General features: G+C 39.6%; 8 protein-coding genes across 15 annotated transcripts; 4 read left to right on the top strand and 4 right to left on the bottom strand.

Annotated features, from left to right (window-relative positions):
* Window positions 1-8248: 8248 nt before the first annotated feature.
* On the bottom strand, window positions 8249-15929 carry anxa4 (annexin A4). Its single transcript, XM_072371351.1, has 13 exons — window positions 15811-15929; window positions 14701-14750; window positions 13907-13994; window positions 13170-13264; window positions 12292-12405; window positions 11736-11826; window positions 11175-11254; window positions 10581-10637; window positions 10395-10488; window positions 10108-10203; window positions 9126-9184; window positions 8755-8877; window positions 8249-8473 (listed from the first exon to the last, which is right to left on the bottom strand). Exons 2-13 carry the CDS (start codon window positions 14707-14709, stop codon window positions 8417-8419), a joined length of 963 nt encoding a protein of 320 aa, XP_072227452.1. The 5' UTR covers window positions 14710-14750; window positions 15811-15929; the 3' UTR covers window positions 8249-8416.
* A 2303-nt stretch (window positions 15930-18232) lies between these two features.
* LOC140276588 (AP2-associated protein kinase 1-like) lies at window positions 18233-37121 on the top strand. 2 transcript variants are annotated; one of them, XM_072371342.1, is made up of 20 exons: window positions 18233-19254; window positions 20528-20646; window positions 21806-21914; window positions 22161-22303; window positions 22797-22918; window positions 23052-23133; window positions 23381-23513; window positions 23634-23737; window positions 24044-24126; window positions 24284-24444; window positions 24858-24979; window positions 25280-25639; window positions 25880-26022; window positions 26112-26308; window positions 26406-26495; window positions 27533-27622; window positions 28067-28174; window positions 28717-28878; window positions 30558-30665; window positions 36381-37121. In XM_072371342.1, exons 1-20 carry the CDS (start codon window positions 19092-19094, stop codon window positions 37097-37099), a joined length of 3318 nt encoding a protein of 1105 aa, XP_072227443.1. In that variant the 5' UTR covers window positions 18233-19091; the 3' UTR covers window positions 37100-37121. The 2 variants fall into 2 exon arrangements, with proteins under 2 accessions (XP_072227443.1, XP_072227444.1); XM_072371343.1 differs by lacking the exon at window positions 36381-37121 and adding an exon at window positions 31000-32234.
* A 3498-nt stretch (window positions 37122-40619) lies between these two features.
* Window positions 40620-57888, bottom strand: LOC140276590 (anthrax toxin receptor 1-like). Of its 3 annotated transcripts, none has more exons than XM_072371348.1 (18): window positions 57808-57888; window positions 51489-51560; window positions 51320-51391; window positions 51139-51220; window positions 51006-51039; window positions 50670-50749; window positions 50371-50439; window positions 50214-50294; window positions 50044-50104; window positions 49834-49932; window positions 47892-47961; window positions 47332-47410; window positions 47008-47103; window positions 46790-46831; window positions 46607-46699; window positions 43451-43615; window positions 42616-42696; window positions 40620-41960 (listed from the first exon to the last, which is right to left on the bottom strand). In XM_072371348.1, exons 3-18 carry the CDS (start codon window positions 51376-51378, stop codon window positions 41577-41579), a joined length of 1575 nt encoding a protein of 524 aa, XP_072227449.1. In that variant the 5' UTR covers window positions 51379-51391; window positions 51489-51560; window positions 57808-57888; the 3' UTR covers window positions 40620-41576. The 3 variants fall into 3 exon arrangements, with proteins under 3 accessions (XP_072227449.1, XP_072227448.1, XP_072227447.1); XM_072371347.1 differs by lacking the exon at window positions 57808-57888 and adding an exon at window positions 55996-56132; XM_072371346.1 differs by lacking the exon at window positions 57808-57888 and adding an exon at window positions 53847-54499.
* Window positions 57889-58108: 220 nt separating this feature from the next.
* LOC140276589 (bone morphogenetic protein 1-like) lies at window positions 58109-71892 on the top strand. 2 transcript variants are annotated; one of them, XM_072371345.1, is made up of 20 exons: window positions 58109-58232; window positions 62057-62158; window positions 62265-62408; window positions 62503-62620; window positions 63216-63394; window positions 63478-63583; window positions 64487-64611; window positions 64810-64925; window positions 65250-65352; window positions 65446-65562; window positions 66606-66751; window positions 67064-67259; window positions 67348-67473; window positions 68113-68273; window positions 68353-68533; window positions 69115-69240; window positions 69568-69695; window positions 69779-69992; window positions 70189-70439; window positions 70534-71892. In XM_072371345.1, the coding sequence occupies exons 1-20, from the start codon at window positions 58109-58111 to the stop codon at window positions 70666-70668; spliced, it is 2898 nt and encodes a 965-aa protein (XP_072227446.1). In that variant the 3' UTR covers window positions 70669-71892. The 2 variants fall into 2 exon arrangements, with proteins under 2 accessions (XP_072227446.1, XP_072227445.1); XM_072371344.1 differs by having other exon boundaries at window positions 68110-68273.
* A 665-nt stretch (window positions 71893-72557) lies between these two features.
* Window positions 72558-76575, bottom strand: trim69 (tripartite motif containing 69). The gene is made up of 6 exons (XM_072371349.1): window positions 75830-76575; window positions 75394-75489; window positions 74984-75217; window positions 74339-74361; window positions 74136-74251; window positions 72558-74028 (listed from the first exon to the last, which is right to left on the bottom strand). The coding sequence occupies exons 1-6, from the start codon at window positions 76463-76465 to the stop codon at window positions 73484-73486; spliced, it is 1650 nt and encodes a 549-aa protein (XP_072227450.1). The 5' UTR covers window positions 76466-76575; the 3' UTR covers window positions 72558-73483.
* A 6044-nt stretch (window positions 76576-82619) lies between these two features.
* LOC140276595 (calsenilin-like) lies at window positions 82620-96015 on the top strand. Of its 2 annotated transcripts, XM_072371352.1 has the most exons (10): window positions 82620-82935; window positions 86127-86301; window positions 90697-90706; window positions 91579-91696; window positions 93951-94020; window positions 94247-94317; window positions 94411-94518; window positions 94604-94708; window positions 95043-95105; window positions 95222-96015. In XM_072371352.1, exons 1-10 carry the CDS (start codon window positions 82930-82932, stop codon window positions 95267-95269), a joined length of 774 nt encoding a protein of 257 aa, XP_072227453.1. In that variant the 5' UTR covers window positions 82620-82929; the 3' UTR covers window positions 95270-96015. The 2 variants fall into 2 exon arrangements, with proteins under 2 accessions (XP_072227453.1, XP_072227454.1); XM_072371353.1 differs by lacking the exons at window positions 82620-82935; window positions 86127-86301; window positions 90697-90706 and adding an exon at window positions 89419-89548 and having other exon boundaries at window positions 91572-91696.
* Window positions 96016-100646: 4631 nt separating this feature from the next.
* LOC140276593 (uncharacterized) lies at window positions 100647-102939 on the bottom strand. Its single transcript, XM_072371350.1, has 2 exons — window positions 102736-102939; window positions 100647-102243 (listed from the first exon to the last, which is right to left on the bottom strand). The coding sequence occupies exons 1-2, from the start codon at window positions 102757-102759 to the stop codon at window positions 100744-100746; spliced, it is 1524 nt and encodes a 507-aa protein (XP_072227451.1). The 5' UTR covers window positions 102760-102939; the 3' UTR covers window positions 100647-100743.
* Window positions 102940-104850: 1911 nt separating this feature from the next.
* Window positions 104851-112518, top strand: LOC140276771 (protein phosphatase PTC7 homolog). Of its 3 annotated transcripts, XR_011909053.1 has the most exons (7): window positions 104851-105393; window positions 106980-107159; window positions 108002-108200; window positions 109325-109448; window positions 109542-109671; window positions 110004-111319; window positions 111573-112518. XR_011909053.1 is itself a non-coding variant. In XM_072371570.1 (6 exons), exons 1-6 carry the CDS (start codon window positions 105192-105194, stop codon window positions 110060-110062), a joined length of 894 nt encoding a protein of 297 aa, XP_072227671.1. In that variant the 5' UTR covers window positions 104851-105191; the 3' UTR covers window positions 110063-112518. The 3 variants fall into 3 exon arrangements, 2 of the variants coding, with proteins under 2 accessions (XP_072227671.1, XP_072227672.1); XM_072371570.1 differs by having other exon boundaries at window positions 110004-112518; XM_072371571.1 differs by lacking the exon at window positions 104851-105393 and adding an exon at window positions 106670-106730 and having other exon boundaries at window positions 110004-112518.
* The last annotated feature ends 286 nt before the right edge of the window (window positions 112519-112804 follow it).

Raw genomic sequence — 112804 nt, 5'->3', positions numbered from 1 at the left:
TATTCTGTAACTTATTATTTTACAGTACTGCCCTGCGGCTGAGTTTCCAATCAAGCTGAGCCTATATTAAACCATGGCATTAAACCCTTCAGACCATCAGCTGTTCAGAAGGACTACTCACCTGTTGGCACAAAAGCAATATCTCTGCAGCGGTGCTGGTGTCCTGCATACACTGATATGCTTCACAGTTCTCTGTGGTATTTTGAAAATGTATGCAGTTCCCTGTTAGAATTGCAAAACGTAAGACACATATGCCTCATCTGTGTGCACAGAACGCAAATTCCATATGGAGCCCTGAGCAAATCTCATGCCCCATAAAATCAAATCTAGTATTAATGCACAGTAATAAATGGTACAAGATAGTCTACTGCCAATACACTGCAAACTGAAATTATTTATAGCAAGTCATCTTAAAAAGAAAAATGTTGGAATATGTGCATGTATAGAAGAAAAAGTTTACAAATATATAAAACATTATACTACTAATGCAACTGAGTTTTTGAGAGTTTTGTTTCCAGAAATGTGCATGTCTTCAACCTAAAATCAAGTAATGTGCACGAAAGCTGCTGATCTTAGATGGGGTATCAAAAATTAAGTATATAAAACATGTATTTGGGTGGAATATTTCATTATGTATAGCATTTTAATTTACATTAAATTATTTACAGTCAAGTTTTGAAATAAAGAGGAGTTTATGTGACTCCTCATCAGTTGTGTTTTAAAAAATGTATCTCAAACGATAAGTAGAAGAAATGTGAAATGCACCCGACCGATAGTCTGTTTTCATATTAATGCATCCTTTTAAAGGCAGTACAAAATCATTACAGAAGGGCAGAATTCATGTTGATAAAATCGGTACACTGAATGAAATGAACTAGTAAATTAATATGATGATAATTAAAATCGTTATTGAGAAAATGAATAAACATAGCCTGTTTAATAATAAAGATTATTAGTTTCCTCTTGACTGTAACTGGCTTGTGTAGCATGTGGACAACAGCACAACGTTTCTAAACGCACCTCCTCAAAATAAAATAAAATTATTTTCCAGCAAAAGAAACTCTAAAATACTATTAAAAAAATACCTATAAAACTACTTTTGTTTAGGGGATGTACAGTGTGAGATAGATCACACACAAACATTTCAAAATCAAATGTGGTTTCCTGAGAACTTTAAAAGTTCCAGCTTGAACTGATGTTAACTCACTATAAGTTCAGCCAATAGGCAAATGCTAGTAATTTTCCTCTTTGTCACTAAAATAACTAAAGCTGGATTTTTCTTTAAATTACTTATTTAGTGCTTTGTCAATATATAAACTGGAAAAAAGAGATTTGAGCACTGTTTTCACTGCCAATAACAATATGCAGATAAAGACTGAAAATAAGTCACAGCCCCAAAATATTTAATCCACCCTGCTCTGAAACTTAGTTTCTCTGACTATGTCAAATGTAAATCCTGAACATAAAATTCTACTATAGATCACTTCAGTGCCAGATCCAAACCTCCTTTACCTGGATCAGGTACCACAGGGTTCATCAGTCTGGATGGGAGAATCAAAGCGTGGAGGGTCCCACTGTCAACATGCATGGGTCTCTGTTGCTGCTCAAAAATCCTCCATTGCCAAAATGAGGAGCCACACTGTGTCCTCACATAGTCAGTTTCATTTTTTACAGAGCCAGAGCTATGAATAAATGTAGGCTCTTTTCTTAACAGCAGACACACAGGATGAAACAGGTCATGAGGAGACACTGGCAGGATTTTTCAAAATGCATTTGGTTTTATAATGAGTGAGTCAACCCCTAACTCTTTCCTGACTCAAGGCTACTGGCATACGTGTTAAGATTTAGTTCTCTTTACTATAAGTGAGCATTGAAATTTGTGTTTGCAGACAAAATTCCACCCTTCACTTCCCATGCTGACGCCAAGAGAGGTCATGTCAAAACACTCTGAAAGATCAACAATATAATTCACAACATTCAGCAGGCTGTCCTGTGGTGTAACTTCACCACCCACAGCATCAGTCAGTCATAGATAAACAGATATTTTAGTGCTGTACTGCTGTCAGCCACTGTCAGCTAAAAGTCGGTACAACTTTGTCTCAGTTTGCTGTTACAATTATTTATATATATATATATATATATATATATATATATATAATCAGACCTGGTGGCCTTTAATTGTCTAACTTTTTGGAAAACAGTTTCAGGGATGAATGCACCGGTTTCTGGTTTCCCCATATTGTTATAAACAATACCAAACCATTTCAAGGCTGGAAAAACCCAGACAATCGTTAACTGATTCTACATCTTTGTTTGGCTGTCTGCGCACATCTTCTCTTTTATGTTGCCAATGATACACCGTCTGTGTCCAGCATCAAACAGCAGACAGAAACAGTTTGCATTTAGCTTCTAAAAAGGCTTTTTTTCTCTCAAGTGATAGATTGGACAAACAAAAGAAGATAGTTACCTGGAAGCCACAGAAAATTTAAAGAAAATGCCATTGTTTGCGTAAGCTTCAAGAGCACTTTAACTATATCAATAAGTAATCCGGCATACAAAAATGAACATTTATACTAATATGCTAACTTTCTGATGACAAATATTGTTGGAAATAAAGCTTAATGGATAAATTATATGTAATTATGATATTGCTAAACTACTTCTAAAGAAAAAAGGAAACTACATTCTTAATACTCAACTGTGAGTTAATGTTGGGGTTATTATCACCGATAGTGAGACATTCACAGACTGAAAGTATATAAAATGTCAAGGTAACATCACACATCGGTTTGTTTAGACCACCATATTGTATTCCTGGTTGATCTGACGCGGCCAGGCTGCCTTTTGTGTGTACCAATCCTGAAATCTAACTTCAGGCTAGTATTTCTACATTCAAATATAGGATCAACCTCTAAAATCACATCTCTTTTCATTTCTACTTCTCATAACCAAATGGTAAACTTATCTGTCCCTGTTTTTATAGAGCGTCGAGATCAAAACGCAGCTTTATTACCAAAGACTGCATAAGAGAGCATAAAATTACCACACCTCTGAATGTATTTCTAAGTATTATAAATTAGTTACTTTATTTCATTTGTCAGAAAAAGGCCTTCGGATTTAGCAGAGGATCAGCTTGACAGATCCATATATACAACTAAGGCATGAAGTGACAATTTCATGGAAAAAAAGTATGTGTACATTATGTACATATGAAACATAGAGTTCACGTTCAGCATCTTCAAATGACTGTAAAAGGTTAAAGAAAAAACCCCCAAAACATTATGGCATTGTCCACAACATAATTTCATAATTTGTCTACAATAACAAATTATCAATTTCTTTTTCCATCATTTAATATTCAGTGGTTTTCAGCTATTGTGAACCTTTGTTTTCAGTTTGTGTTTAGTTAGATTTAGGCACCAAAGCTAATTAGTCAGGCTTAGGAAAAGAGCATGTTTTGGAAGTCCCAACCTCCCAAGTAAAGATGTATTACTCTTTGGACACGTGCATGAGGTGCATCTAAAATCACTTCCCTTTTTCATTGCGGTGAAGGGGTTGTGAAGTCGTTACAATGGTAACTGAGAGAAAATGGGAAGCTTGGGCAGAGACGGATTCAATGTGCCTGCTGTCAGGTGTTTACATTGTGTCTCTCAGTAACTGTCAAGGGATTGTGAGCAAATATTTGTTATATTCCAGATTTACTCTTGCAATAACTTGTGTCAGTAGCAGCAGTTGGGGTTTGAATCACACCGTGTTTAACTGTGTAATATATATATAGTATATATAGTCACATTTAACCTGAATACTGAATATATGAAATTGAAACATTAGATTGAATTGAAAAGTGGAGAATCGAGGGAAATCATTATTCTGCAACAGTGCTGTTCTACATCGAAAAAGAAAAGCCTGTTTCAATTATAATCACTGTCTATGGGTCTGCATCTCCAATTTTAGTGCATTTAAAAATCCCCTCTGTTTTCTTTGAGCAGGGAACTCCCCTCCACCTGCTGCCTGCTACTGCATTATGCAAATTTCTGCGTAATCTCTCAGTTGTTAAACAGAATGAACATTCGGTCTGTTTCTACAAATTATGATCGGTTTCTGACACCTCAAATGTGCATAGCCAAACATATTGTCAAACAGACCAAACACAAATGCAAATAAATTATAGGAAATTACTTTCGCATTTAAGTAAATTCTCCCCTGAAGTAGAAGATTTTAATGTCCTTCAGTGTGCTACTAATCACATCACTGTGTTGGCAATTGACAATGTGTATGCACACCTGTTAGTTTTTTGTTCTTGTGTGGTCATTACGATGCTGTAGGTGTAAGTACTTCGGGGGAAAGGATTACATTTTTCCTCTTGGATAAAGCTGGCTTCAGGGAATCAAATTTCATTAAAATTTTAGATTAAGTATAATGTCTTAAGAGTGATTTTTTTCCCCATTTGAATCTTAATGGTAAACAGTATTTTTGGAAATATTCATGGTAAGAACTGATAAAAATAATAATCATGATACAGTGAAACCACTGAGAGACGCATTTTCAGGTAGGAGAAGAATAAAGACTTATACTGATATACCTTAGAGATAAGGTGGGGAGCTTGACCATCCAGAGGGAGCTCCGAATAGAGCAGCTGCTTCTCCGCATTGAAAGGAGACAACTGAGGTGGCCTGGGCATCTGATTAGGCTGCCTCCTGGTGGGTTTTCCTCCTGGACCTGTTGCCTACGGGACCTTAGACAATCGGAAGTTATTGGATGGATGGATGGATGGATGGATGGATGGATGGATGGATGGTATTACTTCACTTCAATATGACTATAGATTTTGAAAACCAATGAAAAACTATGCACCTCATGGGACTGAATATATTTCTGATAATGTAATACTATTTATATTTGCTTTGGAGCAACTCTATGAAAGTTATCTGAAGAAGTTTTACGGACCGTAAATAATCAGTAGTTGACAAATCAACATCATCGGGGATCTCTGAAGATTTCAATTACATCCCCCTCTCTCATTTGTCAACTGATTTTTATTCTATAATCTATCTGTAACTATAAAATACGTCAAACAAACATCTATACTGCAGTAAGATCATTTGGGATGAGATGGTTAAACCGAACCGAAAAGTACATTTACTTATGTGAAGATAAAGAAAAACAACTGTCTTTTTCAAATCAATGTTGTCCTTAACTTTGTTTATACCTGTAAATGTTGTGGAACAAGCACCTTACAACCGGCCAATAACAAATAAATCAAACGTGAATGTAAATCTCACACTGAATTCTGTAAGTTACGCGGCTTTGTGGAACTAATTTGTTTCAAGGAGTTCACAAAAAAATGGAAATCCAGCGGAATTATTTTCAGCTGCCGCCGGGTCATGCCTGAGTTATGCAGACTGGACTGCTTGGTGTGAATTTTCACTGACTTTTAATTTGCTCCATGCCTCCATGTTTCCACCTTAAGTTAACAGTGAAGCCACATCAGGGTTGAAGCCAACAATGCGCACTTTTCCACAGCAGTCTTCCTATACTGGTGATAATGATCTTCTGTCACAGCTTCCCACCCACATGTCAACAGTCAGAGGGATAAGTTATGCATTAGGACGTCTTGTTTGTTGTGGGACTTTGCTGTGCACAGTATTTCTGTTGCCATGGTGATATTTACAAAAGCGTGTTCGTTCATCTATTCAGGATCAGGATAAGAGTTCTCAAAGAAGCTGCGAAAAAGATTTTGAACAGTGTGGAACCTCATGTTCAACACATTCTTTGAGATGTAAAGTGTTATGGCTTTTGTTTGCTGGGTTTCTTTCATCCAGCCCTATTTATGACTTACACAGGGCTTTTCTTCGAACAGATTCCCATTATGTCACCATTTTTTTCTGTCCAAACTGATCAAACAGACACATGCTGATAAATATAACGTTTAACATTTGATACACCATCACTCTCTTTTATCAACTTTAAGAGTGAGTGATGCGGGGAAGTGGTTCCTCTCAACATGGTCACACGTTATTGATCCCTGTCTGATAATTTATACTATTATAGAATTCCTACAATTATTTTAAATGTTGATAGAAACATGCATCTGGCTGGAGATGACTTAACTCAGTTGTGCTTTTTTGATCCATCGTGTTTAATGAGATTTTGCAAAATATTTTCAATTTCAATTTCAATTTCAATTTGTTTGATGAAAAGTGTTTGATATTTGCCTGTAAAATGTTTGTGCTAAATGGATTTTTTGCTTAGAAATTTTAGTCTCGATTCGCATAGAAATTAAAATGATTTAGATAATCAGCATTGTTCATAAATACCCTGTTGAATAATTTTAATTCCCTGTTGGTGTTTAATTTAATTTGTTTATACTTTTATACTTTTCACTTTGTGCATAGTTTTATTCTCATATAGAAACAAAACGTTTCCCCCGTCAAAGTGTTTTAAAATATTTGAACACCAGCGACTATAAATGCAGCAGTAACGGGGACAAAAACCTCTCACAATGTGCACTGCTGAGATAATCACTCCGCCTTGCTGAAATACTCGTCAAATCAGAATTGACCAACTGCGGCTTTTACCAGATGGTCACAGAGGGTGGCAGCCTTGTAAAACAAAGACATGAATGGAATCAGCTTTTTCGGAAGAGTAATATCATGAACAGTTGATCTAATGAGATTTTATCGACGAAATTTCGTCTTCCTCCTGTTTTGCTGCAGAGGCCAACTTGGTTCCATATTAAGTGTCTCAATGCCATGTTCACAGTAGCAAAAACACTTTCAAATACACACGAGCACATCAGCTTACCTTTGGTGCAAAATGCACCAGAACCTAAACAATTCACTCAACATGGTCACACATTACCTGCAAAATGTATATATGTATAATGTATGGTGCACCTGTATTACCTACTTTGACACACATTTCCTGCATATTGCATTGCAGAAAGAAAAGGATCGATCCCTGCCTGGGGCCTTTCTGTGTGGAGTTTGCATGTTCTCCCCGTGTATGCGTGGGTTCTCTCCGGGTTCTCCGGCTTCCTCCCACCGTCCAAAAACATGCATGTCAGGTTAATTGGTGACTCCAAATTGTCCGTAGGAGTGAGTGTGAGAGCGCATGGTTGTTTGTCTTGTTTGTCTCTATGTGGCCCTGTGATGGACTGGCGACCTGTCCAGGGTGTACCCCGCCTTTCGCCCGATGACTGCTGGGATAGGCTCCAGCCCACCCGCTACCCGATTAACGGATTGACGGTATAGAAAATGGATGGCTGGAAAGAAAAGGATCACTCCATGCCAGTAACTACTGTTAAGAGGTTCCAATATGCTAAAATCCAATTCATGCAAAAGATGGGAAAAAAAAGGTAACATAGCTGCAAAAAAAATTCCAAAACTTCCTGAATCATCATTATATTATATTCTTCATGTTAGCATGAGTGTATAGTTTAATTGTCTGTCAAAAAATCACATATTTGATTCTGCAGTTCAATTGCATAATATACAGAATTTGAAACTGATATAGGTACTTATTTATTTAAGTAGTGGTAGTTAAATGCATTTTGTGTCAAAGCAATGAACAAGTATACAGTTAGTGGACATGGTATTGTGGCATGACTTGGTTCTAATAAATGTAAAGTGAGTCGATGGAAAAGGACAGCTAAAAAGCAACGAGGCACGTTGCCCAAAGGGTAGAGATGTTGTAAATTCTACATTACAAGAGCTTTACAGAGAGATAAAGTTGCAGATGAGTCATGTCCTGCAGCTCAATGACAAGCAGAACAACAGTACCATTCACAACAGGTCTGTACAGAAAGATACACCCAGATTCTCCTGCTCTGATGAACACACAGGTGCCACTGAAAAACTTTCTGAAGAATTGTTTTGGCTCCACCTAGTGGTCACCTTGAGTACAACCACTGCAGTTAAGGATTGAGACAGAAATGCAGCTTTCTATGAGCTGGGTCACAGTCTCGTTAACTTGATGAGAACTCACTTTACTGCCAACCAAATCAAGCTAGCAACCTGCTAATGTGATTGAGTCAAATGTTAACGGGCTGACTCAACACATGAGGAACTGCGACCAATTAGACAAATGGACTTGACCGACTGAGCAGTGACGAAGATGTAAAAAGGGAGAAAGCTGGAGGTCGTTAACATTCATCTCTTTACCTTTTAAAGATGTGTGAGGTGTCTGGGGATCTCCAATACCACTAATTAACCCTTAACATAAGATCAATGACAAAAAGGCAGGCGTGTAAAAGGTCACTGGTCTTTGGTTTAATTGGTATTACAAACTCTAAAACAAGGCACTGTGTAAATGAGGGAGAAGAGAAAGGCATAGAAGAAGAAATATGATCAAAAAAAGCCATCATGATGTGGTTCGTGGAACAAAGACAGGTCTGGGCGTTGCTCTGATATCCCCCCTACTCGCCACCACACAGCTCCAGCAGGATTTTGCGGTAGTCACCGGATGTGTCTCCCTGAGCAGCGAGAGAAAGATCTGTGAGACTTCAAAGGTCCATAAATGGGAAGGACATGGAAAATAGCTAATAAAAGCAAGCTGATAACTAATGTGGTGTCTTTATTCAGATCAAAGCCTTAAAAAAAAAAAAAAAGCTGTTATTACTCATACAGATGGGACGGCAATGAATAGTCTAGAGTCTCCAACATCACATAAAGCTAGAACTGCAATTATCATTATTAGATTACAGCTGATGTATTGCAGAGCTTTTGCTGACAACAGTTTCTCCCCGCCCCTCACCTTGATGAAGGAGTGTAGAGTCTTCCCATACATCTTCAGAAACTGTGCCTTAATGTCCAACATGTCGATCTCAGCCCTGGAGACCATTATTCTGATGAGGACACTATCAGTGGTGCCCAGCCCCTGATGGGAAAGAAATAAATCAGTTTTCATAAGTAATTAACCAATTAGAAAAGAGACAGCAGAAACAGTGTAGAACAGTAGATGATATATGTTTATATATGTTTATATATGTTTATATATAGAGAAAAACACAAGCAGCATCGAAAGTTTTTACTTTATACGATGGCAATTAAACATGCAAAACATACATAAATGTCATATTACAGATCTATTCATAAATCACAAGTCACACTTTGTGACCCGTTTACCTTCATCGATTTGTATAATCGCTCTGCAAAAAATGCTGATTTGTTCCTCATGCACTTCACTGCAGAGCAGAAAAACAAAGACATAACATGTTATTTCATTGTATTTCAAACACCAAAGGAAAAAAACAGTAAAAAGTCAAAAATTGTTGAGTCAAAAATAATTGTTTTGATTCAAAACGATTAATAAAAAAAACATTAGAGATCAATCTCAACAGAAGCGTTACTGAATTCGTATTCACTGCAGTAGAACTCTGTTTGGGGGCTTTTGGTGACATCTCTAGTCCTATGGCAGCAATTCAGTGAGTTTCCACACTAAACTCAGTACCAAATAACATTCAACTAACCAACCGCTTCCAACTATTCCAACAGTGAGCAGAATGTCAACAAAAACTGACTGAAGTGATTTGTTACCTACTCCCGACTCCATTTTTAATAGAAAACAGTACAAAAATATCTAACATAAAGTGTGCTGTATTATATTCTAATGCTTGTTTCGATGCCAGTAACATGTTTCAGAATGATCATCTCAGAAGTAGGTCAATAAGCATGTCAACGCTAAGAAAAAGAGAAAAATGGGTAACATAGCTGACCTACTCATTACTAAGTCAATGCCAAACCACATTTTATGGGTACTAAAATAGCCCAACTCTGTCGTTCGAAGTCCAGGTGTTAAAACTGACCCGACTGCAGTTCCGATCTGTAACCCACTGAAAACATTGATGACACAAATAACACAACAGAGGAGGCTCTCATCTATTCAGCACCTGAAGTCCTATCTCAGGCATCTAAAGTGCATTCTGTTTATAACTTTAACACTTTACATACTGAGTCAACATTTATGAAAAACAAGGTCAAATTTGCTTTCTTTAAAATCTGATTCTGAGTCTCTATTAACATAAGCTTGTCTATTAAGTGCATGGCTGAATTGATAATAATTGCCATTAGAAACCAAATTAAAGAACATGTCACTGAGGAAACAGACCTATAGCCAGAAAGACGTCTTCCAGGCAGCCAGACATCTCCCTTTTAATGCTATCTTCAATGCTTCTCCCTGAAATCTTCTGATACTCCTCAAACACTGGAAGGACAAAGAGTATGATTAATGGGGAAATGTAATGCAAGATGATAATTGTCAACTGTGTCACAAAAAAAAAAAAAAAAACAAATATATATATATATATATATATATGGGAAGTGTTTGCTCAGAAAATAGCCATAAGGGGTCAGTAAAATCCCAGAACATAAGTCTTCTCATTTCAACAACAGTACCTCTCAGCAGATGGTTTTGGTTCCTCACACACAGCACAGTGAGGAATTTGACCTCATCTGTGCCCCATCGAGCCTCTCCAGCCTCATAGATGTCCTACAATTACAGGCATTTAAAAACACACGTCATTCAGTCTATGATACCGGGAGGTTTGACACACCATTTCATCTGGAGACGAGAAGCTTTACCTTGGCATCTTTACTAGCCTGGGCCTCGTCCACACTGTTGCCTTGATCTCGTCCGGCCTGCAGCGCAAAAGAAACAAAACACATGACCACACTAAGGAGAAGCTGAAGAAAAAAGTAATAACTGGTGTTTCCATGATAGCTAAATGACTAATTCTTCCACTTCCCTAAAGAAACATCATCACAAGTTCTTAGTGCTCTTGGTTCAATACAGTGCTTTGGGTGGTGCTGCAGCTTCTCCGCTCACACACAGCTGAGAGATGACGACAAAGACAGCATTCCCAAACAAAGTGCCAGATAGAAACTACCCTCATCACTTTAAATGCAATGTAACCCTCAGGAGAAAGAAGTACACACATCACGAGTACTGTGGCCCTATCCATCACAGTTGGGAACATGTTTAAATGAAACCATGAAGATGGACAAATTCAAATGTGACCTACAGTATGATGACATCATTATTTTAATATACAGCTTCCTGTGTCTGAAAATAGCGTAGTTTTGAATCCTAACGCTCTTCTACTGTCCGCACTAACAGCCCGATAAATGACTACAGAGACCAAAGCGGGCAGAATCTGTGGGTTGATGTTTGCTCACCGTGAGTAAAGAGACCAAAACTCTCTGAAACATTCCAGATGTGTCCCCGCACACAGCCTCTTCCAGGCTCTTCTCATATTCTGTCAAAAGTGACCAAAAAGAGCGTTTACAGTTTAGATTATTGGACAGTACTGAGCAGATAATTGACAAACACAGCCAACTACTGTATGCTACGTTTGTCTCTGGTTATACACGCTCAAGGACACTAAACTTATAGCATATGCAGCATTTCTGGTTCCTCAAAATGCTGTTTAATCAGCACAAACACATATATGATGACACAAAACATTGAACCTTAGCAGTTTAACTGTTTGTGGTGTAAATGTTTAAAAGCCCATTTAAAAAAAAACACAGCTATTGTCTTTCAAATCACAAAGGAAGAAATCAGCACACAATAAACCGCCACACAGAGAGCCTTTTGTAAATAATTTACGAAATCCACTGTTTTCAAATAATGAGGCCGAGTCACTGCTGCACAATATCGTGTGTCATAGACAGCTACAGGTAGGGAGATATACAGGGACGTGTCAGCAAGGCTATTCAAAGAAGCCACGCAGTTACCTTTCTTGTAGACTGCATTGATGGCTTGTATTTCATCGTTGGTCCTTGAGGCCAAAATATCGATGAGGCAAGCCTCTTCTGTTCCGGCCCCCTGTGACACATCAGGACGCCATATGTTGAATGAAGGGTACACAGTAGCTCAAACTGGAAGCCCGGGGGCGGTCTACCTTTTTGTTATTGTCAATGAATCTCATCAAAGACAACAATGTGTGAGTTTTACTGTTGGTAAATTTCCCAAAGAGGATATGTCAAAAATAATTAAAGAACACAGCACCAAATCAATTCTTCAAATTTCACTCAAATAAATTCAACAGCACATCTGCTGGGGACTATTTTTAGATGTTTGTTTAAGGTGTATGCAGGACTGACCTGATATAAACCCAAATCCATTATTAACTCAATGGTTCTTTATAGAACCAAGGCATTAATTACACATGGATTTGGCTGTTCTACATTGGATTTGGTCTTTTAGGGATATTTGAGAGCAGTAAGAACAATGTACAACATAATCTGACAGATCTTGTAATGACAAACTAAGGGAAAAGGGATCTCTGACCTTCATTGCATTTCTCAGCTCATAGGCATCGTACACAGGCGGCAGCATCAGCAGACCCAAGACGACACTCTTTAAGTTGCCGCTCAGTTCCGAGGACAGATCGTCTGCCAGGTCCTGCAGATGTGAAAGACCAATTAGCAAGAGGACAATCGTTCCCAGTTCTCTAATAAATTCATCGAAGGAATCATCTGTTACTAAAGCCGATTTTCTTTGACATCAAATTCAATTACAGTGGTGTCAGGAGACCAGACTTCACACGTTCCAGCAGCACACGTTTCCCCACCAGAGGGTGTGGTTTCTGGAAAGAGTCTTGTGGAACAGAGGAGCTGTTCTGCACATCTCGCCTGTGTAACCACATGTGGGTGTCACCGTGTGCAACATGACTCACTCTTTCTGCCTGCACGGATTCCACTCCCAGCCTTTGCTTTTCCCTGCAGCTCCCCCAGTGCCCTCTCAGATCATTTTATTGATCTCTTAACGGTCGCTACGCAGTGAGATAATTGTTATCTCATTAGGTCAACATAGTAAAATCCCAGACTTCCCTTTCAGTTAATATATTGATCCCCTTAAATCATGAAACAAAGAAACACTTCTGTGGACTTCTGTGCTGCAGAAGAGAACCTTCCTCTTTCCAACAGATTAGAAGGCCCTATCTGTCTTAGTCTGTTTTTTTTTTTTACAAGTGGTCATTTCAAAGTTATTTCTGCTTTACAATCAATGGTTAACTTGGACTTTATCTGCACAGTGTAAGGACCACACCTACAGTGATATGATGAGAGCACACAGTGGAATAAGCAATCCAGAGAGGACACATAGTCAAGGCACGATGTTCTGAGTTTTCAGTTAATCTTCGAGCTCTGCTCAGTCAAACCTCTCACCTTCCCAACAGTTTGCTTGTAGGCCTCTTTGATGCGCTGCCTCTGCGCAATAGTACGGTGCGCTAGAACGTCGATGATGGCTGCCTCATCCGTGCCTGAAAGGAATGTTGTTCTACAATTAATATAAAAAAAGACATGACATTTGTACATTTGTGCTCTTGCAACTCTGCTTTAAGAGCAAGAGTTCAGCATTAAGGCGTAAGACACGAAAACAGGCATCGGCGCTGGTCATCCTAACACACAGCTTGTTTGTTGCTGTTGCCACAGAAACCATCTGTGGTGCAAACTAGAGTCAGGAGAAGATGATTAGCCCAGTAAACTCTAACAGCATCAACATTCCTCTCCATAAGTTTACTGATGGAGAGAAAAATCTCTCTCCTGTGTCTGAAAGCTTGTCAGGAAGTAGCTCTGTACCTGCCAGCATCGTGTCAGAGCAGCGTGACCCATCATGAGATACGTTTGCTGTGGTCACACCTGCGTGACCAGCAGCATCGAGACTAATTTGTGTCTTTATATCAGGAGCAGAGAGAAGGCAAAGTACAAGGTCCCAGAATGAGTAGACTGTGAAAATGGAAACTTAAAGCTGCCGTGGCAACATGAAATTACTTTTTCAAACTTTCCTGCAGATGATGGAAGCGACTGATTTCTTTTTTTTTTTCCACCAATGGAGGCCTGACCATAAGAGTTAACTTGAGATAATGATGGTTTGTGAATGACTGTGTGGCTGGGTCACTCACCGGCTCCCTTCATGGCTCCCCTCAGCTTCTGGGTATCTGCCTCGGCATCAAAACCAGCCGCCTCAGTCACTGTTCCACGGTTTCCAATCTGTTCATAAATTACATGATTACAACCGTTCATCTATCAAACAGATATAAAGTAAGCAGACAAAGCACAAAGTTTGATCAGTTACTGTATGTATGTACTCAAGTCATTAATGGAAAAAGTAGTTTAAAGCCAACTAAGGTCTATCATAAAAATGGCAAAAGCTCATCTTTATGAATATCTTCAGTAAAAAAAAATAAAAAGATGCAAAGTTGTTTATGGTTTACTGGACATTTTTAATAATAAAGGAAAGAAAAATCCGATAAATCCCCTCTTAAAACCTAAATAATATTGTTTATGCAGAATGTAGTAATGGGTTAATCTATTAATGGGTCACACGCAGACGTTTCTATTTTCAAAGTTTAAGATGTGTGCAATCACTTTTTGAGACATTCAATGCAATCCATCTTTAGGATGCACACAAACGAGCAAACCAATGCGTTTTTCCCCAGCTGGTTAAACAACTGACGGTTCAACTGAACTGCAGTTTAATATCATTAAAAGACAGACAAGTGTTTTGTTTTTTTAAAATGTTAAGCATAAACTAAATCTAAGACCCACTGATTCAAAAGAACATCACCACTTAAATCTAACTTATGCCCAGTTCCCAGTGGAGTGAACCTCTACCAATAATGCAAATACATGTAAAGGTAAGAATATCACTGTTTTCAATATTCACGGTGGAACAGGTGCTGCGGGATTAACTTACTGCTGCCATTGTAGGAGGAGAGTGGAGTACCAAAATGGAGGTCTGGAGATCTGAAAAGAACACGTAAATAATGCTTAGATGTCAGCGCCACGCGGATTAGTTTACAATATAATAAAAAGAAAAGGATGAACAGAGGCAGTAAACTGATTCAGGTTTTGAATGTAGCCCTCATAAACCTTTAATCAATATTTTATCTACTTCATTATCTCAAAGAGGGTTTCCATCACGCTCATTTGTTCTGTGGCTCTCTTGTGTTCCAGGGGGAAATCTTGTTAAGCTTGTGTTTGTTTGGACACACCTGTAATTACCCCTCTGTGGAGAAGCCTAATGAGGTTCAGCTCGTTCCCGTTTCCCTGTCTGCAGGGATCGGCTGACCCACTCATGTAGCCATTACAGATCTGTCAAAACCCATTCCGCTAAATGCATCATGTAAAGCTACAAGTGAGCCATTTAAAAGATAGGAAGACTAAAAAAAAAAAAGCTCACATTTTACAATGGAGCCATTTAGGTAATACACATTGCCTGAATGGTTTGTGATGTAAATACAGAGTATGTGATTCCTAGATACAATTCATTCATGTTTTGACCACAAGACACTGCTCGTTATTTGTGAGGCAAACGGCTTGCGACACTGCGAATGTGTACATAGTAAGTGACATTTCACAAACAAACTTTAGTGGTGACCCTGAAACTGACTCTCTGATCTCTTGTAATTTAAACATTAATGACTATGATTTGAATTCACGTTTGCAGCTTTCATTCTTCAATATCACATGATTGGATAACGTCAGCAAGTTCACAAAAAAAATGGGGCAATGTTACTTAAAGGGGTCAAAGATCCGAAAAAAAAGCCCCGAAGAGCTTATTGCAACTGAAACATATTTACCGAAAGTGCGAAAATATGAGGTCCAATCTCCAAAAGATCAAAGACACCTTGAGACTAAAGAAAACGTATCGAGAGTACTTCAGGAAGCGGGTCTCTTGACTGTTAAGTTTGCGTAAAGTTAGCGGACACACCCTGCAGACGAAAAACCTGCAGCGTGTCGGAGGTCCACTCTGACTAAGTCAAACACTAAAATACGACAACAGGCGGAATAAACGACATCTTACCTGAACAGAAGATTATTTACTCAGTCTAAAGCCCAACGACAAAGCAGTGTCACAGCACCCTGTGGTTTATAACTACAGTTGTACCTACGTCCCACCCACTTGGATGCAAATAATTTCAGGATCCTCCTTTTCACGAGCACGGTAGGGCGCGCGGTTGAGTTTAAGCTGCGTTTGCGGAACATCCTCCTGAGTTGGAAATTGTATAAACTTGCATACAGTTCACGAGCTTGAACACGCCCCATTACAAAGAAGGTGGGATGCTGAATAAAATCTCAACAAAGACAAATGGAATGATTTTTTTTAGTGTCAAAAATCAATATTTTGTTCACAGTAGAACATAGAAAGAATATAAAATAGTAAAAGTGAAACATTTTCTCATTTCTGATTAAAAACATTGGCTCATCTTGAATTTGATGGCAGCAGCAAGTCTCAAAAAAGGTTGGATGGGGTAGAGAAAAAGCTGGAAGAGTTAGTGGTACTAAATTGGAACAGCTAGAGGAACATGTTGGAATAAATTGGGTTAGCTGGCAACAAGTCAGTAGCATGGGTATGAAAACGACGCCTTGGAGTGTCTCAGAAGTAAAAATAAATAGAAGTTGAAAAAAAACTGGATCAACAAATTGAAAAGCTATTTCAAAGTCATGTCAGAAATCATTCTCTGTGAACACAGTTCATTGTGCCATCAATGGGTGCAGGTTAAAGGTTAAAGTGCAGATTCTATTGTTCAAAGAAGAATCCATATGTGAACATGATCAATAATCACCACCTCTCTTATCAGTGGGGACATAAAATTTATATAGTAACATTTGTTGCCAATAATATATGAAAATGTTTTGCTTCAGATATCTAATCATTTTAAATTGTTATGGCAAATTCTTACCTTCGGAGTCAAAAGTATTTATCAGGGTTATGTGATCTGCTCCACGGTGTTAATATGTTTATTCTCCAAATACAGTAAGTAACAATGCAATAACATAGCAGTTTACATAAGCAAACATAGTTCATTACTCATATTTGTATTCGATTAAGTTTAATGAGGGTTAATCAATCTAGAAGTTAAAAATAACCCACTTAAAAATGCTGAGTAATAATAACATGTGATGTACTACTGCTGCAGGAAAATCCACAAACATGAAAGAAGGTCAAGTGAAAGGTTATGATGTATTGTAACTGGGACACTTTTAACCTTGTATTAACACTGTTAATCTTGTATCAGAGCACAGTGCTGACTCGTTATGACACAGTGGCAGTTACTCTTAGGACTGCTGTTTTTTTAATTCTTAAATAGTCGGAAATTGCTATTTTTTGTCAGTATACATTCGCCTACGAACAAATAAAACAGATATACTACTAAATGTTTTGTTTAAATTTGACAATCATAAATTGTACTTCATATTAAATTGTAATTTGTAACAGTACGTGTAGATGGTTCCGCTGCCAGGTTTCTAAAATATTGACAGTACAGATATATTTTCAAAATGTGTGAGATGTTATAAGTTTGTGAAAATCTTAAGAATTGAAAGAATGAGCATATTACTGAATAGTTACACTGAATACCCCCCTGAGGTCAAAAGAGTCCATAGCTCCTCTCTTTTTCTGGAAATAAACATCCCTGAAAGAGACACATAACACCCAAAAGAGATATAGCTAAAGAAAGGCTAGCTAAAAAAAAAAAAAAGATTAAAAAAATAGCAGGAAGGAGATGTGAAAAGACCAAAATGTGACATGAAATAATAAGATATTTGACTACCTGTGTGGCAGGTCAGAACAGTAATCCAACAATTGGAAGATTGGCTTGATCTCTAGTTTCAACAGTCCACATACTGCAGAGTCCTAACCACATTACCCTGATGTGCACTTATCCTCACTTCTAAGATGCTTTGGATAAAAGCTTTAAAGCTCATCTTAATGAGTAAATGTAATAAACCAATATGCATTTAGCTCAAAAGGCAAAGAATTTCTACCAAGTGGATATCCAAATGGACAGTAACTAAAATGAGACAAAAAGATGACACAACCTAAATTAGAGTCTAAAAACTAAAAGGTGTCACAAAATATTCTTAAAGAGACATAGAATATCTAAAAAGACATACAATTTGATTGAAATACTCAAAAAGTTCCAAAGATTAAATCCCAGATTCAGCAGAGAGGCAAAGCAAGCAAAGTTGGGTCCCAAAACGATCATGAAAGCTGTAAAATGCTTTTTAAAATTCTGTCCAAAATGGCAAGGAAAACAACCACTGCGCCATGTAGTTCAGGTTCAGAGCGAGTCTTTTTGAGAACGCGTGTATGTTTGTAAGTGTGTAGCATGAACGAGCTAAGAGACGTGACCTGAACGCCACATATGACCTCATAAGCGAGGGAGGAGGGTGGGTTTCATCTCCGCCTATAACTACAATACCCATAATTCCGTCCGTGCGTCAACAGCACCAGCTAGGATGTTGCGATATCGCTGGCAGCCAAAGATTGCTGTGGTTGCAGAGATTACACAGCTGGGTTGAAGCCTCGGTCTAATGTTTTTGGTGGATGTCAGATTCCGTGGTGGCATATTTGCAGCTACAGTTGCAGCAGACAGAGACTTGAATATCCTGCCGACTCGAAGCCTGTTTGGGCTGCATCGCGCTAAAACGTTAGCTAACTAAAATCATAGTTTTATTGTAAATGTAAGCAATTAAATAGCCACACGGACTGCTAGCTATGGGGCAACAAACGGTCGGGCCACTTTACTGAGGATGGAAAGACAATTTCAGGTAACACTTACTCTCAAGTTATACATCGGGTGTATCGCACGAGAAGACATCATCTTCAGAGGATAACCTGGATAACCTTACACGAAATGTCATAGCGCGTAAGTAGCTAGCACTGAGCTAGCTTGATAATGGCTGGAAGAGATGGAGATGGACCTGTTTTTTTATTTTTTCATTTTTCATCAGCAGCCGCAACCGACCACGAACAGCTGGATGGCTAGTTAATGATATACTTTCTCCGGAGATGCTTTAACCTCCTGGCTGGTGTAATTCACTTACATAACCGCTCTAGCCATCACCAACTGGCTTGTGTTGGCAAGCAAATGGAGATATTTTCCACCAAAACCAGGGTTATCTCAACATCCCCATAAGTGACTGAGGCACCACCGCACCAAATAGACTCAAACCCGATAGGTGCACAATCGGAGCTGCATTGTATATCATCGCAATAAGCCACCACGCAGGAAACGGCAGCTCATCACTGTGTGAGAGACTGAAGGCGGATTTTTTTTTTCCTCCTGTCATTTCGACAGTATGAGGAAGTTCTTTGATTCTCGTCGGGAGTTGGTCAGCTCCGGGCCTGGTTCTGGAGGAGGGGGTGGCAGCTCTGGATCCAGTCATGCAGGAGGGAATTTCATTGGACGAGCATTCACCGTCGGGCGGCACCAAGTCACTGTTGAGGAGGTAGTTGCCGAAGGTGAGAAGGGGATGCACGCAGATGATGATGATGCTGTTTGTTTGTCTGTCCGTCCGTCTGTCTTCTCTTTTCATGCGTGCTGTTGAAGCGGTGGTGCGATGTGTGCCCCGCAGGCTCGAGCCAGTCACATTAACGGCCCAGAAATGCAACCCTGTGCCATCCCCCGGTGGTATTTTGGAGATCTAAACATGGATGCTAAACAGAGGCCTACCACTTTCTTTCAACTCAGCGCTAACAAACAAACCCGATTTTCTGTGCTGCCATTGTGGCTCAGAAATGTGATTCAAGGAGATTGGGACTTCCTGGCGCCAGGCAGCTGCTTTATCCCTTTTTTAAATGAATGTTTACAACAAGCAGTGGTTGGCAAATTGCAACACTCACACTTGAGGACAGAATTATGCAGGAGCAGGGGCCAGATTGAGACTCAGGAGGTGAAGGCCGTACTTGACCAAAACAACATGCTTTTGAAATGATTTTAATTTCAGAAATGCAACGCGGTTAATGCAATATGTTATATGAACAAGAGAATATAGTCTTGCTATGAGATTGTCGATCTCAGACTTCCCTCACCTCAGAGAGCAGGACTGAACTCTAGATCGAGATCTGTCCATGGGTTTCTGAACCAATGGCAGAAGTAATTGCAGCATTTCTGCTCCTAATAAGTTGTCAGGCTGCAAGCTCGACAAAATTCAAAAACATTGCAGCCAGAAAGCACGTGTTTACTTAAAACGATGCGCCAGAAGCTTGTTTTCATTCTCACCCTGCACCAGTGTTCATAGCTGTACCTTCCAGTGCCACACGCCAAGTTGAAGCATGTGTGAGCGTCTGAAATGGATGGCAGAGTCACAGTTAGACTCGGCACAGTGAATTTGTGGTCTGAGCTATACCAGATGGTTAGGCCTCGATGTAGGCCTCTACGTAAACCCTGCAGCAGTGACATGACTAATAGATAACGCTATAAGGCAGCACCACGTGGTCCTGATCCTGTAAGGCTGCAAGGACGGACACTCCAACAGTTTTAGAAGTAATGAGGTGGATAACAACAACAACAACAACAAAAAGCTCCTCTGCTAAATTGCCCAAATTACGATGGCGTGTACAAGCTTGCAGGAGCAGTGCTGTTGTACATTTTTCACCAGCATCTCATTGTGAAAATGTCTTTTTTTGCATCTCAGAGTGTGGATTCCTGCCTGAATGTTAATTGTGAAGATTTTGTACCGTTGCTTCTGGTCTGGTCTTATCTGACTGACTTATCTCTTTTTCATTCCTTCAGGTGGTTTTGCAATCGTGTTCCTTGTGAAAACGAACCAGGGGGTGCGTTGTGCGCTGAAGAGGATGTATGTCAACAACGAGCACGATCTGCAGGTGTGCAAACGGGAGATTCAGATAATGGTGAGCTTCTGAGATTCAACATTTCTCTGCTCGTTCTCCCTCTGTGCTCTCGTGGTTTAGTATGTCGGGTGAAAACCACACATGAAGGCGGCTGCAAAACAAAAGTATTTTGGAAGAAAATGATATATGCAAGCTATCTCGTTTTGTCCAGACTCCAGAGTTCTATCAAAATGGAGCCTGCAGTAGGCTTGTTGACATTGTTGCACTCTGTGTTAATCAGATTCTGTGTGTACCACTTTTGTTTTTCAAGTTTTGTCTTGCATATGATGGTTTGTATCAGCATGAACTTAAGGTAGCGCTTGATAAAATGTCAGTATTTTGGTTTTCATTCTCTGTGCTGGTGAAATGTTTTAGTTCTGACGTTCTTATTGTCCCTCTTTGGGCTTCTGAGACATTTGCATTCGATACTGTCTGTTCGCGTTTGTACAATAACGCACATTTCTGCCTCAAATTTGTTGTAAACACGTGTCATATGTGACCATGGTGTAGAAATGAATACCATCTGGGAAAGTTTAGAAATGTCAGTCTGTAGAGGACTTTTCCGTCTTTGTGCGAAGGAACACGCAGGAAGGAAGGAAGCAATGGATGTTCAGATTACAAACAAGGCAGATTGTATCACTTGACAAACATTTAACAGAGCCATTTGCATTGTGGGCCTAGTTTTGCCCTTCTAACCTCAGACTCCTTTCATTTTCATGCGCTCTGTCTTGCTTCCCCTCTTCAACACACAGACTGTGCTTCACCTCAGCTGCAGTACTTGACATTTTTTTTCATTACCTAATAGATTCCTGATTTTTAGCTCGCTCTCCTTTGCAGCTCCCCCTGCAGGCCATGGCCTCGCACTGCATCTCAGAGTACTGATCAGACCAAATCATTGTGTTATGGCAGCACAATTGTTGGGCCTTTTTGCTGCAGCAGCAGAATATGAAAAATATTACTTCTTGTTTCACCTTTTCTGCCTATTCAAAATGATATTGTCATTTGTTATCGTAAATGGAAAATCTAGTTAAAATGAAAGACTTGAATCTGCCAGTCAGTCTCCTCACAAGTCAGGATGTGGGTGGAATGCAACAGTTTATTTAAGCTGTCCTGTTTGGCACATGCTTTGGGAATAGCGGTGTGTTGATGATTGTGTATGTGTGTGTGTGTGTTCCTGCAGAAAGACCTTGTCGGTCACAAGAACATTGTTGGTTATCTGGACTCAAGTATCACAGCTATGGGATCAAGGGATGTATGGGAAGTTCTCATACTAATGGACTACTGCAAGGGTGAGTGCTGCAAATGAAGGAGGATGTGGCTTCAAACCACGTGCTTTTAAATAATGAAAAATAAAAACTGAGCTCGGGAAGCTTACACTTTTTGAATACATCTGTATTTCAGTGTGGCTGTGCTGTTTCTACATAATAAGTCTGCACAATTTAAAAAAAATCCCACAAAGAACACAAGTACCAATCCAACACATCTGAAGTTAATTACCTTGCTGTTAGTAATGATAATTGAATGTTATTTTCTAGGAGGTCAGGTTGTCAATTTGATGAACCAGAGGCTGCAGACTGGCTTCACGGAATCTGAGGTGCTGCAGATCTTCTGTGACACCTGTGATGCTGTATTCCGCTTGCACCAGCGCAAGACACCCATCATCCACAGAGACCTTAAGGTGACTTATTTGGGCCTCTTCTTAAACCGCATCGACCTGCTTTTCCTTCATTTTCTTGGTGGTTCCCTCACAAATTTGAGCCTTTCTCTTTCAGCGTGCAAGGCTGTGAAATCAAGTCTCATTTGCAGCGATTATCAGATGTTTTCTGCCTCAGCTTTTTAAACTTTTTTGTGTGAGTAGCCTTTAACGCAGCAGAGCCTACAGTAAATCATCTTTTGAAGAATCCTGATTAGTATGTGAGTGTGGGAGGAAGCTGTGTTTTAATAATGCATTGGTCTGATAGGAGAGGAGAGTAGAATGTAACTTGTTTCAGTGCTCGAAACACCTTCACTTTCTGCGGAGTGAACAGTGCAGCTGCATCGATTTGAAGTCACAGTTTCTCGGTAGTTTTAATCCACTTAAATCTACATGTCATAATGTCGAGGTAGCTGCATTGCACTCCGAATTGGTCCTCAAACAAAGCGTGTAAGAGTCCTCTCTTGTGTGTCTGCAGGTGGAAAACATCCTGTTGCACGACAAGGGTCATTATGTGCTGTGTGACTTTGGCAGCGCCACAAACAAGTTCCAGAGCCCCCAGACTGAAGGAGTGGCCGTCGTGGAGGAAGAGATCAAAAAGTTTGTCTCTCTTCCTCTGCAACTTTCATTCATTAGCACTTTTAGCACAGTAGCACTCTTTTTTTTCAGCACCGCAGTAAAAACATGCCGCTGTCTTTGTATTTTATGTCGTCCTTTTACCGTCTTCATTCAGGTACACCACTTTATCATATCGTGCCCCAGAAATGGTGAACTTGTACAACAACAAGATTATCACCACAAAGGCTGATATCTGGGTGAGTGAATGAAACAGACTGATAAGCGTGCTTTTAAAGTGCACATAGAACACGATCACAGTGTAAACATTGCAGCTCCTCTATAGGAGACAATCATATGCTAAATCAATCATTTGTTAAATAGCTGGGACGTTAATGCACAGTATTGTAGTCGTACTTCAGCTTCACGTGGGGAAAGGTGTTTCCTGTGACTCTTAATCTTCTCTTCTCCTCTGTGAATGGGTGTGCATGTGGTTGTCCTCTCCAGGCGCTGGGCTGTTTGCTGTACAAGTTGTGCTTCTTCACTCTCCCCTTTGGTGAAAGCCAGGTTGCCATCTGTGATGGCAGTTTCACCATTCCAGACAATTCCCGTTACTCTTACGATCTCCACTGCCTAATTCGTTAGTACCTGTTGAATATTAAATAATGTTCTCAGCAACGTCAAATTCACTTCTGCCGGTTAAGTTTCATCTCTATTTTCTTTTAGATTTTCACACCTTCTCTCGATGACTGTTTTTTAGGATATATGTTGGAGCCAGACCCAGACAAAAGACCAGATATCTACCAGGTGTCCTACTTTGCTTTTAAACTAGCTCAGCGGACCTGTCCTGTTCAGAATGTGAAGGTCAGTGTCTCTTAACTTCATGGGTATGTAAAATATTTAGCTTTGCTTGACTTTCTCTTATCAGGAATTGATTTTCCTCTTGCAATCTGCTAAAGCTTTTCTGCTCAGTTGTAACAGTGTGGGAGGAAAATCTGCTCTGGTTTATGGGTGCATACAGTAGAAAATCCTTATAACCATGGTGATATTCTATTAGAAGGCTGACGGTGATAATATTTCTTTCTTTAATCGATTGTTTCATCCTTTAGATATTCTTCTCAGTTTTGTTTTTTTTTTTGGTTAAAATTGCTTTTTTCCCTCCTAAACTAGAATTCTCCCATTCCATCTAAACTTCCTGAGCCAATCAAAGCGAGTGAGGCTGCTGCAGCAAAGAAGAGCCAGACTAAGTCCAGGCAAGCACGACCTGCTTACTTGTAATACTGTTAAAGCTGTAGCAACACAACATTTTTCGGAAGTAATTGGTTTCAGTCTGTATTCTGATACTCATTAAATCATGTTAACGCTGTGATTAACAACAAGGACAACCCACCCCCACCCCTTTGTTGTCAGACTGACAGATCCAATTCCCACCACCGAAACCTCCATCACCCCGCGCCAGAGGCCTAAAGCGGTGCACACCCAGCCTGCTGCTGGCATCTTACCCATCCAGCCGGCTGCTCTCACTCCTCGCAAGAGGGCTAATCTCCCTGTTGGTGCAGCTCAGACTGTGGGTATGTACAACACTCTGTCATTATTCTTCGTTTTCTGTCTCGGGAAACCAGCTTTTAGAGAAATGTAAGAATGCAAATGCTTTCAAGCCTTGGTGAGCACAATGAGTGCAGGAATAGATCAAGTATGCAGGCTGAGATACATGCAGATTGAAGCAATCTAACCGCCGACCAAAAAGGATTCTGAAATGATTTTCTCCAGTTCTCCCTGTCAATTTTTGTGCCGGCTGTAAATCACATAGAAGGATTAGTATTAAGCAGATTATATCATTATTTTATAACCATTTTAATGACAACCTGCTTACTGTAAATGCAAAGCAATCTATTTATGTGGCTTCGTGTAAAAACTGTTAAGTATCTTGCAAGTGTTAAGACTGCATCAATGTGTAGCCTCTGCTCTGTTTAACATCCTGCAGGAGTCAGCTTAGACCTCTTCCAACCAGCTGCAGCCCTCCAGTCACAGAAGGCACAGACGTCAGCTCAGCCGCTCATCCAGACACAAAACAATATAAGTCAGGCTGCCGCTCCAGTAAAGCAGGTGCAGTCTTTGTAATTCCAATGATTTAATTACAAGTTTCTGGAAAACCTATATCATAATTACATTTTTTTTTGAGTGGGGATAAAAGGTATTTGGATTCTGGGAATCCACTATCCCTTCACAAAAATCTAAACCATATTTTGTATTGATTAGTGATAGCATTTAAGAGATCCAACAGTGTTTGTCTAAGTCCTACTTAAAAAGATTTTTGTCCACTACTTTGTTCATATGTAAAAGTACCGTGAAACTGTGACTTTCTTTGAGAGACAACAGAGTCTGCAACATATATTTGTGTAATAGGCTGTGCAGCCAGCTGCAGCTGCTGGAGCAGAGATGGCACCATCAGCAGCACCACTAATGGCCAAAGCTGAAGCTCCACCACAAGCACAGCCAACAGCACAGCAACAGACTGCACATCCCTCCGTGGTCGGCTCTGCTTCCCAGCAGGCGGCGCAGACTCCATCCAGTCCTGCCCCACCTCAACGCCCAGCGCGTCGCAAGCAGACTAACCAGACTCAGCAGCCGGAGGCTCAGCCTTCGCCCAGCAAACAGACATCCAGTCAGCCGTCAGTTGCTCAGCAGCAGCAGCAGATAATTCAACCATCAGCTGCCCAGGCTCAGCCTTCCTCCACTGACATCAGTCAAAAGACAGCTGAGATAGTAAGGGGCCTCCTGCTTCAAACAGGGCCTGATTTTAATGAACACTATGTTTGGTCTAGAATGAATACCGTCTTTATCCATCCGTCTATCGCAGAATTTTTCTTCATTGACTAAAGATGTTAAAATGTTAAATGCTTTTTTATTTGCTCTTTTCTCAGTCTTTCTCTGACATATTATATGAAATGTATGCTAAAGTTTGCCCATTCCGCTTCCTGCTAATTCCATGCGTCTTTTGATCAGACTCCCCCTGCAACTCCAAAGACGACTGAGGAACGAGGTCACCAGCGCGCAGCGAGTGACGCAGCGAGTGCTGCTGCTGCAGTTCCGGTCAGTGACTCCCCACAGCAGCCGCCAGGAGCTAATGGAGACGCTACAGTCTGTCAGTAAGTGACACTTGACTGGAAGTAAGGAGTTGTTACAGCACTTTTCCTGATTGTTTAACTCTGACGTGTATATTTCTTTTTACTTGTAGATCGCTTACATCTCAGCCAGGCACCATCCAACCCATTCAGCTCAGTCTTAGTGATGAAGCACAAGACCAGAGCAAAGGTGCATCCTCGGGTGGCGCCACAGACACCCCCACTCAGCCAGCATGGAACCCATTTGACGATGACAACTTTTCCAACCTCACGGCTGCGGAGTTCAAACCTGACGACAAAAAGGCTAATGGTAACATTTGATTGAATTTTTAAACGAGTGTTTACCATTCATTGCAGTGTGTTTTCATGTGAGGTTAAAGAAAAAAAGGGTATTTTCTTTTCACCAGACCTACTGTCGGATACCGACGCAATATCCTCCGAAGAGCTCATACCAGGTCTACAGGCATCAACTGTGGAAAATACGCTCCAAGAAACTAGTATGTTACATTTTTACCTTACAAACCAGTCGTTCATCTTTTCACCACAATGCAGTGATTCTGCGGTAAGAACTGGGAGGCCAGAGCTTCAGCACAGTTTTAGATGGAGAGAACTACAGCAAATTACACTTTTATCTATCAACAGGACATTATGCTTATCATCATACATAGGCAGCCATCTTAAAACTGCCCTCTCAGATTACATGTAACCAGCAAAATTGTCCGCCAGTGTTGTATGTGAATTTTGTTTCTATAGGATGTTTTGAAATAATTTAAGCTGTCATTAAAGCACCTAAAATCTGGAAACAATTGAGTTAATCAGTCACTTTCAGCTTGAGACCTGTCGTGATGCCACATGATGCATTGTAGTATGTGAGACTGTATGAGTTGAATGGAATTTTCAAACCGGTGAAGTAAACCTCTTAATACGCCTGATCCATTAATCTGATGGCTTTAATTAGCTTTGGAAAGCCAGGGCTGCCATTGTGCATCACGTAATTATGTATGGGCTTTGTCCACATAGAACGCTGCACACGCAGACTGGCCACTGGTTTTATATTCGCTCGCTTCTCAAAGCAGGTCCATTTAAGTGTTTATTTGCTCATATAAATTAGAAAGTCTCAAGGTTCATTATATCCAATGAACCAAAGAACAAGCTATAGCTGATATGAATGGAAAACTGATTAAAGAAGCTGACTAACTGCAAAACCTTTGATGTAAAGCATGTAGTCTGCTCTACTGACAAATGAAGACAGAATAAAACAAACTGCATAGCTCTCAGGCTGGCTATCTGCTTGGCAATTCCAGCCGCACTATTCAGAAAGAGTGAATTAATCTAAAAACACTGTAATGAAATGATTTGTGGCCAGAACCCTAACAGCCCAGCTGTAGCCATTTTAGTTTGAACGATTTATTGGAAACGCAGTCTTCCACCTTGCATTTTCAGCCTGATTTAAAAAAATAAACAAATCAATTTTAAAGAACATTTTGTGTTGATTAGAAATAGTTCCTCAGTTTCTGCTGCTTCTGCTTTCTAGTTGAAAGACCATCTGCTATTCTGGAATCGGGAGCTTCACTGTTGGTTGTCCCAGATCCTTTCCATACCCTCGAACTGTCAGATGCTCCAGGTAAATACAGGTTAAAACAGCATATATATCTTTTTTGATGGATACGGTGCACACCTTTGTATGAGCTTTTTCTTTACTGTGGTAAGAAAAATTGAAAGCAACTTCATGAACATATGAAAAATGAGCTTCGTTATCTAAACATGACGGCATACCAGTCAGGAAAAGCTTCATTTTTTTTGTCTAATGAATACCGACACGAATGAATAATTATTCAAAAGCACATGATCTAAACATTAAGAACATGGTCAGCAGCCAGTCTCAATTGATGCTTACATTCACGTTAGACTGCTGGTGTGGGAGGTTCTTTATTTTAAACACCTGCTACATTTTCAGCTCTGCGTGAAAACGCGTGGCTATAAACACTTTTCCTACAGTTGAAACTGCTTTTATACTTAACTCACACACATCTCCTTTCCGTTTCTCTCATTCTTCCCTGGCCTTCAGAGAAGCTGATCGAAGGACTCAAATCTCCCGACATATCCTCACTTATGCTTCCCGACCTGCTGTCACTGTCTGATCCTTTTGGTGGGTCTGTGGAAGAGTCTGCAAAAGGTACGATGCGTACATATGTTTAGGTTTTTCTGTTTCGGTACAATAACCAACAAAGAGAGTTCAAATTAAATGAAAGATATAAGTAGATAATCTTTAATGCTTCTTCTCTGTGTATGCAAATAGAAACTCCTATGGTATACGGAGCAGACCTTCTTATCAGTGGGTGGAGTGAAAGCTGATAAATCAATAGTTTTATATTAACAGCGAGTCAAATGAGCCGTGTGAAATGAACGGCAGTGAACCCACAGATATTATCGTCAGCCCTCCAGTATTTACAAACGGAGTTGTTTTCTTACCATTTCAGTTAAAAGTATTGTTTGCAGTTGGCTTCTGCTGCCCCCTTGTGGTCAAATAGGATTTCACTACTTGTTAACGCATTCAAACAAAATAACAGGTTATTTGCCTGTCTTCACCAATGGAGCACTTGAAAGTGTATGTAATGTAATACTGAAAATAAAGATGTTTTGGTTTTCAGAACTAAAAAGATCTGGTTATGTTAATGAGCAGAAACTGACAGTTTGGCTTCTCCTGACCTGTCCCAGACCCTCTCACCGCAGACGACTCCCTCCTGGGCTGCTCTCTGATCTCTGGTCCTCCTGCCTCGGTGGCAGTGAGCAGTGCCACCTCCTCTGCTCCCACGTCTGCCGCCTCTGCTTTGGATGATTTCAGTATTTTGTCTGGAGACTCTGTGCTGCCTAAAGGAGGTAAGTTGAAAGAGGCTTACAAAAATAGCCTGAGGTGTGAAACACAGTGTCAGGGCTGAATTTAGCGCAACCTGATGGAGAACCTATTTCTTTGACCAACCTGGTCTTTGATAGAATATATTTTCCTCAAAAGGAAGAAAAACTCTACAGAAATACTAGAAAACCTCCTTTTCTGCCTCAGCTATGGCAGCAACTGATTTTCACTCTGTTCATGTTCAGACTACAAGGTTTTCAGCTCTGTCAGGTTGTCCCATTGTTCACACCACATGACTTGTCTCTTGTGTTCAGAACTTTTAAAGTCATGACCGATGTCTATAGACAGGCCTTATTTTCTGCTTCAGTCTGTTTTGCTCACCTGGGTGTTAAAGAGAAAGTGGGAGTTTTCTCCCACAGCTTCTCTCTTGATTCTGTTAGAATATCACACAGAATTCACCTCAGGGAAGCATGGTTGCTCTCACCAACATTGAACCAAATTCTACTGAATTTCCTGAGCTGGCCTTAGTTTCTTCACCGTGCATCTCTTTATATTGTCTCGGGCAACATTTTACCCGTGATCCAACGCTGACTTTCTGCTTTCTGCAAAGCTTTGAAGGGCTATCATGATAACACAGTGGCTGACAACATTCTTACAAAAGAATACAAGTGTAGCATCGCTAATGAAACCAAATAATTAATAACAATAATAATAATGAAAACAGGACAATACCGATAAGACCACAGCAATTTACTAACTTGTTCTGGTGCTGTTAACTGTGTCACAGTGGATGTTATGTGGCCTGGATTCATTCTCGTCCTCCATTATGACAGGAATTGACATCTTTATTCATTGTTGTTCCCTTGAAACAATGAGCAAGCAGTTTTCCTTGGGGGGCCATTGGTGAGGATACACAAGGTCATCCTACAGAGTTTGATCGTCAGATTAACTCACCCCCTTTTTTTTAAATCTGTCCATCAGGCAGCTCTGATTGTACTCCAGGGAAAACAGGATCACACTGCAGATTAAACCGAAGTGCAAAATCCCTGTCAAGTTTAGATTAACCCTGTTTAGACAATAAATAATTGTGTGTTGAGTTACATGTTTCAACCACTAGGTGGCATCAGAGGTATTTCCACCACAGTTATAACATTCAAATTCATCTTCATGGACTGCTGTTTGTCTAGTCCTTTTCAAGTCGGATTTACTGTCAGGTTTTGTCTGTTTATTTAAAAATTATTTATTTAGATATCCAAGTGCCCCTGTTAACTGGAATAATCTGTTAAACAGCTTTGTGAGGCTGTAGTTCAGTTTTTGGTCCTTCTTTAAGTAACAAAACAATATGACTGCTGTTGATGCACCAAATCACTGCTTGAATATGCGAACCAGCTGCATCCAAATAATTACCACTGGTCTCTCTTTATAATATCTTATGAAACAGACTTTGTACGACCAAAAAGCAGCAGATGTGCTTGTGTACGAATTGCTGGTTTATGAGCATTTTTATCATCTTGAGTAAGGAAAAAGCACAGCTTTTATTATCGCCTGCATTTTATGTGAAGAAGCATTAACCGAAGAATGCTTCGATGAAACTTATCATGCTTCTCATTGCCCACAGCTTTCCTGTATTTCTGATTGTGTGTTTTGAAGTGTTTTTGGTGATATTTTCCCATCAGCAGCCGACCTTTATTCCATTTTTCTGCAGACTCGTCTCTCCTGATTTCAGACTTTGAGCCCCAACAGGCCAGTGCTGAGGAAGCCACAGAGGATGAGTTTGATCCTATTCCCGTCACGGGCAGAAAGAATTCCCAAGGTAGGTCTTCAAAGTCTCTTTTAGGCAGCATGGGCAAAGACACATCCAAGAATTGATTGGGTTTTGGGGGGGGGCTTCTCTATCTCAATTTGTTGGAATTAAACCTAGTGAAATGATCGGCTACCTGTCCTGTTTTCATATTGTCAGAGTTTGAGTCGAGTATGTTTGAAAACCTGTAGCAGTAAATGGGTAAATTCTTTCTTTCTTTCTTGACCTCTTCCTCCCTCTTTGACTGCTTTGTTTGCTTGTTGTGACTCCCGCTCCTCTGCTTCTCCTCCCCTGTGTTTGCCTGTACTCGTCTGGTCCCCTGCCTTCCCCTTCTCTCTCCGGCCAGTTTCAGGAGGCCACTCGCGCAGTAACAGTGGTGGCTCTGAATCCAGCCTCCCCAACTTGGCTCGCTCCCTGCTGCTGGTGGACCAGCTCATCGACCTGTAGGCGGCCCACCCCCTCATAGAAGCTGTAACACTGGATTATAGTCTGGCATAGCATAGCAACAATCAACACTGTTGTCATAGCTAGCTCCCTGCACCCCCTGGCTGTCATCTTCATTATAGTTCCAACTGTAGAAACATCCTTCACCTGTCAGCGCTTCTTCATTCCTGCTTTCTACTTCATCGATTCCCATTATCTGCCTTCTCTTCACCTCTCTTCTCTCATCCTCACGCTTGGGTTTTTACTGTTTGTTGCCGTCTACATCCATCACATTTTGTCATTTGGAAACGAGTGGCCGAAACACCTTCAACATTCTATCTGAAAATGCATCTTTTCTGTCAATCAGGATAAAATCTATCTATCCAGTTTGTTTGAATAATACTGCAGTATGTCTAATAGAAAACATTAGAAGATCATTGTTGTAATGTATAATAGGCATAGTTCTAAGTGGTTGTAGTTATCGTGCACAAGTGAATTTGTTGTCGTTTGCCTTTTTAAATTCTCCTCCCTCAATTTATTTGCACATTTTAAAGACAAAAAAACCGTAAAGGTTAAATGACCATTTCTTCAGATGAGGTTCATTTCTATAAACAAAGCCAAACTTCGTTGAAACTTAACTCATGTAGCCTGCGCAGATGCATAAATGTTAGCTCTGTGTGAGCTGTTAAAGCTGCTATAGATTTGACTGAAAAAAACAAACAAAAAACATCGAGTTGAGTCACAATTCTGGAAACGGAATAGCCATAACCACTGAATGCTGAAGTGCCAGAAAGTAATCTGATAAGCAAACTGGTGGATTTCTGAAAGCGTGTATTTGCTAAACGGCAAACAAACTCACAGATGACATCCAGCTATCAAGTATGAACAAGGTGGGCTTCTAAAGCAACAACATCTGCTGTTACTTTGAGCTTAATTTCTTTTACTGATCACACTAAAGGCAAACGAAAGGTTGCGCTGGAGTTTAACAAGAATTCAGGGTGATTTAAATGTATTGACAACCGCGTGCCATTATCAACAGAAATGCATGATATCATGAACGTAATTTGATAAATCAACAGTAATAGGAAATAGAAGAAACAGTACAGAGTAGCAATTTTATATACACAAACATATATATATATATATATATATATATATATATATATATATATATATATATATATATATATATATATATATATATATATATATATATATATATATATATATATGTGATAGAACACTCATTCTAGCTAACAGAAAAGTCATTTTATGAATAACTGTCACTTTGCTTTCACATGAACACATTCCTTCCGCATTGTTTGATTCCTCCAACATTCCTGTCATCCATTAACTGCTAATTTATGTAAATAGATATCTGCAACTATCCCTGCAGCCTCCTATCCAGACCGTATATACGAAGTCATTGTCATAAAGCTTTACTTGTGGATGAGATGACATATTGCTTTACTTGTGAATCTAAATATATATACACACACATATATATATATATATATAAATATATATATGTATATCTATATGTGTGTATATATAAAACATTGTTTTCCTGTTAATACATGTTAATATGAATAGAGTGTTAGAGAATGAATGTAAGAAATAAATATTAGTCTATAATAAAATCTATGATTCTTAACATCATAATCATTCAATACTATTGAAAAATATATAAATATTTCATTCCTCTGTGTGGAATTGTGTGCTAAGAGTATTTTTTTTTGTTTGTTTCTTGATTATAACTATTGAATAACTGTCAGTACATTAAGATGTATAGATGATAAACCTAGTTTCTGTCCAACCTGGAAGATGAGGCTTTGGTACCATGTCTTACTCCAACTTTGTGAGGGGAAAGAGGAAAAACGGGAGCCCATGTTATATATGTTTACATCAACTGGTGAAGGATTATATTTTCAAAAACAGTCTTATGAAAAGTGGGAGTTTAATTGTTACAATTTTAGTCCCGTTTCATCTAAACGTGTGCTTTTTATGGCTTTCGTTAGCCAGTTTTAGTGGTCACAGGATTCATATCAAAAAGCATGGCAGTGTTGTTGAATGTTCTGTTCACCTGTGTTGGTATACAGTGTTACGATAAGTATGTGTGTGAAGTCCAGATTGTTGGATGTGTTTTCCAGTAGCCTTCTTTTGTTGTTGTTTGCTGCGAATATAGCTACAGTCAGGTTGTCATTAAAATCTCCTCTGAAAGCACAGCTTACCTGAATTCTCTCAGGTAGTCGGAGCTGCATCGCTCTCTCCAGAGAGCTGGATGCGTTCAGCACTGACTTACTGCTCCCCTGTCTCATTGTCCTATAGACGTCTGCGTTTGGTATTACACTTTACTGAATTGTCCGATATTTATTGTGTGAGGGGCTCTGTGAAGAGTGTGATGGAACGGCCCCGTTGTCGTAGCAGTGGTTTGGTTATCACGCAGCATTACAACAGAAAAACGATCAACTCCAGTCAGCAATACACTGTAGATGTTTCTGTAGGCTCAAACAAAGATATTTTGCCTCCTGTGCATGATTACAATGGGATGGCTTCCTTCACCTGCCATTTTATCGTGTTAGGAAAAGGACTTTGAAAAGTATTTTTGTGATACATACTGAAAATACAGCATAAGAAATTTTGGGAGATGTTGAAGTAATCTGGAGTTGCGCATTTATTTTGATGCTGATGGAATGCTGAGATCTAAATGGGTGTTGGTGAGCTACATTTCACCTACTCATGTGTCGAGTATAGAACCGTTCAGTTTGATTGGCTCGTGTCGAGGGTTGCAGAGCAAACTGAATCAATCAGATAAATCTGAAAGTCCAAGATGCACGAAAAAGAAAGTAGTGCACTTACTGATCTATTCAGATTCCGTCACGTATGTTAGTCACACACAAAATGACTTTCATGTCATTTCAGGATCACTTATCTGCCCCAGTATTGAGTGTATTTTTTAGTAAAACGGACACACCCTAAATTTTGAATTTGATGCACATTTTTGGTCCCAATAAAAACTGAGAGGAAGCCATTTTCAAAGCCTCTTTGCTATGTATTCCCTGCAGGTGCTGCATGTGCAATTAAAGGCTTATCCTGTTTATGATCCTTCCACTGAACAGCTCAGTCATTTGCAGTTACTGTTTGAACCTATGCAACTCCCAAGCTTTTTCCCTGTGACCGCCAGTGTGCTGTAATCAGTAAAGCTAAGCAAGATGATTACCTGACAGAAAAAAAACAGAAGCCCCTCATTCTCTCTGTTGTTTTTTGCCAAAAATTAAAGCTATAGATTATCTGATACTATCGAGTGTTTTGAGACGCCTCCTGTCATTATGGCCCAAACCTGCGTCAGAGCTGTGATATTGTGTGCTCCTTCTATTTTTGTGAGATAACTTAAGAATTATTAAGGGATGGCAAATAAAGTACAAATGTGAATGTCAACGTGTTGGGTATTAATTCTGAGTTTCTCCTCACGTAAAAAAAGTTTTAAACAGATTTTTCCTTTAAATAGTCTTTTGCCGTAAGAGGAAATGATGTGTTTCTTAGTCCAGTCCACATTTGAAACAACTTTTGTATGCACAGTCTGATCTATAATCTATCTAAGCTGTTTGTCATTGGCGATGAAAGGAAAGTTCTTCAATAGGTACTTGTGGTGAAAGAGTTATCTGCAAACCAAATGGAAAAATAAATTCTACACACACACGTACACACACTAATTTTGTCAATTCTTAACAGATCAATACATTTAACATCCCAGAGAGACTTTGTCTTGTAAATGTCATGTTTAGAAAGGGTTAACCACTGTTTTTGAAATGCTGTTAAGCAGTTTAGGAATGATATTTCTTAGTGTAAGATTGCAAAGAATTTCAGGATTCGAGCATCTAAAACAAGTGAAAGATGTGGGCAAAACCAGACAAATTTGTGTATGCAAGGAAAAGGCTGGGAAACTTTTCTGTGGTCGGGATCTTCAGGCCCTCCATCAACACTGCATTTTGCACACAGTTCGGCTGTGAAAGTGATTGTATGAGCTCAGAAACACTTGTGAAAACTGTTGTCAGACACAGTACGTAACTGCAGCCACAAATGCAAGTTAAAATGGTGCCATGAGAAGTGAAAATATATGGTGTATGAGCAGGGTCCAGAAACGCTGCCAACGTCTGTGGGCCAGAGCGCATTTTAAATGGACTGAGGTAAAATGGAAGGCTTTACCTAAATCCTGTGGTCTGAGGTATTTGAAATGTGAAATTCTTTGTGGAAACCATGTACGCAGAGTCCTCCGGGCTAAAGAAGAGAGGAACCATCTGGCTTGTTATCAGCGCACAGTTCAAAAGCCAGCATCTGATGGTATGGGGTGATTAGTGCACATGGCAGGTTTAACTTGCCCAGCTGTAAAAGCATCATTAATGCTGATAGATGAATAAGTAACATATGTAGAAATATTTGCTTATTTCAGTGAGACAAGGCCAAGCCTTATCCGCTGCGTGTTTATTCTTAAACTCTGAATGTCACACTGATGGTGGCATTCATCTTTTTACCATCTTATAGTGTCCCAACTTTTTGGAAACAAGCTTAGAAAAACCGTGGCGTAAATTTTGTTTATACTTCAGTTTAGTTTTTCACTATAGGTATTTACAGTAGACATCTTTACATGTGTGTCTGTGTCAGAAAAAATATTCTCAAAATAAGGCTCAGAGTCGCTGGATACGATTAACACAAAACATTTATTTCTTGCAAGAAAGAGACAAGTCTGCACAACCTGTCAGGAAGCTGGCTCAGAGTTGTCTGCCTAACAAAATGGTGCTATTGCCATTTATATTGTTTGTGCTTGCTGACCACATAATGTTATGGGAAAAGGCATTTCTCGCCATTCATTATTATGGGAAGAGACGTTCAATGTTATGGGAAAAGGCATTTCTCGCCATTTAATATTATGGGAAAGACTAGTACATGCAGTCAAAACACTTTTGCTTGATACATAGTATTATGAGAAGAGAAAAGTTGGGGAGGAAAACTCCCCCCATCACAGAACTCTTATTCTTGCAGCTTTTCTCATAGTATAACTATATAATTTTTCCAACAGTCTGAGAAATAATGTGGCAGAAAAGGTTAAAAGTGTTAAGATTTGCACCACTCTAATAAGAAACTGCTTGGATATTGGCGTAATTTGGCACAGGTAAGGCCAAACATCAGCTTGATCCACTTAATTTCGTCAATGAAAGATATCAGTTTCTCTTCAACGTCACTTGAGGTCGCAATATATTCTGTGTTTCTCTTTATCTGATCATCTCCCATCTCTTCCACACGCAGACCTGCAGAGGGAGCTCAGCAGTAATGAACATCGAGCCGTTCACACCGCAGCTCCGGTGCTCTTCACTGAAGACAAACAAATGCCAGGGATCCAGCAGAAGACCACAGCGTGTGTCTATGATAAACACATGTTGTCGTCAGATGACTGGGGCATCCACCACCACCCAGAACAAACTCCATGCACCAGCCTTCATTTCATACCAGTTAACAAAGAATCCCAGTGGCAGCCTCCAAACAGCCCAGCAACCTCTGATGTCTTCCAGCTGGCGCCCTTTAAAGCACCAGGAAAAGGAAGCGGGATGGCATTCAGGAGCGCCTCCTTCTCTCCGTCTCATAAACCCGCCGAGGCATCTGATGTTTTCCTCCAGGCACCATTTGGAAAGAGGCAGGAAACCAGCAGAGCTGCTCCTATTAACACTCATGTATTTAAGCCGTGTACACAGCAGATAGAAAACAGCAAACAGTGTCACCCGGTCAAAGTATCAACTCCTCCTACTTTGCAGTGTTTCAGTTTTCGAGCAGCTCCTCTTCACACAGAGACGCCTGTGCTCCAGCAGCCTGTGGCGGTGCACCGGGTCGTCTCCAGGATCGGTCAGCAGGCCGCTGTGGGCTCAGTGGCAGTAGGGCCTCTGCATTCCTGGACCATAGGAGGAAAATCTCTGGATGACCCGTTCACTGCTGCACCTTTTCAGCCAAGATGCTCTCAAGGGAAACCTTGATTATACAATCATCTTTTCTTTTCTTTTTTTTTTTTTTGAAAAGAGAAAAAAAAAAAAAGCCAAGTCAGAGCTTTTTATGCAACTTAGGACTGAGCCAAAGTATTGTTCAGCGGCAGTATTACGTAATGTCCAGATGTAGTTTTACTTTTAACTCTATTACTGCAGTATAAAGCAGTAGAATTATCATTTTATGAATTATTTTCTTGTTATGAGTTAAGGTTCTACCTCAGTCAAATGACCTGCTTTTAGCCTGTTCACAACGGTCATCATATCAGAGCAAACAGGGTGAACTTTAACTTCAGAGGATTACTCCTCGATTTCTGAATGAATAAATCTTATTTGAGGTTATCTTTAAGGTTTTTGGTCCAATCTGTCACTTTTTAACATGCAAGTTACTTGCTCTTATAAAGAGGAAAAAAACACATGAGCTCGCTCATCAGTGGCTTAGATGTGAAGTAGTTTCCCATGGTGTCATGTGATAATCCTGTTTTAAATCTCTCCAGCTGTTTACATTTGGATTATGGACTGTGCCTTTATTGCGAGTGCTGCCACTTTTTCGAAGTGGTTCTAGGCCTCTTGTCAACAGTCGGTGCTGTACAAGTTATATTTTGCTGTGAGCCAAAGAAATCTGTGTTTAACATCTTTACACGGCCGAGGAAGGAAAAATGTTTCCGGTTGTTGGTGAAAGCACTATTTATTTTTATGTTTTCCAGAAATATCGAACAGCTGGACATTAGATAGCTGTATTTCATAGGTATCATGTTATTTTAATCATCTCATGCTCATTTTTTGCATGAGAGATTAACAGTGAGTGATGCTGCTTCTCTTCGGGGAGACGCACGGTATCATGTCTGCAGTTCATCTCTCCTCCTCTCTTGTAAGATGACACAGTAGGTCAGCGAATGTTCTTAGGTGTCAGAAGCAGGAAAATCAACATTTTATACCAAGTTTAGTCAGTTTATTATATAGCAATGGCTTCAAACCATGTTTCTAGATGACTTTGTACTTTGGCACGCATGAGGACTTTTTGTAAACCGTACTGCCTTTGCTGATGGTATTCTGCTCATGCGTAGCATTTTTTTACTCTATGTTCTATGTTACTCTGTTAATACTGAATATTAAGAAATGTTATTAGTGAAAATTAAATACTATCAACATGAACCCTGGGTATTCCCTGCTGTTTGGCTCCTATCCAAAAGCTTTGTCACACTCAATCCTTCTCCATCCCTTCAACTTATTTCTGTTACTTTGAGTTATATAGTTCAATACATATCTCTTTCAACACTACCCGCATGTTGAGTATGGCAGTAGCTGTATAAACCAGCTTCATATCCCCGGCTGATCGTAACTCAGCACAATTGCCAGTTCAGTGCACATTAGGGGGTCCAGTCATCTGTAGCAACCGCCTGTTCAAATTTACAGTGCTTCTGTAATAACAATTACAGCACTGCTGGGCTTTTAACCCATTAAGATCAGATGGATCATAAGAGAGTACCTGGGATTTTGTCTGAATAGGTTCAACGATGACAGTCGGATGTTTGACGTTTGTGTTGAGCTGGTTTTGTTCAAACAGAAACATTTTAAGCTTTAATTTGTCAGCATGATTGTGAAAGCGTCACAGTCTTGTCTTCTGAAAAGCAGAGTTGGGGTATAAAAGCGTTTTCCATTTAGCATTTTTTCATTGGTCTTTCTTTAGATTACAAGAAGATAAAATGCTAAGCTAAAATGGAAAAAGATCCCTTTTAACTCACCAAATCAAGTTCAGTTTGAGCCCCTAATAAACCTGCTGAAAAGTATTCAAGGTTAAGATGTCTCTATGAAAGATGAGCCACTTGTTTTTATCAGCATTATGCAAAATGCCATGTGAGATTTCGTAAGATCGATCTTCTTGAAGAGTGTGGAAAATGAGAAAGGAGAGCCAGGTCATGAGTAAATTTCATCACAGTAAACATGTCAGGTTAAGTGGAAATGGATAAATCTTAGAGGTTTGGTTTAAATTAGATCTGGGCTGCTTGTGTGTCCCTACACTGTGCCTCATAGACCTGCAGATATGTGGAGCTGATTAACTGTGTGAAGTCAGTGATTGCCATTGTTTGTACAGCCAAGGTAGACAGTGTCTGGGGCCAAGTTGGGAAGATGAGGCCACGGCGAAGCATATTTCAACGATCTCCAGGGAAACGCATTCATGAGCTGTGATGTTATTTTGTGATGTTACACAATACATTGAGAATTTAATGTTATTACACAATTATCTTAAAGGGAGGTCAGGAAAGGGAGATGAATTGATCATAATCTATAAAGTTTATGGAGGAGAAAACTAGAAACTGGTTGTCAATCGCAGTTGGGATTATATGACATTATCCTTGAGGAAAACTGTTCCTTAAAGCTGCTAATAGTCGTAATCAATCCTTTCAGTTCTCTGGTGGGCACTGTAAAATTGTTAAGCAGTGTCAACACCTCTTCCAGATCTTCGTGGCATTCTAGCAGGGTTTTCTATTTGCTTCTTCTGTTGTCTGCCTTTATTCCGACTGCCTGCCTACGCTTCTTGAAGTTTTCTCAGACACGCCTCCATGAGATCATCAGTGCCCAAAGAACTGCAAGTCTGACTCCCTGCATCTGTAAAAGCATTTCCAAATGTGAAAAAAGTCCAACAAAGACACATGGAAAAGATGTATCAGGATTTATTTTAGGAGATCTGAGTGGAATAAGACTCAGCTGACAGGCTGCATTGTGGCTTGTTACATAATGCCAAAAGCTAATCACATTCTTTTCCTGTTTTTTTTGTGGACCTAAGATAAAGACCAATCCCCATGTGAGTGCACATTTGCTCCATTGCCAGCCATGACAGCAAAGTAAAGCAGAGCAGAGCAGCTAAACTCGGGTTTTCTGTGAACATCACCTGGTTCTGTCAGTATCAACTCATAGAGAGGCTAAATTCCTTTTCTCACAGCTGCTCACTTTGTTTGGAGCCACCTTTCCATTATTCTAATAATCAGCAAACATAATGCATAATCAGATGAGTGTTTTCTCCTCTCCAACTCTGAATAACTTTTGCAAGTATTGAAGGCAGCCTCTCACTACTAACTGACTTAACCAAATGTTGGATTGTGTCTGAAAATCTTCCTTTGACTTTTTTAAAATTAGCTACATGACTGATTAGTAAAAGCATTAACAATGATTCAGATTTATTCTGGTGTCCTTCTGAGCCATGAAATTCAGCCAGCAGGCCATGATCATTAGCTACATCATTTGCACTTGTGGTTTTCCTGCTTGGATAATGTCAGTCATGACATAGACATGAGTCTGTTAAGGTTGCCATGCATATTTTTTGGCAGCGGGATGAAGCCGGAGTACCCAGAGAGAACCCATGGAAGCACGGGGAGAACACAGAAAGACACAGAAACCTCTTGCTGTGAGGCGACGGTGCCAACCACCACACGTTCATGCAGGCCTTTGTAAATACACATTTTTAAAAAACACTATGACTGATGTGTCATGACACAAGCAAAAGAAGGAGAGAGATCATTTAAGGATTTATTGCACATCATGTTGGTATGAACAAACCCGATCACAAGAGATCTGCAAGTTTGCGATTCTTGTGCCAGATCATTCACGAGGTGACTTACCATAGGTGACATTTGTCAGCGTAACAGAACAACTGCCTCTAACAGAAAACTAAACTCCCTGTATGTAAGACTTACTTGCTGACAGCTTTATAATCAACATCTCTGGAGTCACACTCAAGGATTTATTGCTTTGTTAATACATTCTTTAAAATTGTCTGCTTAACAGCATGTAATCAACTACTGTTTCTGTAGCAACTCTTCTAAAGTGTGTATGTTGGTAATGTATAAATCTTTATTGTGATAAATACACTTATTTCCTTTCTTCCCAAAAGTTAGATGATAAGACACTTGTGTTTACACAGTGAAAGTGAAGCTGGAGCTGGAGAGTCTTTAGCGTAGCTAAATGTGAAGACTTGAACCAGAGGAAATGGCTCATTTGGTTCCGAACAAATAAAATCTATCCTATCTGTGGATCTTGCAAAAATGGATATTTTATCAGACTGTCATTGTCCATGAAATACAATGTGTAATATGAATTAACATCTATTTCCAAATTACACCTTTTTGAAGGTTGTAATTTCTGAAGCAGATTCTGTTCCACTGTTATGACCCCCCCCTCCCCCCACAGTTTGCAACTCAATGGAACAGAGAGTTTATGGTTAAAAAAAAGTTCAAATATAAAAAATGTTTGTACTGCCCCATTAAGATGTTTAACTCTGATAGCATGTAATAACCAAGCTGAGCATGTTTGCATTATATATCACCATCTAGACTTGAGAATAAAAAGTCATAGTTCGTGGCACAACATAGACACGAGTCATGAGCACAAGTCACTGTAATTCTGTGTAATGCAGTGAAAAAGTCTTGCTGGTTTTCATTTTGTAGTTGGATCATACTCCAGATTCTGGCTCTTAGTCTTCCTGGATCTCATGATTGGGGCGTGGAGGAGGGCGGGATGGAGGAGGCGCCCTACAAGGTGGTGGGCCCTGAGGTGGAGGTGGCAGAGAGCCAGTTGGTGAGGGGGGTGCAGAGACTGGGCTCGTATTGGCCGGGGGCAGGGCTCTGTTTGGAGGTGGCGTGTACATGGGAGAGCTGCTGGAGGACGGGGGAGGAGTGGACGGCAGAGGAGGCAGGGTTGAAGTTGGCGAGGGGGGTAAATGCTGGAGCTGGCTGCCCTCTGATGGACAACGCTGGAACGTGTGGGGCAAAGTGTAGACAGGTGTAGAAGGATGGTTGTAGATGGGGTAGCGAGGAGCAGGATAGGACTGGTTCCGGGTGAAGTTTATGCACCTGCCCTGTAATGAGGGCAAAGACAGTAAGCACAGGTCAGTCCAAATGTTCAGAATTGAACTGTATGTGTCTTTAAGGATAAGAAACTGGGCACCAAAAAGTCCACAAAAGCTGGCAGATTTGGGAGGGGTTGGGGGCACAGTTCCCAACAGATGGAAAAAGGAAATTCCTCTTTTAGTAAGTGTCATGGAAGAAAACATTATTCCTGCCAGCTCAGTCGTGCTGACGCTGGGAGCTGAAGAAGGCAGACAGCATCTACTCCTAATGACTTCTGCAGGCAAAAGCATTCCTTCAGACAATTCTGCAGTTTCTTTTTGCCTTTGTCTACTCACCATGCCACATGAGAGGTCTCGTTCCTTATTATTTGAGTTATAAATATTTAAATTACAATTGCAGGAACTGCAGGAAATACCTACAGTCAATGCCTGCAGAGAAGATTTCAGCTTTGTTTCTTTCTACTTTGTTATTTGATCTTTAGCCAAAGGACTTTGCCCCAAGCTTCCCTCGTCCACATTTTCATAGATTACACATTCAATCACTAAAACCTTCAAACTTCTCCCTGTCACGGAATTAAATAGTTGGCTCCCAATCTTTATTAAATGCTTGGATTTGAATATGCATGCTTTTCACACAGGTGTAATAAGCTGATGCTTGTCTCACCTTGTCTCCAGGATACGGTCTCATAACAGACACTCTGTCATAGCCTTTTCTCAGGAATACACACAGAGCGTCCAGTTTTCCCTGTGGAGAAATGTTCACCACTTATATATGATCTCAAAACAACCACAGTTCATTTCTGTGCATGTGCAAGCATTCTTCTACAGAACAAACAAGTACAGTAGAAATGAAAAAGAGATCTTCTGTTTAGATGTGATTATGTCTGTCTGTATCTGCAGTGCTTTTAGTCCAGATGCATAGGAAGGAGACAGATAAACAAAGAATGTATTTGGTTAGAAATAACACCCGCTCAATAGATCCCATACTCAGGGGTTAGTTCAGTCCATGTCTGGTTCTTATTACCATCCATCTAGCTGACTAATATGTGAGGAAGCAAATTTTATTAACTATTTCCTGGTAACACATCATTCCGACAAACCCAGAAACTGAAATATTTTCTCAGCTATGGTGGACAGAAACCGATGTAAAGAAGAGGACTACATATCAAAAGATTTTTCAGAGCATCTGGAAAATTCCTTATCTGTACTTAACATAAATTACATATGCGATCCGTGCCTAAGAATACATTTTATGGCTGTAATACATCTCTCTGACAGATGACAGACCCTGCTTTGTTTAAAAGCTCAGAAAAAGACCAGCAAGCCGAACCTAAGCTGTAATGGGGGTTTTTTTTTGTCAGAAGAGAGCTTGTATTTGGTGGGAGTTTCAAAAAGGTGCATCAGGAATATGTACAAAAGACAAAAATAAAAAACATAAATACCTCATTTAATTATTTTGTTATTTATTTAAATTGAAAAGGAGTGAATAACTGGAGCACCTTGATAGGAGAATACCACTTCTGGGGACGAGTGGACTTGTGCATGTTATAGTAAGGCCGTGGTGGAGGTGGATCGTACTCCTGAGCGGGCATCACAACTCGAGCGTTTTTTGCTTTTTCCAGTTTGGCTCCTTCTTCAGTTGAACCTTTATCTCCCCAACGAACCTGAACACAAACAGAAACGTCCAACCATGAGCTGTAACGAGTGGCAATTAGAGGAGGAATTCACATATATAATAATTATATGAAATGAGTATTGAGAGAGCAAACTGGCAGCGTTAACTTTACGGGCAATCATGCAGAACGGAACCTCAAAAGTATCAGGTGGATGGAAAAAAAATGTCAGTGAAAGCCATAGTGTCTGAATATGGATTTATTCACAAGTTCTGAGACCTGAAACCAACGCAGAGATGTCTAATAGTAGAAGAGAAAATGAGAGCTATAATGAGCTGACTCAAGAAATATTTTCTAAAACCTTCTATCTGAAGAAACACTAAGTGTAGGGATTCTTTTTTACATGGTGTCATTTGATAAGTTCACCTCTGATCGATGCCTGTAGTCATTTTGACAATAATTCAATGCTCAAATAGAGTTTTGGCCTTGAAGATGGGTATAAATGAGGGTTATTTTACTGAATTGACCAAACCTCCTGACCTGTCTCATTTGAAAAGACCCAATCCTAAGCTTGACAATCGCTTAATTTCTGGAAAGACTGTTCAAATGAAAAACTGAAACAGTCTGAATGTCTCATGATCACACTTGCAAGATCAATAAACAAAAATATCAGGAATATATCAAAGTAATTGTACACACAAGATATTCTAAATACCTCAGCCTCATTCTGTAGGAGACCAGGGTCAAGATGCATAATGCATGTGTGCGCCTTTTCCTTCACTCAAACTGGCATTTATAAAGTAAGAATGTGCAATGAAAATGAGTGGCCTTCACACATTTTTCAGACCACACCTACAGGGTTTTTTATAGCAATTTAACCCCGGTATGAGGCAGAAACGGAAAGAGGCCCCATAAATTTACCCCAAAACAAAATAGATATTATCACAGAGCTTTCTCGGTATGATTGTGATTTTTCTTTTCTCCGATTTCACATCACATTCAAGTGATGATATGATTTGTTTGAAAACAGTAATCCACACACCAGTGAGTAACATCATATGAGTTCTTTTTATTTTCTAACTCAATTACCTTGATGTGTGTAAAATGTATTGAGTGATCCAACACATCAAGAGTTAAACCAGCACAGTCAACACGACCTTGGAAGTTCATTACTCAACTCCACTCCTTTTCGGCTACCACTCACAAACCACAAAGGCTTTAACTTGGCAGAGAAAGCACATAAATGAAGTTGTGCATACTTTCCATGGCAGTGTTTGGAATTATGTCTGTGTGTTTGGCAACTTTAAAGCAAGTTCACAGACTCCCCAGACAGCACTACCACCCTGTCAAGCACTTCACACTGACAAGATGACTTCTGTCTCCTTGACCTTATCCTCCCAGATGAGGCGCACATCTGGTCCTACTTGATCCCCAGCTCTCTTTGAATGATTTCTGTTGTTTATTTCCTGCAAACTGCTGCTCTAAAGTATCATGTAGGGAGCCAATAGCAGACTGTCAACTTTTCTTGATACTACTTTTCCTGAAATATTTGTTTTTCTATCTCAAACTGCTTAATTTTAGGCACTGAGCTGCTGTGCGACAACAACAGATAAATAACACAAGGTCAGACCCGTAAAACCATCGCTCTGATTCTACCGTGCATTTCTGCCATGCTGGCAGTTTACTGTCCAGATGTCCTCGTCTCAACTTTCTCTGGCTGCCAGAGCTAGTCACAACAACAATGTGACTCAGTCTTGTACAGTGTGGACTTGAGCGCTCATGTCTTTTAAGAAATTATTTGCTGCTCTCCTCCTGTACTCCTGCTGCACTTTTGCTTGATCTTATTCCCACCATTCATCATTTACTTTTAACTAACTGAGTGCTGGAGTTAAGCTTGTATGCAGTATGCCTAATCTGTGAACCTGGAACTAGTTAATGGAAACTCATTAACAGTCAGAGTTCATTTGAATATTTTAGAGATTTTCATGATCAACAGAGATTCAGGGGGTAGGCACAGCTACATTACAGCAAGAGGTTTGGCTCTTACTGTGTCCACTGTACATTGTTTGTCTGTGGCTTTGTTGGATTTCTCCAGTTACTGCTTCCTCCTTCAACAGTTCAAAGACATGCATACTAGGTTGACTGGTGATTATAAATTAGCTATAACCCTAACTGTGTGCGGTTGTCTGTCGCTCTGTGTTTGTAATACATTGGTGACCTTTTCAGGTATACTCTGTATCTTGCTAAAGTGTGGTAAATTTGCTAGCATATAAAAATGGATGGATAGAAAAAGGGATATGAGTGCAACATATTTCTTGGTTTTATTGTGCCTTTAAACTGTATTACTTGAAAGTTTTAAAAGCTCTTTCTAGTTAATCTATCTTCTATACTCTTCTACTTGTAGACCGCTGTCTTGACATATTTTATTGTGTATGAATTATTGTAACAATCCAAATTAGCTGTCTTGGTTTTCAGGTTTCTCCTGTTAAAGGAGATTCTTGGTGATAATTTGTTCAAACTGGAAGTCACTCAGAGCACACCCTCTACAGTCTATATTTTGATGTTTGAAAGTGATCTGGACATACACCCAAATTTTGTGGCTTTCTCCTTTGCCCATGCTCTACCTTTGCCCACAAAGTCGTGATAAAATTTGCCTGGGTGGCACAAGGTTGCAGACAGATGACCTAGCTTTGAGTAGGCAGCAGTAGCAAACAGACAGCCTCACTGGCAGATGCATATATAGGAAACCAAAGCACTCACAGTTTGGAGTTCTTGTTCTCATCGATTAATATGCACTGCATGATTCTGAGTATGATGAATCATTTATAAGATGTGAAAAGAATTTTGTAACTATTTCTCAAGGGCATGCAGCCTTATTCCCTGTTAATTGGTCAGAGATGGCACAAACTCTAATGTTATTTCCAAGTAACCACTCCACTTATTGGTAAAGGGTAATTACACTGCTAAATTACACTTTTAAATATAAGCATTTTAGCATATAAGCACAAAATTAATTCATTTGCATTTTCTCCTCTTGTTTACCTCCATTCTTTTGATGCCCCCAACCCCACGACCTCCGTAGTATGATGCATCTACAGTGGGCCACCTCTTCTTTGGAAAACCGTCCTCATCATCCTAAACAAAGCAAACACACATTACAAGTGAAATGATTATGAAACACTTTATAGAAACTGAAATGAGAATTTCTGTAAAAGAGGGACATACAGAGATGTCCTCCATTACTGGAGGCGGTGGCTCATGAATAACCTGCAAAGTATAAAAGAAAAGAAAAAAATCTGTATTTGCATTAAAGAATAACTATACTGTGTCATATCATAGACCTATCATGCTAAGGATCTTATTTGATGTTACATTAGTTCATCTGCAAAAAGCAACAATGTGTATGTAGTTAATCTTTCAGAATTAATCACAGAATGTCATACCACAGTGCAGCAGAGTGGCCAGAACCACCACAGCAGAGCGATGGTCAGCAGAAGCAACAGGATGAGCAGTGCAATGGCCACAAATGTCCCATCAGACTTTAAAAAAAGAGGTAGATGTTGGATGTATGTATTTATATGCATAAAATCTTGTATTGATGACATACAAGTTTAAAAAACATCTGATACAAGAACATAAGAGCCGTTAATGAAGTTCCTTTGATTCAACAGGTCCGTATGAAGCCAGAAACACAGTAAAATATCATTTGCAGGTGCTATGAGGTAATATGAAACCATTTTTATTGTTTTTGTTCCCTCTATACTTACACAAGTGACTGCAGTAATTGTGACAGAGCTCGATATGAAGCTGAGGCCATTATTCATGCTGACGTGGAGAGTGGCTGACCTGTGGAGATGATGAGATGGTAAATGAATGTGCCTTCGATAATGGGGATTAGAAGAAGTAACTGGAGCCTGCCACAGTGTTATTGTGTCTTCTCTGCCAGAGACACTGACACTTTCTTTGTGCCTATGGCCTGCATTTGATAGTATTGATAGTATCCATAAAGTTTTCACTCTGCAAATATAACTGTAGAAACTGCTTACATGGGTTGATTGTGATTGTAAATGGAAGGAAAAAATATCTGCCATCATCATTCTAAGTTCATTCTAGTTCATTCTAAGTGCGTGATGGTGATTCAGTAATACTCAGCTGAGAAAAAATTAGCTATGCAATACAGTAATTCCTTACACGATCCCATGAAGAGAAGTTATGGATGATGTTAAAAGATATCATTTTAGTGTGTCTTTTACTAAAAAGTTGATGATTAAGGCTTTTGAAACTGATATAAACCCGATGCCCTTGTCTGTGAACAGTAATCACTTACGTTCCAGATTTTTCCAGAATAGGAGCTGGGCACAGAAGGTATGTATCTCTCACCACCAAAGGTCTTTTCACTGTGAAAAAAATAATTAACATCAGCTTGTGTTGAGTGAGGTAAATCGCTGGAGAAGTTGGTGATGCAAAGGAAAAGTTTACTTCTTTTCTCCTCCAGTCTTGAAACTTCAGAAGCTTAAAGCCTCAAAATAGTTTTTTTTTGTTATTAAATTCCTGGACTTCCTCTCCTTATGGAAAGTAAAGCAAATGAGGGAGGGCTGTGGTTTATTTGCCCTGGCTGAGTGTGTGTCTAGCTTATGCAAAGACAGCGCTCGTCCCTGATGAGATCCACATTCCGCTTAAGACATCTGAGAAGTGTTGAGCGTTATACCAGCTGATTTGAAGCAGGGGAAGATGGAGCTGATGGCTTTTGAGGAGGGTGAGGTTTAAGATCATTGTGACCCACAAAGAGCTGCTGTCCCCCACCCATCCATGTCCACGCAGCCAAAATAAACTCACCACAATGACGTAAGTGGCTGCAGAGTGCTCAGTATGCAATGTGAAGGATGGTTAATTATTTACTCTGATTATTCACATATGCCTGCATGTTATGCTTTGGACAGCCACTGACGTGCTTCATGTAAAATGCCCCTCCTTCTAAATGACAATCTCTTATAGATCATAAGATGACTGAGCTTTTGTTGTTATCTGACACTTAAACAGCTGTTTTATGTTATGCGTTTATGAATCAAAGTATTTTAGCTTTGAGCAATGCCACATTAGCGGTTTCCCTCCGTTTAGATTCTTTATTCAAGGTGACATCAACTCTCATCTTGAGGAAAAAGTGAGAGTTAGAGGCAGAAAAGTGAATCAGTGTTCTAAAAAAAATACACCAGTTTTGCTAACTGACTGATATATATTTTTTTAAACTAGGCCCATAATAAATTCTAAATTTGATATGTTTGGCTTTTATTCCAACTCTGGACACATCCACGAATAATTTATTTCAGTTAATAGTATCATCCAAAGCAAGTAAAGAACCAAGAGATGCCCTAAATCTGCATGAACAAGTTTTTGTTTTATTTGATGTTTTGCCTCTTGAGGGCAGAACTCCACAACAAGCTCTCACGTGTGACGTTCAGTGTTTCTGCCTTGGAAAGACTATATGGAAAACATGTTTGCCATCAGTGATATCCTGCACATGTATGTCTGCCAACCTGATGGAAGTCCAACATTCACTGTGTTTATGGTCTGCACAAGCTCCTGAGTGAAATATCTGACTCTATAACTAAAGAAAGCTGCAGTAAAGCCAAACTGCTGCTAATTAAAGAAAAACAACACACATTTAACTGTTCACCCTACAGATCCAATGTAGAATCTCTTATTAATATCCTATTAATATTTGTAAGAAATAATTGAATCTTAAGATCTAAAGAGTATGTATATATTGAATTGTAACTATTCCAGGTAGTCTGTGAAACTAAATTTTAAATGAATCATTGTGGGTTGATGGATTGTTGACCGTCTCTGCTGTAACACAGATGAGTACATGTTCTGTTCTGATGGAAGTTTGGGACTGAAAAGCAGAAATAGCTTGCTGAGCCATTTTTGAGAGAACTACTGTATCTACGATCATGTTGGCTTAGGCTTAAATGCGAGGAGTAATGTAATTTTATTAAGTGAAAAAATATTAGAGATAAGACTGAACTGGTAATCTGATCTTGAGATTCTTCATTACGACACAAGGTATTGGTATTTTAGCGACTCTTTGCATTATTAGATTTAACTGTCACATACTGCAATTCAAACTACAGTCACATGCTGAAAAATATAAAGTAAAATGTAAAATAACAGTAGGTTACTGCTCCTGTGAGTTATTTAACAGGAACAGTAAGTTATTTAATTTCATGGTGGAATCAGCCTGGAAAATACCACAGAAATAAAGTACTTACTTAAAGTAACAGTGTCATTGATGCGGAAGCTGCAGAGAACTTTCTGTACATCTCGGGCATGAAGGAAACCGTTTCCCCTGACAACCACCTGGAAGTTTTCTGAAGTGGCAATAAATTGTGTGTAACTTTGAACATTATAAACCTAAAAGATCAAATGTAAATAATCCAAGTGTTTATATACAGAAAAATGAGCTGCTCGTGTTTCTTTACCTCCTTCACAGATACTGGAAGGCTCTACAGCCAGGATCTCAATGCATGATCTCTTCAAGATCTGAAACAGAAAATAATCCTATTATAGAATGAACATAAGGAGGATAAGAATGAACTATTGAGGCTTTAATCAGGACATTGAGGCTCTCTGTGAATATTATGTCTCCTACCGAACCAATGACCCCTTGCAGCTCTTGAAATCCATCGTTCACAGGAAATACATGATCCTTACTGTCAGCTATAGTGGAGAGCTGTCAAAAAAAGAGCCTAAATGTTTTAATCATTAACTACTGATTAATTAATCAGGTAGTTAGCTAACATATTTACCTGTGTTTCATTGAAGTCTTTCACTCCAACACAGTACACAGTGGCACCCAGCTGGCGTGCTCTGCCAGCCTAAATTAAAACAAGACATTAAATAAATTGCAATTAAATGAGAAGCTCTCACTAAACCAAGCCTCCATCTGTGTTGTCACTTCTAATATAAGGTCACCCGCAGCTGCTGAGGAACATCTGCTAACATCACTGAGTGTGATGTGGCCACAAGCCCAACAAGCTTAGAGAAACATATACAGTATAATGAATGATTATTAAAGCACTCTTTAGTTTAATTCCACTTCTTTCACCTCTCTTTGGGCCAGGTCAAACTGATTCTCTCTCAGTTCCCCATCTGTCAGGGCGATGATGACACTGGCTGCCCTGTAACCTAAAGTACAGAAAAAACGTTAGACGTTAAAATGTTAAACATTTCCATTTAGTTATTCATTCATTCATTTTATATGAACTTTAAAAATAAGAATCAAGGCGATTCGTGAGGAAAAATAATTTGAACACTGTTGTGACGTAAAGAGCATCTGTCTCTCTGTTGTTTCTTGAACTGTACAATGATTCAACCTATGAAGACTATGAGTTTAAATGATTGATTGTGATTGAATTTTAAGGGAGGAAGATGTTTTGCTCACCATCTCCAGTCGCGTAATATATTTGCTCGCTGGCCTGGGGGGAAAAGATTTGAGGCGTCAAAGGGCTATAAATTTAAAGAGTAAAAGCCATACTGTTGGGGTCAGTTTTACATTAACTTAACAGATGACTTACTCTTTGAAATCCTCTGTGCATGAAGGTGTCTCCACCTGGCTGTACCATGCGCAGCTCCTCCAGCCCAGCTCGAATCTGATCTCTGATCATTCAGAGAACAAAAGAACACTGATCGTGTTGCATTGACAAAAATACAAACTGAAATTGTGAATAAAAATGGGTGTGTTAATGTGTGTGCCACCTGTCCTCTGTAAGTGCCATTAGAGTCCTTCCTTCTGTTGAAAATACAATAAAAGACATCCGCAGCTGAGGACTAAAAAAAAAGAAAAAAAAGAATGGGAGGTGATTTTCATCTTTTACAATCTGCTAATTACTTTTCCTTTCGTTGCACCTTTTGTCTGTGAATATACCTGATAAACTTGTGAGCCAGATGATCCACAAAGTAATATATCTCATTCCAGTAATGTTGTACACTGCCAGACCTGAGAAAAAGATACAACACTTTCAAAGTCACACAGTAAGTTCAACCAAATGATACTGAATGGGATAAAACAATAAATGTTTCACTTCAAATACTTAAAAGACTTCTCAGATTGTTTAGTATCGCAGTTCTACTCGAGAGACCTTTAACAATATAACTGCTGAAAAGCTGTGTCGTACAACTCTGTGTACGAACAAAAACTTGCTTCACCAGCTTTAATTTTCTTTTTTCTTTTCTTGTTTGTTAAGTAAGTTAATGTAATGGATGCACAGATATGTTGGTTTATTATAGGTATTGGCAGATATTTAGCCAACTGACAGCAATTGGCCTATCTGCAACAGGGATGACATAAGCCAATGGCAGATATTTATCTGGTGTGTTCTGATCACTTATTTGAAGATTTATTTTCAGAACTGAAAAGTTATTAAGTTGGTATTGGTATAATAGACTAAAAAGTCTTTTAAAACTTTATAATACATTTACATGAATAATTTGTGCTTTCTCAAAGTGATGATGGGCTTAAGTGCTTTAAAACTGTCCAGTTATTTCTTAAAGTACATTTTTCATTGTCTCCATAACGATAAGGGGACAATGAATGGCAATTACAATTGGCACCAGCTCTCAACCAATTTCTTCATGTGAACATCAGTATTGGAATTGACCCAGGATTTCACTATCAGTTTATCTTTAGTAAAGAAAAAACATACAACTGACTATTCATTAACATATCCTTAGAGAATCGCAGTGCTGGAAACCATCACAGCTGATACTGGACGACAGATGGAGTAAATCCGTCCAAGTCTGACATATTATAACTGCTGATTTGTTGTATTAAACATCAGAAAATGGAGGAAATGTCTAACACAACTTCTCAGAGCAGGAAGTGCATCCTGAAAATAGTGTTTTCCATCCATTGACATTCAAAGATTTCAAGTTTGTTGTCACACTCGACAAAGAATAAGCAGAAATGTTCCCCATTTAATATAAATCACTTACAACCAATCAGATAATCAAGTAAAAGACTAGTGGTTTCAGTGCTAATTTAATAGTACAAAGATGTTACATTTCTTAATATTGTCCTTTTATTTTGTTCTTGACATATCACACCATAACTGCTCCCTGAATACGTTATTCAAACAGATTTTCAGAGTGAGTTGGTGGATTTTTACTTTTGTGTTTCATTCTGAGTAGCCTGTTTAGTATTTAATCCTTTGTGAAGCCAGCTTTGTGCTCACTTTTCAGGTACCAGACAAAAGCTGAAGAATTATGTGATCACTCTGTGGCTTCCTTCTGGTCCAGACTTTGCAACAGGTGTAAGGCTCAACAAAAGAATCACCTAAAGAATGCAGTAACTTAAGCAGACGTCAGTAAGATAGAGACAACCTCCTCTCACACTGCGCTGCCCCTCTTCTCCTCCCCCCTTATGTTTTCATTTATCCAGTGATGTGAGTCTAAGTGTAGCGACACAGCCAAAAACTCTGGATATTTGGAACATCTGGCTCTAATGGAGAAAGGGTTCTGCAGCCTGAAGTGCAGAGAGAGCTGAGACTGGGACAGAATGCGGGCTGCTGCTCACAGTGAAGTGTGGCCGCAGTTTGACAACAGATATCCTTGCAGTGCACTTTATGGTCTCAGTGAACGCATGAGCGCATTGCAGATGAAGATGTCACGAAATGAATAAAAACTTTTTTGTTTATTCTCGCAATGCTTCTCAGAAAGAGTATGAAGCAGCACATGTGATCTGTTAAGGGGATTCATCATGACAGTTTAATGAAGAGTGTAATTTAACCCGTATGTCAGCCCCTACACGGAATTTGGGCTTGTAAAAACCCACTCGTATTTTCTGAATAAAATTACACAGTAAAGCAATTAGTTATTTGTATTTTTCCAGTTTAACATTCAACAACTTGATAACCCATAATCATTCTGAGGCCATCAATTCCAACTGTTTATTTGGCTGGAACTCAAACTATTATCGGTTGATTATAAAAAGATGGGTCTAGACATTGATGGGTCTTTTTAAGTATACACAAAAGAAAATCAATTACAAAACAACGCACGGATTTACTGATTGAGTGATTCACTGTAACTTTTTATAATCACCATGGAACTATAAGCAGAGAGTTTTGCAGGTGACGTCAAAATAAATTGGACAGATACTTGGCAAGTAGTAGCCCATTGAAGCTCTGTGAGGACAACTTGAAAGAACACCTGTGACGTCGAAACAAACTCAGACGAATCATACAGCAAACAATTGATGCCACAAAGTAGAGGTAGAAGCACTCACTTGTCCAGAACAAAGTATAGATCAAATCCTCCATAGCAGGACGACCCTGCTTCCCTCGTCTCGTAGATCTGAGCCGTGCCAACGGCCACCAGGAATGCCACCAGCATGCCCACTTCCACACGGAGCAGGGCCTGCCTGCACCAGTACTGGGACATCACCCCAAATTGAAGACAACTCTAAGGCTGTGTCAGGTTAAATATGAAGATTCTCCAGCGGGAAAGTTCTTCTCGACTCCTCTTTCAAAGGGCTCCGATATAGGCTGCCATGCCGTGAAGCCTGATCTCCAAGGCATAAAGTTCTTCTCTCTGGATTAGAGTCCCATCTCCTCAGCAGCAGATGTGTGCTGGCAGAGGAGGAGGGAGGCTGGTGGGACTGAGTCTTGGGCTCCCTCTCTCTTCACACTCAATCAGTTTAGTACCATAAAAGTGCAGAAAGAAACAAAACCAGCATACGTTGGTGGTTGATGAACTGCTTCTGTCCTCCGTCTCTCTGGATGGCCCTACAGCTTTTGTGAGGCACTCATTCTTGGTCATGCTTTTCTTTGTTTTCTTCTGTCAGTCCCTCAGGAGGTGAGTCCACACCTTACCCATTAGTGCCCCTTAGTGGTAAACACATGCACCACAGAAAACTCTGTAGCCTACAGAGTGTGAACAAAACTGTTCTTCGATTCAGTACTACCCACTATCAAAATAAAAACCACCTCTTTAAAAACTGGAGGTATGGCATGTTTCTTTGAACATTTTTACATGTTTTATGTAGGAATAGCCTATATGCTTATTGGCGGAATTTAAGGGGACTGGGTGCTAGAAACAACAGCTGTACAAGAAAAACAGCAACAATACATAAAACACAATGTTTCAAAAGTACACTAGCATTTCAGACAAACTGAATATGTTGCTGTGCTTCTGTCTTTTCCACATGAATGCTGCCTTAGTTTCCTCTTGTCTCCAGTCCTAATGCTAAACTAAGCTAACTTCTAAATTCAGCCTGGAGACGAGAGGAAGTTATCAAACTTCCTATACGAAAAAAGTGCTTTTTAAAACATATTCAACTTTCCCTTTTGACTTCCTGTTAAATATTCTTTGGGGTTTTTTATCTGTATGTATTTATTGAACCTGTCCACCAGGTACCCTCAGTCTGCCCACCTGTCTGTCACAGCTGAGGGTCTTCACTACTCAGCCTCATCTGGTACCTGACTCTGCAGCTGCTTCTCACTGCTTACAGCGCTCCTCGGGCTCCCTGCACGCTTTGTTGAGCTATTTCCAGTCACTTCTACTCCAACATGGGTGAAAAAAAGACCAACCAGAACTGCTGAAGTCTGTGTTTTTTCCTCAAAAGATTACAGTAACCTCCCAGTTTAAGAAAATTAAGCCTTAAACCTACATTCTGACTATTGGCCAGCAGAGGGCAATGGATGTAGGGGCAAAAACAAGTGAATTTATTTCGATTTCTGTATAAAAATGATCTCTCTTGATCTTTAAAAAGGCCTACAGTGAAAAAATTGTAGCACAATTGTGTCTGACTGATTACTATGAATCTACAGCTATCAGCTGATTAAGCGAAGATTAACTGCAAAGAGAAGCCTCGAGTTAGGAAAAGATCGTGACTCAAACTGCAATATCTGAGCCTGAAAAATGAGAGATACTTTGTGCCAGAGGCTGCAGTTTCTTTGATTGGACACTTGTGGTTGGCGCCGAAAGCGAGTCAGTCACATTACACTTCTATGTTCCACCTACAAAACTTTATTGCAGAAATGTACATGTTTACATCCATATACAGCTTTAGTTTCTATTTGGTTATTTATGTGGGCTGCTTAGAGCGACATAAGTGTTTTCAGGTTCTCACTCATATCCATTCCATACATTGTTTTGTTTTTTTTTCATCAGGAGTATCATGTGAGCTTTTGTATGCTTAGGATTTGTCAAAATCTGAGAGATGGCTTTCACCTTTTCCATTCAAGTCACATGACCCTGGTGATCTTCTTGCAAGAAAATTGATGTATCTTCTAAAATTGCAAACGATTCCTTCTAATATTCCCATGAAAGGCTAACATAGAGCTATTTGCTTCCCTGTTTTTATGTGTTTCCAAATAAAATAGATAAAGTGACTCTGAAATTCAAGAAGCTTTCATGGTATAACGGGTACTTACAAGTTGCATTCTTCTCAGGCTGGAAAAGAGTCTTTCATTGCATTTGGAAAACACATAATGGCACAGGCCTGATATGTGTGGATAGGTCACGGCATTAGATACAGACACACGTAGCAGCTGAAAAACAGACACGACTCCTAAATACCCTGTATATTAACTGGCCACTTAACATTTATACCTGTGAATCATACTGTCCTGTGATGGAGAATATCACAGTGCTAACAAGGTTATAGTGGCAACAAATACAATAGAAAATAGATTGAAAAATAAATAAATACACAAATCCATATCAGGCCACCCTCAGTCCATCTATTATCTGCACTGTGTTTGACAAGCACACAGGATCGTGGGTGCTTCGAAGACACAAACAGAAGCATCCTTGAAATTTCACCAAATTAAGGACTTTGTCAAAAGAAAAATCCTTTAAATCGTAACAATTCTCAGGTGAGTTTTTCTTTAATGTGGCATCCTATAAAAGTAGCCTTATGGATACTTGGCAATGAGAAGCACCAACTGGATGAACAACAAAAAAAAGCTCAGAAAGTGCTGTTATTTTTCCTCTTTCAATGCTAAATTAATATCCAACCCTGCGTGCAGGACAACTCATTATCATTTTCAAAGGTTTTCGGGATATTACTGACATGGTTGCCGAGTTCCCATTCTGACATTCTCAGTTTTTATTTGGAACATTGTCTTGCACCTCACTGGGTTTAATACTTTCTGCTTATACTTGGAAATAGCCATTTGTTGCCCAGAATATCTACTCCCTTTATTTCTCTCAACATTTGCCTCTTAACTTCCTATTTTTCACATGTTGCCACTTTGTTTGCTCCCTTTCTATAAGTTTCCCTCACTGGCTGATCATCACTGTCATTTGAATATTATTTATCTGTGTGTGACTGACCTTCTTCCTGTCACCTCATCATCTCAGTTACAAAGTGTAATAGATCATTTATAACTTCAACAACGCAATTTTCTTTAGACCCTTGCTGATGCACATGAGATAAAAGGTGTATTGGGGGGAAAAAAACACTAAAAGTATATCATTTCAAAGAGTTTTTAAAACATGGTGTCAGGCTTTTGATGACCATTTAAATCTTCTCAAAGCACCAGTGCCTGCTGTTTCATAAAAATCCATTGACAACCAACTGGCTCAACTGGACTGACAGTTTTCTTTTCACCCTCCAAAAATCATGGCAGCAGCTCTCGATTTGTCTGTTCCAGCATCAAAAGCTGCACATAGAGGAGGCAGACTTGAGTCTATGCAGCATGACATTATGTTTGCCAACAAGCATGTCAGTCTCAGAGAGAAAACGAGCACTTATGCTTTCATTTATGTTTCACTCTAAATGAGGCAGCATGCTGATGGAGCTTGGGGCCTATTCTGACAATGTTTCACTCCTCACATTCAGTAAGTGACTCCCTTTTACAATCTTTAGCTTTTACAGTCTTAAAATGTTCTTTATAGGATCTCTACTCTTTATTCAGATCCTGCGCTAACTGATGAGTCAGTGTTTTGAAATTTTACTACTGATATGTGTGTGGGTTGGACCCTGCAGCCTGCAGGTGGTGTAACAAGTCAAGAATTGATGTCCAGATTGATCTCTAAATCAGCTCTGATTATTTTTAGAATGAGAAACATCCTTTCTTATGCCATTTAAATTGATAGAATTTAGAAATATGGACTGTAGATAATTGAAAAAGAAAAACTATCTTGCCTAACTCATATAGACTTAAACTTTTATAATGGGATCTTCTGTATAATAAACAATAATCTACTGGTATATATATTAAGCAAGGTTTCACACTTACTGTACTAGGACATAAGCAAAGGCACATCTGACAGCGGGTAAAGTAGCCCTCAGGGTTTACATGCCTGGATGTGTTTTGCTGTGTGAGCGCTGCTCTCGGTCCTGTCTGTCAGGGACTCACTGAAGCAGCATGGAGACGTTGTGTTTATAAGTCACACTGCCGCTGTCAAGGAACTGGGTTTTTTCTTCCTCTTTTTCTTCCTTTTTTTCTTCTTTTCCCCTCCTTTGACGCGTTTGATTCTTCCAACAATTAGCGTTCCAGCGCTCATCAGTTTCCCCCTTCAGATATTTGATCAGAAGTAATGGACGTCGCTGTCACAAACTGGTTCCTGCTGTGCTGTCTGAGCGTTTCTCTGGCGGCTGATTGGGACACTACCGATACTCACCTTGAGGATGCAATCGATTACAAGGATCCCTGTAAAGCTGGTACCGTGCGTTTTTACATCCTATTCATTTGCTTTGGGTATACGATTGATCTGTTTTGATCCAATAAGAAAAGTCCTGATCACTGACTGATAGATCGATAAGATAACGGCGAATTAAAATTCTAATTTAGCTCAGATGTTGAGACCGAAGGAAGTCCAGGATTAAATGTAAATTTAAATACCTCGTTAAGGTTGAAGTAGTACAATGCAAATTTTATATACAAGCAGCATTCTATATAAAGCTTACATTACAACCTATATTTTGTCGCTTATAGAAAATGTAGATCCTTGAGAAATCTATCAAATAAATATACAATATTCACCTCTAAAATTTGGAGTGAAAAAAAAACATGTAAAGTAGTATAAAAGTTGACGTCATTATCCTAGTATCTTGACAGAAAAATATAAATATGTAAAGGAACACGCTCCTACGCTGTGAATGTTACCTTTAGATTATTGCTGGGGAAAAAAGAAAATATTTGAATTGAACTAAGGTGAAGTAGATCTATTCTCCATATATAGATTATGTGATGCACTTCACGGAGCACCTGTGCTGGGTGAAACTGTAAAATCAGGAGACGCTTCTATGAGTTTCTACTCTTACCACATTTTAAAAAGGATGTTGGACCACATACAGTTTTCTTCTTTAGTTTAGTTTAAAGTAAAGCAGTTATACTGTAGCTGTGAATCATGCTTATTCAGCCAAACTCAGCTGACTTGTGAAGTGGCAACACATGGTCAAGTGCAAAAGTACAAAAGCATATGCTGCTAAATACCATTACAATTACCATTAAGAGACAGAAGGGTTTATTTAATCAAGTAATACCTTGTTATTCTAGTATTTGCATCAAGAGGCATGCTGTTGTTTTCTTTGGTTTTAGTTGAAATGACTGAGTTTAGATAATCTACTCTTACTATTGGGTTTAGCTATTACACATTAGTAGAGTATATTTGCTTTGCCATGTATGGCTTTATGCATGTTTAAAGCTAATTTCACTCGAGGGGGGTGACTTGATCTGCTTTGAAATAGAAACAGGAAATTACTCATGTTGTGTTTGTAAAAGATTTGCAGAAAAGACATGGATACATTTTTAAATCATGCATCATCAATTAAGAGTTATTGTAAACATAAATTCATTAGCATGCAGTTGAGTCTATTAGATTAGATTAATCAAGCCTTTGTACCAAACCCTTAACAGGTTAATATGAATATGTCTTCTTTTCCATCATCTGACATGGCAAACAATTTACTTTCGTAATCAGGGGCCTCCTGCAGGTTGGGTTTCCTTTTTCTCTTGTGACTTTGGGAACTTTCAAAACACACCACTCCTCCACTCTGAGGCAGTTGCCTGGAGACTGGAGGTCACTGAGGCCATGCCAGCACAGTCCTTGGCTAGAGAAATCCCTCTGGCCGCAGGGCATGGAGTACACACTGCAGGGGTGACAGTCATTTACAGTCACCCTTTGCATGAGTGAGTTGACTTCAAAGGCTGACATAGGGCCCGCTCCGTCCTCTCATTTGTACTCTTAAAGGTTGTTCCATCACATCGCTGAAGGCGGTACTTAAAGGAACTGACTCTGGCAAATTGCTCTGCTTTTATAGTATGGTGGTTAAATTTGAGGCCAAATGTTAATCCCTTAGAGAGGGAAAGCATGGATCTAATGTGTGTGCATTTGTGTCAACTTGAAGTTTTGGAAGCTTTGTTTTTAAGCTTGAATGTATGTTTTATTTCCCCTCTCTATTTCACGTAATTTTTCACTCTATTTCGCTATAAATCTGACAAACAAAAGATTCTAAATTCTTGAATGGTATCTTATTGAGAAATTAAGGGTTTTCCAACCATTCAGTATTCTGTCACAGACAATCATTCCTGCTTCTGAAATAAGATAAACCTTTACTAGTCCCACGGTGGGGAAATTCACACAAATTCAAATTGTTTTACAACAACCATCAGCGCTTGTTGTTACGGTATACAGTGATATTCAGAGGCCATTTAGTAGCTAAATTGCTGCTTATCTGCACCTTAAACTTTCTGTGCTGCAAGGACTTCTGCAGTAATGCAGCGCTTGTTTGAAACAGCAACAATGCAAGGCAGTGATCAGTGACAAATAATCTTGGATAATTATCATAAAAATCTGTGTGTTGTATGATGCAGAAGTGAAGTTTGAAAGAGGATTGTTGATGTTTACTAAGTTTTTGTGACAAAATCATTGTGCATATTTGCATGGACATCCGCACTTGGCAGTTTATGTCACTGTAGAAAGAAAAAAAAGTAAGAGGTTAACATTATTATCATGTTGTCAGATATGTGCAACATATCTATCTTTGCAAGTCAAAGGCCCAATCCAGTCCCACCTCTTGCCCCCAACCACTTAGCCCTTTCTGTCCATTTTACACAGTTATGCCATGGGTAAGGATGTCCCGATGCTGTTTGGGATAAAGGTTTAGGCCAAAGTGATAGGGCTCTACAGATAGGCTTCTGCACACTCAAGGTAAACATCCGGCCATTGGCAATACGAAGGGATTAAAAAGCTTAAAAAAACATATCTACATCCTAATTTTGGTGTAAGAAGTTATGAGAGATCTTAATAGTTCATGTTTGTGTTGCATCTCTGCATGTAAAAGCAATCAGCGACAACTGATGATGTATTGGCTTCTAAAGGTTTGCCCCTTTTAGTACAAAATAACTTACTTTCAAGGGGACATTTAAAATGAACACATGAGGGTAACACTAAGAAATGGGAACAGGCGTCAATGTCCAACCATTCAAGAGAGGAAATTTCAGCAAAAATAAAAAGTAAGCTCTAAGGTTTAACTCTGCAATCTCTATATGAATAAAGAACAAACCCTTTCCAGTTAACATTAATATTCTAATACCTTTCAAATTATGATTATGTGTAAATTTAAGATACGTGTGAAAATATCACAGCGTTCTTACTGATCAGGGCACTTCAACAGTGTTATAGTCGTCCAGAGGCCATTTATAAAGTCTCTGTTTACAGACTCATCTGATCTGTTCTTTGTGATAAAGTTGCTATTCAGCAGTTCTCAAGATGCAGCTCAGCACAGGATGGTCACGGTCCTGTGATGTATTCAGTTAACATCTTTAATCGATAATAGCAGTACAGTCGGTTTCAATTTAAGCGTGCAGGCAATATTCAAGGTTATAAATGAACAGATAAGAATTCTGTATAGAAGTCACGTATTTGCTACACACTTACATTCATGGTTCTTTCATGTCATGCTGTTCCAATGACAGACTTAGCAAGGAATGCACAAGACATATACCAGATTCTTTGATTGTCCTCAGATTAGTGAATAAGAGTTACCATCTGTCTCAAATGTACTGGCGAGAAACATTGCTGGTTAATGAAGTTCAGAATGAAAACAACGCTAAAAAATAAACTTCAAACAACCTGCCTGAAAACAGGCCCGCTGGAAAAAAAAAAGAGAAAGAAGCAGAATTTATAACCCTTTGTAAAAAGATGTTGGTAATCTTACTGTAAGAAACTGGGATCCAAAATACAACAATAGTTCCGTACTGTTCAAATTATGATAAAGACTTGATGTTCGTTTATTTATTCTAATACAGTGAGATCATTTACTATGTAGGCTGCAAACACACTAAAGCCTATTCTGATTGGATGCATATACAGTAGTATGCACTAGTCTTGTGGAAATCATTCAACAAATGTTTTCCGGCATCATATATTTAGTCTTTGGATATTGTGGTTGTTAGTCTTCATTTAAAAAAAGGGATGTAATAAAATGTCATTCATTTTAGTATAACTGCTGCTTGCCTGTGTGTTCAACTGTCTGCACAGCTGCCTTTCTGGGAGACATTGCTCTGGATGAAGAAGACCTTCGCATATTCAAAAAGTCCCACAGCAATGATGAAGCACAAAACACAGACCGCACAAACTCAGGTGTCGAAGCAGAAACAAAAGCTTACTGATCTATGAATACAGGAATTCTAACCGAGTACGTTCACTTGAAAGATTATGGATTGAATTTCTTACCTGCACTTTTCAGCTAACAGTTCCACTTCCAATGAAGACATCAAGACACCTGCAGATAATCAGAGTCTGCATCGCCAAAGAAGAGCAGCCACCTCCAGGCCTGAACGAGTGTGGCCGGACGGCATCATCCCGTATGTGATCAGCGGGAATTTCAGTGGTGAGTTTTGAAAGAAGTCTTCCAACTGATTTTTGAAGAGATTCAGCTTAGAAAACCTAAAATCATCAAACTCTAATTCAACGTTTCTACTCAGGCAGTCAGCGAGCCATTTTCCGTCAAGCAATGCGTCACTGGGAGAAACACACTTGCGTGACATTCATAGAGAGGACAACTGAAGAGAGCTACATTGTTTTCACTTATAGGCCTTGTGGGTGAGTCAAGAGCACATTTACCACTTTCAACAAAGTTTAAAAATTCATATATTCTTAAAAGAACTCATAGGTCAGAGAAATGCCATCTTTTCAACTAAGATTAAGGGCCAAAACCACTGCTTTTGTATGTTTTGAATATGTTGGATTACTTATGTTGGAGAAGCGACCGTTGTTGTCCAACGATCGGGGAAGGGTTTTAAGACTCTTTCCAAACAGTTGTGAGTCCATCATTCTGCAGTGAGAATGATTATTCACAAGTGGTGAATATTCAAGACGAACATCTTCCCTGGTGTGGAGGTCCCTGAAAGTCCACCCCAAAGCCAGGCTGTGTAAAGCCCAGAGAAACTGCAAAAACCCAAATCTCAGTTTGCATGTTAAATAGTGAAGTTCAGTACAATCACAAAAAGAAAGCCTCTTCCCTCTAAAAAGAACATGGCAGCACAGTTTAGGTTTGAAAAGTAGCGTCTGAACAAACTACAAAACTTCTGGAACAATGTCCTTTCAACGGACAAGACCAAAGTGGAGATGTTTGACCATAATGCAAAGTAAAAAATCAAAAAAAGGATATGTTTGTGAACATGTTGCTACCCCGCAGGTGTTGCTCCTATGTGGGGAGGAGAGGTGGAGGTCCTCAGGCCATCTCGATTGGGAAGAACTGTGATAAGTTCGGCATTGTGGTTCATGAACTCGGGCACGTGATCGGCTTCTGGCACGAACACACACGACCAGACCGTGATGACCATGTAAGCATCGTCAGAGACAACATCCAACCAGGTACTGTTTCTGCAGGTGCGTCTATGTGAATACATCCGTTTGTTAAGTGATACTCTAGATGTTTCTCCACTGTACACCAAAAGGACAGGAGTATAACTTTCTGAAGATGGAACCGGACGAGGTTGACTCTCTGGGAGAGATGTACGACTTTGGCAGCATCATGCATTATGCAAGGAACACATTTTCCAGGTTGGCATATGATGCTTTCTTGTGCTTCACAGTTTTGTATCCCCCTAAAGTTAGCATTGTGTGAAGGTTTTTGTCACTGTTGTTATCAGGCTTTGGGTTTTCTGAGCATGCACACTGTCTTTTCAGCACAATAACAAGCAATTACACAGCTCCACTGTGGCACCTATTAGTAAATGGTGGTTCACTCTGTTTTCTGGAGCCTACCTCAAACTTACTTTGCTTCTGACAACCTGCATCAGGGAAAAAACTGGTTATCTATACAGTATTTAATGAGGCATGAGGTTCTGTCATGGTCTTTGTCCCTTTATTCAGCATTCCTTCATTGGAAGCTTGCAGGGATTTGATCTTTTATTGTTACAGAAATGATTTCACCCTCGTCCTTTCTATTTCTGTCTCGTGCATGTTGTTGCCCCCTTACTTTTCTCTGTGCTTTGGTTTTTTACCCCCATAAGTGCTTCACATGTCTGGGTCATGGAGCTGAGCCAAGCTAAATAAAGGCCTGGCAGTTCAGGCTTTGTTAAACAATTTGGGCTAGAGTGGCCTTTTTCTCTGGCATTCAGGAGCAGGCTCCACTGAGCCGGCTGGCACCGGCGAAAGGCCCCATTCAGAGCGCTCTGTTTGCACATGCCAGTCATTCATGGGTTCATCACCATGGGAACTGCGCGAGTGTGGGAGCTTTGAACCCAGTGAGAGATTATCACAATCAATATAAGTATCAAAGAGTTGAACAGGAGGTATTTTCTGGAAAAAAATCTTCCTAACCCTAACCCTCCTATCAGTCTTTTCATGTCAAAATCTGATTCTTATGTACATGTATAGTTAGAAATTATAGGACATTATTTCTCATCAGGCTTTTTGTGTAGTTGACTTTTGACTATTAGGTTCTTTGGGTTTTCTGAACAGAAGCATCTTCTTAGACACAATCTTGCCCCGTTATGATGTCAACGGAGCCAGACCATCTATTGGACAGAGGACAAGGCTTAGCAAGGGGGACATTGCACAAGCCCGCAAACTCTACAAGTGTGCAAGTAAGACGTACAAAGGATAACATCAAATTATCCAAATAAGATTTTTTCAGTACTCTCGTCTCGACTTTTTAAATGTGCATAAACATCCCATCAAAACAAATGTTCAAAAACTGTTCAAAAGAGCTTTTCTTCACAAGAGTTTAATTTCTGCCATCTGTTTCAGCCCTGCTGATGTTTTGGTGTGTGATTCTGTGACAGGGTGTGGGGACAGCCTGCAGGAGAGCACTGGAAACTTCTCTTCTCCTGGTTTCCCCTACGGTTATTCAGCATATTCTCATTGTGTTTGGAGGATTTCTGTCACCCCTGGAGAAAAGGTGACAAAATATCAAACCGGGGCAGTGAATCAAATTTATGAAAGTCAGTCCCTTCTTGCGTATATTTTCTATAAATAAACAACAAAAAGAAAACATGAAATTAGCATTATATACACAGTCCAGTCCAGATATTTTGTTGCATTTAATTACATGTACAAGGACAAATAATGTGCAGATGTGGGGCTGAAAAAGCCATTAGTGTGATTGAGTCATTCGCAAATATTTCCAAAGAATTAACTGTGTTGCTGTCAACAAAACTCTTGTGAATCTTACAAATCTTGTTACGACCCTGATACCCTCCACTTTATCTTTTCTGCATATCAGATCATCCTTAATTTCACCTCCATGGACCTCTTCAGGAGTAATTTGTGCTGGTACGACCACGTGGAGGTCCGAGACGGATTCTGGAGAAAAGCTCTTCTGAAAGGTCCATTTTATACTAATGTTATATACTCAGCAGTTTGCACCGTGAAGTAAACACTGACAGGGAATGTTTTCATCTTGTGATGTTCCTCGGCAGGCCGTTTTTGTGGGGACACACTTCCAGATCCAATTATTTCAACTGACAGTCAACTCTGGATTGAATTCAGAAGCAGCAGCAGTTGGGTGGGCAAAGGCTTTTCCGCTAATTACGAAGGTACAACACTGACTACATGATATTAATGCGCACTCTGTGTTCGCTGCATTTTCATCTTTATTTTATACTTTAAACCACTTTACAAATCACTTTACAAAAAGAAACTTTGAAAGGATTCTGTGTAAGATTGTGTAAGAAAAAATGAGAGAGCGCAGTGATTGGAAAATCACTTAAACTCTACTGAATATCAAATAGTACAAAACACAATATCAAATGTTGAAATTGAGTAATTCAAGTTTTTTTTTTTTAAATACATATGTATACTTATTTTGAGCTGGTGGTAGCACCATCACCTAATAGCAAGAGGGTTCCAGGTTCAAGTCCAGCTGGGGCCTTTCTGTGTGGAGTTTGCATGTTCTCCCCATGTATGCGTGGGTTCTATTCCAGGTACTCCAGCTTCCTCCCACTGTCCAAAAACATACATGTCAGGTTAATTGGTGTCTCTAAAATTGTCCTTAGAAGTGAGTGTGTGTGGCTGTTTGTCTCTGTGTGGCCCTGTGATGGACTGGCAATCTGTCCAGGGTGTACCTCGCCTCTTGCCTAATGACCGCTGGGATAGGCTCCAAACCCCCCCATGACCCGACCAATGGATTAAGCGGGTATAGAAGATGGATGGATATACTTATTTTGAAGTGGACGCATGCAACACATTTTTGTAAAAGATGAGACTGGTTAATTAAGGAATGTAAAACTTGCTTGATTCTTACAGACCAGTAATCAGAGGTTTTAGAGCAAAAAGTGCTGCCATCCAGATTAACACTAAACCACAATAAATGAGCCTGGGTGCTGAACTAGCCTGTAAGGAGTCCAGACCTGTCATCTACTAGAAAGATTTGGTGTACTGTGAAACTACAAATACAACAAAGGAGTCCCTTTTCTCTTTTTTTAAAGTAAGAATTTTGTTGATAAATTATTTTCAAATCTTTGCTTTCTGTTTAAATATATATTTAACACACAGCATGAGATCCTTTTTTGAAACAGTGTTGTTGAAAAGTCTAAATGAACCAAATTGCCATTAATATCACTTTTCACCCCCTGTGCAGCCATGTGTGGGGGAGAGGTGAAACGGGACAGCGGCCAGATCCAGTCCCCCAATTATCCTGATGACTACCAGTCCAGCAAAATGTGTGTGTGGAAGATCACAGTAGCAGAGGGCTTTGATGTAGGCATCTCCTTTCAATCATTTGAGGTAAAGTAAAATGTTTTATGTTATGGTGAGGTTAATAGAAATAGTGGAATGTGGTTTTAAAGCTTGCTACTGCATTTGACTGAAGTGTTGTAAAAAAGACGTGCAGAATGTTTTGTCTTGCTCTATTTCACATCTTTGGTTGCTGCAAACAGGCACTAAAATCACTGTTCAATGTCAATGACCCTCTAAAAGAGTAGTAAAAGGCCAGAGGAGGCTGAATAAAGCATAACAGACTGAGCATGTCAGACTACAACATCTACTGTTGTACTCACTCTCTGTTAGTTGTCATAATTTTCCACTCTATGACTGCAGATTGAGAGACATGACAGCTGTGCCTATGACTTCGTGGAAGTGAGGGACGGCAGTTCAGAGAGCAGTCCACTGCTCGGCCGTTTCTGTGGCTACGATAAACCGGATGACATCAAAAGCAGCTCCAACCAGCTCTGGCTCAAGTTTGTATCTGATGGATCGGTCAACAAAGCTGGGTTTGCAGCCAGCTTTTTTAAAGGTAAGAAAGTCATTTCAGTGACAGCAATGAGAAGGACAGAGTGATTCAATTTGTTTGGCAAGGAAAATAAAGAGCTTTCTTTGGTTAGAGATGGATGAGTGTTCTAGACCTGACAACGGGCACTGCGAGCAGCGTTGTCTGAACACGCTGGGCAGCTACAGATGCGCCTGCGACCCTGGATATGAGCTGGCAGCTGACAGACGCAGCTGTGAGAGTGAGTGTAGAGTATGCCCATATCAACATGGCAGTGTCTGCAGCCTGCCGCCACACTCATGCAGTGTACTCTTTTCATCACAGCATATAATGTATTCTATGCCCCTTTTTTTTTTTTAGGCCATCACAGTTCTGCTTCATCCTGTTGACATTTAGGTAAACAAAAATATGACCAAAAAACAAAAATTTATTGAAATTTAAAGTTACTCACAGAATCTATATCTTCCTTATCAGTCTAAAAACATTTTGAGAGAGACGTTGAGTATCCCTTACTTAGTTAAAAGATTACCAGGAATGCCTTAATTTGACCACAAGAGGGCAGTGCTCTACTTCTCCAACATCTCTGCCACAACAGAAGCGTCAACTTTTTTTTTTTTAAATTTTGTTTATTCCATAGTAGAATTTTGTGATCTGCATTTTTAATGTATATATGTAATATATGACATTTTAATGTCATATATTACACATTTATTTAGTTTTTTAAATATATTTCTTTGATTTCTGACATTATTTTGAGAACGAACGTCTAAAACATGTTTGTCTTTTCTCACTCTGAAAGGTTAACAGATAATTGAGAAGAATTTAATCAGGTGTGACTTTTCCAACTTAAACAACATTCACCTTTTTCACCTACCAGCAGCTGCCTGTGGCGGCTTTATCACCAGTCTGAACGGCTCCCTCACCACCCCCGGCTGGCCTAAAGAATACCCACACAACAAGAACTGCGTGTGGCAGCTGGTGGCTCCCATTCAGTATCGCATCACCCTGGTGTTTGACGGGTTTGAAACCGAAGGCAACGACGTAAGTTTTACGTGGTCTGTTAGTTATGTGACTGTGTTCTGTCCTTACTAATAGGATGTGTTTTTGTGTTTCACGTCAGGTGTGCAAATATGACTATGTGGAGGTGCGCAGTGGGTTGAGCTCTGATTCAAAGCTTCATGGGAAGTTCTGTGGGGCTGAGAAACCTGATGTCATCACCTCCCTTCACAACAACATGAGGATTGAGTTTAAGTCGGACAACACAGTGTCTAAGAGGGGCTTCAAGGCTCACTTCTTCTCTGGTAAGTGATTGATTAGTTTAGGAGGAGTCGGTGTAAACATGCAGAACTTACACAGTGTGAAACATCATAGCAGAATAACAGCATGCAGCTGTTTTCAGCTTCTGCTACGAGAAGATGGACAACATTAATTAAAGATTTCTGCAGTGATAAACATTTAGTTCATTAACATCTGACAATGTTTTCCTCTGTCTTTTTTCAAATCATTGTAATTCAAAAGTGTATTCCTGATTCTTCAGTCATTGTTCTTAAACTATCAGTATCATCGTGTATATTTTATTATAAATATTCAATAGCAACTATACATCGAACTTCTGAAATAACATTGTTTCTTAAACAGTCAAGTTCTAACAGATTTGTGTTCTTTCATTTAGAAATACCCATAACCAATTCATTGATTAATCTTCTTTTTGTTGCACTCATATCAGAAGTTATAAGTTGTGATTTTTCTCACCTGAATATATATGACACCTTTTAACAATAATGTGAATCTGGGCTTGGAATGTAACTCAATAAGTCATGTTGTGACGTATTTTTCCACGCGCAAGACAAGTTAAACTAAAGCCCATCGAACACCTCCACAGATATAGACGAGTGCTCCAAAGCTAATGGAGGCTGCCATCATGAATGTGTAAACACCTTCGGGAGCTACAGCTGTCAATGTCGCAGTGGCTTCATGCTGCATGACAATAAACACGACTGCAAGGAAGGTACAGTATGTCCACTGCTGCCCACTCACTTCTGGGATTTAGAGAGTCAACTCTCCCTTTAGATTAAACATTCAGATACCCTTTGACACTACTAGTTTCTAAAGTTGTTGTGTGTGTACTGACAAAGAAGGAACTATACCCAACTAAAAAAAAACCTTTGTGTGAAGGTAATTTTGCAAGTAGAAAGCTTTGATTTTGCTTTAGTTTTTCCTGATTTTCAATGGATGTCTATTCACGGGAAATTCTCCCAGATGAAAACTATTTCTGAAATGGAAGAAATCATGTGATGTCATCCTTTTCCCCTGACATGTTGGGGTTTTTTTTCAGCTGGCTGTGATCATGTTGTAAACAGTGTGTCCGGCACAATCAGCAGCCCCAACTGGCCTGACAAATATCCCAGTAAGAAGGCATGCACCTGGTCTCTGTCCACGACCCCAGGCCATCGAATCAAACTCGTATGTCATGACCCAGACTAAAAGCTGCATAACCTTTTGACAGGATACATATATATTTTAACTACACTCTAAATAACTTACAGGTTTTTAATGAGGTTGACATGGAAGCTCATCTGGAGTGCGCTTATGACCACCTGGAGATCTTTGATGGGAGAAATGTTCGTGCTCCAACCCTGGGGCGCTTTTGTGGCACCAAGAAGCCATCTCCAGTCATCTCCAGTGGCAACAGAATCTTCCTGCGCTTTTTCTCCGACAACTCGGTGCAGAAAAGAGGGTTTGAGGCCTCGTACAGAGCAGGTGGGCAAAGAAACCATAAAGCTACTGATGCACTCAGAGGAAGCCCAAAATAGGAGCAAAATGGCATATTGTAGAAAGTATAAAATCCCCAAAATGTGTCATTTTGTTTTCTGTTGTTCGTATAAAGCTGCATTCTTTTCTTACTTTTATGAGCTCCTCCTTTTGACCCTCTAATTTTGTGGTTGTGAATTCCCAGAATGTGGAGGAAGCCTTAAAGCTGAGGTCAAGACAAAAGATCTTTACTCACATGCACAGTTTGGAGATAACAACTACCCTGGAGGCTCCGACTGCCTGTGGGTGGTCACTGCTGAGAAGGGTTACGGAGTGGAAATGATCTTTCAAGTGTTTGAGATCGAGGAGGAGGCAGACTGTGGCTATGATTACGTGGAGTTATACGACGGCTCTGACATCAAGTCTCCAAGACTGGGACGATACTGTGGATCTGGGGTAGGACTTTTAAAACTGTGGATAGTGTGCAGTAAACTTTTCTTAAAATGATACTGAAAACTGCCTTTCTGTTTGTCTGTCTCTTTTCCTTCAGGCTCCAGAGGAGGTCTACTCAGCTGGAGACGCCATTGTTTTAAAATTTCACTCAGATGACAGCATCAGTAAAAAAGGCTTTCATGCACGCTACACAAGCACAAAGTTTCAGGACACATTACACACAAGCAAGTGACTCTCTAAACTTAAACGGAGACTCAAGTTCTTACATATGGTTAGTCACACCCATTTCCAGGCGAGGAATAAATGCATGGGTTGACACCACAAATGCCAACCCACATACTTTACATTTACATTTGTCAGACAGAGTAAAACCATGCAGAGAAATCCCAACTTTACTTGTCCTCGCACATAACTGTATTTGTTAAACAAAGTAGTGTGAATTATTCAAGTAGATTCAGTCACACCACCTGTAATGAGCTGATTGCAAGTAAGTACTGTGTTAAGATATAAAATGTATATATTGAGTTATAGTTTGCTGTGATTTTTAATCATATTTTTTTGGTGCCATCAGAAGCTGAAAGATGGATCACTTCTAATGAATGTCATGCAGTTTGATGTATCAACTGAGAAATACACAGATAATTATGGACAACTTGCACAAAAGCTTGTTGTTCCTTGACTCATAAACGGTCCGTTATTGTACAGTGTTACTGATTTGGTTTTGGTTTGTCTTGGATTTATTTTGAGTTTACGTGCGGTGAGGTAACACCATCTATTGTTTGGACATACTGGTCCGGTTGAGTAGTCTATTCTTTTCAGGAGCCTTCCCAACTATGTGAAGTGACGTAGCAGCAATTGAGCAGCAGCCATGATAAGAGCAGTGCTTGTTCTTCTTTTATCTAAGGAAAGTAGCTCCAACGATTCCTTTAAGATCTCCTTTAGCATAGGATACACAGGCCCATCCTTTATGAAAGGAAGAAGATTGTTTCATCCCACAAGACCTTGCAACCACAACTTTCATAGCGACGCTTGGTTATTTTTTATGCCTCCATACTAACTGTGATTCAGGTGGATAATTATGAGAACAGTAGAATGAGTGTGAGCAGCCTGCAACAACACAATAACTGCTTTAAAAATGTTTTTTCCTTCCCTTTAAATTTCTAACCTTAATTAAAAAAAAGTCATATTCTTTGTTATCTCTAATACAATATATATGACATAACGTTTGTGTGAAAATGTTATGATATTGCATTAGACTAAAAATGTCTAAAGCACCTTTTGTAGAATATTTATTGAACAGTTGGACCCCTTGTCACAGGATCTGAGATATATAAAGCCACAGAGGAAGGGCCTCTTTCTCCCACGAGTCATTGAGACGTTTTTAGCTTGAGTCACTCCCTCTGATCAGCGTGCTGGTGATCTTTCTAAAGATAATCTAATAAGCAAATCAATATTAGACCAGGTTTCAAGGATTACTCTTCAGCTCCATTCTCTCATCTAAATATGGACACTTCTGGCACAAAGTAATCCAATATGAAGACAAATAAATGCTATACCAATAGTTATTTTATTGTTTTTTTTAAATTCACAGCTTGATAATGAATAGCATTAGCACTACGTTCATTTATGTTAATATTTTCACTGCAAATTGTGTATGTAGAAATGATCTCATAGGCTGTAACAGTAAACCATGGCCAAATCTCAAACTGCACACTCACTGGTTGAGTTCCCATTGCTGTTTTTGATTTGCATAGAAAAGATGGTAATTAGAAAAGGTGAAAAGAAACAGTAACTTGGGATTAGGCCCATGATACCTTCTGGTTGTGGTTACAGGTTCAACAGATCATGTTTCTTAACCTACCCAGCTGTACTATCAATCCATTTTCTATACCCGCTTAATCCAACTCAGGGTTGCGGTGCTGCTGGAGCCTATCCCAGCTGTCATTGGGCGAGTACTTCCCTGGACAGATTGCCAGTCCATCACAGGATTGACAAACAACCATTCATTCTCACACTCACTCCGAGTCAATTTAGAACCACCAATTTAGAACCTAACATACATGTTTTTGGGCGGTGGGAGTAAGCTGGACGTGCTGGGGTGACGGTGCTCCTGGTGGTTGAAAGAAAACAATTTTCCTTGTCAATGTTACAGACATTTTTATAAATGTGTTGCAATAACTGGAAAATCCAGAAAAATCCTGAATATGTAAAATGATGACTATTTATATTGTATTTCTACACAATAATGAATGCCATACATACATCAGGTTTTGAATCAACTTGAATGAACATGATTGTAAATTCCTCTATCATAAGAAGTACAACGATTTTAAAACTAACAATTCATTCTCATGAAAAGACAATTAAACCTGAGTTTCTTTTACACTCAGAAAACAAAATTATATATCCTCCGTGGTCTTTGGATGGACCACATCATTAGATTATCAAAACATCTACAAACAAAGCATGATGGCCATATCAAATCATTCTATACGTCACATTAGTGGTGGTCTCTCCCAAAGAAGTGGCTGCTCCTGTCTGAGATGCCTTATTTGTAGTCCAGACTTCTCTTCATTTACTTCTGCATCAGCACAAGACACTTTTACATGATTTGTGCTTCATAGATAGTGTGGCATGCCTCTAACAAAGAATGAGCCGATGCCTCATAGTCTGTCATATTTACCATCAAGCTGACCAATCAGAGCAGAACCACTTTCAGTAGACCATCAAAATCTGATTATGAACCTGTAAATGTTGATAATATGGGCTCCTTAATTTCATCACAGTCGGGTGACCACGCATGCTTCACTGAAGCACAGCTTCAGCAGATGCAATATACAAACTCAATTATGTGTTAACTATGACACATGATGATGACAGATTGGATGCATAAATCTACTATACATTGTGCTTTAGACATATACAAATCTGCTGTCTGTACAATAGAAATTATAGTTTTCTTCTTCTCTCTTTTTCTATTTTCTATTTTTTTTGTAATTTCAAGTTTGTTTGGTAACTATTGACTTTCATTCCTCCCTTTGTGATCTTTATATCTTTGGTAGGAAAACTTTGAGAGGTTCATTTTCGTGCACTTTATCCAGGAAGCCCAGGTTGAAGTAAGGGTATAGAGTCTCTGTGAATGTCTCCCTGAAGGTGTAGAGGTGTGTCATGCTCTCTGCATTGTAAAAGGACACCAGACCCCTCTTGTAGTCCAGATACACACCAATTCTGGCCAGCTGCTCCTCCAGAGACAGAACGGTTGGAGGGGAAGTACCGGCCATGTACTGAATCCCATAAGAGAGGGAGAGAGTCCAGAAGCCGTTTGCTGGGAGGGCTTTGATCACTCCCTTTCTGGGCACTGACTCCCGGGCCACCCCCACAGTCCAGACTGTGCTGCTGTAGACTTCAATCTCCCAGTAGTGGCGGCCATGAGTGAAGCCCTGACTACCAAGCAATGACAGGGCAGCGTTGAACCTGTTGGGGTTGTCCTGTACAGTGTGGTTAAAGGTCTGGTAGCGGACACAGGTAAGGGAGGAGGTCAGGCTGAGCCAAGGGTTGGCTGTACTGGAGTTAAATGTAATGGCTGCAGGAACTGAAAAGAGGGAGATTCTTTGATAAAACATGTTCATGTTTACTAAATATATGTTCGTGTCTGTGCAGTTCAAGTAATTTTGGAACCAAAGCATTAAAATCAAGTACCTGGATAAATGCTTCCCTTCATGGATTTCCATACTCTGTACTGCAGAGGCCCTGCAAAGCGACCCTCACACAGACTGGGTGGTGTAAACACAGGTTTCTCGAACTTCAGCGAAGGCCTGCCAACAAAAACACAGACCAAAAATGAGAGAGAACAAAAACGGAGCCATTCAAGGATACGCTGGTCAGACCATTCTCACACTCACCTCTGGAGCAAGACTTTGATGCTCTAGAATGAGAATAAACAGGAAAAGAGACAAGGACACTCGTAATTAGTTTTGTTGTATTTGAAAGAAGAGCAGTCTTTTTCCACATTACATCAACATCTGAGCTCATGCATTCCCTCCCTGTGGGATCTCCCTGTGGCTGGGGGAAAGTCCCACAGCCTAGCCAGAGAGAGTATGGCCCAGTGCCTGAACTAAACTCCTTACTCTTCAGATGAAAGTGAGATTACTGGCCTTCATCCTGTCTGAGCTCACCAAGAGGAAGAGTCTTTTGTTAAGGGCGAATAATCATTAGTGATGATGTAACCATATGTTTAACTTCATGAAAAACATACATACTGACAAGACCAATATTTTAATATCCTCCATGAAGACATGAACATATTGATGGAACCTGATAACCGTGTTGCCACAGAAATGCAGTCCTACTACGAGTGGAAAAACAAATATTTTCACTCTGAATTCTGCTTCCTCTGTTTTCATTGTAATGAAAATAGTAGAAAGAAAGAAATGCTTCCAAAATTCATAGCTCAGCGTTTTTTGCTTTAATCATCCCCATAGCTGATTCATCATGCTCTTAATAACTTCCAGATGAACTGCATTGTTTCATGTGTGAGCTGAACTTACCCGAAGAAGAGTAAACGGATCTTGCTCTTTCAGTTTGTCCTCTATCTCGTGGACGGCCCTCTGCAGACGAGAGATCTCCACACACAGCAGGGCCTTGTGCTCATCCAGGCGGATCAGCTCCCTTCGCTCCTCCGTCTTCAGCTTCACCTGCAGCAGCTTCTCCTCCTGGTACAGGAACTGGTGCAGGTCGCTGAACTGGGCCTCAATGCGCTGCTTCAGATCAGCAGTGTGCTCCTGGTTGGGTTGGGGATGATGGACATGAGACACTGGGAACAAACAGCTTTACACTTATCAAACACATTGATGCAGAGATCAGAGAATGGAGGAGGTTTCCTTTCCTCTTTGTATTGGGCTTTAAATGGATCAGAGGTGTGTGCATTACAATACATATCCTGATCTTTTTATCTCACCTTGAGCTTTTTAACCTCATCCTCAGCTTCCCTGTCACACTGCAGAGCAGTGTTGAGCTCAGCTTTTAAGGAATCCATTGAGCTGTTTAAAGATGTCTGCCAGCACAGAAACACATTAGTACACAGTGACTCACTTCAAATAAAGTGACACATCTACTTGTATCTGCTGTTGTGGAGAACGAATAACGGATATTTGTCCGTTGTCTATGATCTGCTGTGCTGCCAAACACAGTTTACAGCAGATGACAAATTATAGATTATGCACAGTGATGGAGTGCTTAAAGCAAAATCTGAATACCTGTTGTGACTTGGATTAGTGAAGAATAATGAAAAATTAACAGAAATTATTTCAACCGATTCCAATTTATCATTTCAACTTTATCACCAGCTAATCCTGAAACATTTCCTGCAGACACTTAAATAAATCTGAATTTACCCTGTACATCTGTTCAGCCTCCTGGACACACACTAAGGAATGATTTCTGTGCTCTTGGGAGACACCACACACCAGACACACCAGCTCCTGGTCCTCCTCACAGTACAACTTCAGTTCCTCCCTGTGTCTGCTGCAGCGGGGGACCGGTGCAGGAACCCTCTCTGTCACCCCAACATCTGCCAGGCAGGCTCCTGTCCCGCTCTCCTCCAGACCATGACAGTAACTCTCCACTATGTTGGCAACAATACGGTTGGGTCTGTAGCTCTGTCCGGGGTACACCTTCCTGCACTGAGGGCAGGAGCCTGTGCCCCCCTGCCCAGGGCCCCTGGGCCCTGCCCAGTAACCCTCAATGCAGCCCAGGCAAAAAGTGTGGTCACAGGGCAAAGACACAGGCTGCTTGAAGAGGTCCAAACAGATGGAGCAGGTCAGATCTCTGCTGATTCTGTTGGCTGAGCTTTTGGCAACTTGTCCAGCTTTGGGAGGCTGTCGCAGCTTTTCCATCGCTATTTGCACTGCAAAGTCTCCTTCTTTAGGTTTCCAACTCTTTTTTTCTTGCTTTATCCCTTTGTTTAGTTTTTCCAAGTTCTGCAGATAAACTGATTGGATTTTCTTCACTTCTTTCTGATTCTTGCTCATTCCTTTGCCTTTGCTGTTTCCCTTTGTTCTGACTACACAGCTGGACCTCTGCGTCCTTCCTTTCCTGCAGTGTGTGGCCGCTCTTTTTGGCCTCCAGTCTTCCTGTTGACTGTGGGGAAATGAAGGGAGTGGCTCAGAAGTAGCCTCAGCCTCCACATCAGATAGCAAGGGGATCTCAGTGCCCCCCTTTTTCCCCTCAGACGTCACATAGTCAGGAAACTGAGGCGGACCATGAATATTCTTTTCTTGGCATGTTTGACTTGTGAACTGTACAGAAAGTCCTGCCTCGTTAAACTCTTAATCTGCTGTAGAGTAGCTGCAGAAAAGTGTCAGTTTAATGTGACTGTGTGAGGAAATGTGTGTCCTTGCTTTGGTGTGCTTCAGACAGTAAGAGCAGCAACAAATCTGTGAGTAGTAACAGATAAAAGATTAACTACTACTTTTTATGGCGGTGCTGTTCACCCAGTTAGCCAAGTGTAAACAAGATCATTAACAGATTTACACAGAAAGAGAAGACGTTCTGCAGAAAGAATGTTCCACCACTGACATAAAATTTAGTCGTCCTGTAAACTCCCTTTTCCCTGAGTGGCCATTATTATTGAAACAAGTTGCTCAGGACCTCAGAAACAATTGTCCAGTAGCTTACACTTCTTGAGCATTAATGCAGCTCTGATTGTATCTATTTTATAAATAGTGTGTATTTTGTAGCATGCTACGAGAGGATAATCATCACTGCTAAACCATCACTGGATTACATCAGTTTTGAAAATGAATTACTAAGTATTAAGTGCTTTGATATTCTTCTTGTGTGTGGAAACTTTTTGACTGATGGCTTTACTTTGCTGGAGAGACTGTCAGGTTGTGAACATGTAGGAAAAGGTCAGCACTTGAATTATTTAGACTCTGAAAAAACACTAACTCTGTGTTGGATGAAGGGAAATTTGTAGAACAAAACAGTGTCTGATAATGGTTCATTTATATCATTTACTATTGGATCTTCTGATTGAACATATCGTAGCTAAGAGGATGTCGTGAACAATGGTGACATCTGGAGTTCAAACTGAAAACTAAATGCAGGATTTATCATGTGACACCGTGAAGTTTATCTAAACAAGCTTCAATTTTGTGCTTATAATTCAGCTTTTTTCAAATAAAGAAATTGTATGTACAAAGAATATCTGATATTTCGAAATTAAATTAAAAAAAAGGAAAATAAACAATATACATTGTTATTGAAAAAAATTATTAATTAAAAAAAATATAATGACATTGAAATAAAACAACGGATAATTCACTCAAATCCAAATTCCACAAAAACCCACCGTTTTATTGCCCGTTGCTCAACTATGGGAGAAATTTCTGTAGTACAGTGAGAGTACAACAGTAATAAAAGCTATGAAGGTCAAATTAGAAAATAAACAGCAATGACACAAGAAATAAACACAAGCTAGCAGATATTTATTTAAACATATCAACATAGGAAAATATAGATCTAAGAGTACAACTCAAGAAAGGGCTCAAGAAAGGGCTCAAGAAAGGGCTCAAGAAAGGGCTCAAGAAAGGGCTCAAGAAAGGGCTCAAGAAAGAACAGAGACATCAGAGACATCAGATGAACATGGGATGAGCAGGTGACCTTTTCACCATTTTTCCCACCTCTCGCCCAATGACAGCTGGGATAGGCTTCAGCTCCCAGCGAGCCTGAGAGGATTACGCAGGTGTTTTGTTTTGAGTCCTTTTGGTATGTTTTCTGACATTTTGACATTGTTTGTGTTCCAGTCTTATTACGTTTTGCACCTCAGAACCAACGTGACATTTTTCCTACTGTTCATGTCGATGATAAAGAAAGCAGTAAGCCTACAAAAATCGAGGTCGCAAATGGAATGTGTGTTGCATTAGTTATGATGTGCAATGACTAGAAAAAGAAGACGGGCTATAGGATATGAAACTTTTATCTGCTCTCTTCCAAGTGCTAAGAGGCTTTAGAGGGAAGCAAGTGAATGATGGCACACAGTGTAATTAACCTGTAACTTTCACTGGCTCCTAATTATAATGACCATGAATAACATGATGAACACAGGGGAGGGATTAGGTCGCTGAGTTAATTACATCGTTAAAACACCTTGACCTTATGATTCCTGTCAGACTCAGGGGTAAAAACAAATTAAGGAGGGGGCAGCAAGGATTGATGAGGAGGTTCTGCTCTATTACATCAAGCTTTTTTTCTTTAATAAGTTCAAATAGAGCCACAAAGTTTCCTTCAGGTGCACATACAGTAAATCCATATATCAAAAGCAGAGCTTTTAGCTTTTCATCCAAATTTGAGTCAAAATGCTGGAAATTGATTGACGACATTGTCAGAGACCAAGCAGTAAGGCAACAAAGACACAGGGGCTTTTGTTCAAAACCGTGTTTTTATTTACCCAAAAAGATATGAAAAGTGTTGGCAAATCAAAAGGCCAGTTAAACAGGAGCATAAAAGAAGTCAACCTAGTAGAACTATATTCAAACAGACTCAGGCTGCTACATCATAAACAAACAGAGGAAACACAAAATAAAGCCCAAACACCCCTATGACCATGCAGCAAATGGATCTGTCCAATAAGGCTGGCTGCAGCATATTAGGCTACGGTCACACTGCTGTTGCAAGTGACCTGAATCCGATTTTTTGCTCATATGTGACCCATATCCGATTTGATTTTGGCATTGTGTGAACAGCACAAGTCGCATTAAATCTGACATTTTCGAATCAGAATCAGGCCACTTTTAAATGTGATGCTGAATCGGATACGTATCTGATTTTTTTTTAATGCGACCGCAATCTGAACAGCCAGGTCACATATAATGTGACTTTGACGTCATTCTGATCCGCGCTGCACTGTTTTGTAAATTAATGACAAATAAATTTAACTGAAAAAAGAAAATAAAGTGTGCCACATGTGAGGATAGGTGGGAGCCAGGAACAGAATCAAAACAAACAGAAGCTCCAAGAGCACAAACAGAGGACTTTGTGATGCCAAACAGGTTGGCCAAGGTGCGGTAACCGTCCCCCGTTGCTACCCAATATAGCCCCACTCCCACTCGCTTTCTCAAGGGGATGGATCTCCTGAACGACGTGTCTCCTCTTGAAAGTCTCGGGGAGAGGCGCTGACAAATGTGATGAAAGGTATTCCTCCACATTCTAAAGTTCTGGAAGAATTCCTGCTCCATGTAACCAGCCATGTCCTGATCCCACCACTCCTGTCTGCAATGCCGCATCCAAATACTTCTCTGTGCGGATGTTGCAGTTATTGCTCCGCGTAGAGCCATCATTAACATCTGAATTTTCTTCCTCCTCTTCCTCCTTCGTGATGTCACCTCACAGATTTTCCGGCTACCACCACACACTATTTTTTAGCATTGCCACGGTCGCTTCCGTAAACACCATTGCGGCGTGATCTATGGGCGTGATGTCATCAATGATCAACTGCGCATGCGGGTCACTTCAGGAGCGTGAGCTGTTCACACAGCAATCCGTAGACACATTTAAAGAGGTAATGTGATTTGAGCAGTAAATCGGAATTGTGCATTAAGACCTGCAGTGTGAACGTAGCCTTAGAGTCCTCAGGCCTTGACCATGACCTTTGCAGTTTTACAACTGAATTTTCATAAATGATTTAAAAATCCATAAATTTGTGTTTTGTTGAAATAAAGATTTTAAATTAGGTTTCTCTTTAGATTTATTGCGTTTAACCTTTGAGTACCTGTCAGTGTAAGCAGCAAGAAACCTTTGTGGTCCAAACTGCACCAAATGCAAACACAGTTTATATGGTGGATATCGATAAGAGCACATTAACTGTTATATGCATATTTCTTACAACAGAAATGGATGATTAGCAGTGGATGTTTGTGGCACAGTTTGGCAGGCGAATATGTGTTTGTGCAGCCATGCATGTGAGTGTTTGCGGCAAATTCTGAAAAAAATGCAACATTTTTGAGAAAAGAGAGGACATGATAGAAACACTTTTTAAAGACATCCTCCCCATCTCTCTCTCTCTCTCTCTCTCTCACACACACACACACACACAGTTAGCACATCTGTACTGAACAACACACACCTTCAATTAAACCTTCATGTGAAAAGCAATGAGGAAACTGGAAGCTCTCTGGTGATGCTAAAAATAACATCAACATCTAAAGGAGTGAGACAAACCTGCAGGATAAGAGGCACAAGGACAAGCAATGTGAAAGTACTGAATTTATCCAGGTTTCTGATTGTGGAGGACAGTGGTAAAGACACTATTATCAACAAAGGTTGTATTCTGAAAAGCATCCTAAGCAAACCAAACATCTCAAATTAAGATGTAATCATTTGAACAGAATGCGTACACTTACGGATGTTTCAATTATGTATAATTCAGGAAAATTCCCATATCGACATGATTTAAGTTTGGGTTTGTGTAATGATGAAAAAATATTAAGGAAACTGACCTAAAACTGGTATTAGTAGAATGCATATTTTATCCACAGTTGCATCTCTGGCTGATAGTAGTGGAACTAAAGTTAGACAAAACTTGTCTCAGCAGTTGTTTTCATCCCTCCAATTTGTTTTTAGATTTCAGAAACAGACACAGTGAAGGACATTTTTTCTTCATGTAAGAAAACTTTCATGTTATGACTAGAAGCAAGAGCACTTGCAACATTAAAAAACTTAATTTAATCCCTTCCCCTTCCCTTCATCATTCAACATCATGTTGGTGTTCTTGCCTCCTTTTATTCTTTTTTGTGCAGAGTCAGAAATCCCTGAATCATAGTCTCCCGCTGCCTCGTGACTTTAATAGACTGCAGAAGAGGCCACTTTAAGAGTCAAGGATGCAATGTCAGTGAATATTTTGGGCAGCTTCCTGCACTCGTATTAATTTACCTCTCAAGCTAATGTGAAACCACAGGTAGATCCTTGTACTGTGCACAAGGATGTCATTTCAATTTTCAAAGTCAAAATGAATGCGTGTTGCCGAATGACATCTTCTTGGCTCTGTGGACTCAAAGACCACCTGCTTCTTTTTGTGAACATTTTGTGTTCTGTTGTTTGTACGGTGGCTCAGAGGTTAGAGGTTTAAGAGAGCACAACAACGGCTGACAGAAAACATGGCATAATCTCATAAAACACCGCAACATTTTAGATAACAGCAGTTCCACAACTCCGAAATGAAGCCAAAAACTCAACATTTATGAATGCAAAACTAAAACAAACTGTGTCGACCTGAAGCATCACTCTGGGTTTCCCCATATGAGATCCCAGTTGTCCAATTCCAAGCTTCCCCACACCACATGTTGAAGTGTCCTTGGGCAAGATACATCTATCGGTGTGTGAATGTATGTTATGGAGAAATAGTCCAATGTGACTTGTAACACTATGTAGACTAAAAAGTGCTGCGTGAGTCTGGGAATGAACGTATGAATGTGGCTTGTATTGTAAAAGTTCTCTGAGTGGTCAACTAGAGAATTTCAAATGCCTAATGGAGCAACATGCCTCTGTATTGGAGTGAGGGGAGTCAAATGAAAAAAAAAAAAAAGACAAAAAAGGAATTGAAAAACAACACCGTTGAGCTGCTGATAACTGTTGATGACCCATCTCACAGGATGCTACATGGGTATTGGGAATGAGAATTTGTTGCAGAAAACTCAGAACACAAAAACAAAACCAGAGATATGCATTTTCAGAAAATGGGGCAACACAATCCCAGGACACAACAATAATACAAAATGGAAAAGTGGAAGAAAAAAAAAGTCTTAGAAGCTATAATGTGATAACCACCACAAAATAATATAATGTTGACATACGTCAGTCATATTGATCCTTCTCAGTATGGTGGTTTCGACTATAAAAGAGATGTGCCCAGCTAACAATCAGTGAAACCAGAAATGTCCTCAAGCTTGCATGTAGGACTGCCTGTTAATGGTGAAGCAGTCAATATTACGCTGTTCTTGTTGATCCTGGACATGATGGCACAGACAACAGCGACGCTTTTTAATTTCCTCGGAGAGCCGCACTGTCTGAGTCTGGGCTCACACATTCACTGCTGGTTATAATATGTCTGGCGCTTCTAATAACATTTGTCACGAAGTAAACACCTCATCCACACCTCGCTCCCTCTGCCGCTCTATACATTGTTTGCGTCCTCTTCACTTGTTGAGGAGCAGCTCATGCACTTTCTGTATCTGCTGAAGATCACGACTTCATGCAGATCACTGACACTTGAATCGTTTTTTCCTCATAGTTCCAGCACCGGTGGCGTGCTTCAACACACGACAATTATAGTTTTATGGTGTTTATCCTCAGCTCGGCGAGTGAACGCAGGACACTGAGCAGCTCTGCTCCTCCTTCAAATATCGCCTGTCTACGAGCTGCTCGCTGAGGGTCGTGTGAGGAGCGCAGGAGGAGGACAGCGCGACTTTTCTTCAAAGCAGCAACTGAAACAGTCGCAATGCAGGTAAAGTAATTCATTTTTCACTTCATGCTTTAATTTGCTCGTGAGTGAGTAAGATTCAGTCAGTATGCAGGTGGGTTTTTGTGATATTCCTGCTGCTCTGGTGTTACTTTATCTAGTTTATCAACAGAAAGATAGAAATTAATATATATATATATAATATATATCTAACAAATCTAAGTTAAAGATGACTTTAACTTTCATTATATGTGATGTAAGGTAACTTTAGGTGCTTTGTACACTACCCTGTCTATTGGGCTTTGTTTAATCCATTATGCTGATGATTATCATGGTTTATTTGTTTGTTTATTCATTTGTCTTTTATAACTTGCAAAGCCACTAATAACTAACTAAAAACCAGATATGTTTGAAAAGGGTTAGAAGGAGGAAAACATAATCTTCCCACTGCAACTTACATGTTATAAATTTGTGTCCTTGTTTTTTTTTTCGTTTTTTTTTAATGCCTTGTTGTGGAGTTACATCTATAACTCAGAGAAAAAAATAGAAAAAATAGTAATAAAAACTTGACAAAGATGCACCAGCAAAGGAATAGAAAACCAGGATATCGTGAGTAAATAGTGAGCATGACGACAATGTGCACCAAAAAAAAAAGTGACATGTGAAGATCAACAACTTGGATGATAACATGAAGAATCTTACCACACAGCACAGATCTTTCTTTGCCTTTTAACAATGCATCATTTCCAAATCTTCTATTCTTGACCTTATATGTGTTTGCAGAACACGTGATGGGTCTCAGACCATTTTGTCCCTGTGATTTAAAATTTGCTTGATACGTTTGAACAAGCACATAAATTGTCATGGCAGCATGAGATGTTGTTGAAACAATCAAAATTAAAGTTAAAATAAGGTTTCTGATTTGGAAAAAAACTTTTTATAGACAAGGGTCTATGCTGCACATATGTACTAGACTTTTCTATACACTTCGGTGTGTGCTCATGCATTTTTAAGAGTGACTTTGTCACTTGCTTGGATGTGTGTTTGTGTGTACATGTCTGCTACCTTTTATGTGTCTTTGGATGGTTCATCAAGTGCTAGCCTTAGTCATCATTCACAAAGTCGAGGTCATCATGCTCCTCAGGATTGCTGCTGTAACTCTGATCTTTTATTGATGCGGTTTCAAGGAGTGTGAATTATTGAGCAACATTCTGGATGCTGCATGCTCCATATTTAAATCGGGTACCACGGGGACTGAGTAACTTCCCCATAAGGTAGGCTGTCTGTGCTCTCTTCAAGCTCCTTGCTTTAGTTCCTCAATATCGTCTAACAGAAAGCTGTTTTATTCAAACAACCCACTTAAAAAAACAAAGAAAAATATATGAACAACCTAAACAATATGAGAAAAAAGAGGGCCAAAGGAAACAACCAGCATTCACAAGACAAATCCAAATCCACAAGAGAGTGTGTGGTTGTTCCCGAATAGAAAAAAACAAGTATACAAAAGCATTGCAGTGATACAGCATAATGTTACATGAGAATGGTTGCAATATTTCAACTTAGAAATGTAAACTTTATCTCTGATGTCTATCCAAATATGGACATTGAATATTTGCCAAGATTATGGTGAAAACATATTTATGCGGTGGTGAAAATAACTGAAAGTATGAGATCTTGTGAGCCCCCATTTCCAGAAAAGCTGCTGATACAGAATATCTCTTCCTGATTTACTATACAGTACAACATATGCAGTAGACAAAGTTACTATATGGTTGACACAAATACACTAAAGAGGTTCAAAGAGTTAAAACAGGAGAATTTAAGCAAGCGGGCCTATTATAAACACTCTTCAACTGACATGCATAACGAATTGAGTATTGAGTATTAAGTATTGATTATGAAAGTATTGATCCATTCACTCTGTTGACTCGTGCTCTAGATGTGTTTTATTTATTTCACTCATGCTCCTGCCAGTGTTTCACACAGTGAAACCTTAAATACAGATGTTGCTTGCCAGTGCAGCGTCTCTCTGACTGGCATGTCATACAAGCGCAGCCATTAAAAGACTACTCAAGTCTATTTTACATCCTTGGACTTTGATTTTTTTGTATTAGTTTCAGCATGTCAAAGTACTGTCATCTCTGCAAACCCCAAACAAAACAAAGCCTTGCTAGAGCCACAGTGGGTGGTAAAAGGAAGCACTATTCAAATGTGTAGAGCTCAGAATATGTAGGTGAGGCTGTGTGCTTTTAGTCTCTGCAGAAGTAAGTGACAACATTAAATCTGCATCAAGGAACATTCATTTGCCTCTGCATGTCAGTCCAAATTTCATTGTGCCTTTAAATCTGCCTTTCATCAGCAGCAGCACATCACTTTGTTAGCTGCTTAATCTTCCAATGCAGTATTAAGCTAATTGCAAACCGCATGAGTCTATTTATAGAAAAAAATGGTGCTGAAGAGAATGAACCAAAGCAGAAGAGCTGAGAGTTTTGCACTGAGGACATATTGCAGGAGGACGACCATACTTGCTGTTTTGTATTCCAGGGCTGTTATCTTCAGAACACAAGTTTATTATCTTGTTATCCTGAGAAATTTGGATTTCTTTTTTTGTTTGTTTGTTTGACAATCCCAATCCTAAGAATGTAGAAACTCTGTAAACTGCAAATAAAAGCAGGATGCGTTGATTTGCAAATCTCATAAACTAGTGTGTTACTTAATATTGGTTAACAGCAAGTTTTGGTATAAATTCATAATATTCTTAGTATCCTTTCTACTTTTAGAGCAGATAATATAAGTTTTTTTAAAACAAAACAAGCTTTATTACCTTGAGACGACAAAATGATTAACCCCTGATCACCTTCTTGGCTTTTACTAGAGATTTGGGGGATCATTTCCTGTTGGCTTCCCACTTAAAGAGACCCACTTTTTCTCCCCAAAAAGAAAAAAAGAAATTAAAATTGGAGAAAAAAAGAAATACTAAATTGGGAATTTGTTGAAAAAGAGACCCACAACACATAGCTGGATATAAAAAGAAAAACAGATGGGGGAAACAACGTACTGCACCATCTGGAAGTGATTACTTATGAAATGTGTGTCTCCTTTTCCGGACAGGGGCATTTGTCTTCTTCTTCTGGTCTATGTGGTTGAAGATTTAAAAGTACCATAATGCATATCTTGAATCTGTAAAGAGCTTCTTTTGACTCTCTCAGAAGACAATTTCTCTCTGTCTCCCGCAGGCAGACAAGAAGGCAGTGGATGGCGATTTGCTGCCCGATGCCAATGGCAAAGATCCAAACCCAGGCGGACAGTCAGAAGGCTCAAAGTGGCAGAAACCACGGCTCTCAAGGAAATCACTGATGAAGTGCTGTCTTGTCAAGTGGATAATCGCCAGCACTACACAACAGGGGCCAGGTAGAGGCACAAAAAAGGACATACCACCAGACTAAGATGTTGAACAACAATATGAGATGGTGAATATCTGGAAGATTGTGTCTGACAGCAGGGGTAGTGGGAGTGCAGAATAGGAATAACACAAAAGCACCGCATGCCTTCAGGCTCATGGGCTGCAGAACACATGAATTTTACAGCATCACCCATCATGTTTCTACATTTAAAATTCTATACCCATCTTCCTCTCCTTGAATGTTTACAGTGATTCTTTACAGTTGTCTGCTGGCAGTTAAGACTTTTCCCTCCTGAGTTTGAAAACCCACTTTACATTACTCATTTTCTCAGTGCTTACCTCCCATTTCATTCTCTTGCTCTTTCACACAAACACCAATACACAAAAAGTTTGTCTTCTTATTCTTATAAACATACACGCATGAACAATAACAGAGTACATGCTGGCACATGGTGTATGTGAGTCCTCATCTTTTATTTGAAGATCAGTCTTCCACTGGCTGTCCCCTTATATCTAAATGATTGACAATGCTTTAAACTCGTAGACACTGACTTTTCTAAATCTGTCCTGCCATTATCACAGTCAGTCTTGATATCCGCCCTTTATAAATCTTTTTATTTTTCTTCTGTTGACTTGCTGTTGTCACCCGCTCCTACTTGCTGCTGACGTCTCTCTCTCTGCCAGCGGACAGATGGCCGTGTGCCTTGGACATGCGGGACAAATCATCTGATGGATGGAAAAACACCACATTTAAGCATTTTTCCTGCAAACAATATAGGCTATACCACCCTTATCTTAGACTGCAGCATTGATAATGTTTTATTTATAAGTAACTCTGCAGCAGTAAGACGAAGTACTAAACTATGACATCTTTCCACTAATGTATTCCATGTCATTCTATGTCTTTTTCTTTATCCATTAAGAGTGTAGTTAAGAACAGAAACTGCAACATGTATTAATGATTAACCACATTTAATGTATTTTATTAAATAAATGTTTATAACAATTTCATCACCATCTAGTGGTGTGTAGACAGTGTAGCACCTACTTGTCTCCTGCTCTGTCTGCAATAGATGGATTCTGCACACTAACATTGTTATGACAAGAGATAGAGATTGAACAGATATATACAATCTGCAAAATGCAATAATAAGAGATAAAAGCCTATTTGAAAAACTAACACACAAAAATACTGTAAAGCAGGTGACATTTACAACAAATGTCAGAACATTTTAGTTGATATTTTCTTGGGTAATTACCACTAGCTGGTAGCTGGTAGAAACTGTGTTTGCATCTCAGCGCTTGACAAAGTTTCATGAAAAGATATGGAATAGTAGATATGAGGTATCTTCTGAAAAGTTATTTCTTGGAAAAAAATGTGATAGTAATGAAACCAAAAAATATTTACATGGACAAAAAAAATTTTCAAAGATAGAAAAGTAATATGTGATAAGAAGTGATTGCGTGTGATTGATGAATTTATGTAGTCTCTGAGCTGTAAAGTTGCTCTCCCTGCGTCATTAAATGTTGATGGTGGTGCTGATAGGTCCATTGCCTGCATCTCTGAATGTCTTAGCTACCTCATTCTTGTCTCTATTTAATAGAAGAACAGGATAGATCAGCACTTAAGGTACTTTAAACACCATAACGTTGCATGTCTTTACAGCAACCAAGCTCCCACATGAGTTCATACAGTACATTGTGTATATTTGTGTAACAATGACGTGTGTTTCTGACATGCAAAGTAGTCCTGACCAACATTAGATGAATCACTCTAATGCAAGATGAGTTCATTCAGAATCACATCTACACAACTCACTGATAAAGTGCTAAACTTACTCAGGAATTGTGTCGTTTTAGTTTTCATGCTGGAAATTTGTTCTATCAAAGAACCACAAGAGTAGCATTCTTCTACAAAAATATTAGGTGCTCTGAATCTATAGTATTAAAATTAGTTTGTATTACTTTCATGGGATTTGCCCTGTTAAATATTTCGGTAGCTGTTTGACTGACCATCCTATCTGGAGCTCCTTACCCACATGAGCCCTCAATCAAAATGCATACATGGCCCACTTTCTCCGCCAGTCCACAGACCAATATTTCAACTCTTAACAATTGATTTGTCCCGTCCACCCCCCCCCCCCCCCCCCCCCCCCTTCTCTACTTAATCTGAGAGTATTACCCACTGCAGACTCATCAATTGTACTCACGTTCCTCTGCACGCTCATTGTTGTCAATACAGCATAATTGTAGAAGACTCCGCAGAAGCTTATGGCTTATGAAAAAGTCTGTTTATACTACACAAGACATACCTATGAAAGATGTTACAGAAGCTGTGTAGCAGCATGGATCTAACTCTAACTTAATCAAACTGGGTTAAAGCATACTTTTACAGTGTCATTGGTCTCATAGTTTGCCTGATCTGTGTGAAACCATCAAACTTACTGAGTACAGATATCACTGAGCACCTCCGAAGACACAAGCAGTGCCACGTGGGGTAGGGCAGGCTCATTTACTCTAAGTGCTGTTCATATCCCAGCCATCAGTAGATGGAGATCAGTGCTTGGCTTTACAGTTTTGCATCCCTGAAATGACGAGGCAGACAAAGAAAGATTTGACAGTCAGTCAGTCAAAGATTGTGAGTAAGGAAATTCCTCCAGTAAAAATCAATATGCTTGAGGCACACATGTAACTACACTCTCAGGAGATGGAGTGGAAGTGGAGCCCTGAGTTTATCCTAAAATTAATCTGGATGTGAAAAGGTGCTGAGAAGTATCAGAAATGGATAATTTGCAAGAGGAAAATACTTTGGAGAAGATGGACGAACTGAGATTCTGTGCTAATAATGTTTCTTCTCTCTTGTACATGATGGACTTTGGACCTGTTCACTTTAAAGAGGATGCTCTGCAGCCAGGCTATTATCTTTTTTCCTAGCTTGTCAGTGGCTTAAGTCAAGCAATAACTGCTGATGCTGGTAAAACAGCCCTGATAAATGAAAGGAAGTGGCTGGATGAGGGAGATGAAAGGCAGCAGGTGATGTTTTTAGATGCAAGCTGCTCCTTATGACTCTTATGCAGCAGTGTAGCTGTTTAGAATAACAGCAGCATTTCATTTTGGGAGTTTTTTGAGGCTATATCTAATGACAGCCAATAATGGGTCTGGAGGGCATGGAAATGATTGCCATTGCTGTTGTTGTTGGATTATTTCTTGTTGTACTGAAACAATTTGGGATTTGCGAGCCTTCATCAATGGACGGTAAGAGTAGGGTAAGACTTAAGAATTTCCTGTACTGTGCACAGCAAATACAACTTCTTTTTGTTTGAAATTTGCTGAGAGCAATAATAATGTTAAATCTAAGACTATGTGGGGAAAAAATCGTTTTCTGATGACAAGATATGTTAATCCAAAATCCAAATAGACCAGTCAGGTATAACATTTTGTCTACCTGCCTGATATTGTGTAGGTTCATATGACCTGCAAAAGTGTCTTGATAGGTGACAAGAGGTTTCCTAGCTTAACATTGCATTATATTGTTGTCTGTGGTTGTAGTCTTGTTGCTGATCATTGTATTTCATTAATGATGCCTTTATAGATCTGTGCGTTAACCATGCCATGTGCACTGAAGCACCCCATACCGTCACATATTTTTCATGGGCACTCTGATTTTTCCACTTTCCACTTTTCCACTTCAACTTCAAGAGCTTGAACAGACAGAAAGTTTTAGCCTCCATAGATGTGTGACTTTATCACCTGCTGTTTGTTTGGATTTTATTTTTTTTGGGGGGGGGGGTTGCTGTTTGTTTTAAGCATTAAATAACAATACATCACAATTAGCATAGTTTCAACACACTTTACTGAAAAGCATAACTTCGGAAGATACCAAGATACCGTGGGCAGTATGCACAGACTCTTTCTCTGTGGTTTGTAAGATGTATTTGAAAACGTGAAACTATTCTTTAATATTGTGCTCACTGTGTAGAACTTGTTTGAAACTGAAAGTGTTAACGATTTTGTAAATGTCTTACCCTCTCATTCCTTCACCACCTCCTCTCAATCTCTCCCTTGTCTTTTTCAAATCACTGTTTGGTTCATTATTGTAAAGATGGTGAGTGCCCCCGGGGCGATCCTCTATTCATTATTGTCCAGATTCATTTCATCCCAGCTGTCCCTAGACATGTCTTCCCCTTATATACGTTCCTTAAAAGCTGGTGTGCTGAACCTTTTCTCACTTTGGACATCTACCTGTCAAACACAGATGTCACTAATAACTCTGACTGTGACTTAATGCGGGTGTCGCTTGTGAGTGCTCCAAGGATGTGTCTTTAATCATAATTTGCCACCTGTTTATACAAATATCAGCATTTTTGTTTCTCCTTGGATATTCTCTTTAAAATCTCAATGAGATGAATCTTGGTGGCATACAGTTATGTCCGATGATTTATTCACAAGCACATCTTTTCTAAGTTGACACTTCATAGACCGCAAGAATAAAGTTCTTTGAGCATGCACACTTTTCTTTGCTGACAATGTGATTTGTGCAAAATGATGCATGACTAATGTTCGAGAATCTCCATTTGCTGCTCACTATAGAGTAAACCATTTACTAACACAAGGAAAAGTGAATGAGTCATGTAAATGAGTATTTTCCACCATTTAACCGTCACAGTGTCCACAGTGAGGGAAGAATTTAGTCCTTGGCAAACCATTCTTATGCTTTATTACTAATTTTATATGTCATCATTTCTTCTCATCAACTGAGTTTATTTGCAATAGTCCTTCATATTCCAAGTTCCATCATTTTGCCCATTTTTATTTCTCTCAAGAACAAAATCCCACATAATTCTGTCCATTTTGTTTTTCAGTGTCATGTTCTTGTCTGGGGCTGTTCATTGTTCTTATGCCACTGTATCTCCCACCCATTTCCTCGTCCCTCCTTTCCTTAATGTCTCCATTATGATTTTCAACTTTTTATTTTGTTCGTGAAGATGGTGAGTGTTTTTTTCTTTCTTTCTTTCTTTCTTTCTTTCTTTCTTTCTTTCTTTCTTTCTTTCTTTCTTTCTTTCTTTCTTTCTTTCTTTCTTTCTTTCTTTCTTTCTTTCTTTCTTTCTTTCTCTGTTTCTTTCTTTCTTTCTTTCTTTCTTTCTTGCTTTTCGTGAGTACCTTGGTCTCGTCTTCCCCTTCTTTTTTCTTTTGTTCTTGCCTTACTGGTGTTTCCATCCTCTTTTCTTCCTCCCCCCCTTCCCATCCTTTCCCCGTTTTCTCTATTTTTATGAGACAGACAGCAGCGACAGTGACCTCGAACTTTCCATGGTGCGTCACCAACCAGAAGGCCTCGAGCAGCTCCAAGCCCAAACCCAGTTTACCAGGAAGGAGCTGCAGTCACTTTACAGAGGCTTCAAAAATGTATGAAAGCAGTCAGCAAAGTCAGAGACACTTCCTCATCAAATTAACTTCAGTTTTACTTTGGTCGTGGTTTTAATTTTTGTAAAGATTTATCTGTTATTGCACAGGAGAGCCACTGTTGAGGTGAAAATTGCTGTAACTTCTAACAAGAAAAAGCAATAGTAGGTCATTGGTGCTGTTCACTTAGAAAGTAGGAAAAGGGATTTATCCAGCTTTCAAATTAAATCTATCATTTCACAGTTTACAATATAACATATTATATCTCATTTCAAAACCACGGACATTCACATGTTGTTTTAAAAGCATTCTGACAGAATCAAGAGCAAAATATCAAGGTGTTGAAGCCAGACTTGCTTCCAGTCATGCCACCATCATTACTGAGATCAGATATTTCACATCAGAAATGTTTATCATGGTGATGATAATCAGGGTGAAATCATGAAATGGGCTTCATCAATAAATATATTTGCTATATCAGTTAAATCTAAGAGTAGATCGAGTTGGACTGGAAGAATGTAGTGGTACACATTGATGTAAAATGTGATGCAAAACATGACACCCACAATCTCTCCTGTAGCAGACTTTTGTGGGTAACACATATCGATATTCAGTGGCTGTCATGTCCCATTAAAGGAAGCAAAGCTCCATTACAGAGGAGAGGGAGAAGACTGCCAACTCATGTAAACAAAAGAGCTTGCTAATGTTTTATGAGACTGCAGAGCTGATAGAGATACGCGAAAAGAGCTGTGCCCAGGAATAATCAGTGTAAACCAAACTGTAATGATGACAACTTTAAACAACAAACCTTCGTTTACAGCAGACATTAGCAGACAGTTGGAATTGATAACAGTAGTCATGGCTGCGTTTCACTTTCATGTGCCTCTTCAAGGAAACTGGCTTAACCTGAACAGAGCCACCAGTTTGTGTTATTAGAATCCTCTGTGGTAAGATTCAATCTAAGGTAAGATTGCCACCTTTCATGTGGGTGATATGGGTTTAAATCCCCTGCACAAAAGGTACTACATCCATTAGGGGTCCTCAGGCAAAACTCCCTTACCCTATATGCCCACCAGTGTAAGTTGCTTTGGATAAAGAGCATCTGCCAAGTACATAAACATTGATATTAAGAAATAAATTACAGCAGTTACATTTTCTCTTGAAGTTCTGTATCATTCCAGGCAACAGTGCCATTTTTAGTAGAAATGGTTCCTTCAAACTTATGTACTATTTACCAGCTCCTTTACTTAACTTTTACTAGTACTTGCAACACATAAAAACATCTTATGGTTATGTTAACAAGGTGAAAAACTAGAAGTGGACTCTAATGCTGTCAAGGCATCCTAAAGCCACTGCTTAGCTCTGATTAAATTCTCATTTTCTACATAATCTGCCAAAGTCACCATCTACATAAGTTAAAAACACTGGTTTTGCAGTCATTTAGTATTCCCTCAGAGAGAAAATCAGAAATGACAGAATGTCTTTTACCTTTCTCTCACATGGTACTCAGCCTTCAGCATTTAACAAAGACAGCTATGCACTCTTGGAGGGATTAGCAGCTGAAATTGTTAGCAAACAATACAAAAACTGTTTGAATAATTGAATTTGGTGACTTTAACTCAATAAATAGGTGCTGCATGGAGATGTGGCTTAAAGTTGTGGGTAAATGGTTTTAATGGTAAGTTAATAGATCATTTGTTAACTAACCATACTCACATGAGCTAAATGTAGTGTAAGTGATGCAAGAGTATGTCAGATGAAAAATGGTGATAACTGCTGACCAAAGGCATACTCATCATAGTGTATACACATGCCAGCGCTCTGCTGATTTAAGGTAGCAGCACCTTTTAATGAATAAAAAGTTAATAATAAAAGTCTGTTGCATATTTAATTCACCCTTTAGTGAATGTATCAGTACACTAAAGCCATGGCCTGTGTTTTTCAAACTTATGTATACGGCAGCATTTCATTCATTTGATCGAAAGTCAATCAATGACCCCATTCTCTGTTTGTGTGGTATTTTACACACAAAACGTTGTTCAGTACAGCACAAACATTTCAAATTAATAAAACATGCATATATAGGTATATAGTCCTGGTATCAACATCACGATGGGCAGCAGGTTGTATACACAATTCTATATACCTACCTAATTATTTTAGTTTTAGATTTTTACGTTTGCTTTTGACTGAGGCTCATAACTGATCAGAAAGCACTGTTTAAATCAAATTGTTTTGTTTTTGTACCCGTCAATAGGAATGTCCCAGTGGGTTAGTGGATGAAGAAACATTCAAAACCATCTACTCACAGTTTTTCCCTCAAGGAGGTAAATCATGAAACTTAATCATGGCGAGTAGAAGCATATAGGTGCAGTGAAATTGGGTGCAGTTCATATTTCCCAGATACTTTTTCTTTAAACCCATCATTGATTTATTGTGTAAATCCATAAAGTGAGAAATACAAAGTTACTGAGAGCAAAAATAACTAAGTCTGTTTCTCAGAAAGGCCACTCAGCGTTAAAGTCCAATCTTTTATCCATAATTTGTTCTCAGATGCAACCACATACGCACATTTCTTGTTTAATGCATTCGACATGGACAGAAGTGGTTCCATCCGATTTGAGGTGAGTACATCAGAGGCTGTACGTCTGATGATCTCAAACCAATGATATTTGCTCAAAGAAAGTTAACGTATAACCTTTACGTTGCATTTACAGGACTTTGTGTTAGGTTTGTCTGTTTTGCTTAGAGGCTCTGTGACAGAGAAACTTCGTTGGGCTTTTAACCTGTATGACATCAACAAGGACGGCTACGTCACAAAGGAGGTACAGTCTATGAACAATCTTTTTTTTAAATCTGTTAAAATGCTATGATTTAAACTGATCTATGTCCGCTCTCTTTTCCCTGCAGGAAATGCTGGCAATAATGACATCCATTTATGACATGATGGGCAGGCACACCTTACCTAGTGTACGGGACAATTCTCCCTTTGATCACGTGGAGAAATTTTTCCAGGTAGGCTCAATCCACAAAACCCCATAGGCCATGTTATTACATCCAGTGATTCAATACCATAATGTGCCTGCTATTGTCTTGTTTTTTTTTTAAATTACAGAAGAAAAAAAATCATTTTTGATACTACATTCGACTTTTTCTCCAAGCATTCATGAAAAATAATAAAATCCTTCCATAATTGTTAACCCATCCTACCCAGTGATCTCAGATAACGAACCTGATGAGTTATTGTTGTCTCAGAAGGTGTTTACATTAGCTTGATCAATTCCCAGCCGATGGTACATTGATTATTTCTTATGTACTGAAACATTAAAGGCTTTCCTTTAAATGTTAGAAAATGGATCGAAACAGAGATGGAGTGGTGACAATAGATGAATTCATAGAAACTTGCCAGAAGGTAAATCATTAAACTCTGAACATTTAACTCATGGAAAATGACTGGGTTCATTCCATTTTTTATTTTTTTTTTGCTAAACATGGTTTCTGTTATATCCTTGTTCTTTTTCTCAACAGGATGAAAATATAATGGCTTCTATGCAGCTCTTTGAGAATGTGATTTAATTTCTGTTGAGAAACATGGACCAATAACGCTGCAGAGTGTTTCCAGCCTCAAGCTTCAGAACCCCAGAAATGTCATTCATCTTCATAAAGAGATATCAGGCAATGCAACACATAGGACGCACGCTAATATAAACTGGCAAACACTACTATAATTCCAGTCAAAGAGCTCCATGCAAAGAAATACGCAGGATCCACCTAATCACATGAAAAACAAATGTTTCTTTGCATGAACTTTTTGTTACTGGTACATGAAGGAAATCTGCAAAACATCATCATTGCCAGATTAGCATGAGTGTTTCTCTGACATTAAAAAGCATGTGATGTAAACCACTTTGACACGGACAGACATTTTTATGTTATTAGGTCACTGAAATGTGGACAAGTGAGAATATTTGCTACCGTCTCACAGTGTGATGAAAAGAATTTGGTCCTTGGTTTTGATGTTTGTGCAAACTTAATAATACCCCCTTGTTGTTGTACTGACCCCGAAAATTTCTAAGACAAAAAAATTTACATGTATCTAATGGCAATGTTATGGATCCTTGAAGTTTCAAATTTCAGAGAGATTTGTGTGCACATCTTTATTTTGCTTGTAATCTCTGATTTCCACTGGGACAAAGAATGGGATGTCAGATTCAAAGTGAAATATGTGATGAACTATGATATCCACCCTATGCAAATTGCAATATCAAGCATTTATTTATTTAGCACTTGATTGATTGTTTGTGTAACTGTGAAGATGCGAAAGCAATAAAAGCTAAGTTTTAAGCAACTTGCTGCATGCTCATATGTGTCTTTTCAAAGCCCAAAGTACAAGCAATGCCCAACAAAGCTCATACTGTTCCAAGAAGCTCCTCTAAACCCCTGGCACAAAGCAGATCGTCATTTGCCTTTTAAGCTTCCTAAATAGGTTTCTTTGTTCTAAATCTTGTGTGTTCCCCTTTTTCCATGCAATAAAAATGTGACATTTCATACAAGAAAACTGAGATTCTTAAAAGGAAGGTTTTCAAATCTTTCAAACTTCCACTTTTATCTGTTATCAGTCTGAGTTAATGAAGTCTAATGAGAGAATTTAGATTTTTTTTTTCATGTAACAGAACAACATTGGGTGTGTTGAAAACAACCTTCAAGTCATAATAATCTGTCAAATCAACCTTACTAAAAGAAAACTAGACTTAAATGTCCAACAAGAGCCCCTCTGACTGCATATCTCAGCTGAGGCTTGATAGACTGAAGATAAAAAATACTGATCTGCATTGACACCAGAAATTGCTTCTAAGTTGAGACCAAATTGCATACAAATGTGTTCAGAACTTATACCAACACACTGTAACAACCACATAACCTCCTCGGCAGAGGCAACGACAATTCATTACTTTATCGGTCTAAATTTTTACACTTCAGGCCCCGCTACATCTGATAAGACAAACTAATTCTTCTAACCGCTGAGATCAAAGCCATGTACATACAAACATGTAAATGCCTACTAAACAAAAGTAATTACAACATAAAAAAAAACGTACAAAAAAAGAAAGTTGATGCAGACAGTGATCTGTTTTTGCACCAGCTTTTCCATTTACTGAATAATGAGAGAAAGCACACTGAAAATACCACCATCAGCAAAAAAACATAGAACATGTTGTGCATTATTGATCTAGAACCAATAGCAAAGCTGGGCCTGTTTTGGGGAGGAGCTCTGCTGGATACTGGATGACAGTATGGGAATGATGATGAAAACATGCTGCTGTGCTCCACTGTAAGAGTTATTGCTTGAAAAGGTACAGCCTTTCCAGCAATACAGCTCTGTGTGACCCATCAGAAAGGTAGGCATTATGCTCTATTTAACATGATTTTTCACTCAAAATATTTTCTGATAGTTAATCCCAAGGAGTTCTCTGTTCTCTGCGGTAATAAAACAAATCTTTGTTTTTTTCATAAAGAAGAGTTAAGTCATTCGATTCTTAATTAACTTTTAATCACCTTTTTTTTGTACCGGCCTATTGTAAACTTTTGAAGCACTTTCTTTTCACATGTATTGCAGTGACGTCTATACAGTTTTACACACACTTAAATCACCGATATGTTTCGTGATAACTTCGTGTATATAACCTATAACCTGGAATAACCAATGCTGATCAGAGCCAGGATAAACTAATGCAACCAGCTGCAGTGTGTCGACAGGAGAAATCTGCATCACATAATACTCGGCAAATCCTAGTGTTAGCAGAGCATGCAGATCATTCTGGATGTCTGTTGTGTTAGTGGTGGGGAGCATGTGACTTTGTTTGTGCAGTGACAGTAAATCCAAAGCCAGTTTGAAAGCCTGCCAACAGACTTTTCAAACACTCTCCATCACAATCTATCACATTACAAATATGGTGTCAAAAAATGCTAAAAGATCATACAATATCATTCTAATATTAGCAGTGTCAATGTCTAAAGTAGAAGAAGGTTTCAAGGTTTTCACTCTACGTCACTCTTCTGTGTGTTTGCAGCTCTCCTGAGATGGCCAGCCAGCAGAGGCTCTTTTCTTTCTGGGTTTTGATGTTGATAGTGGTCACTCTGTGCCCTGGTGCACAGTACGCAGACAGTAAGCGGGGAGGCAGCTTCAGGGGCCGCGGTAAGGGCGATAGTGACAAAGCGTCTCCATCCCAGGGTCGAGGCCTCTCCAAGCAGGGCCTGAAGTGGGCAGGAGCAGCAGCCGGGATGCTGGGAGGCACAGGCACTGGGTATGGGCTGGGGTTTCTTGGAAGGCCAAAACATGGGTCTGGGAACCATAAAAGTGCCTCTTCTGAGAAAAACCAACAGCCTTATTACCAGGAAAATCAAAGATACCACAACCAGTCTCTCTGGAGATCTTTTGTTAAAGGGGCAGCTCCTGCGACTAACGTCTTTCACACACTTGGACGTGTGGTGCCTTTTCTTACAGCTGTCTGGATAAGAGACATTTAACCGAATGTCAGATTAACAAGAACACAATCAACCAAAACCTTTGATTAAAGCTTTGAACAAAAGATCCTTCATGATGTTTATTTACTTTCACTTTTCCATTTCCAGACTTGTCATGTTTTCTCTGATTTTAGCAGCCTTATTTATGTACGACTGCATTCTAAAATCAACAGACACGTTGTGATTTAGTGACTAATTTCATTATAACGAGTGACTTGATGAAGGGAAATGAAGTGGCCTTGGCTCAGAAAACTAATGTCAGAAATCAGTGTGTGACTACACAATAACAGCAGGAAAAGTGAAAACCGTCTTTTATTGCAAGTGAAAAGGTTTTCAGTACATCATGAGTGGTCCAAAAGCCGATTTCTGAAGATTAGCAAAAGATAAATCAACTATAAATGATGGAAGCCAATTCTCCCGTCTGTGCTGGAAACATCAAATGTTTATGACTTTTACGTAAGGGACAGTTTCCCATCTGACGACTAATTCGTACAGCCAGATTTGGGAGGTTTATTTCTGCCTTAAATTCTAAACTACTCAGCACAGCTCAGGTCCAGTAGAGTACAACATCCAGATGGTTAACTTTCTATCTGTAACTGTATGTTTTTAGAGCAAATGGTCACAGCAGAATAACAGAAACATGTCATCGGCTGCAAGTTTAAATGAATACTTGCCTGCTCTTCAATAACATTTCAAAATCTAATCAGTCAGTATAAAGAGAACAAAGACAACATGTGGCACAGGGCTGTGCAATTACATGATTTGGACAGAGAAATTGTTTTGTAATTTATTCTATTCAACACATAAACATCCATGACAAAATGTTGTTTAGTGTTTAATGACAAACACAGGGTGTTTACAACTGCAGGTCAAAAATATGAGCTTATCCCAGATATCTACACCTTCAATAAGCTCACAGATACAGAATATCCAGATCTAAAGGGAAGTAAGTGCACTTTACAGATATTCTACAGACAACATTGTCTAATAGAGCAAAAATGTCATTTCAAATCAACTTAACCAGCCACAATAAAATAGAAATTTAACTCTCAGCTGAGGAATTGAGCATGAAAATGAAATTACTAAATGTGAAAGGCTGGTAGGATTTTTAAAAAAAAAAAACAGACACACCATCACTGAACGAGGGATGCATACAATAAGTTGAACACAAAATGTTTTTTAGTTAAGTTTAAAGTCCCTTGAAAATGGCAACACGGGCAACCTGCACATATATATTACAGAACATTCTTCAAAACACGGGTGGTAGAAAAAGCCCATCGAAATAAAGTTACTGTATATACATCATGACAGCTAGAAAAGATTAGAGTGAAAGTTAAATGAAATAAAGCAGAAAGATGCAGGTGATTAGAGGAAGACACAGATAGTCTGATCAGCTCAAGACCAAACAGCAAAGGGGTAGTTGTGTTTCTAGAAGCTTTAAAGCATACTTGGGAATTCTGTAAATTCTGATTTAAAAAACAAAACAAAACTGAGGGCTATATTTGACGGCACAGATCAAAAACATCAACCGATCGGACTTCAACATTTTCTCCATCAGGGGCCGCAAGCCAGGAAATCACTGAGAGCCACAGATCATGCGTAGGTGCCACACATTTTTAGATGCATATACTCGTTTAGCTAAAGCGTGATTTCATAATGATTTACAATGAATCGGAGGATTCACAAATGTCTTGTTATAGTTGGTTCTACTATAAATTTATCTGATGTTCTGCTGGAAATCAATTGAAATGAGGAAAAACCCGTTAAATTTTTCCCCTCTCTTTACATTCCTCTTTCGCAACCAGACATAAAGCTGCATTCTTATCTTTTGCCGAGATGTTATTTAATTTCCTATTTCAACAAGAGACTCACATTGGGACCCTTTGAGTGCAAACTTTGTTCCAGAAGGAGGAAAAAAAGTAGTTTGGTGCTAAGTCCGGTGGACTGAAAGGGCAGTCGAGCACTATTATTCTGCCTCTCGCCCCCAAAAATTTGCTTCACTTCAACCAACTCCAAGAGGTTGAAGCTTGATTGATTGAAGCTCTGCAAGATGCAGTTAAACGATACTGAGGCCAGAGAGCATTTAGCATTTTTAAAAACTGAGAAACTTTGTTGTGAATGAAGCTAAGAAAAAAAGCAGCTACAGTTAATAATTAAATTTTTTTTACCCTTAATTACACAAATTTCAATACCCTGAATCAGTTTTTTTTAATATATACATTCAGTGCTCTGGAGTTGAATAATAACACAAGTGCAAAATAAATTCAGGAGGAAAAAAAAGACAAATAAACCCAATGTTACAAGTAGCATTTTAAACTGCTGCCTCTTTAAACGGACTGCTTTAGTGCATAAATCTTCATATTTTGTTACCTTTTGCTAGTTGTCTGCAGCAACATTAATCCATCATACATGTGAGAGTATACAGCGACGCTTTATGCGATAGACATACATAAGCAAGTACTGAACATGCAGTTAAAATCGACACAATAGAAATCCATTTGAGAGGGACTGCCATTCTTTTTTTTTCACTGGAGCAGGAGCATGCTGGACAACAACATGAGGCAGGAAGTGAAAAGCTGCATCACCCCATAATTCAGAGGACTGCTGCGACTTAGCTGAACCTGTTGCTCTAATTTTCGTTCCTCCAGGAAGCGCTCAGAGTAGACCATGTACTGCTCCAAACAGCGCTGGGACTTCACTTGCTCAATTAGAGCTGGATATCCAATTTCCTCAATGCTGACAGTGTCATCCTCCTCATCAGCTTGAGTGTTAGGAGTGGAGGAGCTCCTGTCCTTCTCTTTAAGGGGGTTAGTACTATTCATGCAGCGATTCATGAAGCTCTCATAAGACTCTGCCCGTGGAGGAGGCTTGTAGACATAATCACGGCCAAAGTCTTTTTCATCTGTTGACTCCTTTCCGTAACGGCGGTACATGTAATTGTTGTAGTGGTACTCTTCTTCAGGGTTGCGGAAACCGAAATGTGGTCGAGGGAAGCGCCCTAATCCATATCCGACGGCCATTCCAGCGACAGCACCAACACCTGCTGCCAGCATGGCTTTTTTGGCAAAGTTTGTGGACTTTGGCTGATACCCCATGCTCTGCACAGAACGAGAGAAAGGAGACCCGCCCATTCCGTAACCGCCATAGCCATAGCCTCCTCCTCCTCCAATGCTGGGACTGAGGATCTTATTAGTTGGGTAACCCCCTGGATTAACTCCAGGCCCACCCCAACCCTGTCCTGTATTTCCCCCACTGACTGGATAACCACCTGCTCCTGGGTACTGGTAAGGGTACCTGCCTGGGTTTTGGTTAGGATAGCCGCCTGCTGCTGGGTAGCCACCTGCTGCTGGGTATCCCCCAGCCCCTGGATACTGATTAGGGTAATTCCTTCCAGGATTCTGGTTTGGATAACCTCCTCCAGCAGGGTATTGGTTAGGATATCCCCCTCTGCCTGGATTTTGGTTGGGGTAGCCACCTGCTGCAGGATAGCCACCTGCTGCAGGATAGCCACCTGCTGCAGGATAGCCACCTGCTGCAGGATAACCACCTGCTGCAGGATAGCCACCTGCTGCAGGGTAGCCACCAGCTGCTGGATTTTGATTTGGATAACTCCCTCTTCCTGGGTACTGATTAGGATACCCTCCAGCTGCTGGGTATCCACCTGCACCTGGATAGCCACCTGCTGGATAACCTCCAGGATTTTGGTTTGGGTTGCTACCAACTCCTGGATAACTAGGTGGATTTTGTTTGGGATTTCCTCCTGGATTACTGTTGCCTCTTCCCGGGAAAGGATAATTTCCACCAGCCGGATAGGGATTGGCGTTGCGATTGGGAGTCTGTGGTTGTCGAGGGTAGTTTCCCGGCTGAGAGCTGGATGGCTTTGATTGTGTCCCACCTCTATTGCTTGATGAGGAGGTTTTCTTGCTGTTACTGCTGCTTTTTTTAATACATGTTGTTTCAGTTATAAAGAGGGACATAATAAGAAGGGACAAAAGACCCATCTCACACAATCTTCCCATCTTGGCCTTAAAGAAAAAAATACAAAACGAGGTATTACAAAACAAACACTGTTTGCAACTGTTCCTCTTATTTTTAGATCTCTTCAACTGGACGAATGGCTAAAGCCTAATATTAGTTTTTCATTAATTGATCATTAATAAGCAATATTGGATGGCTGTAAAACCATCTCTTGAATACTCGTATATTGGCCTTACATTAGCAAATTAGTCCGTGTCCCATTTAAGTTTCATGGATATTGAGGCAGCCCACTTTATTCTTTCAGTCCTGCGTTATTTTGTAAAGAATTATATATGCTAGATAAAATAACATATTTCAGCGCTAGGAACCTGTTATCATCGAGGAACCATCGCTGCATCATAACCGTCCTACCCATTCCCGAAACCACCCTCGCCTCATATTGTAACGGATATGTTTGTACGTTAACATCAAGGAGGTCCACGAAGACTAACGTAACACTAGCATCGTTCCATATAGCTAAACGAGATTTAATTTCTTACCGTGAACAAATGGCGTGTCTCCATCCTCGTTGATATTTCGGTAAAACTGCGTTTGTTGTCCTCGCTCTGGCACAGTTTTTTTTTTTTTTTTTTGTTATAATCAGGCTGCGTTCGTTTTGTGTGTCAGAACTGCCCTTTAGGAAACAGTGGGGAGGCGGATACTCTTTGTTGCTACCCCAAACGACCAAAATCGATATGTAAAACCATAAATGCTTTATTCTCTAGTTTATTTTAATCTTAGGACATGCATATGTGATTGCTGATGCCACTGTATTATATGCGGCAACACCCGCCAACTGAACCTAAGTCCTCTTGCCAACAGGTGAACTGTCACGTAATTTGGAAGGCCAAAATATTACTATTTCTTAACAGGCTGCATTGCATCCTGCGAAAATTCAATAACAGATTAAACTGCTTTGTTCTTTTTATATATTTATATATGTATATATATATATATATATATTTGTCAGGGGGAAATATATATATACAATATATATATATATTGTACATTATTTTACATTATTGTACTTTATTTTACATATAGTTGATTGTGCCTTCTTCTTGGCGCTAGGCTTGACAGCCGTTAGGTCCCGTTAAACAGAACAAGTGCACACCGAGATTGGACGTATTTCCGGTGACAGTCATCTGCGCTTGAAGGCAAGAACGAAGATCCCATCGGTGGTGCAGCGCTGCCTGGAAAAAGCGATAGGCCTGTAATTCCTCCACTTTCTTACCTTATTTTTCATTTTTACTTTATATATATAAAAAGCTGTAACATGTAAAACAAAGATAAAGCAAAAAAAAAAATGGTTGAAACGGTACCAGAAAAAAATAAGATAGCTTACTTTTATTATTTCATTTTTAATTTCAGTTCAGCTTTTTTTTGTCAGAACAAACTGGGGGAAAGGGGTTAACTTAATTGGCTGTGCATGCAAGGGCTCAGTAAATTAAATATATTAAATAAAAAAAAAATAGAAAACAGGTACGTATTTGAAAAGAAATTGGTGAGTTTTACAAGACACGACCGTTGTGATTGTCAGGGGAAAAGGAGACATTTGTGTAGTTTTTGTTGATAATCGTTTTCCCCTTGCATTTGGGTCTTTAGAAAAAAATGTGTGGGAATATAGGCTATGCATTGTATGGCTATGGCTATGCATTCTATGTTAATATAATATGCTATAATATGCTCTGTGATCTGAATACAAATATATATACAGAGAGAATTAACATCTGCCACAGAAGAGCTGCATAATTTGCAGTCCCAGTCCCAGTGACTATGGCTGTGAAATGTAGCACTTGTTGCATAGCATCCACATATGAGAGCTTGACAATAATTCTCTAAACTTACATGTATGTGGGCCAAAAGTATCTTTTGTAAAATGTGACCCTTGGCAGAGCTAACTGGTTGCTACATCGTAATGGTGTTTATGATTTAGGATACAAATTTGTGTTTGCTTATCTTACCCAATAATTCAATTTATGAAATATTCTGAGGGCAATGTTTTGTTAAGGTATTATCTGATTAAAACCAATAGGGCATGACTGTCATTACTCTGTAACCCAGTTGCATTACTCTCACCTATCATTATTCCCTGAATCAATCCATATAATGCAGGTAAATGGTACAAGTCAGTCAGTGGCGGAGCAGAATGGGAGAGTTAAATATACCTGCATATACTCTACATTTGCGCTGCAAGTACAAACTCCACAGACACAGATGTTCAATTGTTTAACCAATAATACATTCATAATACACCACATGGCCATATGCACAAACTCTCACAAATACGCATGGCACAGATACAAAGTTGAGGTTAGATCATTCGATAACACAGACCGGAAGGTTAAATTGTGCCATCTAAAAGCATTTTTTTTTGTACCATGTAAAAAAAAAAATCAGTAGTATCTCAGTTGCTGTTTTTGTAGTCTACTCAATTGTACCGTGTAAAGTACCATGTAACCTTTGTTCAATAACCGACCGTACAGTCAAACAATAGGTAGGAAAGTACAAGTGTTTAGGCAGCACGATGTCTCCTCCATCCTTGCGTCTTCTCCTCTCTCGCTCACCCTCGCTGGGAGGAGCCATCCTCGGACACGTGTTTGTGACGTCGTGATTGTAAATGTTCAAGCACCCGTATGTACTCGCAGCTTTGTGTCCGGTGAAAACATGTCGGTGAAGAGAGAGCCCAGTGGAGGAACTGGAGCGTCTGTGAAATTCACACTTGAGACATAAAGAGCACGTCGAGCAAAACCACAGTTTTAGAGCAACTGCTGGAGCTACGTTATTTTTTTTTTTTTTACTGCAGCGGGCCGGTCGGAGCCTAATGGACGGATAAAACCATACAGCCGGGGCTGATCCAAATACTCGTAGGCAGGTGGCCGGGCCGGTTTGAGAGAGAGAAGGGGGGCAGCTTGTTCTGGATCTAATCGAGACAGGGGTCTCTCCTTGCTAGGTAATGTTATCCGTACTGTCTTATGGCAGACTGGTAGCTAGGGCTGTCCTGGGCGGACTCTCTCAGACGGACAGTCGGGACTACAGTCTGATCACCGCCAGTTATGGCTTCGGTAAAGACTTTCGCAAAGGGATCCTGAAGAAAGGGATGTGCTACGGAGATGATGCCTGCTTCATAGCCCGGCACAGGACATCCGATGTTTTAGGTAAGAACTCCTGGATGGAAACCACTGTCACAGGCTTTTGGATGCATGTTAGCTTCTGTCTGTGCTCGGTTGACCTTCAGTGATCTAGCCTGCACGTGTACCGACCACACGGATGAAAACACAGCTGCCCCCACCCCCTTCGAAAATATAGCTCTAACTTTCTTCCCCTGCGGTCGTTCAGTGGGCTTTATCTCGTTACCTTGAATCCGATTTGATGTTTTTAACACACTGGTACGCACAGAGCATCAATTATCGCGTAATTTTCAAGCAAGAGGCGGTTATGTGCAGTTCAGTAGTATTTTTGCTTTGAAACGTCACATGACCTCTCACCTAGATTAGCCTCAGAAGGAATATACTGCTTTAACGCAATATGTTAGACACCTCAGATATAAATGAAGCTTATTAAATGTGAATATTATTGAAAATGAACCCATTTAAATTGTTGGACTGAACTCTACAATGTCTTGCAAAGGTCAGAATGGTTGAGCGTGGAGGCAGCCATGTTGCTAGCAGCAGTCTGCTAGCTTTTAGCTGAACGCTTTGTCCTCGCACACAGCCGGCATGAGGGTAAACGCAGCCAAATTCTTAACAAGCCACACGGCTTGGGCGACAGTTATGATGTGCTCTATAGTTTTCAAGCAACGCCCAGACTTCCATGTGCGAAACGTTGATGTAAAGTAATTGAAGTCAGGAACAGCTTACCCTCAGGACTTCACGTGTCACACATAGCAATGTATTACACTGCGTGGCAGTGCAATACATTCTTCTAAGGTTTGTTGAGCAGAGGTCAAGAAAATAAATGGGGCTCGGTCTTTGGCCTGGCCTATAGTCATAGAGTATGGTACTTTTTTCTTTTTTTTTTTCAGTTGTGCAGGTGAATTTCTGGGAAACCCCAGGTTGTAGGATAGTTTCTTTCTTTTTTAAGTAACTTTCATCTTTAATGAGGTGCAAAGTATCGTCACCATTACAAACACTCTCTGGGTGTTTGTCTTTTCATACTGCCCTGCAATCTTTGATGTGAGATGGGGTGTGTGCTGAATAATGTACTAGGAAACCTATGGCATGTGTGTGTCCTAACTGTCATTTACAATCTCCTGCATAAAGTGTTGTCTACATTATCGGATTTTTACAAAAAACAATGATGACACCAGTGCTAGTTATGTTACAGATCATGGAAACCATGTGTTTAAAGTATTGATGTTTACATGCCATACACATGTTGTTCCATTTTAAAAAGACATATTGATTAAATGTATGAACAGTGCATTTAAGGAAAACCTTTGGTCCATCAATGTTTGTCAATGCTTGTAGTCCACATAACAAGCACTCTGTCTGTGGTAAGCAGATTTCTGGAGGTTGCTGAGGTGAAGCTATGTGCTGCTTTGTTTTTTCCTTATCATTTGTGCTATGAAATGTCACAGTATTGCTTGTTTGGTTTGTTCAATCATCCAAAGGCCAGCGATACCCTGTTTACTGTTGCACATGACAAATGAAAACGGTAAATCTTCCCATTTGCAATGCAACAAAATAACCGATGTTTTAGCTGAAGAAATGACGAGTTTGTTTTCTTTAATTTTCTCCATCAGGTGTAGCTGATGGTGTAGGTGGTTGGCGTGACTATGGTGTTGACCCGTCTCAGTTCTCTGCCACCTTAATGAGGACCTGTGAGAGACTGGTGAAGGAGGGACGCTTCACTCCCAGTAATCCAGTGGGCATTCTGACCTCTGGCTACTATGAGCTCCTACAGAACAAAGTTCCACTTCTAGGTGAGCACTCACAAACGGAAAGATCTGCACAGACTATACACTAGGCTACTTGCATAGTAAGTGGTTGAGCAAGTTATGCTGAACAACACACTCTGAGAGATAAATGCATAGCTGCAGTATGAGTCAGACTGTCGTGGTGATGTCTAGAGAGATGCATAACATCACATTATCAGTTGTGGTAGAGCTTGTCTGCATTTCTTTTTTCTAAACTATTACGCATTAAAATTTGGAGGAATATACAGAGGAGTAGTCATGTATAGATGTTCAGCCACTCCTTTTTTTGTTGTTGTTTTAGACCTGAACTTGCATCCTAATCGGTACCTAAAGTAACTAAACAATTTGATCAAGGTGTGTTTAGTTGTTTTTGACACATGGAAGTTTAATCTCTGTAACCTTGTGAAGTTCAACAGTTTTGTTGTTTTAAAAAGGTAAAACATTTAGCCTCATACCAGAGCTCCATAAGATTTAGAATACATCTGTAACTGATATTACTGGTGGGTTGTTACCATTTTAAAAGCAGGGTCATGCCAAATGTGTGACCGAGGTCACATTTATTCCGAGGCTCAGTGTCTCCAGCCAAGAGCCAGTGCAGACGCCCAGTGGCTGTCATGATATTTGCCAAAGGCCCTAATTATATTTTGGGAAGCTGTGACAAGGTCAGTACTTGACCATCGCAGCTCAAGGTTACAAGGACTGTTGATAACGGCAGTCAGTGTGGTTCTCTACTATCCTCAAACTGTCAAATTTTAGTTATATTGTTTACTTATTGCTCCCTCCAATGAAATCTTAGTCCGTTTACACACGTGTAACCTTATTGTTGTTTTACTCGTGCCTGTTTACAGGTAGCAGCACAGCCTGTATTGTGGTTCTGGATCGAAGGAGTCACCGGCTTCACACGTGTAACCTTGGAGACTCTGGCTTCTTAGTGGTACGAGGTGGAGAAGTTATCCACCGTTCAGACGAGCAGCAGCATTATTTTAATACACCCTTTCAGCTGTCCATTGCTCCTCCAGGAGCAGAGGGAGTGGTGCTCAGCGACAGGTTTGTAGCTCAGTGTTAGAAGCATCCTTACAAGACGTGCACGGTAGCAGTTTACACATGAAATCCCTTGCATTGATTGTGGAATGAAGTTGGAGTGGCAGCTTTTAAAGTTACTTGAGAGATCATCATTAATACAAGTGGATCTAATAAAGGTGATGGTGAATTTGCTCATTAAAAACTTTGTTTTGCCATTTTGCAATACAAAAAATGAATTAAGATGGGCATGTTGTCCATATCCACCTGAACCTTCACTTCCAAATAAATGTTAAAATGGATGGATGGATGTTATGGATGAATTAACTCACAAAAGAGAATGTCCTGCTGGAAGGTCCATACAAACATAAGATTATTATGAGGAGAATTTGACATATTTAGAGATTTGTTTAGACATTGAGAGATTTCTTTTACTTTTGTAACAGCTCTTATAGCACTTCATTATCCATGACTGTTGTCCTCGACCCCTTGCAGTAAGATTTTGCAGCTATTTCTTTTATGGTTCAGTTAATGTTAAATGGTATAAATGTTCTGGGTTGTTGACATATACAAGCTGTCAAATTTAGTACTCATGTCTGCCTGTTATCTGTTTTTTTCTGCTTAAATTGTCTAACTTTGTGATGGGCAGAGTTTGACAGACATGGCAACAGTAATAGCCATTTCGTGCTGAAGTTACCTTTTCAGCCTAGACTTTTAAAATGTCTCAGTCTCAGGCTTTCATTATGATTCAGGATTACTTTATTCCACTAGTTTATCATTTCTGTCCTGGAGCGCTGTAGCATTTAGGATCGAATAGTTCTACATTTCCTTTAAGGTACATTTATAGCTGTGCTGTGTGTCATTTTAGATTGAAATGACCCAAGAGCTACAGTAGCAGGAGCGTAGGGTTTCGAGGAAATAAAACTTGAGTCTTGGGCATGGTGTAAGTAAGCAACAGGGCCTAATTAGTTCTGAGAAGGACACAGGGCCGGCTTCCAGATTAAACACCTGCTCCATATGCACCTTTAAGATTTGGCCGTGACTTCTTACCCTAATTCCATGTAAGAAACTGTTGCCAGCAAGTCAGGGTGCTTCATGCTCAGATTTCACTGTTCACATGACTGATTCAGCTCTCCCCTTGTTTTTTCCAGTCCCGAAGCAGCTGACAGCTCCTCTTTTGACGTGCAGCTTGGTGACATCATCTTAACAGCAACAGACGGACTATTTGACAACATGCCAGACTACATGATTCTGCAAGAGCTTAAAAAACTCAAGGTTTGGATTGCATCGTATTTGTTCATGTGATAAAACCATCTTATATTTGTCACATTGTAATTCTTTTATGCTTTTTTTTTTTACCCCTCTCAGACTACAAACTATGACAGCATTCTGCAGACTGCACAGAGTATTGCAAAGCAAGCTCATGATCTTGCCTACGATCCCAATTATATGTCCCCTTTTGCACAGTTTGCCTGTGACAATGGCCTGAATGTAAGAGGTAAGGATACTGTTTGAGGTAACAGTTTTGTCCTTTTTTTTTTTTTTTTTTTTTTTTTTTTTTTTTAAAAATCAAAATACATGTAACTTATGAGTTATTAAAAGCTGTTAAACCAAAAATGGCCTGTGTCTTTATGTAAACCTCAAACAGAAGGTTATTTTATTTATTTATTACATAAAAGCTTGCATCTGAAGTTCACCTCTCATTTGTGTAGCTTTTATTTAAATAAAGCTATGTTCAAAATAGCTTTGCACTTCAGAGGAATGCGTTGAATGAACGGGCAATTACATTTGACACGGCTGCTTTGTGTTTCTTTGTTTTTTCTTCTACAGGAGGCAAACCCGACGATATCACGGTGCTGCTTTCTATCGTGGCTGAATATACAGACTAAAAGTGTGCGTATGCGTGAGTGCTTCTCTGGGGCTGATCCTTCCCGGCCACATGCCTGAGTCTTCCACCTGCAGCCCTCCCAACATGCACTGCAGGCTGACAGGGGGAGGCCCATCAACACTGCTCACACTCCGCACGGCTGACATCCACCTGACATTATTTTGTTTTCTTCCACTGTTTTAAGTATGTTGCGAACAGTTGAGGGGCAGCAAGGGCATTTTCACATTGATCACGGTGCAAAAGGAGCTGAGAGTGGCAGACTTTTCGGTCCTCAACGTCACCCCGCATGACATCAGTAACTTTTTAGGTGATGCAAGACAGTCCAGGAGAGTTTGGATCAGCGGAGGGCTGTAAAATCTGGTAGCCTTGGTGTAATACTAACCATGCAACGTTCTGAGGAGTAAGCCATGGGTTTGGATATCCTTTAGAGAGTGGTGACCATCAATCTCTTTTGTTTAAGTTATTAATTTGCTCTATGTTGTAAATGTGTTTGAACAAAGCGCATAGATTAGACTGAGGGTGTGGACATGGGGCGTGACGAGTGCGGTTGGAGAATAAAATGTGGGAGTTGGATTTCAGAGTAAGGCAATGGCAATGTGAACAAGCATTTTTCTCCAATCAAAGAAATCTGTAAAGGGAAAGCATGAAGCTTGTCAAAGTGTTCATTTGAAGGTTAATGGGGTTTTGTCACTTGTGGGGCGACTGTTGGTGCGTACATCCTGATGTGTTGTAAATATTTTTGTTTTTAGGGCTGTATTCAGGCCATTGTGTTGTATTTTGATTTGATTGTCGAGGAAATGAGCCGTTTCGTTACTAGCGTGGAAGATAATGCATTCGTTCATGAACATAGTTTCTTGTATAGATAAAAAATCTTGAAGTCGGCTTTTCAATCCCTCACTTCCAGTTGCTGAAATGAACAAGATGTTTGCAGGGATTGACCTTGCATCAATTGTGTGTGTGTGTGTGTGTGTCTGTGTGAGGGGGTGGTACGTGTGAGAAGTTAGTGGAATGTATATTGTCTTTATGGTAATATTTGTTATCTCACAAAGCTGAAGCTAGCATCTGGATATGCTTAATATTGCAATGATAGGTCAGGTTAAATTGAAAGAAAATGTATTTTTTTAACATTATTTTGTCTGAAAAGTAACACAATTAAACAAGTGACCGAAAGACCCCTGCTATCTTAAACAATAATCAAATGTGCTTTGTGTGTGTATGTGTGTTGTTATTCCTCAGTTCCTTTGCTGCTTTTCTTTTTGTAATTGAGATGTCTTCAATATGCGTCAGATGACATGATTGTACATGATGATGTGTGTGTGTGTGTGTGCGCCGACGTCTGTGCTGGAGTTCAAACTACATTAATCAAAAAAAACACAGATCATACTCATGATAGTCTGTCCCTTTGTCTAACGCTTCTCCCAAGTGATTTGGACAAAGTCGTCAGAGTTTAAAAGAATGTGCACCAAAGACACACTTTGTCTATGTCGTTATGCTTTGTTGAAACAAAATAGAGCAATACTGTAAGTTCTTTGGGTTCAGAATTGTGTGTGTGATGGCCAGAAGTATCAGTAGAAATGTTCAGAGTGATCTTAAAAAATGTGATTCTATGCTTAAATGTGTCAAAGAACGAAAGTTGTATCATATTCCTGCCAGGTTTAAGTTCTATGTTACATGTGACTGGTTATCTGTAAGTCTCAAGACAAGTAACCAAAGAAGGAAAGCCATATATGAAATCTTGATTTTGGTACTGGTCTATAAAACCCTCTGTAAAGATAATAGTATGTTGGTCAGCTCCAGTATCCACACTTTTGTTCATCTAACAGTCACAGTAGAAATATACAGTTGGTGTATAAAAGAATCCACTGGTCCTTTGTCTTTGTGTGCTTTGCTTTAGATTATTAGTTCATATGTGATGGGAAAGCAGTACAAGAAACAAAAGTTATTCTTCTACAATGATCACATTTCACATCTGTTCAAACTGGACCGGTCCTCTTTCTGCATATGCAAAATGGGAACTGTTCTTTTACCTTCATTTGCCCTGCTGTCTGCACTGTTCTTTATGCATGTCTTATGTCTTGGCTACTAGCACCATTTGACAGTTCATTTCTCACATTTGGAGTCTTTTCTTGTCTTTCCATGATGAGGGTGAGCACAGTTTCAGCCTTAAAAGCTAGACCTGTAATCAAGAGGCCTTTCCTGTCGTTGCAAGCTTGTCTCATGTCTGCTGTATTGCCGGTGTTTGATGTAAATGAAGTGTCCCGCCCCATCCCGCGTATTTTGTCTCCCATTTTCGTCGTTCTAAAAGGTGCTTCTGCAGTTTGATGGTATGATTGTCTTTCCAGCAAGCGAATGAAAGATACACCTCCATCTACAATATAACAATGCAGGTCTAATTTATGTAAATATGTTTTAAAATATGTACAATATTTAAATAAAGAATCTAGTATTTATACTAAACCTGCTTGAGAGTTTTTATACCACCTCTATGTCTCTTATTGAATCGGACGAAACTGGGGCGATTCCCGACTAAAACGGTCAACGTGTGAATAGAAGTACTACGCTGGAGTACCGTATGTACCCTCACTTGTAGCTTTAGATACTTTTCTCTCTTTTTTTGATTCACAAAACAGGACACTGTAAAAACCAACATATCAGAACAGATAACAGCAAATAATGAAAGCATGGACACTAAAATGAGGACGAGTGTTTTCAAGTTGTGTGGTGTATTCAGCCACAAAGTGCG

The sequence above is a fragment of the Leuresthes tenuis genome, unplaced genomic scaffold (genome assembly GCF_036924035.1).
Source record: "Leuresthes tenuis unplaced genomic scaffold, fLeuTen1.0.hap1 SCAF_19, whole genome shotgun sequence".
Lineage (NCBI taxonomy): Eukaryota > Metazoa > Chordata > Actinopteri > Atheriniformes > Atherinopsidae > Leuresthes > Leuresthes tenuis.
This window is presented reverse-complemented; position numbering and strand designations above follow the sequence as displayed.

What these genes read in the sequence shown, in the direction of transcription:
- anxa4 (XM_072371351.1), bottom strand. An exon ending in CAATGCAGTCTACAAGAAAG is followed by an intron (nt 11,255 to 11,735) that starts GTAACTGCGTGG and finishes CACTTTTGACAG; the next exon opens with AATATGAGAAGAGCCTGGAA. An exon ending in CTCTACACTCCTTCATCAAG is followed by an intron (nt 8,474 to 8,754) that starts GTGAGGGGCGGG and finishes CTCGCTGCTCAG; the next exon opens with GGAGACACATCCGGTGACTA.
- LOC140276588 (XM_072371342.1), top strand. Translation starts at nt 19,092, where the DNA reads ATGAGGAAGTTCTTTGATTCTCGTCGGGAGTTGGTCAGCTCCGGGCCT. An exon ending in AAGAGCCAGACTAAGTCCAG is followed by an intron (nt 24,127 to 24,283) that starts GCAAGCACGACC and finishes CTTTGTTGTCAG; the next exon opens with ACTGACAGATCCAATTCCCA. An exon ending in CTCTGTGCTGCCTAAAGGAG is followed by an intron (nt 28,879 to 30,557) that starts GTAAGTTGAAAG and finishes ATTTTTCTGCAG; the next exon opens with ACTCGTCTCTCCTGATTTCA.
- LOC140276590 (XM_072371346.1), bottom strand. Translation starts at nt 54,001, where the DNA reads ATGTCCCAGTACTGGTGCAGGCAGGCCCTGCTCCGTGTGGAAGTGGGC. An exon ending in CAGTAATGGAGGACATCTCT is followed by an intron (nt 46,700 to 46,789) that starts GTATGTCCCTCT and finishes TGCTTTGTTTAG; the next exon opens with GATGATGAGGACGGTTTTCC. An exon ending in GGGGCATCAAAAGAATGGAG is followed by an intron (nt 43,616 to 46,606) that starts GTAAACAAGAGG and finishes GTTTGTGTTCAG; the next exon opens with GTTCGTTGGGGAGATAAAGG.
- LOC140276589 (XM_072371344.1), top strand. Translation starts at nt 58,109, where the DNA reads ATGGACGTCGCTGTCACAAACTGGTTCCTGCTGTGCTGTCTGAGCGTT. An exon ending in CTGTCACCCCTGGAGAAAAG is followed by an intron (nt 64,926 to 65,249) that starts GTGACAAAATAT and finishes TCTGCATATCAG; the next exon opens with ATCATCCTTAATTTCACCTC. An exon ending in GACGATACTGTGGATCTGGG is followed by an intron (nt 70,440 to 70,533) that starts GTAGGACTTTTA and finishes CTTTTCCTTCAG; the next exon opens with GCTCCAGAGGAGGTCTACTC.
- trim69 (XM_072371349.1), bottom strand. Translation starts at nt 76,465, where the DNA reads ATGAGCAAGAATCAGAAAGAAGTGAAGAAAATCCAATCAGTTTATCTG. An exon ending in ATGAGGTTAAAAAGCTCAAG is followed by an intron (nt 75,218 to 75,393) that starts GTGAGATAAAAA and finishes CAACCCAACCAG; the next exon opens with GAGCACACTGCTGATCTGAA. An exon ending in GAAGGGAAGCATTTATCCAG is followed by an intron (nt 74,029 to 74,135) that starts GTACTTGATTTT and finishes CCCTCTTTTCAG; the next exon opens with TTCCTGCAGCCATTACATTT.
- LOC140276595 (XM_072371352.1), top strand. An exon ending in ACAGTTTTTCCCTCAAGGAG is followed by an intron (nt 94,021 to 94,246) that starts GTAAATCATGAA and finishes ATTTGTTCTCAG; the next exon opens with ATGCAACCACATACGCACAT. An exon ending in ACGTGGAGAAATTTTTCCAG is followed by an intron (nt 94,709 to 95,042) that starts GTAGGCTCAATC and finishes TTTAAATGTTAG; the next exon opens with AAAATGGATCGAAACAGAGA.
- LOC140276593 (XM_072371350.1), bottom strand. Translation starts at nt 102,759, where the DNA reads ATGGAGACACGCCATTTGTTCACG. An exon ending in AGACACGCCATTTGTTCACG is followed by an intron (nt 102,244 to 102,735) that starts GTAAGAAATTAA and finishes TTTTTCTTTAAG; the next exon opens with GCCAAGATGGGAAGATTGTG.
- LOC140276771 (XM_072371570.1), top strand. Translation starts at nt 105,192, where the DNA reads ATGTTATCCGTACTGTCTTATGGCAGACTGGTAGCTAGGGCTGTCCTG. An exon ending in GAACAAAGTTCCACTTCTAG is followed by an intron (nt 107,160 to 108,001) that starts GTGAGCACTCAC and finishes GCCTGTTTACAG; the next exon opens with GTAGCAGCACAGCCTGTATT. An exon ending in AAGAGCTTAAAAAACTCAAG is followed by an intron (nt 109,449 to 109,541) that starts GTTTGGATTGCA and finishes TACCCCTCTCAG; the next exon opens with ACTACAAACTATGACAGCAT.